The sequence below is a fragment of the Amphibalanus amphitrite genome, unplaced genomic scaffold, assembly GCF_019059575.1.
Source record: "Amphibalanus amphitrite isolate SeventyFive unplaced genomic scaffold, NRLGWU_Aamphi_draft 000102F_arrow, whole genome shotgun sequence".
NCBI lineage: Eukaryota > Metazoa > Arthropoda > Thecostraca > Balanomorpha > Balanidae > Amphibalanus > Amphibalanus amphitrite.
In genome coordinates, this window is record NW_024881597.1 from 667,558 (window position 1) to 771,382 (window position 103,825).

At 48.3% G+C, this 103,825-nt stretch overlaps 2 protein-coding genes across 2 annotated transcripts; both read right to left on the minus strand.

Moving 5' to 3' along the window:
* Positions 1-10,597: 10,597 nt before the first annotated feature.
* LOC122380630 lies at positions 10,598-28,275 on the minus strand. Its single transcript, XM_043363961.1, has 8 exons — positions 28,143-28,275; positions 27,774-27,795; positions 25,994-26,076; positions 16,231-16,292; positions 14,061-14,134; positions 11,230-11,242; positions 10,966-11,052; positions 10,598-10,788 (listed from the first exon to the last, which is right to left on the minus strand). The coding sequence occupies exons 1-8, from the start codon at positions 28,154-28,156 to the stop codon at positions 10,670-10,672; spliced, it is 474 nt and encodes a 157-aa protein (XP_043219896.1). The 5' UTR covers positions 28,157-28,275; the 3' UTR covers positions 10,598-10,669.
* A 3,886-nt stretch (positions 28,276-32,161) lies between these two features.
* On the minus strand, positions 32,162-99,931 carry LOC122380626 (nephrin-like). Its single transcript, XM_043363957.1, has 16 exons — positions 99,639-99,931; positions 58,294-58,426; positions 57,935-58,143; positions 57,469-57,576; positions 54,776-54,982; positions 45,159-45,313; positions 44,048-44,192; positions 42,968-43,098; positions 39,562-39,733; positions 35,847-36,004; positions 35,439-35,574; positions 34,926-35,279; positions 34,525-34,639; positions 34,007-34,200; positions 33,595-33,722; positions 32,162-33,409 (listed from the first exon to the last, which is right to left on the minus strand). The coding sequence occupies exons 1-16, from the start codon at positions 99,700-99,702 to the stop codon at positions 33,233-33,235; spliced, it is 2,586 nt and encodes an 861-aa protein (XP_043219892.1). The 5' UTR covers positions 99,703-99,931; the 3' UTR covers positions 32,162-33,232.
* Between the last annotated feature and the right edge of the window lie 3,894 nt (positions 99,932-103,825).

Here is a 103,825-nt window from a genome sequence, read left to right on the forward strand (position 1 = left end):
AAATGAATGGATCATGGACACCAAACAGGTATTACATATGTCACCCATAGGCGCAAAGAAACAATCTTTTGGGAGCAGCATGCACGCACAATGCACATTGCACATATATGCTTTCATTCGTTTTTTTTTTAGTCTTGCACAGTAATAAGCTAGTTTTTGTTTTTAGCTCAGTCGCGAACCTCTGAGTCCACTTTACAGTCCTTGTCCCAGCCCATCCACACTCACCACAGCCCATCGAATATTTATATTTGAGGGCCCAGCCCAGCCCGTGACCCAGCCCAGCCCATGACCGATTGGCTGGCCCGGCCCATGGCGAACACTGCCATATAAGTCCACTCGCCAGAAAGCCCGTCGTGAAAACGGCTATTTTTCGGCAGACAAGCTTCCGCTTCGGGTATAACTTTGAGCCATTCAGTTAGCGATGTCGATTCTACTCCGGAGTCGGAGTTAGTAAAATTTTGGTGACTCTGGGTTCAACTCCGATTCTACTGTCCTGGCTCAGACCCATTCTAATCTTGCTCCACCCCATCATTCAGATCGCAAATTCTAAGATCGATGGAGATCCTATATCGATAAAAACACGCATCGATCTAATGCGAAAAGGCTCCAGACCGGTCACACGCATGGAAGAGATTATATCATGGAGCAGTATGTTTTTGGCGGCGTTTCAAGCTAACAGGCCGGTTACCTTAATGTTCGTGCAAGTATCTCTAGGGGACGAGAATTGTTGACGACACGTGCGAAACGTCAGAAATTAGTGAAAAGCCTGTGTGAATACCACCGTCACTTATTTTCCTTCTCAGTAGCAGTAACCTTGGCAGTAACAGCGGGAGGTCTGGGAGAGGGTCAAAGCGTCCAACCCTTCCGGCGCCCGTGCCTTCGCTATCGCTTTCAGGAACACGCGCGCGGCCGCTATTGTGCGCCCGTCAAACCCAGCCCGCCCTTTGACAGCGGGCGGGTCATCAGCGGTCCGCCCGCGTCCCTTCCTGTGACGTCACTACGGTCCTGGAACGCAAGCCAAGCGTAGCCAAGCGGTGCATTGTTGTCATTGTTGTGGGTACATAGGCATTAAAAACAATCAGCTCGGCTAGCAGCATGTCTCTCTCGTCCAATGGTGTAGAATGGGGTGTAATTTGACCTCGACATCATCCAAAGATGAACATTTTTTAAGGTCGAGCTCATGACCTGACCGGTAAAACTCATGTGGCATCCCAATCGATTGCCTATTGTAAAACTGAACGCATTGCAGCTGTTTTTACTGCCTTTCCACGTCTCATTCACATGTCAGTTGTCCAAAAGTGCTTGTTTCGACTGCTTAACCCTCGCCGGACCTATTGTCTTTCTACATACGCGCCGGCCGAGGGGGGGGGGGGGCGGGTACGACCCCCCTCGCCGTTTCGCCCCTGGTGGAGCTAGCGTGTCGCGGAAAAAACGAGCGTGTGCGCCGTTACAAGACGCAGAGATTGGTACCCGATTTTAAGGTCCTAGGTCAACCGGTGACCTCTGAGGTCAGGTCAAGTGCCCCAAGTTACGGTTCAGTTTTTGGTGAATAACTTCGCAAAAAACGGCCGCAGAGCCGCGATTTTGGCAGAATCGTGTTCGTTTCGCTCAGGCGCGTCGAATGATATACTTTTTGTCCGGGTAAGGTCAACTTGGGGTGTTGACCTCAGGTCAAGGTCAGGTCAGCACCCCCAGGTCACGAAGTTGGTCGAAAGAGGTCATGTCGCATATCATTCGATTCGGCAGGTCTTCCTGAGTCCATTGGTGGCCTTCCCGACTCGCTAGCTCAATTTGATCAAGAGTTATTGACGAAAACTAAGCTGACCTTGATGACGTCATAAATGACGTCACACAAGGTCAACATTGCAAAAGGGACGCATATAACCTTGCAAGGAGTGCATCAAATCACGATTCTGTGTGCTTGAGATACTTGGAGATCGTTCCCGGCGCCAGAATAGCAGTTTTCATTTTTCCCCATTGACTTATAATGGTGAGGTCACGAAAATGACCTGACCTCATATGACCTTTAGGAAAAATCCGAGATATACAAGTTGTGAGACACATAATGGATAATGGATAATGGATAATGCATACTAGCCTGCAAGTTTCATTTCCCTGTGACATCTTCTCTGGCAGCGAGGGCGTTGCGAAGTTGCGACATCTGAAGACCGTTGCAGAGGTTCACTTATGACGTCATAGGTCAGTGACCTGACCTGACCCAAAAATGCGGTTGGTGTCTAAAGGTCCGGCTTGAATCAAAGGTCAGGTATGCCATGTTTCAGCTCTCTATCGCCAGCGTGTTTGGAGCTATCGTGAAAAAACCTATGGGGGGGGCGGCACCCGCCCCCCCCCCCTCGTCCGGCGAGGGTTAACCCTCGCCGGACGCCGCCACAGGGGGGGGGGGGGGTATGCAACTATCCACTAAGGTTTTTCGCGAATAACTCGCGTAAAAAGCGGCCGATCGCGACGAAACTTTCAGTCCCTCGCATTGATCAATTTTACACCTACCCTGAAAATTTCATGACCTTGACCCAAATGACCTTTGACCTGTGACCTACTTTCCGAAACATGTTTGGCCGGAATCGCGATTCGGCGTATGCCGGCTCGCATTAGCCGCGCATTTGCAAGCTTTTTATGGTTTCGAACGTTCAAACATGTGATTTGATGTTGCTCCCATGCATTTGGATGGATGTCAAGGTCACCTGAAGGTCAGGTCAGGCCATTGACCTTTGGTGACCTCGGTCCACTTTTTCGAGTTTTACATGTTTCTAGGCTAGTTTTTGGAGCTGAATTCGAATTTAGCAACCATTTGAACATTTACGAAGTAGTGTTGGTGCCTCCGTAACATGTTACGAGTACAAAGCTGTCAGAGGCGGTTGACACGTATTACGAATACCCGTCCCCGTGATTTAAATACTTAGAAACATCATCTCTGATCAAAACTAACACGATATTCGTGATCAGCACCCCGGAAAACCCCACAGCAGCCACACATTACGACTTTCTAACAGGTCCCGATTTTCCCGATTTTCGGGTCATTGACTTGACCTGGAAGGTCGCCCGATGACCTAGGACCTTATAATTGGATATCACCGGCTTCCTCTCGTGACGGGCAACACGCTCGTTTTTTCCGCGAAGCTCTAGCTCGATCAGGGGCAAACGCGAGGGGGGTCGTACATTTTTGGGGTAGGTATTGGGGTATTTTTGGGGTACATTTAAGGTATTGGATAATGGATGATGGATACTAGACTGCAAGTTTCATTTCCCTGTGACATCTCCAACGGGTGATTTTGACGGGTGATCCCCCCCCCCCCTTGTGCCGTCGAAGGACGCAAAATGGCCTGTGCCGGCGAGGGTTAAAAAGATTTCGCTTCGCTTGCGCGGTCCGCTCACTCGTATATTTCTCCTTCGTTTTAACCCTCGCCCGTATTCGTGTTTGCCAGCGTCTAACGTATATGGGGGGGGGGGGGGGGTCCGTTGGATTCTCCTTGCCGTTTGGCCTCTGATGGAGCTAGAGCTTCGCAGAAAAAAACGAGCGCGTTGCCCGCAACGAAAGTAAGCCGATGATACCCAATTTTATGGTCTTATTTAATGTCACTGGTTGACCTTCCAGGTCAGGTCAATGACCCAAAAATCGGGAAAATCGGGACTTGCTGGAAGTTCGTAAAGTGAGGTTGAAAAAGGGATTTTGTGGGGTGCTGAACACGTAGTTCATGTTAGCTTTGATCACATACCTTTGATGTCTTAACCCTCGCCCGACGAGGGGGGGGGGGTGTTGAATAGTCACTGTTGATGCAACCCCCCCTAAGGTTTTTTTTTTGCAAATAACGTAAAAACGGCGGCGCTTAGCGCCACCAAATTTGGCATACCCTCTGGGGCAACATTTTCGCACCTTTCCTGAAAATTTGAAGTCCCAGTCTTTTCAGGTCAGGTCACCAGGTCACAAAAACCGGTACAAGGTCAGGGGAAATTGGACTAGCTTAGCGGCAACTGAATTCCAGAGTTCACTAAAATTGGTAACAAAGTATAGCATTTGATGCGCACGGACGTCCTGAGTTCACTGGTGGTTTTATTTTTGCTCTATATTTTCTAGGTAAAAAGTTATAAGCGAAAAACTTTTAACATGTTTTAGCAAAATTTTTGCACTCATATCCCCCAAAAACCCCCGAGAGGAGGGTCGAGAGGGGGTCGTACCAACCAACCCCCCCCCCCCTCGCCGTCTGTGTTATGGAAAAGGCCCTCGCCTGGCGAGGGTTAACCCGCGAGTTGCTGGGGGGCGTTAAACGCCCCCACTTTTTTCGCGGGGCTATAGCATAAAACGAGGCGCCGCAGGCGCGCAAAATTTTGGGTACCTGTAGGGAATTGATCGAAGTTTATTGTGACAAAGTTTCAAAAAAATTGGTCGGAAAATTTTTGGGATATCGAGGTTTTAGTGACGTCATGATTTCTGAGTTTTCGACCAAAAACGGCATATGTTCAAAAAAATCATATAAAATCACAAAATAGACATACAGACATGCCATGAACGCCATTAGACTGCCAATACCATGAACAATCAAATGGCTATCTTCGATTATTGATTATCGTTCCGCATTTTCCAAAATCTTGAACTAAATCTTGGCAATTTCTCGTGACTACTTCACGACCATGATACATGCATTTCTTAAATTGAACTTTTTGAGCCAAACACGTACAGATATGATAAAATGAATGTCACATTCGTGTTCTACGCCCAAAATTACCCATAAAACATGTGTCACGGGCTGCGAATATCAGTTTTGATTTTCGGGGATAGGTATGTGCCTACCCGGTTGACCTGACCTTGACCCTGACCTATGCTTGACTGACCCCTACATGAAGCCGACACTCTTGTAGGCCTTATTTGATGGATTGTGCACCGTCTTGACAGAGTTACTGACGAGAGGCGCCCATTGCGAGTACTGAAGTCCATGCTACTGAAAGCCCGATTTTAGGTGTTTGACCTGACCTTGACCCGACCTGTGACCTCAAAATGCAACTTTTAAGTACTCATCTGAAGCGTCTTGTCGCGTTCTTTCGTTTGCCGCCTGGTGCGTTTCGCTGCGCCTATTGGTTCTCGAGTTATCGGCTGGGGGCGTTTAACGCCCCCCCCCCCCCCCCAGCAAACGGTGGGTGGCGAAATACCCCAGCAACTGCCGGGTTAATGTATTTAGGCCAGGTCGGGTCAGGTCAGGTCAGGTCAACCATTAGGTGACCTGCCGGCCATCCATAGCAGGTGTTGACCACTATTGACAGCTTCGTAGCATACGAGGGCACCAAAACTATTTCATAAATCTCCAAATGGGATTATGAAATCAGCCCCAGAAACTACCCTAGAAACATGTAAAACTCGAAATAGTGAAGCAAGGTCATCAAAGGTCAAAGACTTTGACCTGACCTTCACGGGACCTTTTGAAACCCACACCAAAAAAGATTGGAAATTGCGCGGATAATGTGAGCCTCAGCCGACATACCTCAATTCGCAATTCCGGTCGAACATGGTCTCGAGAATCAGACCACAGGTCAAAGGTCATTGGGGTCAGGGTCATTAAATTTTAAGAGTATGTGTAAAATTGATTAAATCGAGGGTACTGAAAGTTTCGTCGCGATCAGGGGCGTCGCCACGGATTTTTGAGTGGGGGGAGGGGTCGGGTTTCCGGTCTTCGTCTTGATGGTTAGGGGTGTTTTTAGCCACACTCCCGGTTTTTTCGTGTGCCCGGATAAAAACCCCGGCGCGCAGCGCCGCGAAAGCAGCGGTATATCTTATTGTACATCAATTTTGCATCGTGCATAAAAATCAAGCAGAGGTCACCTGAGGTCAGGTCACAATGTCATGTCAAGTTCAGTTTTAATGCCTCTTAAAACTGCAATCTTGTCATTCCTATAGATTATCTCCTGACTCCTATAAGTCTGAAATTTGGTGTAATGAATGGGATTTTAAGTGCCAACAGTTCATGAATCTGGGATTTTACATCTGAGAAGCGAAGTCAGGTCAAATAGGTGTGTGACCTCACCAATCATGATAAGATATGGGAAAAAGCACGATGCCCTCTGCTTTGAAAGAATACCTATGCTAAAAACGCTAGAAACTTTTGTAGCCATGGCACCTTGTTCATTTTAGAGATAATGTGCAGCTAATGACCAGTGGTGACTGAAATGGTCAGTCATTAGGTCATCAAAGGTCTCTAACACATTTTCGACAACAACTTTTGATGGAGACGTTGTAGAGCGATGACAGCAACTGGAGTGTGTTCAGCTCAGTAACACAGATCGATCCATATGCAGCAGGTTCTTTTCCGGTCAGGTCATGACCTTTACCTGATGTCAAGTTTTCTATTCAAGTTTTTAAGTTCAAATTGTAAGCCATGCGACGTGTTTTGACGAAACAAAAACGATGGTGATAACATGAATATCATACACATTCACTGAATCATAGGTTGTTACAGAACAAATGTTTCGGCAAAATCCGTCCGTTTAGCTGTCTGGACTCTATGGTACACAAGCCATAGACCCGAAGTCATATCTGAGGCGAAGTTGGCGAAAGAGCTTTAAAAAGCTATCGAATACGCTTTCTGTGTTGCTGTAGCTCTTATTCGTATTTTGCGGGTCGCTAAGGTAAAACGTTTACCAACGTAACGCATAAGGCAAACTTTCGGCCCCTGATCGAGATAGAGTTTCGCGGAAGAGCGAAAATGCTGCCCGTGATGAGAGAAAGCCGATGATGCCCAATTTCAAGGTCTTGGTCGGGTCATCTTAGGTCAACGCCCAAAAGTAGGAAAAATCTGGCCGCCTGCTAGAACTTAGTGAGCCGTAGCTGTTATCGGGGTCCCGAGTACGAGTTCGATGTTAGTCTTGAACAAAGATGATGACTCCATGCATTTTGGGTAGATCAGGTCGGGTCAGGTCAGGTCAGGCCACCCACTCTAGATGGCCGGCTTCCTGCCGGCCATCTAGAGTGGGTGACTGACAACCACCAACGATAGCTTCGTAACATGTTACATATTATACATAACCATCATTTATCAAAACTACTTAAACGGTTCAAACGGGCACAAACTCGAAATCAGCCCCAAAAACCACACTTGTAAGTGGAAGCAAATAAAACTCAAAAAAGTTAACCAAGGTCATCCATATTCGAATCAGGGCCATTTTTTTTTTAGAATAGGTGTAAAATTCATTAACTCGAGGTCACTGGAAGTTTCGTTGCAATATACCTACTCCTTTTTGCGCGTCTTATTAGGAAAGCCCCAGAGGGATCCACCATCTGACCCCATTTCCCCTATGCATGGCAGGTCCGAGGGTAGCAGTGCTGAGGCTAGCCAGGTACCTCGTAGTTACTGATACGTCATCCGACGAATCGACTGCAACCATTATTTTGACAATCAGACGAACGCTTGGTTCAGTTTTGACGCGCTCGCTCATTTGAGGGATAAAAAGGGACTAAAATCATATTGTCATGCTGATGTTCTAGCCCACAGCTTATTGACCTATAGGCAATGGGGACTAGGGAGCTCTTGAAGCGATTCTGAATCTGACGTTGTATTTGTTGATGTTGCTGACGCCAACTTCCCTGACATGATGATGATAGCTAAAAAAAAGCATACTCAGCATCGCCAAAAGTGGGGGTCGACCCCCGGGTTCTGACGAGTGGGGTGGGGGGGGGGGTCGTGACCCCCCCGACCCCCCCGTCGGCGACGCCCCTGGTCGCGATCGATCGCTTTTTGCGCGAATTATTCGCGAAAAACCGGGAGGGGGTCCGTTCGACCCCGCTATATGTAAGTGCGAGTGTTAAATCACTAAAAATCTGTCTTTAAAGTAAAAAAGTTTATGCCAATCCTCGAGCTGAGAGGCCAAAGTTGTGCAGTTGGAGTAGGTACTTTAACACATCATGTAGGTATGTGCTTACATGCATGCATACATTCTCGAATTAAACATCAATAATACCCACTAAAGGCATATTGCTCTTTGGAACGTCGCTTTCGGTATGGGGATAGCGTGGGTCTGAGCCAGCTGACACGGATGACACCCCCTCAGTGGGGTCCTGGCATGGTCTGCGTTGGATCACCCACCACCACAATGGGCGGTTCCTCAAAACCAGCGTAATTCAGACCTGTGTGAGGCGGCGACGTGAGGCACGCAAGTGCGGGACCGTCCCCATGCCGTGGCGGTCCGGGTCAGGGGAGCAGCCCCCTCCCCGCGCGGCGGGCGGTCGCCCATTCATCCGCGACCCCATCCCCATGACTGAGGGGTTGACAGAGGGCAAACATCACGTATTTAAACTGGGCAAACAGACGGTGTTCTACGCTAGGGACATCTCGCGGCTGTGATTTACGATACTGCTTCGCCAAACTGCCTTTAGATGGTGGGTCAGTCGGTGTCCGTCTGCTGCTGTGCGCCGAGAATTAGCCCTATAAATTACCATGAATTACACCTTCTAGTGTGACGATACAGTCACATTATCATATAGGTCGCGTTAAGATGCAAATGAAGAAACGACTGCGTTGAAAAAATATGTCATTTAATCGAACGCTGAAATGCTCGAAGTGCTCGCTAAAAAATGAACTCGCTAACTGAGCCCTCAAGGTCGGCTGCCGTGTTGCATTGCATTTAAGCCAAAAACGCGGGCTGGGTGTAAGTTGTCGAGAAACAATTTTTGGCCTGAAGTGTTCTCTAAAGTATTATCTACATAGATCCAGGGAACATATTTGCTATCTGTGATGGCTTAGGAGATATTGAATCGTAAGTCCTCCGGTGTACCCTGTTTTGTGGCGGCCCACGTGTTAAAAGCTGCTGAACATTTTTACTTTGACCAAAAAACGCGGGCACAGTTTTGTCTGTACGAAAATGACTTTTGTTCTATCGCATTCCACGTGGGCTGAAAATTCAGAAACCAGGGAACATATTTGCTACGACCAGTACTTTTCACGATTCAGACCGAAACGTGAAAAAATAGCCCCAAAACCCTATGACGGGCACGTCTCCGCGGCGCCCGGCCGCGGGTCGCTAGTTCCCGAAACGACACACCATGCGTGTAACAAAAGGTATCTGCTACGCCTTCTTATGCGCTATCTTTCTTATGAATATTGCAAAAAGGAGTTTCATTATTTGTGAAATATTCAAATGACATAGTTACGAAACAAAACAAATTGTTTTTAAAAGGGCATTGTTCAATGATCAATAAAAATACGAAAAGAATCAACTCATTCTGCCCATTGCATCTCTAAAAAGCCATGTTTTATGATACAGCGTCCTGCAACGTCTTTTATCCTGTTTGATGACGTCATACACAATTTTATTCAGTTTTTAATGTATTTTATTGTTAAAATCATACTTTTTTGAACCAAATTTAGAGTTTTAAAGAACCAACAAACATTTCTTGTAAGTTTTCCTCAGAAATCTTGTTAAAAATATGCAAATTACGTCATTGCTGTTTGTGTATTTTGTTGATGCATTGTTTCTGGCGCATTACAGACAATTCTAGTTGTCGTTTCGCGTGGATAGTTCAGTTGAGTTTGATGAGTGTTTCTGGGTGTTTTTGGATTATTTCAGCTATTTTAGCTTTTATTTTGCCTCTATTTTAGGAAAGTGGGATATTCCAGGCCTAATTTCAAGTGTTGCAATGACAACTGTCCCTAAAGCGGCGTGCTCTTTAACACAGTTAAACTTGCTCTTTAACACAGTTAAAGAGCAAGGTAGCCGCCCAGCACGCAAAGCAAGATGTGTGAAGATAATTATAGGGAGATACCTATGATCGAATTTGCGCAGGTGAGATCTGATTGAAATATTGATCAAGTAACGCCCAGAAAAGAATTTTTTATTTACTTCTTTACATGTTCAATTATTGTATTAACTCTAAACCTTGATTGGTGGCAACTGGCAACTTTTGTACAGCGGGTTCGGCATGCACAATGATTGTAAATTGTTGACCAGACTGAGCAGCCAAATCAACCTGATTTCCTTCAAATACTTTCTGCCTGAGTAGGCTGATACCATCTGAATCCTGAAGTTGCTGGAATGCTGATAGGAAAATTCTAGGGCTCACTGGAGCTCTCTGGTGCTCTCAGGTGGTGCTGGAACTTGCCCTGAGAAAGCCCTACAGCACCTTATTTTGATATTTGTATGCTTTTTCTAAACCTGATTAGTGACTAGTGAGTACCTACAAAGAGTAAAAATAAGAAAAAGAACATTCACAGGGGGCATAAGCAAGACACTGTATCTGTTTTTGTTTGTGCAACCAACTAAATAAAAACATTCAAAGCTCCATTTGGGAATAGATAGAAAATGAAAGTGGAAAGCTCTGTCCAGAATTTTGATTACTTGTAAAATCATTTTCTCTAGCAGAAATGATGTGAGGAACATTTGTGGCGATGTAGCTAATAAAGAGTTTCTCGTAATATCTGGTATGTAGCAGATTCAGCATTTTTCCCAGCCCTGCTGTTCACGGAGGAGGATGGTCCGTCGTCATGTAGGGGGCCGGTCTGTTCCATCTTTCGAAAATTAGTTGCTGGTGGTACGAGGTGTGCTATTGCGTATTAACGTCTTGACACTGACAACATTCCTCTCATTTTCATGTAAGCAGTACAGAAAATACAAGTGTATTTCCTAAAAAGCACAAAGTAAAAAAAAAAACGAGACAAATTAATGAGCCACCCTAAACCCGCACAAACATTGAAGGTGCTAGGTTCTGAAAGGTTATCCCTTGCGGATTCGCTGCAGGTAGTAGAGCTTCGACCGCACCATGGCGATGCTTCGGCCAGCACTTCGGCTGGGCTGTAAACCAGATGAGAGGCCATCAATGGAACAATTTTAACATCATACGGGGAACAACGATGGTTGTCAGCATAAACAATTAGGGCATGTCATAGCACAGCATAGGGCATGATGCATGCTACTATAGCAACAGGCGCTCAGTAAGTAAGGAGATATTCCAGGGAAGTAGGTTCTCACCGGAGACTCCGTAGGCTCCAGGCACCAAGCTCGAGCTGCCGGTCCCGGGCACTGGGTGCGGCTGCAGGGTGCTCTCCATCGGCTGAGCTGTAAACCAGATGTGAGACCATCAATGGAACAATCTTAACATCATATGGGGAATACCGATGGTTGTCAGCATAAACAATTAGGGCATGTCGTAGCACAGCATAGGGCATAATGCATGCTACTATAACAACAGGCGCTCAGTAAGTAAGGAGATATTCCAGGGAAGTAGGTTCTCACCGGAGACTACGTACACTGAAAACCAAAATGAATCTCCTGATGCCCTGATCATTGAAGTCTATACCCCAATTATTCCCTTTTGATCTCTTCATTATACCTATGGGGTATATTCATGGAATCGCAGTTGGCTTCATATTCCCATGATATTCCCTCGACCTCCATGAATTATTGATTCTCTTAATAAGCTCTTGATATCACCCTGTGAGAACCATACTATGCCATTGATACCCCAAATGATTCTGCATGATTCCGTGCGTATAAGATGCTGTTGATACCCCAGTCGCTGATAGTTATGCCTTTATGATTCTCTAACTATTCTTGCAATATACCCTTTCATTGCCCAGAGGGTATCTTGCCGGAATCACAGGGAGGCTCATATTCCCTTGAGATGCTTTCATATTCTTCTGTTATGCTTCCTTTGCCTGATTCTTTCAAAATACTCTTGATATCACCCGAGCAGAACCATAGTATTCCTCAATGATTCTTCGTTGGAGGCATCAGGAACACGCCAAAGGTCCGCCATTTTTCTCCGCCATTTCCGGTGATCAGTGAAGAGCGGTGTTGGGTGCTGTGTGGTTGCGATCGTGCCATTTTAGGCTGGAATTGAGCCTTATTGAGGGTGAGTACCATCCTTAGCAGGAACTCATATGACGATGAAATGCTTGGATTGACTTAGGCCCTTGATTTTTCATATGTAGTGTTCTTCTAAGGTTGCGTGTACTTGTGCTTCTGATGTCTAAATGAGATCATTACTTTACAGCATTATATTTGTTTAAATAGGTAGGTACCCAACAGTTGAACATCGTTGTTCTGATACATGTTAACTTCTTACATATCGAGTATAAGCGAACCTGTTCAACCAATCTTATACAAAATGCATTGGGGGGGGGGGGGGATTGCCTCATACTCTTGAGTATGTGTGAGCATCCCTGGACCCGTCAGTGTGAATAAAAAATATTCTCAAATGAGTAAGTGATATGTCCGTCGTCCTCCTTGCCTGATCCACAGAGGACGCGGCGCTGGTACTGCTGCGCCTTCTGGGTGAGGAGGGAACGGTCGTCATGGAGGCGCCAGCGGCGACGATGACACGTCCCCTGATACACGAGCGGGAGACGAGTTCGACATCGTGGTCGAAGAAACAGTGGTGGCCAGCGCCCAGTGCCTTGAAGAGGCACTCTTTCTCTTCGGGGTCGCCTACTACGTCTTCAACCAGAAAGTGTCCCGTGCATCGCGCTCCACGATGTGGTTCATCGTCCACGACATCATGGGGCTGCCGGCAGAGTCAACAGCGACGGCGGACGCGCTGAAAAATCTGTCGGTGCTGACAGCATAGTGTGCCCGCGCAGTGAGGTAAGCCCAGGGGCAGAGTGGAGACGGAGTGATGGACGGAGATGATGGAGACGGACGTGATGGCCCGCCCCACAGGGAAAGGGGTCACAAGCGGCATGGGCGGGCCTGTTGACATCCTGTGGCAGCCCCTGGGCTACGTTGTCGGACTTTCTTGAGGTCAGGGAGGGGGAACTCGTAGGAGCCACACGCTCAACTTTCGTTGTGTAGCAAAGGTGGGAAAAACCACGCCATTTGAAGGGGCACCGGTTGTTTTGCGACTCCTTCGTAAGAGTCGCAAAACAACGGTCATCGTAGAAGAGCCAGCGGCGCTTCTCGTGTGTCATGTGTGTTTTTTTTACAGCCTGGATCTCAACATGTGATATGGCATTTGTTATTTGTTTGTTATGGTATGAGGCGTGTGCGTGACGTATGTTTAATATGGATAGTATGTACAGTCTGTCTTAAAAGTACCGCGCAAAGTGACGGTGGATCCATCAAGCCTGACCGAAGAAGAGCCTGCTATACCTAATTTGAAAGTCACCGAACCAATTGACCTGGGGAGTGGTCGAGAATGTCAATTGCTTCGGTGATTCAAATTTAGCAGGCCCTTCCTCGGTCAGGCTTGATGGATCCACCGTTACTTTGCGCGGTACTTTTAAGACAGACTGTACAAATTGAATGTCTCTTGGCAACTAGGAAGCTGTGATTTTGAAATGAATGCAGAGGCAGTTGTCTTTCCAATCAATACAGTACGTTTTTCTTATACACACAAGCGTATCGTGGTTGCTGTTGGTGTGGCTGAGCGTCGATGGCATGGGCGGATCCAGGAAATTCAGAGGAAGGGCGAAGGTGGTTACATAAATGGCGTCTCTTACCTTTGTGTGGGTAAAGAAATCAGTGCGCTCGGTATCTCATGGGGATCTCACGAGGAATAGCATGACCCCGCGAGCCCATCCCTTGATCCGCGCCACTGCGGAACGAAGCATCAATGGGGTATATAGAGAGGCATCAAAGGAGCATCAATGTGGTGCATATAGAGAGCATCAAATCAGCATCAATGGGGTATATAGAGAGCATCAATGGAGTATGTAGAGAGCATCAAAGGAGCATCAATGGGGTATATAGAGAGCATCAAAGGAGCATCAATGGGGTTTATAGCAAGCATCAAAGGAGCATCAATGGGGTATATAGATAGCATCAAAGGAGCATAGATCGGGTTTAGACGGAGCATCCGAACTATGCTAGGGGGCATCAAAGGGGCATGGAGGAGATTCAGGGGGAATACACTAGGCATTTCGTAAGAATAATGGAGGCATAACCAGATAATCATTTTGATTCCACTTAGCCATCCAACAGGCATATTAGGGTAATAATGTTGGGATATTGGGGGTATCTAAGGCCAAAAAGGTGCTACTTGAAGTATATTACGGGAATAATTGGGGTTTCGTTTTAGACCATTCTCCTAATATCACACCCCCGGAATCATTTTAGTTTTCAGTGTAGGCTCCAGGCACCGAGACCGAGCTGCCGGTGCCGGGCACTGGGTGCGGCTGCAGAGTGCTCTCCATCGGCTGAGCTGTAAACCGGATGAGAGACCATCAATGGAATAATCTTAACATCATATGGGGAATACCGATGGTTGTCAGCATAAACAATTAGGGCATGTCGTAGCACAGCATAGGGCATAATGCATGCTACTATAACAACAGGCGCTCAGTAAGTAAGTAAGGAGATATTCCAGGGAAGTAGGTTCTCACCGGATACTCCGTAGGCTCCAGGCACCGAGACCGAGCTGCCTTACTATTGCAGACGACAGGGATGGGTGGGCACGACCCCCCTGGCGTTTCGCCCCCATGGGACTTAGAAACACTAGGGGAGAGTGGGGCATATTCGTGCAAAAATAGATAAATCCATATATCTGTTCTTTGGTTGGTACAATGGTAAAATTGCTGATTGTAGTGTGGATATGAACTAATGCATATATTTTTCATTAAAAGTTATCCTCTAAAATTATCGCTTCTGTTAGAAAAAAATAATAACTATCAATGTTGGCACGAAACTGTCCCAGCTATGGGGCACTTTCGTGCAAGGGGTGGGGCACCTCCGTGCACCCTGCAAAGTTCGAGGAATTGCCAGTAGTTACCAAAATTTACCAAAAGAAATTGGCAGGGTTCATTTCACTTGATTCCTTTCGACAAGAATGTATTGCACGACAAATGTAGAAAGAACGGGCTGGCCAACAAGAATGTGCCAACTGCCGGCCATCAGCCCGCCTCCGTGACCTCGCCAAGGTCGCGTGAATTACTTGTCACGATGTCTCAAGCAGCCGAGACTGAGTCAGGCGAGCGTCATGAATGAAACCTACTATAGATACTCATAAATTGCAAAAACGGAAAAATGAACGAATGAGCCTCTAGGCAGTGCATACACGAACCTGCCCCACAACGTTTTCTTCGTAATATATTACAAAATTTCTGGATGAAAAATGACACCTTTTTAACAAACAAGTTTGCAACAGTTCCGTGAGTAGTGTGAGCTTCTGCGCCGTGAATTTTGAAAAGCTGAACCGCATTTCCGAGTCAGGGTCACGTAAATGGATGCTATGAAAAAGTTTGAAAAACGCACGAATAATACAACTTTGCGTTTTAAATAAATGACCGTCGTGTGAATTGGTAAACTGTTCTTATACTTTATCTCATGAATTGCTTGGTGACGTCAGAGTCAGTTATCCAAACGCTCACGATGGTCAATTCAAGATTGAAAGAGGGACAGCTTTATATGCCATTTTCTAAGCAGGCCATGACAGCCGCATTAACCTTCGCCAAGGCAAGGGTTGGGACCATTTCGACTCTTGGTAGCGTCATAACTGTGGCCTATGTTTCCGACATACCTTGCCATGTATTACCTATTATATCGTGTAAAACTTGAGGATTAAGTCATTTAGGATCAGATAAATCAATCAGATAAACGAAGATACATTACAACAAGCATGTTGCACAGCGCCGCGTCAAAGCTATATCTTTTAACTGGTTAAAATTGTATGAGCTAAGTTCGGGTCAATTAAGAAAAAGTTGATCATCAAAGTCTTTTACTAGTCAATCATATGTAATGTAGCACGACCTGTTCAGTTTCTGGTCTTGTCCCTTGACCTGGGGGCACATTTTCCATTGACCTTAAAGGTCAAATTACGAAAATTTGTTAAAATTTGTTTTGTATTATTCGACGGGCCTCGGTGAAAGAACCACGATAGCTGTAAAATCATTAAGCTGATACGACGGTCCAATGTTCTTGTACGAATGTTTTCGTATAAGCGATCTGCTTCTCTTTTCGTGTCTCTTGGAGGTAAAATATGTTGACCCGATGTGAAATCAGCGAGATGGTAGCGAGATACCTTTTTTAACTAAACATTTTTGGCAGTCATAGCTTGTCTTCCTCACGCCCAGCAACAGTAAGTCAGAAAGTGTCAAAATGGTCCAAATTTGACCTCTGCTATTCCCTTGTGAACCAGTTTTATTTTATTACTTTGGTCCGCATCGTCACCCGGCGAAGGTTAAAAAGAGCAAAAAAAAAACAATGTTCTGTCCATAGTCACCACACACACATTAGACAAGAGATCCGGAGAAGGAAAGAGTCATTGACAAATAGGAAATTGACAATGAAAGGCATCGTTACCCGCGATGTATGCTCGTATCAGGTCCGGGTCAACTCTGCCACCTGAAGTCCAAGTTGGCACCCTAGTGAAGGAACAAGGTAAGGATACAGCACAATGAAATGATAGTGGAGTAGCACAGTGGAAATCGGACACGGAACAATTTTCTTAACCCTCGCCGGCCGAGGAGGGGGGGGGGGGGGGGGGTTTCGCGATAGCTCGGGACACGCCGGCGATAGAGAGCTGAAACTTGGCATACCTGACCTTTGATTCAAGCCAGATCTAGTGACATCAACCACATTTTCAGGTCAGATAAGGCCACTGACCTATGACGTCATAAGTAAACGTCTGCACGATTCTCAGACGTCGCACCTTCGCACCGCCCTCAGTGCCAGGGAAACTTTCACAGGAAGATGAAACTTACAGGACGTAGTATCCTCCAGAGGTCTCACAACGTGTATATCTCGGATTTTTCCTAAAGGTCATATGAGGTCAGGTCGGCTACGTGACCTCACCATTATCATTCAATGGGGAAATATTAAAACTGCTGACGCCGGGAATGATCTAAAACTAGCTCAAGTGCATGGAATAATGGAATCGTGATTTCATGCACTTCTTGCAAGGTCCCATGCTTCACTTTTGCATTGTGGACCTTGCGTGACGTCATTTATAGGTCACTAGGGTCATATGAGTTTTTATTCAAAAACTGCTGATCAAATTGAATAAAGAGTCGGGAAAGCCACCAATGGACTCGGGAAGACCTGTCGAATCGAATGATATGCGATATGACCTCATTCGACCAACTTCATGACCTGAGGGGCTCTGACCTTACCCTCACCCGAGGTCAACACCTTCAGTTGACGTCACCCAAACAAAAAGTGTACCATTCGACGCGCCTGAGCCAGGCGAACACGATGATGCCAAAATCGCGGCTCTGCGACCATTTTTTTGCGAAGTTATTAACCAAAAACCGAACCCGTGTCTTGGGCAGCTTGACCTGACCTTAGAGGTCACCGGTTGATCTGAGACCTTAAAATCGGGTACCAATCACTGTGTGTCGTAACGGCGCACACGCCCATTTTGTCCGCGATGTTCTAGCTCCATTAGGGGCGAAACGGTGAGGGGGGGGGGTCGAACCAACCCCCCTCGGCCGCGGCGTATGTAGAAAACCATTAGGTCCGGCGAGGGTTAAACAAGCTGAGAATGAACTGGAGTATGAACGGAAACACCCACACCCATGGGCCATTCTGCATCTACATCTGCCCTGGCAGCAGAGAGTGGCTTGTTTCAAAACAATTTTGGTTGCTGATGCCGCTCTCATGCCGCCTGGGTTTTGGGCGACCCTCCCGCCACTCCGCCCTGTCAATGAAGGTGGTTTTATCTGCTATAGTCGGTGGCAGCTGCCAACCGCTAACAGGGCCCAGTTTCACCAAGTGCGGTAAACTCAATTTGGGGTAAAATACCAAACTACCCCACTACATAACTACAAAAATACTACCCCGAAATTAAGTTACACTAACTTGGTGAGGTTGGGCACTTGGCCCAATCTCACCAAGTTATGTAAACTTAATTTCAGGGTAGTATGTTTGTAGTTATGGAGTGGGGTAGTTTGGTATTTTACCCCAAATTGAGTTTACCGCACTTGGTGAAACTGGGCCTGGAGAGACGACGACAGAGACGTCTCGGAAAGCAGCAAATAACTACTATGGACGTCAAACCCCTTGAGACTCCACTTTTTGCGATGATTTTTAAATGCGTGATTTCTCGTTGACGATATTTTGGCGATGTGTGTTTCAGAACCTGCTGAAACTGTTATTACCAAGGTATTTTGACGCCAAACGATTATGAAAGGTACTTCTCATTCACTCGTAATGTTAAATTTCACGGAATAAATCTGCTGTTTGGGTTAAGGCTACGCGCTCATGGGACGGAGCCACGCAATGACCTCAGCGCTACGCTCCAACCTACCCCTTCGGCGCTCCCTGCCCGGTAACCGGTCACTCGTGTCTCGCGCTCCATCCAGGGCCCTGTTTCACCGGTGATAGCAGCACGCTGCTATTACACGTGTCAAATTCATCAACAAACCATGGCATCGTCAAACTCTGTGATGTCATCAAATATTGCTGCTAACATCTTCACGGCCGTGCGATCAAACAAATGTATCTAACGCATTCAACGAGACAGCAACTCGCGGTCTCGTTGACCAGCTTCAGCTGGTCGTCGCGGGCAGTGGCTGAATGCACCTAGCCTTGTTAAGTACCACCGGATCTGTGTGGTGCACACGCTCGCTACGACGGGCAAGCCCGAAGTTCTCGCAGAAACTATCGGTCGCACCGTGCACCACTCGTACCAGACACGTGCTGCGGGCAACCACATGTTGCCGAGAATTCGCACTGAAGCTGGTCGACAGCGGCTCTGCTACGACACTGTGCGCGAGTATGACCGCTTACCGTTCGATGTCACCGCTCGCAACTTTCGACACCAGCTCAAAAAGCACATTTTTATGGAGCAGTCTGCGATGTCTAGTTAGTTTCAGTTGAGCACTGTGTCTTGAACCTTGTGTATTTACATATTTGACGTATTGCAATGAAAAGCCATGTTCCATGGATTTGCTGTGAATAAAGTATCTGTATCTGTATCTGCGGGCGACCAGCTGAAGCTGCTTGGAGTCACGCTGGACCAGCTGCTCCACTTCGGAGCCCACTGTCGCAGCCTCCGCCAGCGCGTGCGACCTCGAACTAACCAACTCAGACTGCTGACCGGGCGTGAGTGGGGGCTGGAAGAGCGCCAGCTGCGCATCGTCGCCTCCGGCTACATCCGCGGCGCACTGGAACACGCCGCCGCCGCCTGGCTCCCAGCAGCGTCACCGTCCCATGTCATGCTGCTGGAGAGGGAGATGCGCGAGGCCGCCAGAGTGGTAACCGGCTGCCCCCGGTCCACTCCGGCACACGCCGTAATGGCAGAGGCGGGCCTCGCCCCGGTGGCCGAGCGACGCACGGCCCTGGCGGCGCGCCTACTGGCCAAAGGCGCGCGCCCTCCCGGCTGGAGACCCGCTGCTGAAGGTGGCGGAGAGCCAGGCCCTCACCCGCCTCAGCACCGTGACGGGGTGGAGAGGAGTGGGCGAGGAGACCTGGAGAGCGGCGGGCATCTGCCCTCCGATCGAGCCCATCCTCCCCCTGCCGGATCCACCGTGGGAACCGTCACCAACGGTTTCCTTCGGTTTAGACATCGGAGTCGCCATCCCAACCGCGGCTAGAGGAATGCGGCTTCCCAGCACCTGGCGGCGCTCCCGTAGTGCGCCACCTGGGTGTGGACCGACGGCTCGGCCACCGACGGCGTCCTGAACGGTGGCGCCGGAGCTCTGATCGTGTGGCCGGACGGAGAGGAACGCTCGGTCCGCGCCCCGGCGGGCCGCCTATGCTCAAGCTTCCGGGCTGAAATGGTCGCCCTCCAGACCGCCCTCTCGTTCCTATTGGAGAACCCTCTTCACGCCGATGACCCCGTAGTGATCTGCACGAACTCACAGTCCGCGCTCGCCGCACTCCGAGAGGGCCCGGCCGCCCAGCACTCCCCGCTGGGAGGGGCCATCTGGAGAGCCCTCCGGGGCCTGACGGCGGGAGGAGGCCGGCAGGTCCACCTGCAATGGGTGCCCTCGCACTGCGGACTGGAGGGGAATGAGAGAGCGGACTCGATCACCAAGGAGGCCAGCAATCTCGCCCAGAACCAAGTCCTCATCGACGTCCAGACGGCCCACCGGGCCGCCGCCAGAGTGGCGAGGGCCCGGACCATCCGAGCCTGGCCGGCCGGCTGGTTCCGCCGGCTAACCGGGGACCGCCTCCCGCCGGCCGTGGCCAGTGGAGACCGGTCAGCGGCGGTGGACGTACACCAGCTCCGCGCCGGCCACTGGACCAGCTCTACGCAGTGGCGCCACAGAGTCGGGCTGGCGCCCTCCCGGCTGGCGGGGTGCGGGCAGTGTGACGATCAACACTGCAGGGCCGCGCTCTGCCCCCTCTGCCGGGAGGAGGCGGACACCCCCCCCCCCCCAGCATGTCCTCCTGCGCACCCGACACCGACTGCTGGGATCCATCAACCCCGACCTGGAAGAGGTGCGGGGCGGCGCCATCGTGGCGGCCCTGGGGGCCGCCCACAGGTCCCTACAGAGCCTGACGGCTACGTCTCAGTTGTGAGACGGAGGGACCAACAACAACAACAACGAGACAGCAACTCTGTTCCAAACGTAGCTATCAAAAAGCTCACGGATTACACGAAACGTCATTAGTGTGACGTCATCACATTACGTCAGCTCGCGCAATTTGATAGCAGCGTGCTGCTATCACCGGTGAAACAGGGCCCAGGCTTGGTGGTGAGGGGCCGCCAGCTCTGTACACTCAAAACTCAAATGATTCCTTTTTTGGTGTAAATGGGGTGTGGTCTAAAACGATACCCACTTTACGCCCTACTTAGACCAGAAGAACACCATCTTAACCCTCTCGAAACCCAAACATACACCCTGTACACCTGTCGAACACCGTTCATACACCCCTCTTGCACCCTTTTAACACCACCAGTAAACCTATATGACACCCGTATCATACCCACTTGCACCGGGTTTACACCCCCTGAACCAGCTTTATGCCACCTTTGCACCTTATGTGCACTCTTTTTACTCTTGTGCTACACCACCTTGCACCCAAATTACTCCTGTTCTACACTCCCTTTGCACCCATTTTACTTCTGTTGTACACCCCCTTTGCACCCATTTTACTCCTGTTTTATACCCCTTTGCATCCATTTTACTCCTGTTCTACACCCTCTTTGCACCCATTCTACTCCTGTTCTACACCCTCTTTGCACCCATTTTACTCCTGTTCTACACTCCCCTAGCACCCACGGTACACCCGGCTAGCACCATCCATGCACCGCTCCCCAACACCACCGCTCCCCACCTTTTTCATTCGCAGACCCGTCACCAAAGTCAGCCAGCTGGTGCAACATTTATTACAACGAAACTTAAAACGAAACGCATAACTAAACTTAGCGCATACGAAACTTAGCGCGGCCGCCCAGCCGCGGTGGCCGACTATGACGAACAGTTTCAGTCTATCTTGAAGGAACTGCTGGTCTTGGATGTCGGCCGGGGGCCGCTCAGTGGCTAGGAGTAGCACTCTGATTTCTTGGCGGTCCCTTGTTTGATAGTTCTCGTTGATAAGCCTCTGTTGAGAGAGGTAGTTCCGCCACTGCTGGTTAAACTCGGGCGGCGGGAGCACCAGCGGAGGTGGGCCGTCCATGGGGCGCTGAGAAGCCGAACCCGGCCGAGGTGTCGAGTCTGGTTGCGATGGCTGGGCAGCGCGGCCCGGCCGGGGCGGCTGTAAAAGAGTCGCCACTTGGCGGGCGAGCTGTTCCAGCTGGTCGTCACCCAGAAGCACCGGCTGGGTGGGCCTCGCGCCCCCGGCACCGCCTTCGGATCGATCCAGCTCGAACTGTAGCTGGCGAGCCACCTGGCTCCTGGTGTTCCTCGACGGCGTGTCGGCTGCTGAGAGTCGTTGACGCGATGTGGAGGGCGTACCTGGGCGGTCGTTGCCCATCCGCTCCTAGGAAGGGCAGAATCTGGCCGCGGGTAGGCACCGTGGTGCGTCCCGCTAGGCCAGAGGGAGATCCTGCGTCGCACTCCGCACTCACAGCCCACTTAATAGAGGTTTTCACTTTTCACCACCCAGCACTTGGGACGCTCCCCTCGTCGGAGCGTCCTGAGTCGCGGTCACGGCGAAACTGAGCCGTTAACGTCGGCCGAGGGCCCGCGCAGGGGCCTAGGCCGCTTCCCATTGGTCGGCCGCGCTGACGTCATGTCGGCAGCCGTTAGAAAGCGCGCGAAAAACGGCGTTGCTTCCTTGTTCAATGAGTGTAAAAGGGGTGTTTCCAGAAAGTTCTTATCCCGATCTATTCCCTTATTACACCCCGATCTGGGCATCGCCATATGGTGTACAGATGGTGTTTCAACGATGGTGTTCGTATAGTGTAAAAAGGGTGCTTCCAGAAAGTTCTTATCCCGATTTATTCCCTTATTACACCCCGATCTGGGCATCGCCGCCCTAGGTGTACAGGTAGTGTTTCAACGATGGTGTTCGTATAGTGTAAAAGGAGTGTTTCCAGAAAGTTCTTATCCCGATATATTCCCTTATTACACCCCGATCTGGGCATCGCCATATGGTGTACAGATGGTGTTTCAACGATGGTGTTCGTATAGTGTAAAAAGGGTGTTTCCAGAAAGTTCTTATCCCGATCTATTCCCTTATTACACCCCGATCTGGGCATCACCTAGGTGTACAGATGGTGTTTCAACGAGGGTGTTCGCCTGGTGTGTTGATGGTATATTTAGCGGATCGGTGCATGAGCGGTGTTAAAAAGGTTCATGGGTGCAAACAGGGACTAACAACGGTGTATAATGGGCATCAGGTTGGCGTACTTCTGGTGCATATCTGGTGTAAAGTGGGTGTAATCCCAACTTAAGGTGTCAATGGGGTGTAAATCGTGTTTTCAGTGTCACTCAAAACTCAAATGATTCCTTTTTTGGTGTAAATGGGGTGTGGTCTAAAACGATACCCACTTTACGCCCTACTTAGACCAGAAGAACACCATCTTAACCCTATCGAAACACCAAACATACACCCTGTACACCTGTCGAACACCGTTCATACACCCCTCTTGCACTCTTTTAACACCACCAGTAAACCTATATGACACCCGTATCATACCCACTTGCACCGGGTTTACACCTCCTGAACCAGCTTTATGCCACCTTTGCACCTTATGTGCACTCTTTTGACTCTTGTGCTACACCACTTTGCACCCATTTTACTCCTGTTCTACACTCCCTTTGCACCCATTTTACTCCTGTTGTACACCCCCTTTGCACCCATATTACTCCTGTTCTACACCCCCTTTGCACCCATTTTACTCCTGTTCTACACCCTCTTTGCACCCATTCTACTCCTGTTCTACACCCTCTTTGCACCCATTTTACTCCTGTTCTACACTCCCCTAGCACCCACGGTACACCCGGCTAGCACCATCCATGCACCGCTCCCCAACACCACCGCTCCCCACCTTTTTCATTCGCAGACCCGTCACCAAAGTCAGCCAGCTGGTGCAACATTTATTACAACGAAACTTAAAACGAAACGCATAACGAAACTTAGCGCATACGAAACTTAGCGCGGCCGCCCAGCCGCGGTGGCCGACTATGACGAACAGTTTCAGTCTATCTTGAAGGAACTGCTGGTCTTGGATGTCGGCCGGGGGCCGCTCAGTGGCTAGGAGTAGCACTCTGATTTCTTGGCGGTCCCTTGTTTGATAGTTCTCGTTGATAAGCCTCTGTTGAGAGAGGTAGTTCCGCCACTGCTGGTTGAACTCGGGCGGCGGGAGCACCAGCGGAGGTGGGCCGTCCATGGGGCGCTGAGAAGCCGAACCCGGCCGAGGTGTCGAGTCTGGTTGCGATGGCTGGGCAGCGCGGCCCGGCCGGGCGGCTGTAAAAGAGTCGCTACTCGGCGGGCGAGCTGTTCCAGCTGGTCGTCACCCAGAAGCACCGGCTGGGTGGGCCTCGTGCCCCCCGGCACCGCCTTCGGATCGATCCAGCTCGAGCTGTAGCTGGCGAGCCACCTGGCTCCTGGTGTTCCTCGACGGCGTGTCGGCTGCTGAGAGTCGTTGGCGCGATGTGGAGGGCGTACCTGGGCGGTTGTTGCCCATCCGCTCCTTGGAAGGGCAGAATCTGGCCGCGGGTAGGCACCGTGGTGCGTCCCGCTAGGCCAGAGGGAAATCCTGCGTCGCACTCCGCACTCACAGCCCACTTAATAGAGGTTTTCACTTTTCACCACCTAGCACTTGGGACGCTCCCCTCGTCGGAGCGTCCTGAGTCGCGGTCACGGCGAAACTGAGCCGTTAACGGCGGCCGAGGGCCCGCGCAGGGGCCTAGGCCGCTTCCCATTGGTCGGCCGCGCTGACGTCATGTCGGCAGCCGTTAGAAAGCGCGCGAAAAACGGCGTTGCAAAATGGCGTGCTTCCTTGCTCAATGAGTGTAAAAGGGGTGTTTCCAGAAAGTTCTTATCCCGATCTATTCCCTTATTACACCCCGATCTGGGCATCGCCATATGGTGTACAGATGGTGTTTCAACGATGGTGTTCGTATAGTGTAAAAAGGGTGTTTCCAGAAAGTTCTTATCCCGATCTATTCCCTTATTACACCCCGATCTGGGCATCGCCGCCCTAGGTGTACAGATGGTGTTTCAACGATGGTGTTCGTATAGTGTAAAAGGAGTATTTCCAGAAAGTTCTTTTCCCGATATATTCCCTTATTACACCCCGATCTGGGCATCGCCATATGGTGTACAGATGGTGTTTCAACGATGGTGTTCGTATATTGTAAAAAGGGTGTTTCCAGAAAGTTCTTATCCCGATCTATTCCCTTATTACACCCCGATCTGGGCATCACCTAGGTGTACAGATGGTGTTTCAACGAGGGTGTTCGCCTGGTGTGTTGATGGTATATTTAGCGGATCGGTGTATGAGCGGTGTTAAAAAGGTTCATGAGTGCAAACAGGGACTAACAACGGTGTATAATGGGCATCAGGTTGGCGTACTTCTGGTGCATATCTGGTGTAAAGTGGGTGTAATCCCAACTTAAGGTGTCAATGGGGTGTAAATCGTGTTTTCAGTGGTAGCGTAGGTATGTACGGCCCTCCAGGTATTAAGTGGTTGGTTGCCATCATCACAATAAGCGATCTGCATTGATAAATACGTCTAATGGCTGTTGAAAACCATTGCGGAAGTGTGTGCACGAACCCTCTTCTCATTTCTATTGAGTCATTTTACAGGAGTGTCTCTGTCATTCAAAGTTATTGCACCAAAAGCACATAGGCTAACTCTTTTGATGGAGCAGAGCGCAGCTATACGAAAAATCAGCCTTCTAGCTCTAAAAATGTTAAGTGCAGAGCAGAAAGACTACCTGGGGGGGTGGCAACCACCCCCCCCCCCCCATGTGCGGGCGAGGGTTAATACTCCAGCAACTGGGCAATATGAGCATCTCCATTGTTAACATTTCCGAATGAAAGCTCACTCACGTAAAGATAAGACCTCCTCCTTTTCTGGTTACCACAGGCGATGCTGCAGAGGACATAAAAAGTAAAAATTACTAGCCGGTGGCTCTCGGGCAGCTCAGTGTCGGGGTCCCGGGTAGGGTGAGCTCAGCGACGGCGGAAGCGAGCCGCCGCCGGAAGTCGGCAGGTGGTCCCTCCTGCTCACTGCGCCAGGGGGTGGGGGAGGCATTGCTCCCGGTAAGAAGCGTTCTCAAGGGCGGCAGCGGTAGAGGCGGGGTAAGGCGAACTTCACCTCGGAATAGAAGGTGTGGCTGTGTGTGAGCCGGGAGAGAATGGGAAAGAGTTATTGCAAAGCTGTCAGCTGCAGGGACTAGGAGGTTGGTCTATCAGCGGGTTGATTGCTCTGTCAATGCATTTCACACCCCTTCGATCACTACCCTAGCCCACCCCCCCCCCCCATAAACCCGGACCTGGTTATGGTCAGAAAGACGGTCAGCGGCTTTATCAGTGGATCGATACTACGATCAGGGTCATTGTCACGATTAGGAACACAGTCACAGTCGAAGTTCAGGTAGGTTGAGAACATTGTACCTGCATAAAAAGCGGCATAAGTAGCACACCACCCTTCACAACAGGTCATGGAAAGGGATCCTTTCAGATCAGTAACTAGAAGTGAAATGATGGCCTTTGAGCTTACCGGAATCCGTGCCATTTTACCAGGTAGCGGTGGCCTTCCTTCTTCAAAATCTTCTCCGCATTCACATGGTGGTGGTGCTTCATCTGTAAGAACCAGAATATCATCAGTATAACATAGGGCTGGGCGTGCGTGACAGACCCAGTGACTTATGTTGAAAATGAGGGCCTTATAGCAGAGATCCAAATTCAAATATGAATATATTCTCTCCGTTCTGCAGCAACTGTAATAATAATAACAATAACATTCTCAACTTGGCTACCTAAACTAAAGACAAATATAGAGGTGGAAGCCCTCCTTTAACCCACGCCCCGCTGGGGGTCCTGGATTTCCACGCCCTGCTGGGGAGGGGGGGGGGTGTTGACCCCCCTTCTAACTCGGCTCCTGGGTCACGTAGCGATACGCGGAAGGCGGCGTTCAAAAGAGCGCCAAAAATAATGGCTTGTAAATTATGAAATCACTTCAGCCGCTTTTTTGGCCAGGTCAAAGGTCAGGTCACCAGAGGTCACTGAAGGCAAAATTTAGCCGATTTTCAGGTCAAATGTCGACAATTTCCAACATACCCATGACTGAAACCACACATTACTTCTGCTGTGGACTGTACCTACCTCAGGAATTACGAAGTTTGTCATGCTCTTACTTGATGAAGCAATGATGAAGCAAAATGACTGTTAAGTGATTGCCATTATGCTTATTTTAATTTTTACTTTAAATAACTTGATTAAATTGCCATGTGCAAACACACAAATATTTCATATTCCAGTTCAATCCGGAATCCATAGGTCAATCAGTTTGTTAATCCAGTCCAGTCTGAATCCATTTCGACTGGACAAGATAAATAATATGTTGCATCAGTCCAAACCGTCTCATACTCTGCAGCCAAATATGGGCATAGCTCTGCCAACAAGAATCAATTTTTGATTGAAGCAATACTTTGATTCCTACCTCCTATTTTGTCCAACTGAGGTAGGTAGGTACATATGAGTAAAGACCTAATCATAATCATATCCAGGTACCAGGTATACCAGGTACCTGGATACCAGGTAAGATATGAATTACATAAATTAGCTAGTATTACATTTTGACCTGGTAATCCGTTAAGGGTAACGCTGCAGACAGCACCATGGGATATGTTAGGCAAGGATAAGGCAAATTTTAGGTGATGATACAGCAGGCATCTCACATGCCATGCTGCCAGCCGTTCGTGAGAAGTCGCTCGACTCTCCAGTTCTCGAGATATTTACACAAATTTTGCTTCTAAAAGCCTCTAAAGTGTCCTACAGAACAAAACATAATCTAACCTGACCTAGCCTTACCTACTAACCTACTAGCCTAAACCCTACCAATGAACAGCCTACAACAAAATTTGTGTAAAGATCTTAAGAATTACCTAGTGAGTCTAGATACTTTCTACAAAACTTCTTCTTCGTGGATTAGGACACGCAGCCGTCAGGCTCAAGCATCCAACACCTTTTATTAACGGGTGACAGCATGTGAGACGTCTGCTATGTGAATACCAATTATTTTGGTTTTAGAGGTAAAAGGTTTCAGGTGAAAGACCTTCAATGCTTCAGGAAGCATAATGCATACCTCTTTAACCAAAAATATTTGCATTACCCTTGCCTAACATAAAATATGATAACCTACTGCATAAAACAGGCCCTGGTGCAAAACTTACTAGCAAATCGCTGTTGGCTGGTTAGGTGAGGTTTGGTTATGTTTTAAAACAATGTATATTAGTTATCTTTAAGCACCTCACAATAGTATAAAGCCTATTACCTACCTTCTGAATGCTAGGTGACAATGTGGTAAATGTCAAGTTTATGTCCTAAGAAGATTTCATTGATAAATTTTTCATATTCTTACATTATTTGACATCCTGAATCCAAAAATGATACTCATATGTCTCGCAAATAAAAGAAAAAACATAATCAAACCTGACCTAACCTTACCTACTTACCTATAACCTACCGACCTACAGCCTACAAACCTACCCTAACCTAACCTAACCTACAAACCTACCTACCTACAACCTAAAACCTACAAACCTACAACCTAACCTAACCTAAAACCTAAAATTTTTGCTGTTTCATATTCGTATCAACAGCGTCACAATTGTAGTTAGGACCTAAACTTGACATATACCGACAATGTCAACCTTGCCATGAACCGCGGCAATCACTACAAACCGCTACAAACCAACGAGAAGACGAGGCAATGTCTTGCAAACATTCAGTGATATATGTTCACGCTTTCTACAATACCATTGTCACTAAAATAATATCGCACAACCTCACCTTGACACAACACGCTGCACAGCGAACCGCGGCAATCACTACAAACCGCTACAAACCAACGAGAAGACGGAAGAGGCAACGAAAAATGCTGCCATATCGCGTATTTTTTTTTTGGAGCCCAGTAAAGGTTTCTTGTGTCGCATTGCCACCGTTTGAAATCTTTGCCGACTTGTTCAATTCGCTATGTCAGGATAAAACTTTTATCCTGACATGTTCAGAAGTCAGAATAAATTCGAATCTGGACCGATCCCATAGAGTTATAAAGGGTTCAATTTATACTGACATGAATGTTAGGATAAATTGAAAAAGTATTGCCAATCGGGTTTATCCTGACAAAATGTCAGGATAAACAGGAAAAACGAACACACCCATCTTAGGTTGCACCGTTGGGTGCGTGGGGCCTTGCAGTGTACGGCCGGCTTTAGAGGACAGTGATTGACGTCTTACCTCTCGAAGATGCCTCTAATTTGTGCCGCTACTAGATAGTACGTAGAGGGCCTGTTGTAGCCCGCTCCAGCACCGTTTTCGCCAAATGTTTACTCTGTGGCTAAAGAATATAGTCGGATCGCTAAGGCAGTTTATCGCATTATTCCGTTTCGAAACAGTTCGCTATAGTACTTAGAAACGTCAGATCGAGGGCTCTTGTCAGGTATTCAGGTGCCTGCCTGACAAGTAGGCTGTGCCGCAGAGCACGGGTGTACTGCGGGCTGCCTGATGACTGTGTTGTTTACGCCCAATGCCTGTACTGACGATGGTACAGCATTTTAATCAAAATCCTTAGTGGCTGCCTGACAAGTAGGCTGTGCCGCAGAGCACGGGTGTACTGCGGGCTGTCTGTCGACTGTGTGATTTGCGCCCGTTGACTGTACCGACGATGGTGCGGTAAATTAATGATATATCCACCGTATTTTATTGCGGATGCATAGGGCTAGGTGGGGTAGTTTGCACCTGGTGGATACAGCCGAAATTGAATTTCCAGGAAACCGGAGGACCATGCTTGTTTCTGCTCGTTGTGTGTAGATGTGTATTTTGCGATTCGCCTTGTTTTGTCTTTGCTGCGCCAGAAGCAGATATGGCTTGCCAGAGTTAACTTCTGAGGCAGACTTTAGCAATAAAAAGTCGAAACGTCACTTATTAGTTTGTTCGCTATATACATATATATATATATATATATATATATATATATATATATATATATATATATATATATATATATATATATATATATATATATATATATATATATATATTATATATATATATATATATATATATATATATATTCGAATAGTTCGGAAGCAGGTTCTCTTTTATGCAAGTTTTGTTAAACACAACAGCATAATGGGCACTTATCTTCTTCTTATTAAGACTTTCGAGGCGGCGAATGCACTGTCGAGGTTCGGGTTCGTGAGAATGTAAAATATTACCAAAAGATGTCATAAATACAAAATATCATAGCTATATTGTTGTTCGACGTTTCGATCTATCAGAGATCATTTTCAAGAAAATTACAGTCACACAGTTTTAGAAGTCATACTTTGAGATAAATGGGTTCAATTACATTTTGGAACAAATATTACGGATATGATACTAAAACTATTCAGTCGATGAGTCACAGCATTCAAAACAAAATAACACACTTTTGTTTTCGTACATGAGCTATAACCCTAAACACATTCGTTCATCCTCCGCGAAGGAAGGTCACATCAAAAACACCATAGCGAGATACGTACGCGCATATGACAGATAACTCAGTCAACCCGCCGCGAGTACTTTGTCGTACAGTGATAGAGATGTGTTCTGCTTTGTCTGAATGTTGATGATTGGCTTTTTGTCGCGAATGTACACTGTTTCAAGTGTGACGAGCCGTCTACGATCCTGACAGTGTGCTAGGATGGATGTGTTGGTCACGAGATCGTCACGTGTGAGTGCGGTGTTGTGATGCTCTGTGTAGTGTTTCTTGGGGGCTCCGTCCTGCAGGTGCATTGTGAGACGTCTGCTCAGAGACGTTGTGGTGTGACCAATGTAGTATACTTCGCGGGTCGCGCAGTCCCCGGCTGTACATTTAAACTGGTATACTACATTGGTCTGCTTGAGTGTTGCCGTGCTGCGTGTGGGATTGTTTTGCATCACCAGTGAGGATGTCTTGGGGCTAGTGTAGTAGACCTGAACTACCAGTCGCTGTTCCCCATCTGTAGGTTGGCAGTTACGGCGAACAATACCGCGGATCACCTGCTCATCCGTCTTCCATGTTGGAGACATCGTGCTGCGGTAGTACACTTTTAGCTCGTCTTTCTTTGTCTTTGGCTCCTTGTTTGTCACATGGTTCTCAAGCATGTTTTTTACAGCGTCGTCAAACATGGAATTGCTGTACCCATTATCTACTAGGATCTTACGAACCCTCTCAAGTTCAGTGTGAAGTAGATCCCAAGTCGAGCAGTGTTTCATGGCCCGTCTAATGTACGCCCTTATGACACCTGATTTGTACGAGTCAGTGACGTCACCCTCCCCATTCATGCACCTGCCGAGGTCAGTGGGCTTCCGATACACATCTGTGACGAATTCACCACTGCTGCAATCAATCATGACGTCCAAAAATGGCAGCTTCTGTCCTACGCTATGGTCAACTGTGAAATTTAAAACTGATTCCTGGCCTAGTTTCATGCGCAGCAGGTCTAACTTTTCAGCATTTTCGACGTCAACAAAAATGTCATCTACATAACGATAGTACATGAACGGTTTGACATCATCACAGAGCAGCACTTTCCTTTCGACATGTAGGCTTGGGCAAACAGAACGCCTAGTGGGGATCCCATTGCGACCCCGTCCACCTGTACATAGAGTTTGCCTTCAGGGCACCTGAACGGCGCCTCCGTTGTGCACGATAGCAGCAACTGCTCCAGGATGCGTTTGGGTAGTCTCGGTGGTGGAAGGGTCTCATGATTGTAGACATACTCAAGAATGATCTCAATAGTCTGCTGAACAGGTACATTAGTGAACAGACTCTCCACATCTAGAGAGGCTAGAGAACCTTTTGGTTTCTGGGACCTAAGAATGTCGACAAATTCATCGGTCGATTGAACAGAGTGCTCAGACGGAATATACGGCGAGATAATCACATTCAGCTGTTTAGCTATCTGGTAAGTGGGAGTCGGGATCTATATATATATATATATATATATATATATATATATATGTGTGTTTAGGGTTATAGCTCATGTACGAAAACAAAAGTGTGTTATTTTGTTTTGAATGCTGTGACTCATCGACTGAATAGTTTTAGTATCATATCCGTAATATTTGTTCCAAAATGTAATTGAACCCATTTATCTCAAAGTATGACTTCTAAAACTGTGTGACTGTAATTTTCTTGAAAATGATCTCTGATAGATCGAAACGTCGAACAACAATATAGCTATGATATTTTGTATTTATGACATCTTTTGGTAATATTTTACATTCTCACGAACCCGAACCTCGACAGTGCATTCGCCGCCTCGAAAGTCTTAATAAGAAGAAGATAAGTGCCCATTATGCTGTTGTGTTTAACAAAACTTGCATATATATATATATATATATATTATATATATATATATATATATATATATATATATATATATATATATATTATATATATATATATATATATATATATATATATATATATATATATATATATATATATATATATATATATATATATATATATATATATATATATATATATATTTTACCCATTCCAAGATGAAAACCTTGTGTACGTTCTTGCCAGTAGGTATATATGTATGGAAAATATCAGTTTTTCCTAATTTTCATTCTTCTTTCCCAAAAATGGCCGCTCTAGCAGGTATGTACAAGACGATAAATGGCAACGTAGGAGGTACACTATGTATAAAACTCACAATGCACACTGCACGCCTTGGCAGATACAATTAATACAGCTTACAATACACGCGAAGTACAGCACCAATTATATCAGCACAAACATCATTGGCAGGCGGCAGCCATGATGGCTCCACTAGTTCCCTCTCCCCCGGTAGCCAATGGATGAACAAATATACTACAAAGTTTGACACATCTTGACGAAGCGCACTTACATCAAATGCGGACAAGTGTGACGTGTGTATGATATACCTGTGGTGGTCATCTGTCAACGGAAAATGCTTTCTTCCAACTGCCTTTTCCATCGACCAATGACCAGTTAATAGACCAATAAACGGAGTCCTGCATCGAGCATTCCGATTATTTTGATAAAGGGATGAGTAAATTTTACCTTCATTCCTTTCACTATATAAGACAACTATCCTTCCGTTGCATGTGTTTTCGGTGGTCTCTTCAGGCCAAACGACGACAGAGACAAATGATAACTGTCATCCCAGGAAAAGCATGGGCGGCACAGCACATGGTAATGATATGACGACAGAACAGAAACATGCCACATTATGCAAACATTATGACTGGTACGACGCATAAAAAGCCTCACGCCGTCTCCACGGCCTTCAGGCCCTAAGTCCGCGGACAAGTCAATTCATAACTTCCGGACTTTGCGAGCACTTGTCGCAGACAACCATCCATAGCTGAAGCACAACATATCACATAGGAACATGGCTTTTCAGCTCTGATTATCGGAGCGGCGTTTTGACTTCACCGCAGCCAAGAATATGGCCCGGCAGTCCAGCTGCAGAGAGCGGGCCCAGCTCGCGACGGCCCGTGGCAGACACTGCTGACTGCATTAGAGCGCTGGCGTCCTCCGCACAGGACAGCTTCATACAACTCTCCACCGACTCGCGACCTTCGCGCACAACCCTGCCCTGACCACCCGCCTATATTCAATCCTTGTTGGTCGCTGCTGGACGGTCGAGACTGCACAACACTCCTGACCGCCTACTCCTACACCGGACGATCCTGCTCCTAAGCAAGACTCCTAATCCCTGACGGCTCGCTCCTACACCACACTCTCCTGATCGGCGCTCCTCACAGTTCGCACTCCGCTGGTGGCCAGCGCTGGCCGACGGGGGTTGAACGTGGCGAATGTCACCACGGGCTGCGAGTCCGCTGGACGTGCCGTTCTCCCAGCGTGACCCGACCGGGGCAGGGTCAGGTCGTCAAACGGCACGCCGCCCTGCACAAATAAAGACATACTGTAAGGTCGGGGAGTTCCCAGTCAAGCAATCGAGTAAGGAAGTACCTAGTCAAACAATCATATACTTAGCAAGGCCGAGCTGTGACCATTATGGTCTTTCTTCACTACGTTTTATTGTACTAGGAAAAGGATACATCAACATCAAACGAACACGGTTGACTTACCTGGTCGCGCCTGCAGCCAATCTGATGGCTCATCGGGCGCGGGGACAGGTTAGGTGAGCCCTTTCGTGGCCAGCTAACACTCAAGTGGTTCAGAAGATGACTCGTTGGAGCCAAGTCGTAGCCCGAATCTGTCGACAGCAACAGCATGCAGCAAACAAGTCATTGCGACCGTCACAAGCTGTGTAGACTGTAGAGACAACAGCTGCTCAAATCTCCATTTGAATCTGTCATATGCTTTTTGCGCTTATCCACGTTATCTCTGCCTATCTACGTTAATGCGTCATCTATATACGCTAATGCAGTTCACTGGTTTACTCAAACATCGATTGATATACCTACCCGCACGGTCTGCTAAAAAGTCCAATCAAGTACCAAGAACAGTTTCTGCAGCTGATTTCAAAGCTCCACTGACCGTGAACGCTCGGGTGCTGGTTGATCTGCAGGCAGTGTCCGCTGGGGATCACGTCTGGGTTCTCCGAGTCGCCCAGCTTGGCCCCGACCACCGTAGGCCGGTCTGGCGCAGGACTCGGGGTCATTCTCTCCTTCAGCATCAGTGAAGAGTGGATCAGGTCGGCCTGGGGCGCCGGCGGCTTGGCCTGGCGACGACTGAAACAGAATGAGGAGTTCCGCTATGGTCAGAACAGCTTCTACAGAACATCTGAGCCTTTTGAATGTGCATCAAGTTATTTAGCAGGCTAGTGACAGGCCCGTCAGCTGATGGAATTCCCTCGTGATATCACAAGAAATGGGCCAGCCGTTCAGGCGATGAACTTCACCTATGAAATAAAGGTGCAGTGCAGTGAGGTCACCGCCCGGGTTCACCGCTTACCTTTACGGACTGAATACAAACCTCTCATAGGTACGCTGGACCTGAAGCCCAGCTGCCCCGTCTGCTGGACCTGTCTCTCACCTGCTGAACCTGTTTCTCACCTGCCGAGTTTGAAGCAGACGACCACGCCGACCGCGATGATGATGAGGGAGGCCACCACGCCGATTAGGATGGCCAGCAGAGGCGTCAACATCAAACCGTGGTCGGGTGGCGCCTCTGGTGACGGAAAGCGCGCTGTCATAAGTTGGTTCTTTCCGTTCTGTTTGTACATCATCAGCGATAATTCACATGTCCTCGAATTAAAGGCGTCACATTGCATAATTATATATTACGTGCATACTGCATATACCTACTCGTAATTTTGTGTCCTGAGCTCCATAAAGATTACGCTGACATGTGGATGACTGTTTCCATGTGAAAGGTCGTGCTCCAAGAAGACCAAGAAACAGTGCTCAAACATCGTAGGAGCCCAGAGACCGCTGTTCCCCAGATCAGATCAGACCTGTTCCAGTGTTGCTGCTGCTGCTGGCGCTGTTGCTGCTGCTGCTACTGCTGCTGCTGATGCGCTTCTCGGCGGCCTTGAGCGTGAAGCCGTCGAGGGTGGTGGGTCTGCTGCGGCCGCGCGCGTTGAAAGCGTACAGACGCACGCGCAGCTCGACGCCGGCCGGCAGCCGCTCGGCCTCGAACTCTGGCCGGCCGGCGCTCAGGTTTCGCTCCAGCCGTCCGGAGGTAGCGTCGTACAGCTCGGCACTGAAGCGCTGCGGCAGGCCGCCGTCAAAGCCGGCCGAGCAGACCACGCGCAGTGACTCGGACGTCTGGTTGACCACCGAACAGTTGTGCACCGGGTCCGGAGGACCTGGCGAGAAATGAAACCAATCAAGACATTGCTGATGAGTGATGACGCATAGGTCGATGTCCTTTCCAACACCATCGCCGTGCCCAAGTACCGTGCTCAGCGATGTCTGCAACTATCTAGGAGCGTCAGTCACTGTCACCCTCTCTCCTGGACCGTTACCTGCGGGTACGATGTGGAAGACACAAGGTCTGGCCATGTGGCCAATGCCATTGTCAGCCGCGCACACCAGTATGCCGTAGTCGAGGTCGGTCTTGGGCGTGTAGAGTGCCCGGCTCCGCATCCCACTGGATGTGATCTGCAAACGCACAGACCTCAACGGGTCAAACCACTGTTGATCAAATCGTGAGGCCCAAATACAAGTCTCCAGAGTGACGCCCCCGACTTGGAAAATCAAACGTGTCTGAGTTGTGGTAAAGCACGAAGTACCAAGAGAATCTGGGTAAAGTAGGTATTTGAAACTAGAGCCATTACTTATCTGGATCAACCGTTTGGAAACGGCTCTATTTCCTGCGACGACCGGAAGGACTAGAAAGGTTAGTCCCATAATTTTTTTAGGTATGGACTGACCTGCGAGAAGGGCAGGTCCAGTGTCTCGATGCTGGTGTTGAACTGCCAGCGGAAGGTGACGTCGGCAGGGTTAGCGTCCACCTGACACGTCACCTGGGCCGGCTCGCTCTTAGCAGTGCCGTACTGAATCTGCTGCTCTGTCACGCACACGGGCGAATCTGCAAAGGCAAAGCTAAGTTATCGAAAGTGGATGATGAGCCATAGGCGTAGGAACGTTTTCGAAAGTGGGGGGGCCAGGCTCCCAGAGGTCTAAAACCTAACCTACCCCCAAAATCCAATTTCTCCTCGGATTTCGGCCACTTTGTTTTCGCAAACATGCTCAGAGGTAAAAAAAAAAATCGAGACAAAACCAAAAATAAAAGTAGTTAAATTTCAGGGAGAGTCCCGTCCATAAACTCAAACTGATTGACGCGCTCTCCTGTCCTCCGCAGCCGTTGGCACCCATGCAAATTCCAGAGGCATCCAGCAGCTTTTTCATTAAGAGCAAGCGTGAAATGTGCAAAGCGAGTCTTTTCAATATACCTATAAAAATCAGCATGAACGGCCCAGTTAGGCTCAGCCAGGCCTGTAACGTTTTTAAGAGGTTTTATATTAGCGACCACTGCAACTGGGCTGATTGACTGTCAGAGGCCGGTGTGGGACTTTTAGAGGCCGGTCTGGGCCCTCTGAGGCCGTTTAACACTCGCCGGCCCGGACCTATAAGTTTTCTACATACGCGACGGCCGAGGGGGCGGGGAGCAGGTACGACCCCCCTTGCCGTTTCGCCTAAGGTGGAGCTAGCGCGTCGCGGAAAAAACGAGCGTGTGCGCCGTTACGAGACGCAGCGATACCCGAGGCTCAGGCGATACCCGATTCTAAGGTCCTAGGTCAACCGTTGACCTGAGGTCAAGCCAAGTGCCTCAAGGCACAGTTCCATTTTTGGTGAATAACTTCGCAAAAAAACGGCCACAGAGCCGCAATTTTGCCAGCATCGTGTTAGCCTCTCTCAGGCGCGTCGAATGATATACTTTTTGTTTGGGTGAGGTAAAATTAGAGTGTTGACTTCGGGTCACGGTCAGGTCAGCGCTCCCAGGTCACGAAATTGGTCGAATGAGGTCATGTCTCATGGCCTTCGATTCGGAAGGTCTTCCTGAGTCCAATGGTGGCTTTCCCGACTCGCTAGCTCAATTTGATCGGTAGTTATTGACGAAAAACTAAAATCACCCTTATAACGTCATGAATGACGTCGCGCAAGGTCAACATTGCAAAAGTGACGCATCGAACCTTGCAAGGAGTGCATGAAATCACGATTCGGTGTGCTTGAGGTAGTTGAAGATCGTTCCCGGCGCCAGAAAAAAGTTTTCAGTTTATCCCTATTGACTTATACCTAATGGTGAGGTCACGAAAATGACCTGACCTCATATGACCTTAAGAAAATCCGAGATGTACAAGTTGTGAGACTCCTAATGGATACTAGGTCCTGCAAGGTTCATTTCCCTGTGAAATCTCCTCTGACAGTGAGGGCGAAGTTGCGACATCTGAAGATCGTGCAGAGGTTCACTTATGACCTCATAGGTCAGTGACCTGATCTGACCCGAAAATGCGGTTGGTGTCAAAAGATCCGGCTTGATTCAAAGGTCAGGTATACCAAGCTTCAGCTCTCTATCACCGGCGTGTTCGGAGCTATCGCGAAAAAAAAACTGTATGGAGGGGCGGCACCCCCCTCGGCCGGCGAGGGTTAAGGCCCTCAGAGACCAGTACAGGGCCTGCAAAGAGCAGTTTGAGACCTTAATGCCGACTTGGGCCATCAGAGGCTAATGTGGGTCCTTACAGGACAGCATGGGCCCTCAGAGGTCAGTGTGGGACCCTAAAATGCCGGCATGGGCCGGCGTTGGACCCCAGAGGCCAGCAGAAGGCCCTCAAAAACCAAGATGGGCCTCTGAGGCCAGCATCGGTCTTCAGAATCCAGTGCAAGGCCCTCACTCAGAGGCTAATGTGGGTCCTTACAGGCCAGCATGGGCCCTTAGAGGTCAGTGTGGGACCGTAACAGACCGGCATGGGCCGGCGTTGGACCCCTAAGGCCAAGATGGACCATCAGAGGCCGATGCAGACCCTTAGAGGCCGGCATCGGGTCTCCAGAATTCAGTGCGGGGCCCTCAGAGGCACCTAAAGGCAAGTCTTGGGACCCCAGAGACAGAAATGAGGCCACCAGAGGCCGGTGTGAGGCCCTCAGACGTCGGCTGGGCCCTTGAGGCCGGTTTAGGGGCCCTCAAATGCCAGTGGAGGACCCTCAGAGGTCAATGTGGGTTCTCAGTGGTCAATGTGGGCGCTTGACCGCCATTGAAGGGCCCTCCGAGATCAGTGTAGGACCCTCAAAGACTGGTTTGGAAGCTGTTAATAGCTGGCGTGGGATTCTTGAGCCTCGTGATAATCGAATAAGTGCCAGAGCCCCATACGCCCATGGGGGCCCATTGTTTGTTTGGGGGGGGGGGTGGGGGCAAATGGAGGGGCAGATACAGACATTGCTAGCCCCCAGCCTGTTTCAACCGAGGCGGGGGCATGGTCACCCTGGCCCCCAGCTAGTACGCCTTTGACGAACTATGCCGACCCCATGAAGCAGATCTGGTCAAGCGTTGGTCGTTTGTATACGCATTCTCCTGCACCGTGCTAGTATTGTCTTACCTATACCCTTTCAGTGCTCGCTGTCCCGTGCATCGTAATCAGCAAAATGCTGCGGCACCAGGACTCACAGTCTTGTCTCTGATATGGTTTTCTTCATTGAGTGAAGGAAATTGCGGTCAATAACGCTGTAGAAACCAAAGGGAATCTTCACCAAAGGGCAAGCTGAATAGTTGTCAAGTTCTGGTGTTTAGGGTACCGGGCGGTAGGTACAGATAGACACTTAGTCAGCAAAAAGTGGGGGGCCAGTTAACATTGCTGGCCCCCCCACCTCCGAAAGTGGGGGGGCCATGGCCCCCCGGCCCCCCCCCCCCCTGTTCCTACGCCTATGTGATGAGCTGTGATAAACTCTTAGAGTTGAACTGAACTAGGCAGAACACCACTTCTGGGGATGACGAATCACTTGGTGCTGCCATCTTGACTACATTGAACGCTACGAAGCCCGTCCTCGAGACGAAGCGACTAACAGGGCTTAGGTCATACAAATAAGAGTAACCGCGGCTACCTACTTCTGAACCAGATACAGATCCGACGCAGCCCTAAACAACGAATAACAAATAGCAAAAGAATGGCGGCCTAAATGACGTTCCCAATCCCACTTAGTATCCACATGAGGATAGCTTCCTGGAAATGTACTGCCTAGAGGCCGCAAGTTTGACGCAGCAGTTCAATTATGTAATTGCATGGGGAATACCTAACAAGGCCCCCACTCCTGACTGGGGCCAGAGCGATAATCGCCTTCGTGAGTGGGAAAAGTTCGGTCACCCGGGCAGGAGCCATCGGCAAACGGGAATGCCAATGGGTCTGCAGCTATCATGGGTCCAAAGCCAGCTATCGATGAACACCTTCGCGGGATTGCTCTGTATTCGTGCCGTGTGGGCAGCGGTGTCGTTAGTAATGATTATTATTTCACTACAAGACATCAATGTCCAATATAATTCTATACATTGCGAACTTATGAATGGAAGCAATGAAATAAAGCAGTAGAAAAAGTTGATTACTTTCAGTCTTATTTACTGCCTTTGACTTCGAGAAAATTCGAGCACCGTATACTTACACAGCACAGCCATGTGTATGGGCCGGCTGTCCGTTTCTCCCTCTGGGTTGACCGCACGGCACACGTATCGTCCTGCCGAGCGTCGCGTCAGGTTCCGGATCACCAGACTGTGTCCGTTGATACTGACAATGTCGGCCTCAACAGAGGGAAGACTGGGCACTATCGGACGGTCCTGGAACGGAAACACAGATCATTACAGTGGCAGAAGCTTATTAGCTTATTGTTGTTACAGACTAGCCTATCGCACGGTTATTTTCGTGCAGTTTATTTATTCCACCTATCTATACCTTGCTATAATACACAACACTCGCTCGTGCGACGCAGTCATCATCCCTTCATGAGAAAGGGTCGAATTAGGCCTCTATGTAACAGGCTTCAATTACCTACATCCAAAACGTTTTGATGACATGGTTATCCAACACTGAAAGAGCGTTTAAAAACCTTTAAATATTTCCTCTACAATACCGGCATCCGGCATAACTCAGTGACCAAGGTCAGTTATGTCACTGTGAGGTACCTAGTGCTTGCGTAGTTTGAAAGCAGTGTAGTACTGGCAAGGTCGGCTTCACGCAATGAAAGGAGAAGGAAGGCCATCTTTCACGTCAGCGCAGCTGAGTGGGGAACTTCGTCTCCTGCGTTATCTCCAGCGGGCAGACAACAGGAGCCGCACACCACCAAGAAGGACCCACACACCCTCCCCTGTGGTGATGCAGCTGCTGACATGCGTACTAAGCATTCCCGAGGGATAGGTTCGAAGACAAGACGCATATCAGACGCATATCTGCATATCATACACGGTGAAACATTCTTTATAATCATGTCGTTTTCATATCCCGCGCCGGGCCGGTGCTCTGAGATTCCGCGCCGGGCCGCGGGGGGTGTCTGAACACCCCCCCCCTTCTAACTCGGCTCCTAGGCCACGTAGCGACACGCGGTAAGCGGCAATCGAAAGAACGTCAAAAATAAGGTCGAAAACACTTCAGCCATTTTTTGGGTCAGGAGTCAGGTCAAAGGTCAGGTCACCAGAGGTCACCAAAGGTAAAATGTTGACTATTTCAACATTTTGGAAACTGCCAACGGCTATCTCGGGAACCGATAGAGCTACAGTGCCGCAAAAAGCGCATTCGATAGCCCTTTTACAGACCTTTCTGAGAAATGTTCTCAGATTTGACCTCAGGTCAACGGTTTAGTCTCCAGAGGGCAAAAACTCCAAAAATAGCCGTTTTTACGAAAAACGTTTTTTTCGGCAATAACTTTTGACTCAAAAGAGCTATGACATTACTTTTGCCAGCATCGTGTTCCTCTCGTCGAGACGCGTCGAATGTTTGACCTTGAAAGGTCAACTTGAAAATTTGACCTCAGGTCAAGGTCATGACCTGACCGGAAAAGGTCATGTTACATATCAGTCGCTCTGCAACGTCGAGCCGAACACATCTAAGGCGTTTTCAGCGCTCTAGCACGCCTCTATCAGAAGTTATCATCGAAAAACTGTTAGATTCTGTCAGACTTCAGAGGTGGATCTAGCTCAGAGTTTTTTTTTTGGGGGGGGGGGCAAACCATAACAATTTATCGATTCTTTCCATGCATCGCCCATAGGCGTAATCTTAAAATTATGCCGTTGGGGGGGGGGCAAATGCCCATTTTGCCCCCCCCCCTGGATCCGCCACTGGATTCTGTTCGTGACCTGAGATGACCTCGAGGACATAACGAGGGGTCACAGCTGCCATTTTCTGGTTCAGTGTGTCTATTCTACCTACATCTCGATGTTTGACAGTGTCTAGAATAGCGTTCGTGCAAAACAGACGCTTTTCAATTTTCCCCCATTGACTGATAATGGAGAGGCCGCAAAATTGACCTGACCTTAGGTCACCGATATCAAAATTCCGAGATATACATTATTTTAGATAGTGTTGCTCTAATCAATCGCTGAAAGTTTCAAGGCAATCGTTCAGTCGGTGTAGCTATGACGAGCATTCTTATTTTTTTCTGAGGTGAGGTCACTTGGCGTGACCTGGTGACCTGACCTAAGGTGACCTGGGTCTGAAATTTTCACAACATGTGCGGAAAAGATGCACGAACAGGTGTGCCAAAAACCGCAAGTGGGGGGGGGGGGGTGTTCAAACACCCCCCCCCCCCGGCCCGGCGCGGGATATGCTATATGCTCAAATTTAATCATTTGTGCGTAAAATGTGTGGAACAGTTATCAAAACATCAGAAATGATCCAGACCTATAAAGCAAAACTTAAAAATATTTACATACAAACAATTTTTTTTTGCAGCACTGCCGACGACACATTTCTATTTTCCTGATTGCGAATGAAAAACACGCCTCTGCATAAGAGATCAGATTGACCATTCACTTAAAATGGTTGACGTTAACAAAAGCTTATGTCAGAACACGATTTATGCTTGGATGCAAGTCCCCCTTGTTTTTCAGTCGCTGAGAGTAATAGCAAAATGAAGGGTGCGCCGGCAGCCGCTCCCTTGCTCCTACTAAGGAACTGCCGCGCATCCCTTCCAAGCCATCGCCCCCAGTTTCCAACAGCGCTGTTTACCGTGGCTCTACCGTCGCAGCAACACCAGCATGCAGAGGGTTGTCTGAGTGAGAGACGCTGTCCAGGCAGACAATTGGTGCAGGGTAGGAGTCACCCAAACAAACAGACCAAAGAAAGAATGAGAGAGACACCCCGGCCGGCAATTGATTAGAAACATAAAGATACCTCAATGCAGACAGTGGATGGCGATTACAAACAGTTGACGGGCGGGTTTGGAGGGACATTCCCCTTCCTTTCCCCCGATAAACAGTCCGACCGGGGAGGACGGAGACTGGCGTGGCGGCAGAGCAGCCCTGCGGCGTACCCAGCCGGCCGTATCCGGTCGTTCTCCGTCGGCCGGCCGGCCCTAAACCCTGATAGTGCTGGAATCCCGGCCCCGGCCGTGTCATGACGTGCTCGGCGGTCGCATCCGGTGGCCGGCGCGCTCGTAAGCCGCGCCGCCACCGTCGCTTTATCTTGAGAGCGCCATAAATCGACGCGCCTGGTGCGGCTTAACCTCGCCACAGCCGCATCATCTTCGCCGCAGAGATTTTCCGGCTGCAGTGAGCGCCACTGAGGCCCCTGGGCCGCCGCGATGACCGGAAGACGACTCACATACACAGCGGAGCTGATGGATCGGATAAAGGCCGTGACATCGGACGCCTGGGGCAGGTGCCTAACGATGTTCGTTCTCAGGAATGACTGTCTGTTGGACTGTATGATTATACACATGCAAATTATATGCATGATTAGTCTGGATAAATGTAGGCACCTTTCCAGCGATGTGAAATTGATTGTTTTCTAGACATTTTGTTGTGCCGTTTGATCGCAGTATTTATGCTGCGAATGCCAAACATCCGTCGGTTACTCACGTTATGTAGCCAGCTCAGGCTGTAAATGACGGGATTGGCCTTGATGTCACACTCGAAGTAGACGTCCTGGCCTTCCCGTATGTTCTTTGGGTCCAGAGACGGACCCAATCGCAAACTCACGATGGGAGCGACTGAAACGACACAAAACGCCCGTCAGCGCACAGCACGTTAATACATGTATTCAAATACCAATCAAGATAGAAGTGATGGGCAACAGGGACAACCACAGCAAATACAGCATAACAAGTTTGATGCTTTTAAACCTGGAAATAAGAAATTCACTTTGTAACAATATTGCGCGCACTTCCTTAAAATTATTTTCGGCATTGATTTGCGAGACATGAAACTTTGCATTCAATTTAGCGCTGAGTATTCAGTGCCTACCGAACGACGAACATTTATAGACAAGGACTCAATTTTCCTTTTTGGAGATTGGAGGACCTAAATAACATCCCTTCGATTTTAGATTAATCTTCTGAACTTCCGGAATGGGACAAAGTTTTCATTTTGTATATTTACTTGTGCTTATAACAATCATTTCCTTTTACGGCTTGCGACATTTGAAGAGGTTGAGCCTGCTTGCAGCCAACAATATACAATTCCAACTGATGGGATATAGTCTTTTAGCTCGATTATGTTCGGCCAGCTCATCTAGGATAATTCGGTTTCTAGTGAAGCTCCAACATTGGCATCCCTAATGATGTATTTGAGTTCATTTCATTGTATCCGTGGGACAAACAAAACAGAGAACGTATGCAGTGGTGGACTTGCTACCAAAGTTGACCTTCAATCCTAGCGTAACCCCAAAACCAAACCAGAACAGACAGACTGTTACTGCGTGACTCTGGCCAACTAGCACTGACCCCGCCAAATGACCGCCGAGCAACCGTGTGGACGGGGTCCCTGGGCTTGGAATGACTTAATTAGTACTTCCCTTTTAACTATGTGACAAAATTGACGACTGGAATTCAACGCTGACAATTAAATGCGGTCAAATAATAGGCGTTATTACATAAGTTACCTATCATGCAGCAGGCGACATTTCATATCATAACTGAACCACGCTTTGCGTCCACTCACAGCGCACGTTGAGCACCCTGCTGTCCTCGAGGACTCCGTCCCTGACCAGACGGTTCTCTGCTCGACAGCGGAGGAACCGGCCGTTGTCTGCCGCAGTGGGCGTGAAAGGCAGAGTGCTGCTCGTGATGTTACCCTGGCTCATCTCCTGTGGACACCGGGGCGCTGAGGTCACCGCACAGCCGCCGGTCAGCCTCGGCGGAGTGTGCTGCTGTATCTGTAAACAATGAATGTGTAATGCTTCACCGTGTGCGTTGAACATAAGAGCATGTTTTCCAACATTGACAGAGCCAAAGCTAATCATACATATTATATAGTCACTGTATTGATGCCATCATATTTCGGTTAAAAAGTGTTGGGTGCCAGAGTCGGTCATTTTTAGGTGGCAACCTGCAATTGATGACCACAATATTTTCAGCCGTGCCAATGAGCCCCGCGAATTGCATTTCACCCTGCCAATGCAATGGTCCATCAATCGGCGTCAGTGTGGCACGATCTCTCATTTACGGCACAGCAAGATAAATATCGTCAGCCGCGGCGCAAAATCACAATTCCATGCGACATTGCCCGGGGGGTCGGCGATAAATGCCACAGACGGACACTCCGCCATACGTTAGGGCCGCCGCCCAATGGACTCGTGCCGCGGAGGGCTGTTTGCTTCGGCTGGTTCGTCGTGTCAGAGCGGCCGGTCGCGGCTCTAGCACCGGGGTCGTGAACACTAATGGCGCTGGGTCACGCCATACTAGAGCGATGATCTGAGGCGGAAAACAGGGACGGTCCCGGCACCTGACACCTGTCACCCAAGGTCACGGGACTGCCTCATCACAAAGAACGTAACCAGGCAGAACATTATGTAATGCGTATCAAAATAAACCTAGCTTTCTATCTAAAACTAAGTTATAATTCGGTTAGTCGGAAATCTTTCTCGTATTTCTCATGCATGCAAATATCCTACTTTCTGCTACTTATATCACTCCTTCACAAATAAAACAAATTTATAATATTCCCAATTTATAGCACACTCCAAGTTCCAACCATTCCCTCGGCGGAGGCCAGGATTTCCCCCACCATGAGCGCGTTTCTGGTGATGTGTGGCAAACTGTCCGTCCCTTACCATGAGCGTGTCTCCGGTGAGTCGTCGTTGCCCAATCCACCAGGTGACATTGGCCGGTGGTCGAGAGCCCACGATGTGACACACCAGCTCGTACGGATGGCCGGGCTCCAGCGAGGTCTGTGCGGAGCCCAGGATTGACACCGACAGCGGCCGGACTGCGAAACGGAGAGGGAGAGGTCAGAGATGAACGGATCGACACTGGACAGTAGGTAACTGAACTGCGAATTAGAGAGACGGGAGGTCAAAAACGAACGGATCGACATTCGAAATAGACTGTACTCACGTAGCAGGACTGACAACCGGAGAGAGGGTAGGTCAGAGACGGACAAATCGGTGACGGCTGTACGATCGATATTGGACTCGCCGAATGGCGGGGTGTCGGGCAGTCCTCGAAGGCTTGCTCAATGCTCAGTGCTGCTGTTTAATGCTCAGTATTCAGCGCTCATTGTTGACTTTTTCAGTACTCTGAGCTGCTGGGACAAAACAGCGGCATCAGCGGCATCGCCGGTGGCTGGCCACTGTAATACGCCCCGGCACCCGTCTGATGGAATGATATCCTGTTGCACAGATCTGAAGGAAGTGACTCTAATGGCAATCACTGCGCGCTGGAGAAATACCCGTCGGCTCGCCACCTGCCTGCGGAGGCGTGCGGCTAGGAGGCGTCCAACACGGTATCGAGCCGGCGCCGCCCGCCCGCCGCCTCGGTCGGGAATGAGATATGAAGTTTCCTGTTTTCTTTGCGGTCGCGTGGGAAGGTAAATGGAATTCGCTGATGCGATCGAGCGCACTTTCAGCAGAGGTGTAAAACAAGAATGAGAGGCCGGGAAGCCTATTGATGGTGTCCCTTATGATGAGAATTGATAACTTATCAGTCTATGTCACACATGCCTCAGGTAAAGGTGATTTCCGTTGCGTTTCCTGACAAAAGACCTTTGGTATAGCTTATCAAAAACTTAATTTTAGATCTGTTCACGATATTTTTCATAAAATTGCTTTATCCATTTTCAAACGTTTCGACTTTATTCAAAGTCATCTTCAGTGTTAAGATAGACAAGTACACAATTACATGCTGACATAAATATACAAGCAGTCGATGCAGGGTATCAGTCGATGCACATCACACACTTCACAAAAACAAGACATAAAACATCATTCGTGTTGGTTCGGTCGTCTTCCTACAGAACGATACTTAGTTTAAACGCAGATGATCGGTCATTGATGGTCGGTTTCGCTTCAAATATGTGTAAAGATTCTAAAATTCGTAAATTGAAGTTTGAGCGTTTTTGATCTATGATTTTGAAATCGTCTATACTGAAGGGGGTGTCACATGCCAAAGAATGATCCCGTACAGACGATGCTACTGGACTGGATAAGAGTTCGCCCGTTCTGTGTGACCTACCCTTGTGTTGACAAACTCTGCTGTGGAGCCTAACATAGGTAGAACCTATGTAAGATCCTTCACACGAAGGACAACTGAACTTATAAACTACAGCAGATCGACACATTTTAGGGATAGAGTCCTTGAACTTGAACAGAGATCCAATAGTGAAGTTGTTTCTGAGAATGAATCGCGGGCTTAGATATGGGTAGTACTTTTGTAGGAGAGCGCTTATTTCATTTTTGAGCTTAATTGAGCGTTTTCCGAAAAACGGCAAAGTGAAAAAGCTTTCGAGTTTTTCAACCTGTGGTTGATTTGTGATAGTAATGAACCTTCTGTTAACCCTATTAGTGGCAGGCTCCTGGCTACCCTTATTAGTGGCAGGGGGGGGGGGCTGTTTACGACCCCCCCTTGATATCTCGAGATCTAACGGGCCGATTTTCAAAATTCAAACGGCATTCGATTTCGCTCAACGTGATCTACATTTCTAAAAAATAAAATTAAAAAATGTCAATAGGGGGGGGGGGGTAGAGGGGGGTAAAAACGGGCAAATTGCAGATACATTTTAGACTGTTTATCACGGCCAGGTTTCTGAACCAATCTTAACGCAACTTTTGCCGATCGATAGAGAATGAACCAGAAATTCACATGGATCCTAAAAATATGCATTTTCAAAAATCATAGGCGGATACAGATCATTGAGATTGGGGGTACACAAAAAGTATAGTAAATAAGGTTTTTGTTGGGACTGTTTCTAAAAAGGGTGGTAATGGTCTTGTCATGTTACAATTTTCTTATGAAAGAACGACTACAATTGTGTTGGTCATGCATAGGCGGTGTCAGGGCACCTATGTTGGGAGGTAAAACATAACCCCCCTTTTTGGACGCCTGGATCCGCCTATTATAGCAAAAACGTGTCAAAAGAGGATGCACAATAACTGTATATGTTATCACATGATACCTTTCATTCACTGTTCGTAAAACTGGTGCAGCGTCGTGATCTTCGCCCAAATGACTCGCTTCACGAATAGGACCCCCCAATTCCCAGTGCTCTGGAGCCGCCCCTGGTAAAGTTATGAACTTGAAATTTTCAGGAAATGTGCCCAATTTAGTTTTAGGAAAAGTCAGAAAATTTCAGCATCGTAGCTTCAGCGGTTTCGGAGATATTCCCGAAAAACCTGAGGGGTGGATAAAAACAACCCCCCCCCCCCTGCCACTAATAGGGTTAAGAAACTTGGCAATGGCGGCATCTACCAACGACCTTGGGTAACCGTTATCCAAGAAAAAACCTTTCAGGGATCTTAGCTCTAGATCGAAGAGCTTGTAGCTCGAGAATAAACGGTAGGCGCGATAAATAAATGACTGGATGACTGCCCACTTGATGGAAAATGGGACGAAACTAAAGAAGCTCAATCCTAGTCCGGTAAAGGTAGGCTTGTGGAAAACGGAAGTCTCAATAGAAGAGCCAATACGTTTTATCTTGACATCCAAAAAGGGTAGCGTTTGGTTGGACTCTACTTCTTTGGTGAACTTAATCTTTGGATGCTGCTCGTTAAGGAAGGATAAAAACTTTTCTACATGAGTGACGTGTCGAAAGACCAGAAAACAATCATCAACATACCTCCTATACAGGACAGGACGAAATTCAGAAGGGCAGGTAGTAAGCCAATTCTTCTCATGAAAGCATAAGAAAATGTTGGCAAAGGTAGGGCCAAGTGGTAGGCCCATCCCTACGCCGTCAAGTTGTTGGTACAACTGTCCGTTGAAAAGGAAAAACGAGTTGGTTACTGACAAATCTAACATTGAGCGGAATAGTTTCCGAGGGATGCCACTGACGCTGTCAGTCTGGCTGAAGAGAGAGTTGATTGCTATGTCAACCGTTTCACCTACAGGTATGTTAGTAAACAAACTTTCAATGTCAAAACTGGCCATAACCATATCTTCGGAAAATGTGAAAGTTTTTAAATCCGTGACGAACTCGTAGCTGTTTTTAACGGTAAATTCATTCTCAGTAAGGGGAGCAAGAATTGGAACTAAGAACTTCGCGAGGGCGTAAGTAGCAGTGCCACAAGCTCTGAAAATGGGACGAAGAGGTAAGTTCGGTTTGTGGATCTTAGGTTTACTGTATGCCTGGCCTATTCAAATACATTAGCATGAGGGGTGTGGTAATAACTGGTGTAAGCAAAGTGACCACGGTCAAAAATGCATTACCAAGTCAACATTTTGGGATGGCCTCGTTCAAAAAACGGCTAAGAGCTTCGGTCTAGACAATTATTTTATCGTTGGCATACAGTAAAATACATACCAAACTCGGCCGGTGATAAATTTTCAAGACCTCAGTCCTAACTGATTTTTGAACTCGGCCTTCGGCCTCGTTCAAAAATTCAGTAAGGACCTCGGTCTTGAAAATTTATTTACACCGGCCTCGTTCAGTATTATATAAGACCATATAGGATACCTGGCGAGGACCCAGACGCATACAGTTCGTTGTACGTATGTTCGGTAATAGCACATGCTTTTTTCAACTTGCTGAGCAGCCTATTAACTTTATCTTCTACACGTAATAACAGTTTGTGAAGTGGCTCATTCACAAGACAAAACTTAGTGCGATCTGACAGTATCTTTGTAATCTTTGCTAGATATTGAGCTTTATCTAAAATCACGACCCCCCTCCCCTTGTCAGGTCTAGTTACCACAATAGAAGAGTCAGATGCAAAATCCTTCAAAGTCTTGACATCATTTTTGGAAAATATTGGTGAAAACACTCTGGACGGACGAAACGTGTTGAAAAACTTGTAACTCACGGTACGAATCTGCTGCTTGACATCTTGAAAATCAAATCTTGAAGGGAGTGACAAAGACGATAACTTCTGGACGAGTGTCTCGAAATGAAGGAAATATCCATGAAAGCTGATCTTCCACACAGGTAGCTTGAATTCTAAGCCAAATGCAAGTAGGGTCTTGAGCCGAGTTGGTATAGGCTTCGATGAAAAGTTGAAAATGACTCTATCGGGATCGCAAGGCCGTAGACTGTTGTCAATTCCGATTCTGTGTAGTTTCCGATGATGAACAGCCTCATGATTCTTCCGAAATGTAGCTACAATGTTTCGGGTAATGTTCAGAAGCCAGTAATACTTAAAGAGAGAAAGAGTCTTCCTGAGATCTCCACGCTGAGCATCACAGTCATGCTTCAACTTCTCAGCGCGTTTCCTTTTGAACTGTATTTCTTGGTCGAGTAATTTGTTTTGCCATGATTTGTAAAACGCTGAAGATTGTAGGGACTTTGGCTGAAGATTGTAGGGATGCTCGCTTCGCTCGCTCCGTAATTACGGAGCGAGCGAAGCGAGCGTAGTCTTTCCTTAGATTAGGGTCATTCCATGTCAACCGGGACAGCCAAAATCGGCCACCTCTGCGATTTCGTTCAAACTTGGTATACTTATTGGCTATTGGGTGAAACCTCTGAGGGTGAAAGGATTTTGTCATATGCCCTCGGGCTACAGAGATACAAGTCGCTAAACTTCTGCTTTTTGAGCAGAATTGGACGTGTATTGCAATCTTCAAAGATCTATAGCTTCAACATTTTTGAAGCTATCCATGTCAAACAAACTGAAACCTGTACATAAGGAGTTATGCTAGTAAAATTTGACAATTTTTACATTTTTTGGTGATTTTGAATTTATTTTATTTTGAATTAATTTCTTAAAATGTAATTTGTGAAAAATGGGTACCCTTCGATTTTGCTCAAATTTAGATATTGTCTTCCACTACACGTAAGGCACATGTGCTGAGAAAATTAGAGTGAGCCAAAGATAACTTTGGATGATATAGCAACAAGTAGTGCAACGTAGCACGGGCGGTGGAAGGGGCCGATTTCGCTAACTCCACCTGTTTATCGCCAATAACTCACGCCATAATTATTATATTAACGTCAAACTTTCAGTAGCTGTCCAGAATTGAATTGCAAATCCTCCCGTGCAAGAAATAGGTAAATCGGTCCACAACTTTTCTAGTAATAGCGGTGTAAAGTCAAACATTCCTGCCGGAGCGGCTCGGCGGCCGGCGCCGGCCGTTGCCGCCTGAATGGTAGACTGTGCCGGCGCGGGACGGTTCCATCTTTGCACCGCGCTTCTTACCGCTGATTATGATCGATTCGTGTCAAATTTTGTGTGAAGGCTTAAAAATGTACAGGCAATCTAATGTTCAAATAAATACGAAAATCAACTGGTAAAATTAAATTATTAGGGTGCAAACACAATATGTGACTATGACGTTTCCCGCGTCGGCCGATCCCCGCCTCTGCCGACGACATCTTACTCTTAGCAAGCCACCAACTGCCAAATTTATGGTAAGATTAACTGGAGATTCTCATAACACTACGAATGTCGTATAAAGGAAGAAATAGGAAAATCGGCCAGTATCTCTTAGAGCTATGGGCGTATAAACGCAAAATAGTCACTATAGCAAATTTGATCACGTTTAACCTCATTTGGTCTTGAATAGGTATATTGATCTAGGGCCATGAAATTAGCACACGATTAAGTTCCCCACCACCCCACATACAATTCAAATTCCGTTTTTTTTTTAATTCCCTTTTTTGCTAAACCGGGCTTTTCTCCCCTAGCGCTGGGAGAGTCAGGCGTATTTTCTTTTTGCAACCAAAGAGAGGCGCTGCCAGGAGAATGGCCAATTTCATCATTAAAAACTGGCTTACGATGACCAGCTATCTTCGTGGATTAGTAGTAAGTGTGCCGAGTGTACCCACCTCGAAATCAAAAGGTCGCTGGCTCGCAGCGGGTCAGCCTTAAGTGTTAAACACGCCTGGCCAGCCGGCAACTGTCGTGAGGGGCGAGGGCTAATGTTCGTATCTATGTAGGTAGCATTTGGCCAGTCGGCAACTGCCGTGAGGGCTGTACATATTAACGCGTGTTAGATTAGGTACATATTAACGCGTGTTAGATTAGGTCAGGTCACGTCAGGTCAGGTTAGGTTTGCTTTGGTTTGGGGTAGAAAGAAGCATCTCCGGGTAGCGCCTTTCCTTGGTTGCTAAAACGAAACACGCGAGTGCCAGACATTACGAAATCCAAAAGACAGTTACGTAGACGTCAGCCCATTCTGGATTTTTTATATGATGTAGCTTATGTATAGGAGAATAAAATATGTAAAAATCAGCAAAATCGAAGGGTACCCATTTTTCAGAAAATCAAAATTTATTTTTTGAATTTTAATTAAGTTCACTAATTAGTTAATTACGTCAGTATTGTTATCCTCAAATTGAAGCCTGACCTATTCCCTCCATTTCACACTTTGTCTCGTGGTGATATGTCTAAAACTTAAATGGTTATGACGCTTTAAAGATGATAATGTGCCTTGCCTAAGTCAATGTTTGTTGACGTGAATCTCGGAAACGTGACGTCATATCTTGACAAAAATATGTCTCCCTTCTTTTCACATATAGATGAGTAGTTTCACAAAGTTTCGCAAAAATCGGAGGAGGTGAGGTTCAAAATGATCATTTTTTGTCCCAATTGACGTGGAATGCCCCATTAACGGAAATTTCTAAGTATGAGCGGCCGGCCGTGCGGACGCTTTTGCGAGGCTTATATCTCAGTAACCACTTGACCGATTTACACGGGGTAATTTTTGTAGGGTAGCTTCATTTTTTCTACTAAGTATTGGACTATTCCCGATGCATGTGGGTGACCCCTTATGCACGTGCCACGTGCAAAACGAAGAGGTGTCAGTTTTGTAATTGTTGCAATATCTCGGTAACTACTTGACCGATTGCGCTGAAAGTTGGCATGTAGGTAGGCACCCACTAGGCACTGCATATCCATGTGCCAGAGTTGGGGTGCTGCTGCACGTGCGCACGTGCAGGGGTCCTTTCCAGATCTCGAGAACGGCTGGACCGATGGCGCTCAAATTTGGTACACGGTTAGGTACCAGTTAGTAGGGTGCCGTGCACAAGTCAGTTGGGACCCATTCTCATGCACGTGCGCACGTGCAGGGTGCCGCATCCAGATCTCGAGAATGGCTGGGCCGATTGTGCTCAAATTTGGCACATCGCTAGAGACCGGTTAGTAGGGTGCCGACTACAAGTCAGTTGGAGGTACCCCCTCGAAATTTCGCACGTGCAAGGCTCACCCTCTCGCTCGCTCCGTTAGTCGCCCCAAAAGGCGCTATACTGGTCTACTGCTAAGCCCTCGCCCGCACATGGGGGGGGGGTGGTTGCCACTCCCCCCCCCAGGTAGTCTTTCTGCTCTGCACTCAACATTTTTAGAGCTAGAAGGCTGATTTTTCGTATAGCTGCTCCTCTATCCTTTCTTGAGGTCCACTGAAAATTTCAAGTTTCTGTGATTTTTGGTTTCGGAGATATGACCTTGTTTTTCAGGTCATGTCATGACCCAAATGGCCAATTCTCAACATCTTGCGCCTGCCATGGGCCTTGTGAGCTTTTGACACCCTGATTTCGGCCTTTTTTGCCAGTCTTACCTCCCACCTATCATGGAACATGTTGTTCGACGATGTACAGGGGTCAAGGTCAGGGTCAAGGTCAACCTAGGTCATCTAAGATAATTGCGTTTTAGGCAAGCTGAATTTACTTTTTGTGAAGTTTTTTGACTGCATTTTTGGTAAAAGCTTCTCAGATCATGATTTCATGTAATATGGACCCAAAAACAATCGGTGCACACATCAGTATACACACAGACACACACAGACATACAAACACATATAATTGACCTTGACCTAACTTGACCTGAAATGACCTCAGCAGCAAAATTCTGGTCGGGTAGTGTGACAAAGAGGTTCTAGCTGGCTTGGCACCAGAAAACAGCATCGTCATCGGTATTTGATAAGCAGCGCACTTGATATCCAACGGTGACCCAAAACAGCAACATTTTTTAGTTTGACCTGACCTGGAAGGTCAATGACTGACCTGAGAAGGTAAAACTGGGTATCATTGGATTCATCTCTTCCCAAAGAATCTTTTTGGTCTTTACCGATAAGCTCTATCTCCAACAGGAACGAAATGGCGCGGGGGGGGGTGGCAACCACCCCCCCCCCATGTGCGTTCTAGGATGGGAAAATGGCATGTGCGGGCGAGGGCTAGATGAGACTGAGAGTTACGGCACACTCAAAATAGCATGGGTCGAGCAGAGATTCCAATTCTTGGAAGAAATCAAACTTCAGGCCAAGACGACTGACAGAGCCTGACAAGTGACAGCGATGTCATCCGCATCTGCATGACAATACAATGACAACAAAGAGCATTGATGAGGCCCTTCCTAGATCGAGGAAGGGCCAGGGAGGAAGAAAACTCGAGTAGAATGATTTTTTTTTAATTACTTGATATGCTGATAGTAATTATATGACAAATAGAAAACAAAATAATCGGTCATGTAATAAGGCTAATGATGGAACAAAACCCAGGTATCGAAACAACCGTCATTCAGGAGAAAGCTAGACCACTTTAATTGGGAATGAATATCAGCCCGAGATTAAATTGGGAACGATCGTATTAGACCCAAAGCAGGCTTAGTTGGCCAATAAAGTGCAGCAAATCAAGCTGCCTCCATCAACTGTCCAGATTTAGCCGCCTTTATCTGATGATGCTTTGTTTGTCAGACCAATAGAGGTCACCAAAGATCGATCCGAGCAAACAGATGGCCAGCCATCGGTCCCCGTGCACTTCAGCTTACGCAAGAACAGCGCTGCCAGCTCCAAATCAAATGCTTTAGAATGCTCATAGGTTCAGACCAAGCTGCTTCATTTGCATTTTGTTTTGAGGAAGGATCCCAGTTGGAAACTCCCAACAACTTTACGTGCGCTTTGTCGATTATGGAACTTGGGAAACCTTTCCTCAACACACCTTCGGGAGCAATTCCACCGCGATCGGCGTTCCTCTCACAGCTATGTAAGAAACCTCACCGCAAAGGCCACCATCTTTACCAGATAATCGATGCTTACGAGTAAATGCGATAAAGGAGATAGCTCATCATTTCGAGTCATCACTAATGTATAAGCACATGTTAGAGTATATGTAGTACAGTGAGCTCCACAGCTAACCATTTAGCTCGCAAGAAACCTAAATAATGAAATTGTGGTCCGTTTCAATCTTTTGAATGACTATGGCAAGTTAGATTGATTGAATGACCCTCCGCGATAAGCTTCCATCTGAATAATTGAATACTATTGTGAGAGCTCAGACTACGACATGACTTCAGCAGCGCATCTCACTCACAGCTCATCTCAATGACCAGTTTGCTGATGACGGGAGAGCTGATGTTGTTATTTGCCGCCGAGCAGACCAGACTCGAGTGCAGGTCGTCCCGGCCCAGAGGCGGCAGTCGCAGCACGTTAGTCACCTGACCCGACCCCTGGTCACCGCTGTCCGTGTCGTCCAATAGGCGGCCGTCTCGGAACCACGTGACGCGCGGCGGCGGCCGGCCTGCGGGTCAGAGCAGAGTCACGTGATATTTGTCAGAAGTGATGCTGTTGCAATGTTGTGATGATTAGGAATAACGTTGTGCATGGGCAAACACACAAAAGAGGCGAAAAAGCGGTCGACTCTGTAAAACCGCCGTTTTGTAACAGGATAACAGACATGAAGAATTCACTGCGTGATAAGAGGCAGAGTGCCATATAGGCACTAGTATTACGGTACATGGTGAGCGCATAGTGACAATAAGAGAATAGAACATACGTGAGGGTATGGACTTTTGAGCTCCTACCCCTCGATAGGTACACCCGAAGGCGGGCATCACATTCACAACTCCTCAGCAGCTCAATATCTGGCAATACGAGCGGATGCATACGAGTCTGCTTCACTTCAGGAGCCTAAAAACACAGCTGTGTGCTTCACTGTGACCACGCTGTTCCCTCATGATCGTTCTCCTGCTCTGTAGTCAAGCCCGGCACAGCAACCCAGGCCAGCCGAGCGTGAGCTGATCCTCCTCTATCCAGGGATCAAGGCTGGCATGTCGATCACTGTATCCCTCGTCCGAGTCGGTGCGACAGCGACATTGTTGGCCGAGCGACCAGCAAACTGAGCGGAGTGTGCCCTTAGCTGACAGAGCGCCGCTGACTTCCTGATACAGGAAAACATCTAGTACTTACGCCAACTTTATCAGCCAGTTTGGCAGACGACCCATTCGACACTGACCACAAACTGCACAGAAATCGCCTGATGGCCGGCCGCGGAAACAGCTTATTAGTGTGTAGCATGGAAGTCGAATAGCGATTGCAGCCATCACGTGTTTTATTCAGTTCTGCCTACCGATGAAACGAACGGCATTGACTTTTAAAGGCAGCCATTACAGCCACAGTTTAGAGCCGTTTAAACGCATTGAAAAACATTGTCGGGCATTGGCAATGATAAATGACTGGCCTGGCATCATATGTGATGGAATTTATCTCCGCCCATCTTTCGTATCCGTCCTGTCTTTACCTATGTCTACCTCCGTCAAGTTTGGCAGTCTCCCTTTCTATCTATACGACAGTCTCTCGGTCATGCCGGCATATCGCTGTCGATGGTCTCCGTCGTAACCAACTCTCGGTCTCTGTCTCCGTTGCCGTCTCCGTATCTCCACTGCAGGGTCTCCGCTGCTGTCTCCGTGTCTCTGCCACGGTATATCAGTGGTCGATGGTCTCATTCACCGTCACTCGGTCTCTGTCACCGTCTCTCGGTCTCCGTCACCGTCTCTCGGTCTCTGTCTCCGTCTTTCAGCCTCTGTCTCCGGTACCGTCTTCGTGTCTCCGCTGATGTCCCTGAGTCTCCATCTCGGTATATCGGCTGTTGGTGGTCTCCGTCTCCGTCTCCGTTTCCCTTTTACCGTCTCCGCGTCTCCATCTCGATACATCTCCAGCTGGTGGTCCGTTACCATCTCCGTGTCTCCTCTATCGTCTCCGCGTCTCCATCGCGATACATCTCCGGTCGGTGGTCGATCAGCCGTGAGAGGTGCGCAGCCGACCGGTCACCGTCACCTCACCCGAACAGAGAACCCGTGAGAACCGTACCTGCTGGTCGCCCTGTGTCAGAGCGCGACCCGAAAGACGACACGACGACGACGACACTGGGACGAAATGTGACGTGCAGGCCGCAACGCGCTGCGCAGGGCCGTGCGCCGAACGGGAGCAGTGTTAGTGAGGTTTCAATAGCTGCAGAGGCATTCATGGCAGCCAGACTAGCAGGTCTGTGTATGTGTATGTCTCTGAGAAAACTTACGATTGGAAAAATAAGCATACAAGTTACGTCGTAAAAAAGTTCCGGGATCGTGGCAGGCATAAGCAATGTTGTTGTTTGTATGTGTAATTGTGGATTGCAATGTTTAGTCGATGGCTATGACTGGGAATCTGGTAGAGACAAGTGTTATGACTACGGGACGAATGTGCGTGCGCCGTGCAGTGACAGTTGGGATGCAATGCGCTGCAGTGTCCGAGGCAGTGGTGGTGCAGTTTCTGCGGCCGGGGACTGGCCAGGCTGTCAGCTGTGACTGTGACCGTGCAGTGCAAACTGCAGTGACAGTACCAAGGGATCAGATCAGTAACAGTGGCGGGCACTGGGCTGGCCAGTTCGCTGAGACACGCCGACGCCCTTGACAGCTCGCGGGCCGTCACCGGAGCCGGCCGGCTCTCCCCCGGCGCCAGTCACTCAGACAAATTGGCCTCGCTCGAGCGGCGTCTGGCACCGTTGCAGGCTGCCCGGCTACACCCAACCGGCAACACGGGTCTGGCAATTTTCGGCCGGTCGAGCGCGCCTGGGAAACCTCATCGGCCCAGAATGGCCCGATACAGCTGCGATAAAATGACCTCTCGTCTAGTCTCGTCTCATCTTGTCGGGAACCAACAGAGCGTCCGATAATGGCGCTCTTATGGTGATCTTATTTAATGAACACCTGACACCAGACGGGGAGTCCCGGGGACTGAACGACTCACCTCCCCGTGACCTGCAGGTGACCTCCAGAGGCTGGCCTTCCTGCAGAGGTCCGATAATCCCTGACACGGTCTGGCCATCGTGTATAAACTCTGGCTCGCCCGGTGGAACTGTCGAACAACACAGACATGACAGGTTAATGAGCATGTCAGTTGCATTCAATTATTCAAAAGTTTCAAAACATATTCCAGGACCTGTGACGTGTTTAACAATAATAACGCTTTTCCAGAGCAATGCTTCACTTGACATAAATATGAAACTCTGTTTTTTTATAGCGATATTGCAAGATAAGCTAGCGCGGTGGTCAATGGAACCTAATACATTTCTGTATCAGCCTGTACCCACAGACCATGATAATCTGGCACACAATGAACCATTACCCAACAATGCTGCCGATCACGTGAGGAGCCCGTATTCACTGATGAAGGAAATATATGTACAACGGATTGCCTCTGAAGTTGAACTCACTGATAACAGAGAGGCGCAGCCGGTGGTTGCGTGTTGGGCTGAAGCGGAAGTCGACTCGACACCGGTACCTCCCGGCATCCTGTCGCCGGACGGTGGCCAGCCGCAGCACCGCCGGCCGCGTGCCGTGTATGAACGTGGCGCGAACGACCGTGCCCCGGTCACCGATCTCAGAACGCTCCGAGAACGATCGATCGTTTCGACCGTCAAAACTGCCACAGCGGATGGGAGGGGTTAAGTATAGTTAGTAGCTCTATGAAGCGAATATTCACGTGAAATGATGGCCTAGCCGAGTTGTCATTAGTGAGATAGTGACAAATGACAATATTGATTGGTGTCGAAAAACTCGTTCCACCTGTTACCTGTATGTCGGGATTCCCTCATCGTCTCGGTACCAGAGCACCAGCACGGCGCTGTCGTCTGGGTACGTAGACGTGATGTTGCACGGAAGGTCCACGCTGCGGTCCTCGACCCCAACCACCTCTGTCACGTGACCTGGAAGCAGCAAAAACAACAGCGTTGTTGGTCACACAGTCGCACTTTGTGAGCAAAGTCCCATGCATCACATGGCTAAAATTTAATCTTGAGCATTATCCGACAATTCCTTCAACATGCAAATGAGGGCAGGGCACTCTTATCCCTCGCCCATGTAGGGGGGGGGTTGGTGCAACCCCCCCCCCCTGAGGGTTTTCGGAAATAGTGCAAAAACGGCGGCGCGCAGCGCCGCCAAATTTTGGGTACCTTATGGGGCAAACCTTGCGCATCTTTTGATAAAAAAAATTTGACCGGGTCATGTCAGGTCACGGAGTTATGACGTCACAAAGGGAACAGCCTCCGGCCGGATTTTCACAAACTGAGTGCCAACGCCCGAGGTTTCCTGCCGGTGGTACGGAGATCGGTTGATGGATCGTGACGAAACTTCCCATACATGTTGGGGCAAGTATTGGCTATCATATGGTATAAGAAACTTGACCGGGTCAGGTCAGGTCACGGAGCTATGACGTCACAAGAGGAACAGCGTCCGGTACTATTTTTGAAAAGCGCCCGAACCACTATTTTGCTAATTCTTGTCACCTCAATGGGAATATGCAGCAATATTAGCTTCTATAGGGAGCAAATGGACCTCCCAAATCCAAAAATACAATCAGATTTCAAAAATTTAAATTTTGATTTTTCGAATTTCTGCCGCCGACTGTGACCTTGCCGACTTCCGGCGCTCCCAACGCGCCATTTTTAGAGCTAGGGAAACGAAATACAAACCAAACGATAGAGAATTGATCAAGGAACACGATAGTGAAAGTTTCAAGCCGATATCTCTCACCGTTTTGCCGCAATCGCCGCCGAAAGTTGAAAAAAGTATATTTTTCCGAAAATTTGACCTTTGACCGGTCAAAAGTAGGTCAAATGTTGACCTAGGACCAAAAAATATACCACCAATCGCGAGATCTCGGCGAGAGCAATCCGTTGGTCTTTTCCGCTAAGCTCTACGACGCTCCGTTTTCAAACGCCAAGGGGGGGTCGCACCAACCCCCCCCCCCTGCATGGGCGAAGGTGGCAGATCGCCGTTTACGGGCGAGGGTTATAAGCACAATGAGTCGGTATGTCCTTGCCCTATATTTGTTATTGAGTCATATGCTGTCAACATGAGACGGCTCACTGCAATGCTTCAAAGACAGTTGGTAGCGTTCTTAACAAAAAAATAAGGCATGCCTGATTCTGAAGTGCTCTTATGAGACACGTGTTAAAAAAACGTTTTAAATCTTTTATAACAATTTCCTTCTAAATCTTCCATGTATTTTTGTCGATTCAATGAGCGAACACGCACTAACTGGCAATTCACAGAATCCGAGCCGACAGCACAGTCATAAAAATGATATGTGATGGGCTTACTACTCATAAGCTGCTGTAAAAAGCATTAGATCCACCACACATAACCAAGCAAGGACGAGTCAATGAACTAAGCACTGTGTGGAACTGTCTTGTAAAACGCATTTTGTTCCTTTGTCTCTTACAACAGTTTCGCTTAGCAATACTAATTGATGCCTCAAGCACATAAATCATTGCAAGCCATGAGGATTGTGCGGCAAAGGCAGAGATATTTCCCCAGAAGCGCCTACTCCCACCCGACGCTCAGAGTCGGACGGCGCCGGCGGGGTAGACTGTGCCGCAGTGGCTCGGTGAAATGCGGCACAGTCTACCCGGCCAGGGCTGCCGCACCGAGATTACGGCAGAAGCCGAGCCGTCCGCCCAGTCGTGCCAACTGTCGATAGACTTGAGACAATGCATGTGAATATATTCCCGCTTCCAGCATTAACAATCACTCTAGAAACCAATATGGGCTTTCGGTATCCGACTTGCCTGTCAGGCCCATGACAGCTCCGGCGGGCAAGTCGTGGCTTTAATACTGCAACAGCATTCATTATTCACCGCGCCAAACTGACTGTCATTCTGTGGAAAGTGCGCCTTTAGAGTCTCTGAAGATAACTATAGCGCCAACTTTATCGAACTTTGAGCCCTGGGGTCATGTCAATCGGCTGCCATCAATCAGGCCCCGCCCTCCATTTCCGGCCTTTCTGGCGGCCGAGCCATGGGGCCGCGACCAATACCGCCATCACAAGATTTGATCGGAGTTCAGGGCACTAGCGCCACGTGACAGTAATGTGTGAAAACGTGAGGACAAAAACGTTTCTGGTGTTTTGGCGGTTACAGGCAAACAGCCCTGTCAGCGGGTAATGGAACGTTATCAGCAGTGTGAACTATGACGGGCTGGACAGTGGACGCTACCACTGCGCCGCTCGCTGCGGTCCTGGGCGCAGACTGAGTGGGCTGAGCGGTGGGACGGGGTGACTGAGCCCCGGCCAGCCACGAGCCCACACAGGGTGTCAGAGCGGACGGCCGGATATCGCCTGACGCCCACATCTCCCCCGGCGTCCCAGAAGGCCGAACTTCCGAGCTGCCGGTACCTGCAGGGACCGCCGCGCTGTCCGCTCAACCAAGTTCGCCCCGTGCAATCAATGGGTGTCACTGTGATGCGTCGCTGAGAGGCGGGCAGTGTTCGGCTCCTGGAAGCGAGCCCGTATAGAAACTCATTCAAGCGAGGGTTTGGTAGTCCCGGTTGGCTACCCGGTCAACGCTCGTCTGAGTGAGCACGTGGGGACACGACCCGGTCCCAAACGCCGGAGGTCAATGGATTATAAATGAAGTTCAGAAGGCAATACTCTTGAAGGTAATGTGCCTGAAATTAATTGATTTCGTACTGTACACGGACCTTCATCCCTTTGAAACAATCTTTTTTTCAAATTATAATTGCCTTATGCATTGGAACTGCAAAACACGTGCCTAACTACAAAATAAGAAATTTGGTACTTAACACGACATGGACCTTTGTGGAACTTTTCGGGCGTACTTTTGTTCGGAATGCATCAATCGACGATAAAGCCCTAGTCTACTCATTGAAAATGTGAATAGGTCAGCACAGCCGATGCCTGTGCTGTAACGGAGGGTATAGAGCATTGCATGCCGTTGAGTGGTGTTAATTTGACCTGGTTAACAGGACCCCGTGCACGGCCACGTGGCCATAGGTTGTGAGTACGTACATTAATTTTGTTGTGATGCTACAAGTTTATGCATTTTGTTGGTGACTTTGAAAAAGCCTTGCACTGTAGTGATCCAGTCTCATTATCTCACGCAGACTGGCGACCACCCAGGAACGCCGTCGCTCTCTTCAAATATTGTGCGCTGTGCCTTATCCAATATGAGGGCGCTGAATGTCTTGTATTCACATTCAAAGTGCATTCAAGTTGTATCGTGGTGTTTATTTACCGCTTGTGCATTGCTGAACGCTTCGTATAAATTCGTATGCATAAGTGGAGAGTCTCACAATGTTCATTGCTGGTGTGCCCCTCGCATTGTTTGTACGGAAGCCAAATATACATTGTTGCTCTTGAAGCATGTTTTTTTAGTTGGTGAGCTCCGGTTAACAGAAGCTTCGTGAAGCTTCTGAAGCAAGCGTCTGTGAGTCTGTTACCATCCTCTGGGGGGTTTACACTAAAGGAAAGAGTAAACATTACCATGTGACAAAGGGTAGGCCAGAAGAATATACTCTCTGTAGGAGGGTAAAGCACAGAGTAGATGATGCGTTACTCCCTAGAAAGGGGTTCCGTTTAAGATTTACCCTTTCAAAGAGTGTAACCCAAAAAATGTTACACTCTGGACAAGAGTAAATCAAAAGAGTTTACCATTCAGAAGATGGTAAAAAACGTCTGTGTGTCATGTTACCCCTCCCTGGCGAGTTTACTCTTCATGAAAGAGTAAAATTTACCATCTGGAAGGTGGTAAAAAACTTCTGTGTGTCAAGCTACCATGCTATGGCGGGTTTACCCTTCAGGAAATGGTAAAAAAGTTTTCAAAGTAACTTCAATTCACTCCAGTGCTTTTTGTGAAATCAAGCTTGCAGAAGATACGCTGGATTCTTGTGCGAATGCTAACAGGCTCCGGGACTGAGCACTGAGCACTCAGCAGAGCGTATAGACAAAATGTGTTGCAACGTTTTATTCCAACAGTTATCCAACCACGATGTGAATACTGCCTAGTGTCTACTGTGTCTAGTGAAGCATGTGTTGATTTTGTCATGTCATTTTAATAAAAGGTGGGTAACTGGGTAATAATTTCATTTCTCTAAAACGGAATGGGAAGTATTGCTGCGGTGCCCAAAATTACATATGTATTCCTAAGATTTAAAAACATTTAGCCAAGATATTCTTATTTGAATTGCATTCCGATGGGGCTTAAAAATTTTGGCGTGACTCCGTTGACTTTTACACCGATACAGCCGAGGGATGACACTGATCGCTTTTATCAGTGAGACGCGATTCCCAGCAGCTGTGCTGTGTACTCTGTCTGCTCAGTCTGTCTTGTCTGGCGCAAACTGCCCTGTCTGACGGTCTGGCGTTGTCTGCTCTGACTGTCCTCTCTGCCCTGTCTGGCTGTCTGGTGGTCCGTCCTGTCCACCACTCTGCCACCTGCACTCGACAGGGCCGTCGTGGCCAATTATCGCCGGCTAGCAGCCAGGGTGTCAGGCAGGCGCGGATACAAGGGGGGGCCATGGGGGCCATGGCCCCCCCCTTGGCCGATTTTTTTTCAAAAATAAAATAAAAAGTTAAAAAGTTAAAAAGCTGAAAAGGGGGCCTCCTGAAAATAAAGTGGCCGAAATCCGATGAGTTTTTTTTAACCTACCCACTTAGTTATTTCTTAGAAGACTAGCTGAGAAGACTTCTTTGTTAGAAGATTGGTAAAGCTTTTCATAACTTGGAGGTCTCTTATACTCACAGAGATGACCACTTTTACAGGGCCTCCTAACCTGCACAGAGGGCCTCCAAGCCTGCACAGATGTTGAGATGTTGCCTGAACAGCTAGATAAGCTCAATAGACGCAGTTTTTTTTGGGGGGGGGCCCAACAAGTGGGAAGATGGGGCCTCCAACAGGTGGGATTATGGGGGGGGGGCCTCCTGGTTTCTAATGGCCCCTCCCTTGGAGATTTTCTGGATCCGCCCCTGGTGTCAGGACAAACAGACTGTATTGAGGCGGACCAGCGCTGGGAGAATTTGGCCGCCGCGCCGCCCGCCCGGCGCCGTGCCGCGCGGTCCCGCCCGCCCGTCAATTGGCGGTTCCTAGCCGACCGCCTGCCGCCGCCGCCGCCGCCGCCACCGCTGGCCGGCGCCCGCCCGGCGCCCCAGAAGTTAGCAGGGCGCCACGTCTGCCGGCGAGCTACTCGGTACAGATAACGTCAATCCGCCAGACAGCGAGCCCGCGGCCGCCGGGCTATTTATTCCATACAGAGAACACTGAACCTACAGCATTTTAAAATGAATAAAAGCTTGGCTGCGACGTTCGTTTTTAGATGACTTCAGGCGGATGTGCATGGATCTGAGAAAATGGAATTTCACATATCCGCCTACACGCATAGCATACAGTTAATCTTATTTTAGGGGGCCCTAAAGTATCCTCATGATGTCTAAACTGTGACTCTAAGCGCTCTTATGTCTGCCACTTCAGTCCGGGCTCACCCATGAGGCAAGCGTGGCATTAGAAGGTCCACAGTCTCATGATCTAACAATATCTGCCAGAAGTTTCTTACAGTTTGACCATATCCCCTCGAGATCTTCCTTAGATAGACCTCCCTAATGAGACACTCCCTGTATCCAGACATTACTCATGAGTCGCTTCCTGCATCCAGGCGCTATCCCTCAGATGTTACACCGAATCCGTCTCGTATCGATCTCGCCTAGCGCGGAGCGAAGAGGCGCTCCGGCCAGGTAATTGACATTTCTGGCGCGCCACTGCGCCAATAATCACCGGTGCGCGCGTCACACCTCGCCACACTCGCCTCCGGGTGCGCAGCTCTCGTCGCCGGCTCCTGCGTCACAATGACGTGGAAGCTGATATGATTAAATAACGTGATAGTGTTGATGCGATGGTGGCAAGCATCAGACTTGCGATTGCCTTTTGCGACGTGCTCTGGTATCAAACTGCATTAAATTGCTTCCAAGTTGGTACATACATGCTTCGCTGAACATTCACGATTGCACAGATCTGTAAGCGGAAAATGATATAAATTACCCTTACGATCCTCTTAATCAGTTGGTGCCGTTTATCAAGAGAAATGCACACTCCTTCGGAGCATCTTCGATGCCACTTGTGTCTTCAGTTCAGGCCCTGTAACGTTAAGGGCATAAGTTCGGGGTGCAGGAGAGGCGAAAGCGTGGTGATCAGACGGGACTGTTTTGGCCGTTTCGGGCCTGTTTTGGAATTGTTTGGACCCAAACCACAGGGCCGAGCGGCGCGCGTGCCACTCAAAGTTCTCGCACGAGCGCCGCCCACCAAACGCTCTCGGGCCACACCCACTCACAGACGAGTTATTGAAAGCTAACCAGCGCCGACCAAGTGGAGCCTGTGACTGTTCGCCTGACACTAATCACGACCGCACAACAAGAGCCTTCACGCTTAATCGCGTGATGAGCATTAGAGGACCGGCCATCGAGCGGACCTGGACTATTGGAACATTTATTAATGTAAATTATTATTTTTTAACGTTTCTCTGTCATGGGCTGCAAATGCATTTCGATTTTAATGTATTTATATATTTGGATATTTTTACCCCTTTGTTCCTTTCTTAATTTTGTCGATTGCTTTACCTACTGATGTGCCCCATTGAAAAAGAAAAGATGATTCAACATTTTGTATTTTGGGATTCGATGGAAGCGCCACATTTAAGCGAAGTGGGCAAATTTGCAGAAACGCCACGCAAGCCTTCACTCTCGTCACCAACATTTCTCTTCATGACTGTGTAAGGTGCTGTGTGTGGTAGTGTATTTCATATCGAAGCGGGAATGCGTTTGCCGTAAATAAACAATGCTATTAACATCAGTAAAAACGCTTATCGGTGACGGTTGTCTTGTCACACAAGTAAACTTGCCGCTTCAAAGCAGCCAGCATTACTCTGTCAAAACACCATTCATCAACGGAATACGTTGCCAGCTGTCTATACCGTTGCAGAGTACCTCACTTGATGCCACCTCGCTATACGAACCATCACACCGATATGTTACGTCACAGGACCTTAATTTTCACAGCAAATTGGAGCATGTCGCCTTCTTTTCAATGGAGCCTCCTGCTCATAAATGAAGCGCCGTGTCTCTTGTAAGGTAGAACCGAAATTTACCGTGGAAATTACATGGCCATTCCGAGGACAAAAGAATTCCGAGTTCCGAGTACGTGCCTGTCGGAACTGGCCGTCGCGTGGTAACGGTGTGTTCGTTACAACGACTCGGCCTGGACGCGCTGTCTGCGGTTTTGGTGTCACCGGTACCGGGCTATCATTGAACGTCCATGACAGCCGGACAGTGAATGTCCCAGCACGCCTTCATCAGACCTTTGTCTCACACACTGCTTCTGTGAATGAACTTATTCATGCTGTCACGCGAAGGCCAGTTTAGCCGTTTGTTCGGTCCCATGCAGTCACTGTTTTGAAATGTCAAGCTCACGACAAGTCACTATGCGAATTTCAACTTGTTGGACAGGTGATCTGGCCTATAGTAGGTATTCCAGATGCATTGTTCCCCCAAACGCGTAGCGAACTGCCAGCAAGTTTTGGGGTGTCTGGCGTTTATAGCATTTTCCTTTTACTCCGGGGTGTAGTTATTTAGCGATAAAGTGAAAGAAATCCTATATAATCTGCGATCGGCGTGACAGCTCGGCGAAATGCAGCCGTCGGCACCGGCTGGCGCCCTGGCTGGCCGGTTTATTGCGTGTCCAACTGGCCGCTCTGACCGACCCCCACACACACAGAAATATTGAGCGATGTCAAGTTCAATATACTCGTAAATAGTTCAAATAGCTTCAAAGTTCTGCTTCACTTAGTAAAATATCTTTAGTTTTAGTATTTTCGTGATAAATAAGCAAGGTATCCGTTGCACAACGCCATAATAAGTAAAGGCATCAAGAATAAGTTTGTTTTTATACGACGTTTATTGGTTAACTAACAAACATCGGCAGTTTTATTACACCACGCAAGCATCTTTACGCAAAACAGGATAATGTAACAGCATAACAAATGCTCAAAATACCTAACTGATATGTTTCCATGCAAAGCAAGTGTATCCATACGCGAATGAGTGTTGTGTCGCACTGGTAATTGCGGTACACATCCAGAGCACCGTTCGTTTACGTCAACCCGTGTAAATTTAGCGAAATTTTGAGCTAAAGGCTGACGGCGGCGGCGCCATTTTCGCAATCTGTCAGTTGTGCGCCGGGGACCGCGGGGGCCGGCGGGGGAGTGCTGTGACTGCAGTGCGCAGAGTGGGTTTGCCCATTCTTGTGCGATCAGTGAGATATAACAGTGCTGTGGTGTTTATCTAGTTGGATAATAAGCTGAGTAATGAGTGAATGAGTGAATAATAAGTGAAATACTGCATTGTGGTCATCGTCTTATAACTGCAATCAAGACCGAGTCTGAAATCTGAAGCGGAGCGACATTGGAGGAGCTACTGGAAATTATCCAGCTTTGTCGGAGTGCTAAGGTGGGCTTGTAATTTTTCAACTGAACTGCTGTCGTGTTATGAAAATAATGGATGCACTTTCATGTTTTTCTAGGGTTGATTAGGTATAGGTATACTAATATTTTGCCAGATAGGCAATAGAGAGCCGATGGCTAATTAAATGAACGATAATTTTGGTACAGTGAACTAGTGCGTACAGATGACATATTTTTTTATTTATTAATTACGGGCAGTTGACGGGAGACGGGCGGTGGCTGCGGCCTGTAGCGGCGCCCATGCGTTGTGAAATATCCAGCTTATGTATATGATAAGGTGATACTTTTGCACTAATCTAACTTTTATTTCCGTCAGATGTGATGTCGATTCTTAACAATAAACGACAAACAAACAAACGTGTTTGCAGCATGGGGTAGGCATTGATCATCATAACGTTTTGTTCCATTTAGCTAGGCTCGCGGCTGGCGACAACGTCCCGCCACGTGTCGCTTGCGAGAATTGCGTTACAAATTTTGCGGGCCCAACATTAGCTTGACCAGAAAAAAACGTTATAATAACCATCATATTTGCGTAAATTTACCGCCATGAATTTGTGTACGATTACCACGCGAGTGTTCCTTTTGGTACTTTTTACCAAAAACACATATTTGTGCGTAAATGTAACGCGAGATCCGCGGTAAAGTTACACTGAAATCGGTTCTCCTACACAATAGTGAAACACTCCGAAGCTAGCAAAACACACATTTAAGTGTTCTTTTACCCAGAAAACAGAGTAATTTTACACCAAAAAAATGTTCCTTTTGGTACTTTCAATTACACCGTTTTTCCGCTCAATATTTCTGTGTGTGCACCAGCGCTCTAGGAGCCGAGAGGATTTCAGTGCCGGCGTCGACAGGTCAAGTCAAGATCTATTGCACACGGCTGCCCATTTGCCGAGTCTCTGGAACTCAGTCGTCCGGAACCATGGGCACCTCGGAGTGCAATATCCGCGGCAGCTCCCAGGTGGCTTGGAAAATGTATCGCCGCGCCACTTGTTGATGAAATGTGTGGTGTTTTGATTGTGGGTTTTACTTTCGAACCTAGATTTCGAGTCATCGGTTTTTGCTATACGGTATCTCTTTTAGTCATTTTTTAATAAACACTCACAATGGCGTCTTAAAAAATATCTGCCATTGTTTTGAGCGCATGAGGTGCCATTTTATTGTCTCCGTTGCCTTGATTTTCATAAACGCCGCACTTGGCTGTGCTTCCTGTGAAGTTTTCTAAGTATATGCTGAATATCTTATGCCACAATCTGTTTATTTAGTCAATATAGACCGCCTATCTTAAATGCCAGCCCCGGGATCTACTAAACTGACTAAAGGCAAAGTTGGCGCCCATCGCGCCACATGTATGCAGAAGAAACACGCCCAAATGCGCTGCTGGTGAGAGCCCGGCTCGTCCCCGCCTGCGGGCTTTTAAAGCTCAGCGGGGTGTCGACTGCCACCTCCGACTGCCAATGGGCAGCTGCAGCCCCGCGCCGACGGCCCGAGGCTAGGAATTATTCATGAAAATCGAAATTCCAGAAACTCAAAATGTGTGATGTATAATGGTGGATTGGTCGTTTTCGTTGCATATGAGATGAAGCTGTCCATGAGCCGGTCGGCGCGATATGAATGACACTGGTGCCGGGTAACTCACTTCCGGCTGGTGCTGACAAGAAGGTCAGAGCTGGCCGTATTGAGCTTAAAGCTGCTAGTTGTGTAATTTAGATACTAAGCTGCTAGTTATGTAATTTAGATAGGTACTTAAAATATGTAAATTAGATTCAATGTTTTAATTGCAGTTACATTTTAGGGACATACAATAGGGGTGACAAGAAAAACATCTTATTCATTGCAATTGTGTCTTTAGGTGGTCTTTGTGGATTTTCTAACTTCATCAAAACCTATGATTACTTGCTAAATTAGTGAATGAAAATATCTACCTACACTTTTTATCCCGCAGAAATGTGACCAAGGCGTTAAATTCCATGTGATCTTTAGCTCGAGGGAGTGCTAGACGACCAGCGGAGCGAGAGTCGATAACGAGGTTCCAGGCAATTAGGAGCTCTGTCAGTGGTCCATCGACACTCGTTCAGGTCAACGATCGTCTCCACACGGAGAGTGGTTAAAAGGCTCTAGAGGCTTGCACCACCGAGACGCTTCTCAGATCTCTCTCTCTCTCTCTCTCTCTCTCTCTCTCTCTCTCTCTCTCTCTCTCTCTCTCTCTCTCTCTCTCTCTCTCTCTCTCTCTCTCTCTCTCGCTCTCGCTCTCGCTCTCGCTCTCGCTCTCGCTCTCGCTCTCGCTCTCGCTCTCGCTCTCGCTCTCGCTCTCGCTCTCGCTCTCGCTCTCGCTCTCGCTCTAGCTCTAGCTCTAGCTCTAGCTCTAGCTCTAGCTCTAGCTCTAGCTCTAGCTCTAGCTCTAGCTCTAGCTCTAGCTCTAGCTCTAGCTCTAGCTCTAGCTCTCTCTCTCTCTCTCTCTCTCTCTCTCTCTCTCTCTCTCTAGCTCTAGCTCTAGCTCTAGCTCTAGCTCTCTCTCTCTCGCTCTCTCTCTCTCTCTCTCTCTCTCTCTCTCTCTCTCTCTCTCTCTCTCTCTCTCATCCCACCTCCCTTATCGCCCACTCTTTCGGCGGGACCGTGTCGTCGGGGTCACTCCGTGACCGCTCTCTAATGGCATTCTCTGACGCGTGACTAGCTCAGCGGGAACCGGGGGAGCCGAAAGCCAGTGCAGTGGTTGCTCCTCTTGTCCAGTAACAATAGGCTAGGAATCATGATCAGCAGGCTATGCAGACGACAGGGACAGAATCTCTCCGGTGGTAGGCTCTCAAGTACCGGCATTGACCAAGAGAACAGCCCTTCAATGTGCAAAACCCTTTTCTCTCGTAAATCATCCGGTGCTGCCGAGCTACAATGATCTTTGAAGAGTCGTTGAGGTGATTGTCACAAAAAAACGTACTGAACTCTGCTTAACACGTAACAATTCCTTCAGCAATGAATGTATGAATGATGAAATGTAATTGCATCCAGCACCACTGGACATATTAAACAAGGGATGATAAATTATGCCGCGTACCTGAAATTTTTGCAATCGGACAGTATAACAGAAAACGGTCGGTACTTTGCGCAATAAAGCATTAAAATCACTATGTAAAGATGCGTTTAGAGTATTGTCCTTTCCCGGAAATCCAGGTTTTAAAAACATTGACTGATTTAAAAAAGATTTGGTCGTTTCTGTCCGAAACGAGCGTGAAGGGCGACGAATAATTCATACGGACATGGTATGTACAGGTGATGGACAGGTAGAGCCAATGTAGTAAGCATGTTAAGTAATCCGTAATGCGCATTGCACACTACCATTATTTATATCTGTTGGGCTATACTGACATTCATAGGTACAAATATCAAATACCGTCAAAATAAGACAGAGAATTGTAATGTGATGTGAGATACAGTATAAGATACAGCAAATAGCATAAGCGGCTAAGCGCTTTGGTGTGAAGGTGTACACAAATTGAGACGACGTTGTTGTAAGGAATTAGCATATCCCGTCTCGAGGCCTGACATGCCAGACAACGCCATAGCTCAATGACTAACGACTTCGAGTATCCTCCTTATTCACGTCTGCTCACTATCACTATAGACATCGCTAAGTGTCCTGAGGGTCGTTTGCACTTTGCCGTTTCGCAGTGTATCACTGGTTGGATCCGTTTTCGTTCTTAAGCATTCATATCTATGTATGACACGCCTTCTGGATGTCGAAAACAACTCATTTGTAACCATCACTGTCTAACTAAATGGATTTCCCGGCTCCGTTTCCCAGGGAGTGGTGTTGTGGGTATACCAGCTGGGACTTGTGTCTTGCTCATGCTGTGTCTCCCACTCAGCTCCTCTCTGACCCCAGTAACCCGCCGCCAGGGACATGAAGTGAGCTGCCGTGCTTTACAGTGACCATGCTGCCGGACTTTGAGTTGCTGTCCTATTGTGTTGGCTCGCAGTTCACACAGGACTAAAAAGGGTGGCTTTAGGCAGACTGAGGGGATGGTATGGAGGGAAATGAAACTCTGATGGCCATTTTTGTAAAATTTGTTTTGGAATTAAAACTCATTTTCATTTATGGATGGTATAATATTTTCCTTTTTTAGCCATTTACTTTGCATATTCGTGCTATCAACCCGCAGTGGCAGTTTTCAGAAAATAAGTGTAAACGGTCACAGAAAGTGGGCAATTTTCTCACCAGGATCACCATTTTTTCCACCACATCACCTCGTCTGCTATTGTAGGACTGTTTCCTTGTTTTCCTCTTTACCTTACCTCTTTCGTATTTTCTTTCCTGTCCCCTTCTCTCCCCTTCTCCCCTCCACACCCTTGTATGGCGTTTCCGACTGCGTGGCTTCAAATGTCACATAGTTTCCGGCCGGGCCATTGTTGTGCTACTTCCGGAGCTCTGTGGTATTGTTTCCGTCAGAACACCGTGGTCTCCGATCGATGGCAATGCTCGTGTGGCACAATGCCATCTGGTTTTGGTCTATTGCGAGGTGGTGGGTCATTAAAACCATCCAGCAGAATTCGCACGTCATTGTTCTCTCATGTGTGTCCTGCAGTAACAGTGGATAGGGCATTCAGCTCGATGGCGACGACTTTAAAATCAGGGAGGAGAGGGAGGGCTTCGCTTACTCCAAAGACCGTGCTGCAATACACCTTCGGTACTTTGAGCTTTTTGATATTATTATCAGTGATCAGGAACGGATAACGTGGGTGATGGGTCATTGGTGTCATTCGCAACAAGTTATGCATTGCTTTGTGTAGAACCTGGGCTCACTTTCGGATCCATTCATTATGAAATACCGAATGATACCGTGAGTCACTCGGAATAATTGTGTGCCTTTGGGAAACAAGAGGTTAGAAATGTTGGAGCATATAGCTACGTTGACGTTGTTTACCTGGCTTCATCAATTCATCTGTGGACTGTGAATGCATATTCCATACACGTTACTATACACATGTGGTAAACTTCAAACCAAACTCTTGCCTTTGAGTCTGACTGAGTACTTTTTCCTCTTTACAACAATGCTTGTCTGCATACGGAAAACATAATTTAAGGCATGTGTAATAAAGCTCCCGCATTGGTCCACCGCATTCCCGAGTCCTTTGATGTTGAATAATAATGCCCAGCGCATCCGCTACGCCGCCCACTTACCCTTGCCTTTTTAACCCTCGCCCTGGCAGGGCATTTTTCATAACACGGCCTGGCAGGGGGGGGTCGATGCGACCCCCCCCCCTCGCGATTGGCTCCTATGGCACCTAGAAACACCAAATTTGGTAGGTAGGTGGGCTCCCTGGAGTTCTCGCCCCTGTGCAAATTTGGTTGCTCTAGGTCAATATTTAGGGGGGTTTTGGGGGGTATAAATGTAAAAATTTCGCTAAAAACAGGTCAAACGTTTTTCGCTTATAACTTTTGATCTAATTAAGATAGAGCAAAAAGAAAAGCACCACTGAACTCAGCACGTCAAGGCGCGTCGAATGATATACGTTTTAGCTTGCTTTAGTGTACTTAAAGTTTTTCTTAAATTTTAAGTAAACTTAAATTAATGAATTAAGTTCAAGTTACGCAAATTGCATCATGTCGCATATCATTCGATTCGGCTGATCACCAGGAACACAATGATACCATTTTTTAAGCTCTAGCGTCATTATGTGCCAAGTTATTGGCAAAAGCGTCATTTGACCTCAGTTGACCTCATTTGACCTGACCCATGGATAAGTACACCAAACAAAGAAGCACAAAGTGACCTGCTGTTAAGTACTGTGGTTTCAAAGCACAAAAGTGATAGAACGAAGCGGATATCTCCAGTATTTTCCGAATTTAGTATTTTCCCATAGGCTTAACATTACGACGTAATGACCTCTAACTGACCTCAGGTCAGTGACCTCAAAAAACCCGAACTATATGTTATACAACTCGGTGAACTTAGCACATCCTGAAAGTTTGAAGGAAATCAGTGCAAAACTGTGAGTTGGACAGGTGCAAAAAGAAAATTGAAATTTGACCATGACCTTGTACCGGTTTTTCTGACCTGGTGACCTGACCCAAGGTCACCCGGACCTGAAATTTTCAGGTCATATGTAAAAAGGTTGCCCCATAGGCTGTGCCAAATTTGGCGGCGCTGCGCGCCGCCGTTTTTACGCTATCTTCGAAAAACCTTAGGGGGGGGGGGTCGCATCGACCCCCCCCTGCCAGGGCGAGGGTTAAACTCTCCGTTTAAACTCACTCATGTCTGATGAAGAGCTCTGATGGTCTGAATAGACGGATGGTTTTGGACGACCACAAGACGAGTGGTTTATGCTTGCGTTCTCCTACATATATCTGTGTCTTTCTCTGCTCCCAAAAGATATGCATGAAACACAATGCAGCATGATGTCGCCTTTAGATGATCTGGATTGTCAGCCGCCGAGGTCGATGACACCCTCCCCTCCCCTCCCGCTGCTCCCCCCCCACCCACCGGCGCCGCCATGTCGCCGATGCACACTGGTCGGAAACGCCCTCACGAGAGGCCACGGGCGATTCCGGAGTTTCGGATTATTTTTTATATAGATCGATTTGAAATTGATCAAATTATTATACTTAGGTCAAAAAAACTAATCCCGGTGACCAAAAACAGCTGTAATCAGCCCCCGAAGATGGGGTATCCTAGAACTCGGAAACTGACGCGGAGCAAGAGGTTTCTTGAGCCGGATATTCAGAGTCTTATTGCTGATAGACACCAAATTGAAATCCCACATGTTGTGCATCAAAATGTTCGTTATGAAGTTGCCGACTGGTCAGTGCAAAATTTTTGGTATACTTTTTCCCTAACTAAGATGTACTATAGCTTTTTTATGAAGGCTCTCCTACAGTGATTCCGGAATATAACTGCAAAGTTTAGGTAAGGAAACAACAGGTAGTCCCATCTAGTTCCACTCTGATTTTTTGTGAGATGAAGTAGGATTTAAATTTACACCAGGGCAACATAAAAGCTAACTGCGCATATTTGCGCAAAATTTGCAGGAGCCGCTCTTCCTACCCAACTACCGCCCGCCCCGCCCCAGTTTCGGCTCGGCCGCCGCGCCCGGCTTACGCTGACCTGTGTGGCCTGCACGCATCCATGCGTAGTTGACTGGTCATTAAAAACAGATGCGCTTGAGTTTATGAATTTTGTGAAAAGCGCGTTTTATGTATGCATTTATGTATGTATTGACATCAAAAGCCTTCCACATATTGCGTGGCGATTACGGCTTGATTTAGAGAGCCTTCCTATTGACAACCATCACTCGGCTGAAGAAAGTGGAAATTGAAACCTTCGTGAATCTAAGACGCTGCAAATATAGGACACCTGCCACTGACGTCGGGTTACCTTGGGCCGTCTTTTTACATTTGATCACAATGCCGGTATCTAACCCTGGCCGGACCGATTGGTTTTCTACATTGACCGGGGAGGGTTGGTACAACTCCCTCGCCGTTTCGCCTCTAATTGAGCTAGAGCCTCGCGGAAAAAAGCAAGCTTGTGTGCCGTTATAAGACGCAAAAATTAGGTACTAGGTACCAGATTTTAAGGTCTTAGGTCAGCCAGTGACCTCTTAGGTCAGGTAAGTGCCACAAGGCACGGGCTCGGTTTTAGGTTAATTACTTTGCCAAAAATGGTCGCACTGCCGCGATTTTGGCATAATCGTGTTTGTCTAGCTCAGGCGCGTTGAATGCTATACTTGGTGTTCGGGTGAAGTCAACTTAACCCTCGCCGGCACAGGCCATTTTGCGTCCTTCGACGGCACAAGGAGGGGGGGTTGGTACGACCCCCCCCCCCCTCGCGTTTGGCCCTTGATCGAGCTAGAGCCTCTCGGAAAAAACGAGCGTGTTGCCCGTCACGAGAGGAAGCCGATGATACCCAATTTTAAGGTCCTAGGTCATCGGGTGACCTTCCAGGTCAGGTCAATGACCCGAAAACCGGGAAAATCGGGACCTGTTAGAAAGTCGTAAAGTGTGGCTGCTATGTGGTTTTCCGGGGTGCTGATCACGAATATCGTGTTAGTTTTGATCATAGATGATGTCTTTAAGCATTTAGACCAGGTCGGGTCAGGTCAGGTCAGGTCAACCGGTAGGGGTTGTGACGCGTATTCGTAATACGTGTCAATCGCCTCGGACAGCTTCGTAACATGTTACGAAGACGCCAAAACTACTTCGTAAATGTTCAAATGGTTGCTTAATTAGAATTCAGCTCCAAAAACTAGCCTAGAAACATGTAAAACTCGAAAAAGTGAACCGAGGTCACCCGAGGTCACCAAAGTTCAATGACCTGACCTGACCTTCAGGTGACCTTGACACCCATCCTAATGTATGGGAGCAGCATCAAATCACATGTTTGAACGTTTGAAACCACGAAAAGCTTGCAAACGCGCGGCTAATGCGAGCCGACATACGCCGAATCGCGATTTCGGCCAAACATGGTCACGGAAAAGAGGTCACAGGTCAAAGGTCATTGGGGTCAGGGTGATGAAATTTTCAGGGTAGGTGTAAAATTGATCAATGAGAGGGTAATGAAAGTTTCGTCGCGATCGGCCGCTTTTTACGCGAGTTATTCGCGAAAAACCTTAGGGGGGGTTGCATCAACCCCCCCCCCCCTGTGCCGGCGAGGGTTAAGGTGTTAACCTCGGGTCAAGGTCAGGTCGGAGCCCCTCAGGTCACGAAAATGGTTGAAGGAGGTCATATCGCATATCATTCGATTCGGCAGGTCTTCCTGAGTCCAATGGTGGCTTTCCCGACTCTCTAGCTCCATCCGATCAGGAGTTATTGACCAAAAAACTTACATGGCCTTAGTGACGTCATAAATGACGTCACGCAAAGTCAACAATGCTAAAGTCAAGCACTGGACCTTGCAAGGAGTGCATGAAACCATTCCCGGTGCCCGAATAGCAGCTCCCGATTTCCCTTGTTGACTTAAAGTGGTGCTAGATCCTGTATTATACTCAATTATGACGTCATAACTTAACAGATTCACGTCATATATTTAGTGCTTGACATCCAAATAATAGCTTACATATGACAGAGAAGGTATGCAAAGTTTTATGAAGTTTGCTTCACTAGTTGTGGAATAACAAGCAAAAAACTTTTGCGGAAAGGCCGCTGGCCTCTCGCTGGAGCGTTTCCGACCAGTGTGCGATGACGCGATGTCGATGGCGCGTGCTGACGGGCTGACGGCAGCGACAAAGGCGCGCGCGCTCCCAGCTACCCCACGCCGGTGTTTTCAGCGCAGGGTGGGCGCACGTCGGACGTGCCATTTCCGCAGTGGAAGGGTTCGACGACAGACTCCATCGGGGTTCAGAGTGACACTATTAGCGAGGGCTGTGAGTGCAATGGCTCGTTTCGAGTCCAGTTGTAGCTCAGTAATCATCTGAAGTGAACCAGCTTGCCGAAGTTACATTTAACATCAACGCTGTTTGCTATTTTTACGGTACCGGAAACCATAAGTAGGTAAACGCTCAGGATCCTGTCAAGGTACAATGTTAGCAAAAAAAAACACCACCAATGCATAGCATTTTTACCGTTTTTTTTATCACAAGCGCTTGCATTAATAGCAATAATAACGTCAAGTGATGCTAACGTTATTATTGCATAAGTTACGATCACATTTATGAACAATTGAAAGCTTTATCATTGACAAATATTCAATAACATAAAACAAAATAAGAAAATAAAATAACAGCCATCGGAACATTTATAAAAAGTATCAAGTACAGTTTGTTGACACATTTTTTACCATAGGTGTTAATAGAACGTTACAATTCAAGATAAATATCATAATAATGTCAAAACTACTCTCAGTGCGGGGTGTTCAATGTTTTTCATCGATGCAGACAGAGCAGCTGACGCACATCGCACTCCCACACTGTCCCATTACATTCCGTCATAACGAGTCCCGTGGTGCAGGGAGTGGGGACGGGTCGTTGTGTTCCAGTGACGGTGCCTCGGCTGGGGTCGGGACCGGTAGCACCCATTTGGCCGCGGGATGACGGGACTGACGGCTTATCTGGGCAGTGCTGATTGGGCGTTAGCACTGCCCTAGTGTGACGGTGGGCCAAGGATCGGTATCTCCTGCTCGGGATCGCGCCAAAACGGAAATTTGACGTAATCGAGGTCAACCTTATCACCGATAAAGCAGTTCGCACATTAACAATCTGCTAAAAATGTGAATATTTTGCTAATGATGGCAGTTAATGTGTAAAAAAAAAACAACTAAAAATAGTTTTTACCGAAAGAAATCAACTGCTCCTGCCAGTTGAGGCTCAAGCTATAGGATTAGTGCTCCCGTTAGATGCTCTATAAATGAATATGAAGGTCGCAACCATTGCCATACACTTCCTTCTCCTTATTTCTAGCTGGAATAAAGAGTAGGAGGTCCGACCAGCACCCATCTGGACGCCCCGGGGTCAGCAGAGGTTACCCGGAGGGGCTAATGGTGCTAATGGTGCATTATAGCTAATGGTTAATGGTGTTGGCAGAGTTAATGGAGCGGCAGATAACCGGGTCAAACAGCGCCGTTACTCGCCGCAGGCTGCACCCCCCCCCCCCTCCCTTCCCCCATCCTGCCCCAGAGCGTCGCTCGCAGCGGCAGGTCGTGTGTTTCGCCGAAGGAACAGATCTAGCCCTGGGTGTTACGGCGGGAGACCTTTGACACAGACTCATTCGCCCTTCAGGCCAAATCCCAGAGGTGACTGCATAGCGGCTGTATGCGCACAGGAACGGTGATTAGCGGTGTTGTGTGGACATTGATGAATGATGGTGTGATTTGGCAGATTGTCATAACTCATATAGTTATGTAAAGCAGTGTTATATGTGGAATTCTATTCAGGCTAGCCGCTACGCTATTTCTGGTGGATAGTAGAGCTGTATCAGATAAGCAAAAGTAATATAATGTCGACAGGTATACATATTACATGTAATGATATAGTTGTCATATAGGTACGTGTGCCTTGAACATTAACCCTCGCCCTGGCAGGGGGGGGGGTCGATGCGACCCCCCCCCTAAGGTTTTTCGAAGATAGCGTAAAAACGGCGGCGGGCAGCGCCGCCAAATTTGGCACAGCCTATGGGGCAACCTTTTTACATATGACCTGAAAATTTCAGGTCCGGGTGACCTTAGGTCAGGTCACCAGGTCAGAAAAACCGGTACAAGGTCATGGTCAAATTTCAATTTTCTTTTTGCGCCTGTCCAACTCACAGTTTTGGACTGATTTCCTTCAAACTTTCAGGATGTGCTAAGTTCACCGAGTTGTATAACATATAGTTCGTTTTTTTTTTAGGTCACTGACCTGAGGTCAGTTAGAGGTCATTACGTCATAATGTTAAGCCTATGGGAAAATACTAAATTCGGAAAATACTGGAGATATCCGCTTCGTTCTATCACTTTTATGCTTTGAAACCACAGTACTTAACAGCAGGTCACTTGGTGCTTCTTTGTTTGGTGTACTTATCCATGGGTCAGGTCAAATGAGGTCAACTGAGGTCAAATGACGTTTTTGCCAATAATTTGGCACATAATGACGCTAGAGCTTAAAAAATGGTATCATTGTGTTCCTGGTGATCAGCCGAATCGAGTGATATGCGATATGATGCAATTTGGTTAACTTGAACTTAATTTGTTACTTTAAGTTTACTTAAAATTTAAGAAAAACTTTAAGTACACTTAAGCAAGCTAAAAAGTATATCATTCGACGCGCCTTGACGTGCTGAGTTCACTGGTGCTTTTCGTTTTGCTTTATCTTAATTAGATCAAAAGTTATAAGCGAAAAACTTTTGACCTGTTTTTAGCGAAATTTTTACATTTATACCCCCCAAAACCCCCCTAAATATTGACCTAGAGCAACCAAATTTGCACAGGGGCGAGAACTCATGGGGGCCCACCTACCTACCAAATTTGGTGTTTCTAGGTGCCATAGGAGCCAATCGCGAGGGGGGGGTCGCATCGACCCCCCCCCCTGCCAGGTCGTGTTATGAAAAATGCCCTGCCAGGGCGAGGGTTAAGCAACTGATGTCACGACATTCGCCATAATTAACCCGCGTCCTGGTGGGGTCTGTTTATACCGCGACCTGGTGGGGGGGGGGGGGCTATTTTTTGCCCCCCCCCCCCCGTATCTCCGAAACTACTGGACGGATCCGCAAAATTCAAACGGCGTTCGAAAGGCCTGTCAAATTTGTCGAAGGCAACCAAATTTCATTGAACTCGGGGTCACCGATGACGTCACGGGTCAGGTCAAAGATGAAATGTTTCACCGTTCACGGGTCTTCTAGGGAATGCGCTATAACACCGAGGAAAACGCATTTTGTCGAGAATCAGCGGTAGGGCGTCAGTTGCCTAGTAGATATGTTGCTATTAGAGGTCACTGGCAATACCAGGTCAGGTCACAGGTCAGGTCACCAAGGGTCACAGGTCAGGTCACATGAGCCCAACTTTACTAAGGTTGTGTGATGCATGTTTTATGGCCAATTTTTCATTTCCAGTTCAATGGTGTTGGTTATAGGACTATCAGGTACGGCTTAGGTCACTTTCTGGTGAAGTTCAGGTCAAGGTCAGGTCAAGGTCAAGCCAAAAAAGGTCAAATTTTAAAGTTGATAGTTTTGCATAAAATGGGTATTGATTCGATGCAGCTCGTCACGGGGAGTCTAATGGTGGTCTTTGTTTTGCGCTACGAGGTCTAAAATTGCTAAAAATTGAGTTTGAAAATTTGACGTCATCAATTTTGAACAGTTTTTTCGCTATAACTTCGCCAAAAAAGAGGTATCAATCTCAAATTTGGTATGTGGATGGAAGGCGGTAAGGACTATCACATATATTCCGGTTTTTGCGAAATTCAAAAAACTTTTTGGATTTTTTGATCATAATATGCAAAAAATCTATTTTTTGATTTTTGGGGGTCAAAATCCAAAAACATCAAAAATCCGAGATAGCAGTTTTGTAGCCCTGTCCAATCTACAGCTTTTATGTCTTCATCATTTTTCTGTATTTGCAAAGCTATAGGCCTGACAGCTCTTCCCGCGAAACCCTTTTTTGGGTCGAAAACGGCAGAACATGACGTCACTCTGACGTCATTTCCGGCCAACCTATCATAGCCTTGGGAAAAATTTTTGGTCACAATGTGTAAAATTGATGTCCGGGAGGGTACTGAAAGTTTGGTGACGATCGGCGCAGCGGTTCTGGAGATATATCGAAAAGTCTGGAGGGGGGGCAAAAAATAGCCCCCCCCCCCACCAGGTCGCGGGTTAATTTGTTCCAAATATATTAATTCATTTTTAAGCACGCTGGCCTACCCTACGTTTCACATCAAGTTTGTTCAGCCTTTTCCATTTCCTTATTTATTTCCCTTTGGATTTGATTAAAGTTCAATCAGCAGCGACTGCCACTCCTTTCATCAATAGCCGCCAAAGTTCGCTCGGATGCCATCGGTCGGACTCTTCCGCTCTCCGGATCTTGCCGGCCCGTATATAAATACGTCGTTCCGTGTAACAGTTCCACTCCGATCCGAGGTCGCTCTCCACCTCTCAGCTTCCCTTCACTAGCATCGTGTACAGTGCACGCTGAGCATGTCACTAGTTGGTGCTGCTGGCGGTCCGCCGGAGCCGCCAGAGCCTGAGCCAGAGTGGTGTCTGAAGTAGTCGAGCATCGTCACTGGGCGCGATAAATTCCGACCGCCCGGAATTTCCCCGGGGCTACATACTTCCATGTAGCCGGTCGGATGGCCCCCAGACGCTCTTCGAGGCTCGGCTTGCAGCTGACTGCTCAAGGGCAGGACTGCGGACGGCGCAGAGCTGACTGGGCGGCAGTTATGGGCATGGCGCAGAAATGGTCCCTGTGGGTCGTCGCAGACCACGTGGCTCCGAGGCGGTGTGGGAAAGGGCTGGATTGTTGGAACACACGTCACATGGGTCTGCACGGAGCTGCACCCACTCACGGTGACCCTGTGGATCACGAACTTCAGGGCACGCCAGCTGCAGTCAGAAGCTCACATTCCCTCAGCGGGCAGCACCCTGACCTTAAACTTCTGGCTCCCACCGCAGAGATGGTGTTTTCAGTGCAAAGTTTGTAATCCAAGGACTCAGATCTCGGAGCCGCAGGTCGATGGTACTGAGTATAATGTTCCAGCTCTGTGGTTCTCAGCACTTTGTAATGGTTTGTGATGAGTTGGGCTCAATTAAACGATCTTTTGCTACATTAAACGTCGAGTTTCATCACCAGCTGTGTAAATTCTTCTCATTTAGTAGCAGGAGCTCAAGTAAAGCCCGGGATTCCCTGCCGAGCTGGGCGACGCGGAAGAGTTCGGGTAGCCAGGATCCGTACGGCGGCGTGGCCCGTGCCGGTGTTGCTGACCTGATTGAACCGGCAGAATGAGCCAGAAGCCAAAGGAGTGTTATGCAGCACTCAGCACAGAGAACAACTGAACCAACCTGGTATCAACCAGAAAACTAGCTGAGGCGAGTCTCTTGCGTGGGAGGAACGTAGGCTGCAGCACTTATGTAATGGTCTCCAGACGACAATTCAACATCGACTTAATTCGCTCGGCTTCAACTGCGCTTGAATTAGCACGTGTACCTGACTCGTTGTCGATGATGTTTGCGCTTGTGATATTGGTTTACTAGCATATGAGGCTGTGCTCTAGAGCTCGAAGTCTAAATTTGGACTGGAATAGACTAGCATACTCCTGCGGCTATTCATGGAGTAAGATTTAGCAAGGACAGTCATACCTGCGTATATGACCTGTGGCTCCTCGCTGAATCCTGAGAATCAAGCCCGAATGGAGAGCTGGCTGTCGTTATGTCCACCGCCCAGTGTCCATTATCCGGAAGCAGAGCTGACTGCCGTTAGCTCCATTGAACAGAGCGAGAGCTGGCCGTTCTGTCCACTGTCCTCTGTCATGAGGCGAGCTGACTGTCATTATGATCCACTGTCTAGAAGGAGAGCTGGATGTCGCTATGTCCATTGTCCGGAGGGCGAGCTGGCTGGCGTTAGGTCCACTGAACGGAGCTAGAGCTGCTGACCATTGCAGCTACTCATGCTACTGCTTACTGCTTGGAGCTATAGCTGCAGACTATTGCGTCTACTGCTCGGAGGTGTATGTGCCCACTGCACTGTCCGGAGAGCAGCCGGCGGAGCTGTCTGCTGTCTTATCAACTGTCCACTGTCCGTGGACTGACTGCCGTTACGTCCACTGTCTGTGCGCCGACTGTCGTACTGTCCCGTTATCCAATGTCGCCGGCCGCGCTGCCGCAGCCGGCCGCCGTCTGAACAGTCTGTGTCCGCTGTAACGGCGGAGAACCCGGCTGGAGCACCTCCTATGGGTACTCAGTCGGTCGATGGTGGACCGTTTGCACTGAGATCGGCTATGGTTGGAGCGGACCCACCCGCGCCCAGAGAGGGATGGGGCTCTATGTCGGATGGGCTATTGTCGGATGTCCGAGCGGGGTACGGCAGTCTGAAAGGCTTCTGTGATTTATGAACGGGGTTTGATTCGTTCGAAGGACCGGCTAAATGTATTTGTTTAGCTGGGGGCCTGTTTTGGGAGCTATCATACATGCTCAGCCAGAAAATACAGTGGGTATTTTGTAGTTTACAGTAACTGGCACTTGTGGGAGCTTTCTGCCATATAAACCAAACGCCGCTACCGATTTCTCGCATTTTCAAAATGTTGACACGTATTTGGGTGAAATTTGTACAGTACGAGCGCGACGATTTTCTCTCAGACGTTTCCGTTCTATTGAATTCCGCAGGATTTGGCGTCGGTCGGACGTTGTTTCGGGTAAACCCAAGGGACATCAAAGTTTCATTTCTGTTATAACGCATACAACCGGTGTAACAGATGTGGAGAACTTGGGTGGAACTCCCCTGCTGGGTCGCCCGTTACAACTTTTATCCCAGGCATGTGTCCGCCTCTGAGCGACAGATTGGCCAAGCACGTGCTGCTGCCGCCCGTGCAGCCGCGCCTCTCTGACGGCGTCGAGTCAGGGCTGGGCGGAGCGGCGACCCTGTCCCACTGATAAACGGCGTGACGCGGCCCAGTATGAGACCCATTCATTTCCAGCGCCGCCCCTGTCACGCATAAGAATACGATCGGTTCCGGAGCCATGCAGCGGTCAGGGCCGGTCGACGGGACTTCGCTCTCATGGAAGTCAGCGTCGACGTTAATTCCGGCAGCAGAAATATGCAATTTCTCACTTCTGTCATCTCAAGTATCCTGAAATGTAAGGCCTGTCGAGCACATCTGTCTTTGCTTTATGATTGACAAAGATTAATGGCGTGAAAATTACATCGTTGCAGACATACGAGCTAGATTTTACACTGCCTAATCGAAATGAGTATGCCTGGCATCAAACGTAAATCTTAGATTACATTGCGCTAGGAAAAAGTGGGTGTGCTCTAACTGCAATTATGTTTTATAAGCCTTCAATCGTGAATACCGTGAAATAGCGCATGAACATTTTGTTTCCCGCTTCTTAATTTGTTTTGGAAATAGGTACTGTGCAAAGCCACACAACACATTTGTAGGTACTATGTAAAGAGAACACTCGGACACGCAGAGATCAGGTTTCAAATCACTACACCTGTTGTCCAGGATCTATCACTTCAGGCTGTCGGAGGAAGTCCTGACCTGCCCTACCGTGCCACACTTCTGGTTGTCGACCGTCACGAAAGGCTCAGTCAGGGGTCACGACAGTCTGCTGCTAGTTTAGATTGGCTCTTGTCACGATTGCCACCAAACCTCGCTTCCTAGTTACTAGTGACCCCGCTCAATCACAACTCCTATCGGTCATTCCACAATGTTTCATCACACTTCTCAGTCTCCGTTCATCCTTAGTTATTACTCTCTTGTAGTTGTCGCAAGTAATTTTCCCACCTACATCCTTTCCTTTTACCCGGCCCGCAGTACTTACAATGCTCTTTTTTGCCGTGTTTTTCCCCGTACCCTATAGGGTACAGGGCAAAAAGTATCAATGGAATGCGGTAAAAGGGGTATACCTAATCCCTTTTACCGCATTTCATTGATACTCACAGGGGCGGATCCAGGAAAACTCCAAGGGGAGGGTCATGAATCGAAGTGGTGCCCCTACCTATACCCAAAATTAAAAACTCAACGGATTTCGTCCACTTCATTTTGGTGGTGCCCCCATTTTCAGTTTTTTTTTTCTTTTTTATTTCTTATTTTTAGTCAGTATCTTAACTCTTAGCCACAACCACATTTACCAATTGTAAGCAAGTATATATGAATGTGCTTTGTGTATACCGGGTGGCCCAGAAAAAACGTTCCGAACTTTGGAGGCCTATATATCAAATTCGAGCGCAAATAACGAGCCAAAATTTTCATCAAGTTTGCGTCATTTCTTTGCGCATTGGTATGCCAAATTATAACACTATTCCATCATTTTCAAGCTGGCAATCTTGAGTTGAATTAACCCTCGCCGGACCTATTGGTTTTCTACATACGCGCCGGCCGAGGGGGGGGGGGGGGGCGGGTACGACCCCCCCCCTCGCCGTTTCGCCCCTGGTGGAGCTAGCGCGTCGCGGAAAAAACGAGCGTGTGCGCCGTTACGAGACGCAGAGATTGGTACCCGATTTTAAGGTCCTAGGTCAACCGGTGACCTCTGAGGTCAGGTCAAGTGCCCCAAGGTACGGTTCAGTTTTTGGTGAATAACTTCGCAAAAAACGGCCGCAGAGCGCCGATTTTGGCAGCATCGTGTTCGTCTCGCTCAGGCGCGTCGAATGATATACTTTTTGTCCGTGTCAGGTCAACTTGGGGTGTTGACCTCAGGTCAAGGTCAGGTCAGCACCCCCAGGTCACGAAGTTGGTCGAAAGAGGTCATGTCGCATATCATTCGATTCGGCAGGTCTTCCTGAGTCCATTGGTGGCTTTCCCGACTCGCTAGCTCAATTTGATCAAGAGTTATTGACGAAAAACTAATATGACCTTGATGACGTCATAAATGACGTCACGCAAGGTCAACATTGCAAAAGTGACGCATCTAACCCTGCAAGGAGTGCATCAAATCACGATTCTGTGTGCTTGAGATAGTTGGAGATCGTTCCCGACGCCAGAATAGCAGTTTTCATTTTTCCCCATTGACTTATAATGGTGAGGTCACGAAAATGACCTGACCTCATATGACCTTTAGGAAAAATCCGAGATATACAAGTTGTGGGACTCATAATGGATACTAGATCCTGCAAGTTTCATTTCCCTGTGACATCTCCTCTGGCAGTGAGGGCGTTGCGAAGTTGCGACATCTGAAGACCGTGCAGAGGTTCACTTATGACGTCATAGGTCAGTGACCTGACCTGACCCAAAAATGCGGTTGGTGTCAAAAGATCGGGCTTGGATCAAAGGTCAGGTATGCCAAGTTTCAGCTCTCTATCGCCAGCGTGTTCGGAGCTATCGCGAAAAAAACCTATGGGGGGGGGGGCGGCACCCGCCCCCCCCCCCCCTCGGCCGGCGAGGGTTAAGCAAGACGTTTTTGCTTTTTTGCCGATGTCAAACGATAGTGATGATTGGGTTCGACGTGCCATGTTATAAAAGATAATAAAAAATAGAGCACGTGAATGAAACCAACACGTATGTTCTTATTTTAAATATTTTTGTCTCACTTGTGTGCCAAATATTCAAATACTGAGCCAAAATGGTGCTCATGGATGCCATTCGTTTCAACATCAAATCATGTTTCGAGTAGGAGTGGCACGGTGCATGGATTACTGCTGATTACCCTCCTTTCAGTAGATCAAACAATAAAACGACCGGATAAGGAAAACAAACTAAAGCAGACTAGTTCCTGTGCCAGAAAACCACAGAAAAGCTTATGAAAAACAACATTGCCAGCAGATTGGAGTTACGTTTGGTCAGCCGACCAGAGCGGACGTACGGACGCTCGCTCCGCCCGCGTGCGCGCGCGTGGAGTTACCGGTCAGTGTGCGAGAATTTGAAGCCGGAGTGTGAGTGCCAACCCTATCGTGCCCACTGCCCATACAGTGAAAAGTGTAAAGCAATCTTCCTGGATCATGACTAAGCAAAGGAAGCGGAGACACGAATCTGGAACGCCGGATAAGGAGGAAGGTGAGACACCACTGAAGGATGTGGTAATAGAGCTGAAAGCTTTTATCCAGGAAAAAACAGGCGAGGCTGTTTCAGAGATCAAGAAGTCATTCGATCAAAAATTAACTGGCTTAGAAGAGTCTCTGAACTTTGCGTTCGAATCAATAACGGCCGCATCCCGCAAAGTTGGCACTCTAGAAAAGCAAATGCAAATGACTCGCTGCGAGTGTGAAGATATCAAAGCGCGTATATGCCAACTAGAAAGAGAGATGGAGGAGAGAGAGAGAGCGAATAGGCTATCATCGCTAGTATTCGCTGGACAAGACCTCCATCTCCCAGACCAAGATGATCGTCTGAGATCTGTCATCACCGCGGTGATCAACCGTTGCCTTGAATTGGACGTTCACCCAGGAGAAATCGCCTACATCAAACGTTTGAACAGAGACAGAGTCCTGGTGAAATTCACCAATGCTGAGAAGGGATCGCTCAGGGACCTCATCTTTCGGTCAAAAAATAGATTAAGAGGTCAAAGAATATACATAAATGAGTTGTTGACGCCACTGAGACAGGAGCTGTTCAATCAGCTGCTGCAAAAACGAAAACAAGGTCTTATAGCCTCTGTACTATCTCGAGGCGGTGAGATTTTGTATGCCGTCAGCAGAGGTGAGAGACTCAGTCGAGTTAGAAGCCAAGAAGAATTGGATCGTCTCAGCAGGCTTCTCTCGGGACAGGATGCTGATGCTCCCCCGCTCCCCCCGTCGGTGGTGCCTGGCGCCGCCCATGCGACCGGAGACTGCCAGACGGCCGCTGACCGGGCGGTCCCGGGTGCTGGTGGGAGCGGGGCGGCGCGGGCCGGTGGTGGACCGGCGCCGGCTGAGAATACCAACCAACCCGCTCACCTGAGTCCGCCCTTGCCTCAAAGCTCGCGACCGGGCCCTCAGGGGCCCCAGCAGCGTGGCGGAGCCGGGGAGCTGGACAACGGCGGGCCGAGTGAGACGTCTACTGCGGCGGGGACGGCTGTCCTATATTCGCGGCCTGTACTGGCTGACCGAGTCTCTGAGCTGGTGCCGCCTATGGACTGTCAACCTGGCCCGATTTCCGTGGCTGACCTCCCAGGCGGAGGTGGTGGAGCTCGGCCGGAGCTCAGAGAGAGTGGAGAGTCGGCCACGCCCTCGTCAGACCGGCCTCGGGTAGAGGGTGAGGGGAGGGCTCGCGGGGTGCAGAGCGTGGGAGAGCGCGCCCGGCGACCGTCCAGCGTTCCGGCGGGTCGCTCGCGGGATGGGGTGGGGCGGGGTGGAGCGAGTTGTGAGCGCCATCTCTCGCCGACTCCGGCAATTCGGGGTGCGGGTGCTCCGCCGGGGAGGGCGATTCACATGACGGAGCGTGGGAGTGGGAGGACGGCGGCGTACGCCCGGGAAAGAGGGGGTGGCAATGGTAGAGGTGCACGTGATATTCGCTCCTACTGGAGCTGAGCCGAAGGTCGATCAAAGCAATGCCGTTTAGACTAAGTTTTAAAGTGTCTGTGTTTAGGGGTTTGCTTGTTCGGAAATACTGTACACACATTTTTCTTTATTGTTTTCTTCTATGTAGATACTGCTACTTTACGAGCTGCTACCGTTTATCATGCAGAGATGCCAAACTTTCCAGCTCAAAACATTGGCCAAAGAGAACGAGAGAGAGAAAATACTATCCTAAATGGATGAACTAAGAATCATTTCGTTGAACTGTAGGGGATTGAAGGACTACAAGAAAAGAAAAGATGTTTTCAGCCATTTACGGAATCAAAAAGTTAACATAGCAATGCTTCAGGACATACACTGTACTGAAATTGGAATCCCTTTTTTCAGAAACTGTTGGGGAAACGAAGTCATTGTACAAACAATGCGCGAGGTGTGGCCATCTTAGTCAATAGTGTGGATGTCAGCTTCAGTAGCACTTCTTTAGATACAAACGGCAACTTCATTGTCACCAGAGCCAAGATAGACAACTGCTGGGATTTCTGTTTAGTAAACATATATGGACCAAACAACGATGATCCGGATTTCTATAGATCAGTGGTTACGCGCATCAATGACTGCATTGCAGACGAAAATGTTCCCCTAATAATTGGTGGGGACTTCAATTTAACGCTTGTTCAGAACCAGGATAATTTCAACTATCGACGACACAACAACACGAGAGCGAGAGAATGTGTTAAGAAGATTATGTCTGAGAAAGATCTCATTGATATTTACAGAATGAAAAACCCCGATGCTAAACGTTTCACATGGAGAGTTAACGGTCCACCAGTTAAACAAGCAAGGCTAGATATGTTTCTTATTAGTAAAAGTCTGGAGGGGTACATTACGAAAACTGATATTTTACCAGGGTATCGATCTGACCACTCGATAGTAACGCTAGATATGAATTTAACGCAACAAACTAAAGGAAGGGGCCTGTTTAAATTTAATGCTTCCCTCTTAAATGATAAAAGGTACGTCAAAGTTGTAAAGCAGGCTATACTTGGGGTAGTTCGTGAATATGCACTCCCAGTTTACGAACCGAAGTATGTAGACTTAAATCCATCGACAGTGCAAATGTCGATAGACCCTTCCCTCTTCTTTGAAGTTTTGCTTCTTACTATACGTAGGGAAACGATTTCTTTCGGAATCAATAAAAGGAGAACCGAGCGGAAAAGAGAGGAAGAATTACAAGCCTCCATTGTAATAAGTGAGAGAGAAGTGGATCTCTTTGGAGATCCCGAGAAAATGGAGGAATTGCAGGAACAAAAAAAGGAATTGGAACATCTAAGGGAGCACAGACTCAAGGGAAGCGTTATTAGATCGAGAGCAATTTGGAGGCAACTCTCTGAGAAGCCGTCGAGGTATTTCTTAACGCTAGAGAAAAGGAGATTTGACAGCAAGAGGATTGCGTATTTAAAAACCAGGGGCGGTATTAAAGAATCTCAAACAGAAATCTTAAGAGCCTTCAAAGAATTTTTCCAGAACAAGTTTAGCAATAAAGATGTTATATTAGACGAGGATGAGTGCAGCGAGTATTTAAATGACATAGAAACTAGAAATATAGGGCCGAAAGAGAAATGTGAGTTGCAAAAGCCAATCACTGTCGAAGAGTTAGGGAAGACGCTCATGCGTATGAAAAATGGAACTTCCCCCGGTAGTGACGGTTTCACAGTAGAATTCTACAAATTTTTCTGGGCTGATTTGAAGTCATTTTTTATAGCAATGTGTGAGCATTGCTTTAGCAAGGGGTCTGTCTCAAAAACAATGAAGGAGGGAATAGTCGTACTGCTCCCAAAACCAGGCAAACCACGTGAGTTAGTACAGTCGTATAGACCTATAACGTTGCTTAACGTGCACTATAAGATTATATCTGCTACGATCGCAAACAGATTAAAAATTGTACTAAACGACATAATTGCCGCAAATCAGACTGCTTTCCTCCAAAATAGGTTTATAGGAGATAACATAAGGCTTATATACGATACGATTCAATGCATGCAAGATGAACACGCATCAGGTATCCTTCTTAGTCTCGACATAGAAGCCGCCTTTGACTCTGTCAGCTGGAGATTCATCAGAGACGTACTACAGTTTAGGAAGTTTCCGCCTTATATAATACAGTGGTTTGATACGCTGTATAAGGGGGCATTTGCAAGAGTCCTTTATAATGGTCACCTGTCAGACGAAATCCAACTAGGTAGATCATGTCGGCAGGGCGATGCATTAAGTTGTTATCTCTTTATATTAGTAATGGACATACTGGAAAGGAAAATTGAGCAAAATCGAGACATTGAGGGACTGAAACCAGCAGGGACGGATGTAAAAATAGCAATGTATGCGGATGATACTGTTTGTTTCCTGAAACCTAAATTGCAAAGTTTTAATGCACTATTCAGTGAGCTTGGTTGGTTCGCCAAATTCTCTGGGTTGAAGCCAAACATAGACAAAACAAAAGCGATGTGGATAGGAGCACCCTGCAGCCACAGAACAGCACTAGAGAGGAATATCGAAATACAATGGAGCAGGACGCTCAAAATTTTGGGTGTTTCTTTCGATTCTAATCTGCAAAAGACGGGTGAGGTGTACATGGACAAGATTACTGAGATCAAACGAGAAATAGATAAGTGGATGAATCGCAATATATCATTACATGGAAAGGTAACTGTGATTAAGTCATTGATGCTGTCCAAGATAAGCTACCTTTTGATTTCTATTCCGAATCCATCCTTAGAAGTAATAAAGAAATTGACGACATTGTTATACAAGTTCCTTTGGCATGGAAAGAATGAAAGAATTAGCCGTGTCTCTCTGGAAAAAAACAGCCTTATCAGGAGGTGTTGGAATGATAGACATCAAAACGTATATATCCGCCTTAAAAATTAGCTGGCTAAAGAGACTCGTGTCAAAGAACAGTGCTTGGGTCAGCATTGCAGAAAATGTCCTGAAAAAATCGATACCCGTATGGCAAATGGAAGCAATCGCTATAAGGAAAAAAGCTCCCGGTATAAGGAACCAGTTTTGGAAGGAGGTTATGCTAGCCCTGGCTGATTTCAAAGAGTGCTTCCAAATGGACATTAGTGATATAACCGTAAGCAATATCTTTTTCTCTAAGTACACAAAGTTTAAAGATTCATGGATATGCCAATGGTACGAACATGGGGTAAGGACATTGAACGATCTGCTCAAAGTGGATGGATCGTTAATGAACATCGCAGAATTTAGAAATTCATTCTCGTTGAGGGTGAACTTCCTGGATTATGCATCCTTATTAAGAAGCCTGCCAGAACAGTGGGTCAGTTCTACAGGAAAAAAGAAAATTACCCAGCCAATCATAGATCCAAAGATTGGATTCATCATTGATCCATCGACCCGCTCTAGTCACTTACACGAAATATTATCAAAAAATAAAACAAAAAGTCATCGCAATAAATGGGAGAGCAAATGGGAGAGTGTTATACCAGACGTAAATTGGACCGAGGTGTACGGATCTTTAATGGAAACTCCATCACAATATAGGGGTCTTAGGTATAAAATGATTACTAGAATAGCTGCCACAAACAAACTGTTAAATCAAATGAACATAAAGGAATCCGGAAAGTGTGATCACTGCGACCAGCTCGAAGACATTTCCCACAAATTTTGGTACTGCCGTAGAGCACAGAGCCTATGGTTAGAGTTGACAAACTGGCTCGATTTAAAAAACCTTACCAGAATTACAGAGAAAATACGTATGAAAGAAGTGCTACTAGGAGAGGGCAATGACAAACTTGCAAATCATTTAATCAGTTTAGGTACTCATATTTTGCAATCCAACAGAAACCCATCGATATTCACATTTCTGGGCTATCTCCAAGCTGATAAAGAAAGTGAAAAGTATTGGGCTCAAATAAATGAAACAATGGGTGTTTTTGCCGGTAAATGGTCGCAGCTCGATCTTGAAACGGGCGTCTCCCTATGAGACGAAAGGCCCCCGCCCTACCCCATCCGGGCCAACCCGTGCCCGGCCCCCCAGCATATGCTGGGCAGGCCGGGCCGCCGGCCCGTCCCTCGGACCGCTTGTGGCCCGCGGGGCGGGCCGGTGGTTAGGGGGCGCCGCCTCGCGTGAGTAGACGCACCGAGGTGCGGGGCGGCGCGGGCGGGGGCAGAGGTCGGGGTGGCAACAGCCACCACGACCGGTGTTTGTGCACGCACGATGGTGTTTGTTTCCGTAGTGTTGTCCCTATAGCTGAGGACGATGGAGCCGCGGGAAAAAGGAGTTCACGCGTCCTGCCCGCCCCTAACCCAACCCGGCTAACCGGAGGCCGACACTATAAAGGGTCGGCCGGCCGGCCGGGCGCGCGGCTCGCCAACCTATCGGGTTGACGGGTCGCGGGCCCGGCCGGCGGCCTGGGGCATCGCCCCAGCGAGAACGGGAATATGTGTAATTTCGCGGGGCGATGCGGGGCGGGGCAGGAAAAAATGTGTGTGAAATGGAAGTATGCAATGTATTACCTGATGTGTAATGTAAGGTATGCTAAGTGTAAAACCAAAGTGTGCACATGAAAATGTTATGTTGTATTGAAAATAAAGTGGAAAAAAAAAACATTGCCAGCAGATGACAAAAAAAAAATGGTTAAAATGCTACCTTTTCCCAGGAATGTCAGCCAGGAAAGCATTTGAGCCACAAGATGGTTAGAAAACTGGAAACTTCTTCCGATGCCGCTGGCACAGAGCCATCGTCGTTGCCTGAGGGAATGTGTCATCCTGAGACCCAAACCATTAATGAGACTAGCTGCCAGTAGAAGTCATGGCTCTAGGCCGCGGTGCCGCGGGGTGAAAGTGACCCGTTCACTCACATTATTTAGTAAACATCGGAGCAAAAAAGTAATTTTTACATGGCATGCTTGAAATACGAACCGTTTAAAAAGTAACTTACCGAACACCATGAAAATCACACAATTTACTCAAAATGTGTGCCGCATTGACTATTCGAAGTTTCAATGTTGTATCTTTATCACTTTCTGAGAAATATTGATTTAAAGTTGGGAACGTTTTTTCTGGGCCACCCGGTATATGTTGTGGACGCTGAGTAGTGAGTACTTACCAGGAACGTTATCAGGTAAGCAAATCGTTGTCAGTCCGACGAACTTGACCCTGGCGTCTAAAGGGTCTGTCCTTAACACTTCAGGCTTGTCAGGGGCACCAAAGTCCTTCCAGGGACACCACAAACCTGTCAGGGGCACCTACGGCCTTGTAGGGGCGCCACAGGCCCGCCAGGGGCACCACAGGCCTGCCAGGAAGCAGGGGCACCACAGGTCTAGCAAGTATACACGACAGGCCTGTCAGGGGCACAACGGGCCTGTTGGGCCCATGAGCACCCCTAGGGGCAGGGGCACCACAGTCCTTCCAGGGGCACCGCAGGCCTGTGAGGGGCACCAGCGGCCTAGCAGGGGCACCAGTCAACACAGGTCTGCCAGGGGCGCCACAGACCTGCCAGGGGCACCAAAGACCTGCCAGGGGCACCAGAGGTCTGCCAGGGGCACCACCGGCCTCGCAGGGGCACCTTGGGCCTGTCAGGGGCACCACGGGCCTGCCGAGGGGCACTTCAGACTTTTCAGGGGCACCAGTCCTCTCCGGGCGCAAGGGTACCAGCGGTCTAGCAAGGGCACCAGAGGCCTGCCAGGGGCACCAGCGGCCTAGCAAGGGCACCAGAGGCCTGCCAGGGGCACCACAGGCCTAACAAGGGCACCACGGGCCTGTCAGGGGCACCTCAGGCTTGTCAGGGCCCAGGGACACCACAGTCCTTCCAAGGGCACCGCAACCCTGTCAGGGGCACCAGAGGCCTGCCAGGGGCACCACAGGCCTAGCAAGGGCACCACTGGCCTGTCAGGGGCACCTCAGGCTTGTCAGGGCCCAGGGGCACCACAGTCCTTCCAGGGGCATTACAAGCCTGTCAGGGGCACCAGAGGCCTAGCAAGGGCACCACAGGCCTGCCATGGACACCACAGGCCTGCCAGGGGCACCACCGGCCTTGCAGGGGCGCCTCAGGCCTGTCAGGGGCACCACGTGCCTGCCGGGGACACTTCAGGCTTGTCAGGGGCGTTACAGTCCTGTCAGGGCCCAGGAGCACCAGGCCCGTGGTGTCCCTGCTAGGCCTGTGGTGCCCCTGGCGGTCCTGTGGTGCCCCTGTCAGGACTGTGATACCCCTGATAGGCCGATGGTGCCCCTGGCAGGCCTTTGGGCCCCCGGGCCTCAAGGGGGGGCCATGACCCATGTGACCCCCCCCCCCTTGGATCCGCCACTGGATACTCAAGTCCTAAAACCTCAGTCACCAGTATTCGTCTATCATCAGTTAACTCCATGTCCCACTCATCCCCATATCCCATCCTCACATCCCATTCCCATGTACTCCCTCCCCGGCTGTACCCCCCGCTCTTTCTCTGTGAGCCATCAGAGGCAACTGCGGCCGACCGAGGGGCCGTGACAGCCGCCGCTGCGCCGCTAACCTATCGCCGTCTGATCGATACGACTCAGTTCTCTGACGCCAGACGACCCACGGTGGTTAGAAGAGGTGGGTGAAGGTGAGAGAACACACCGGGTGGCGGTGAAAGGAGGCGTTGGGTGGTGAGAAGACGTGCCGCTTGTCCAGCCGCCGCCTAACACCGGCACCTCGCTCGGAACTTGGCCAGTTTGATTGCTGTCGATTGTCAAAAGTCGATCGACAGACGGGCGCCGTGAACCACGTGCTCCAGCCTCCAACTGCCCCGAACCGCGCCCCAGTGCTGAATTGTTCTTACCAGCATGAATGCAGCTGAAATATTAACCCTCGCCCGCACATGCCATTTTCCCATCCTAGAACGCACATGGGGGGGGGGGTTGCCACCCCCCCGCGCCATTTTGTTCCTGTTGGAGATAGAGCTTAGCGGTAAAGACCAAAAAGATTCTTTGGGAAGAGACGAATCCAATGATACCCAGTTTTACCTTCTCAGGTCAGTCATTGACCTTCCAGGTCAGGTCAAACTAAAAAATGTTGCTGTTTTGGGTCACCGTTTGATATCAAGTGCGCTGCTTATCATATACCGATGACGATGCCGTTTTCTGGTGCCAAGCCAGCTAGAACCTCTTTCTCACACTACCCGACCAGGTGTTTGCTGCTGAGGTCATTTCAGGTCAAGTTAGGTCAAGGTCAATTATATGTGTTTGTATGTATGTGTGTCTGTGTGTATACTGATGTGTGCACCGATTGTTTATGTGTCCATATTACGTGAAATCATGATCTGAGAAGCTTTTACCAAAAAAGCAGTCAAAAAAACTTCACAAAAAGTAAATTCCGCTTGCCTAAAAGGTAATTATCTTAGATGACCTAGGTTGGCCTTGACCTTGACCTTGACATCTGTACATCGTCGAACAACATGTTCCATGATAGGTGGGAGGTAAGACTGGTAAAAAAGGCCGAAATCAAGGTGTCAAAAGCTCACAAGGCCCATAGCCAACGCAAGATGTCGAGAATTGGCCATTTGGGTCATGACATGACCTGAAAAACAAGGTCATATCTCCGAAACCAAAAGTCACAGAAACCTGAAATTTTCAGTGGACATCAAGAAAGGATAGGGGAGCAGCTATACGAAATATCAGCCTTCTAGCTCTAAAAATGTTGAGTGCAGAGCAGAAAGACTACCTGGGGGGTGGCAACCACCCCCCCCCCCCATGTAATTTGTATATGACATGGGGCCCGGAGGATGGCTATATGGCTATACCTCAGGGTCGCATAATGCTCAGTCGCATCTTGCACTGTAGCAAATATGCAGCGTGCGATTTACGTGCATGCATGTTTTAACGCAAAACACAAGACGACCAATACAGGAACCCACACTCACAGACGCAATGCACCAATCTCCTCCCTTACTCCAAGGGGACTTCCCCCCACCCACCCACCCACACGTGTGTCCGCGTCCGCCCACATACACACGGCATCCGCACCGGCTGGGATCGGTGGCGGTGCACGCAGTCGTTCAGAGTCTCTGGGCACACTCGCTGATTGCCGCGACCCTCCCACGACCCACCGCAGAGAGACTGATTGCCCGTGGCTATCTTTCCGGGTGGGCGGCGGACAAATGATACCCATTGCGGTCGGTAAATTACCGGCAGACCAGCCGGCCAGCTGACCGCTTAGAGATCGAGCCGTGATGTCGCGGGGGTTCAGGGTGAATTCAATGTAACTGTTTTAAATCAGAGTGGATCACTGGTTCAATATTCGTGTGGCTCAGCCGGAGGAATACCGCCGTGCTTCCTGGGTGTTGTATTTTAGAATGTCGTGATTGTTTGAAGAAGAATAAGAATAGATATTTGTTGTGCGAAGCATACGTACAAGAATGCTTTTAATGGTCCGGTGAATAGACCTTGCACCTGCACAGAGCTTTCAGAGGTGGTAGTTGGACTCCATTGGGTGACTAAATCAGCCCTTTGTCCTTTTCTTTGGGTGTTTCCACATGGCGTTATCAAACGGCAGACGAATAAAGCGTATACAAAAGCAGTATCTCGGAGGGGAACCAAAGATCTCGATTAATTCTAATACTAATATATAGGAAAGCTTTTATTATTAATCTGTGTTTCTAAGTACATACGCACGACATTTTTAGCATCCGCCTCCATTTAGCTATCCTTCGGCGCATATTCATAAGGACGGCAAACTCAACCTTTGGATTTCGTAATGTCCTATGTCAGCAATCATTATGTCGTTTGACTCATCTCATTTGTATCCATCATATGCTCGGAGCTTGTTCCGAACCTAACGCAGGTCAGACATCGTCTTTAAAATCTTCTCGGCGTGAAATAATCTCCATTTTAGGCGGCGATGTCTTCAACAGCGATTGAAAGTGAGTCGGGTCGGCGATTACTTTCCTTTTACGACATCGGCCTGCCGCCGCGGTTTGGTGCGCTGCGTTCGGACCTCTATCGGGACACGCTGACTACAGCGTCCGATCGTCGCTGGCGCAGCACGTATGGGGCCATTTTCTGAGCTGCACCGCACTACGCGGCACCGCGCCCCGGCCAATATTTGCACTGTCGCCCGTCCATTTAACCATGGCTGGTGAGATTCGCGGAATCGAAAGGTTGGCCGATGGTCGAGCAGAACAATCAGTGCCAAATACCCTATAAATCAGCTCGCGATCGGTTCGACAAAGACACTTTACAGAGACCATTTTTACCTCAATCCCGTAAAGCGGCTCATGCTGCGGCACGACCCGGCCAGGCCGTCGTACATTTACTGAGGACGGCCGCCGCAGTCCATTCATGCTGGCCGTATCTTGAGCCCTTAGCGGGCGCTCGGCGAGCATAAGCCGCCGTCTCCACCTCAGCGCGGCAATTGAGCCTGTCGTGCGCCACAATTGACACAGACGCGCCGCAATTGGCGACGGCGGCGGGTCACGATGGACGCGACGTCACGTCGGCGGTGGAATGGACGTGGCGCGGACGTGCCCCCTCGGCACGGCAGTCATCGAATCCAATCGGTCCGTGTCCAACTAACTGGGACGCTTTGCAACCGGGTCAGACTGCCGGTCAGCTACTCTGACGAGTCGACGGGCAGATCGGTTCAGGCGCAGCTGTCAGACGGCTATGCAAATATCATTCAATAACTCGCCATTCGGGTGGCTACGAAATGTTGGCCGGTTACCCGATGCATAATTGCAAAATGTTACGCAGAACGTTGATACAGAAGGGATTCGCATGGTGTGTTTGAGGACATAGTAACATTCTCACCCCTATCAGAGAAAAGACAAAGAGGTTCGCTCAGTTGCCCGGGAATTTCCCTCGGGACTGACGCTAGAGTGCGAATGATACCGATTACTAGACACTCACTTCAAATGGGGACGCTGTGACGGCGCTTGTTAGAGAGCCGCCGCTTTACACAGTGTAAAATAGCAGGGAATTCCGCTTCTCTCGTGCGCGATATTAGGCATGTAGCAGGAGTCGCTTTTTCTGTCCTAGCTTTTGGCCAGACGTTCACAAATCTATCTCCCGAGGTGCTCATTTTTCATAGACGAATACGAATGGCAGTGGAGATAAGCGAATACTGCAAACATACTTACAAATGACACTGCATTTCTGTTCTGTTCTGTTCTTCCATGCTTTCAGATGATTGGTACTGATTGATTGGTTCCATGGCACACACAGGCCAAACACCAAACTCAAGGAAAAGAATGAGGAGCAATGTCGAACAAAGGAATATCGTGCCAGGCTACATTATCCGGCCTCGATAACACCATAAGTGTTTCCTTTCCTGTTCCGGCATTTTGGCATAGAAACAATTTCAATTTTATAGACCACTGCGGGAGGAATAATAAGCAGTTTACCCTTTCAAAACCATAATAATTGCGTTTCCGAGCACCGACCATCTCAGAAAACAACTATAAAATATTCGAAGTGTGGCAACGTGATGTCACCAACGTTTAATAAAACAGACGGGATGAAACAAAAATTCAATCACCCTGCTTTTACGACACCTTGCTACACAATACCAATCGGCATTTTCGTTTCGTCATCGCAGAAACACCTACGGAGACAATGCATGGGTTTTGTGTCGTTGGTTGGGCTCTGGGGGAGGTAGGCAGAGGAGGGAGGCCTCCGCCCCTCTGCCCAGTGACTCATCGCTAGGGCGTGGGCCTTTCGTGGGGGACGCTCGCACACGCGCACAACAGTCCGCAGTGCAGCTATCCTTCGGGTTGCAACTGATCGTAGCAATTGCACCAGTTAAAATGTGTGAGAATGTGCACCAGTGCACTATTTCAGGCAAAGAGAGGGTAGAGGAGAGGTGGGGAAGACATTTTTCATTGCAATGCTCCCTCGAACAAAGGGTGTAAATGGCGCGCCATAATCGTCCAAGTTTTTCCATTTTCTTTCAGTGGCTGCGATGAGGAACGGCGCCGCTTGCAATATATCGCCATAGATCACGCTCATGTTTGGGCCATCTGTCTGTGTGCGCTATTTAGATAAGCACGTGGCCCTGATTAGGTGAGCCGGCAGTATCGCCTTCCTGGAAAGCCAATGACAGCTAGTATCTACATCAGAGGCTGACCTTTGGCGGTGGACGGGCCCGGTGACCCCTGACCTTTCGAAGTGGCCGAGGTGGCCTGCGGCGCGGTCCGCACGCAGTCACCCACTCCCCCGCCCAGCTCCCCGGCCGCCGGGGCCGGAGGGCGCAACACATGGCGAGCACATGCTGGCTCCTTGGGATCGGCGGTAATTTGTTTTGTCTAGCGCCGAACCGCGTCGGATCAATTGAATTTCATTGGTAGGCTGCATGCAGGCCTGCTCTGCTCCCGTCTTACGTAATGTTTTATCTGCTAGGATGTGTTTAAATTAGGACTGGCTTTCCCACAGTCCGCAGAAGTTCCCACAGGGCAGAACAAAACTTTCGAATGAATGGGATAGCAGCATAAGGGTACATGGGAAAGCATCAGGCCAAGAAAGAAAGGCTAGCCGCTAGAGGGAAGGCTGTGAAGGCAAGTGAGCAATGAGGAAAAACTTGATGGGAATATCGGAAGGAACTATTTCTAGTAAATATATCCAGAGGTATACAAACTAATGGGGCCATATCTAAAGCTCCGTAATGTTACGCAAATGTGTTTGACAGAATTAGGTACTTAGTCCAGAAGATCCTACAGGAGTTCCCAATAGTTTTAGCGTATAGCTTTAGGCTTATCTCGCTGTTACAATCTATCAGGTGATCCTACTACTGAGAGTGATTTTATCAATTGTTTCCGTTGCACGCACAATGCAAACGGATCATGACCGGTTTATCTTGCCTGTCAATGTGTATTACCGTCCTTTATCAGCTGCGTGAGTGTAGAAGTGATACCGCTGATACCCAGTACTCACTATTGTCGGTGATACTCCTGATACCCAGCACTCACTGATGTCGGTGATACCGTTGATACCCGGCACTCACCATTGTCTGTGATACTGCTGATACCCGGCACTTACCATTGTCAGTGTTATAGCTGATATCCAGTACACACCATGGCCGGTGATACCGATGATACCCAGTACTCACCATTGTCGGTGATACCGCTCACGAGGCTGGCAGCAGCGGCCAGCAGCACGAGCCGCATCCCCATGCTCCAGCTGCGGGACCTGACACACCGCGCCTGTCCGGTCCCTGCGGCCGCCGCCCACCCAGTCCGCGTCGGCCGGTTCGTCTTCAGGCCACCGCGCGACCACCACAGCCCAGCGGCCGCCCCAGCCGCGGGCCAGCCCACGGTCCAGCCCAGCTCCGCGCAGCCGCCGCCGCCGGCACGCCGCGCCCGCGGGATCTACTGGGGGCGGCCGGCAGCCCCGAGGCACCTCAGTACCTCAGCAGCTCACCAGAGGGAAGCACCGAGTCGTGGGCCGCTGCAGAAACCGATTCAGAACACCAACTAACTTCTGAGATGGAGCATTACCTTCTTAGCGGCGATGCCAACTAAGAATGACAAAAAAAAACTGATCCGGTTCGGAATCGGATGCAGTAGTTGAAGATCATACTTCTATCAGACCGCTTTCGTATCAGGGCCAAAGGTCAAGGCGTATAAGGCACAATCCTGGGTGATCATATCTCCACATCCGCATAGGGAAATGAAAATAACATCGGTGATTAGGTAGCTATGAAAAAATGCATAGCAGTTTAGTTTGGCTGACAAACAAATAAAAATGCATGACTTGGTGACAAATAAGTAGAATGAAGGCGTATAAACCTATAATTATTCACAGTGCAACACTTTGCACTCCATCGACTACAGATCTGAAAGCTTGGGCACTTATGCATGCACGGCTTCCTCGCATTTGCTAATTATTTGGTCAATCAATCATTAATTAATAAATTCCGTTAGTAAGTCAGTTAGGTCAGTTACAGTAAGTCGGTCAGGTCGGTCAGGTCAGTAGTTAATGTATAGGTTTATCCGTTTTACCTTGCACAAATAATTCCCGAGCCTTCAACAACATTGTTTGCGGCTCAGAGATTCATAAACAGCAACACGCTGCCTAAACATTGATATTCTCGCTTGTTGTAAAAGAAGTTAATTTGTTGTATAAATTAGAAGTGAAATATAGGTATATGCATTGTGTAAAGTGTTGTTATCCCTGTTCACTTTACAGCATAATGAAGTTAAGCCCACCATAACAGGACCGTGGTTCATTTGTGCGGTGGCTGCTCAGGAGTACACAATTCCGACGCCCTAATTAACGGCACTATGCGCTCACATATTATTCTGTTTAATAAAGTGGTGGACTTCATTAAAAATCTCGCTAATGACCTAACTGTGTGACTAACATGAATTAAGCTGGTATAAGCGCCACAAGCCCGTGCCGTGGTCTCTTTGTTCCGACTCCGCCGCTTCTCTGGAGGGCTGAAATGGCTGCAGGCCTGACTGGGGCAGCCAGGGGAGGAGGCGGCAGGAGCTTCGCTGGAGCAGCACAAGATATCTTTTTCAGATCATTCGACAACTGAAAGCAATTCGAAAACCAAACGCGGTAACCAAATGCAATAACAGACGAGCTGTTTTTTTTTTTTAAGAAATGTTCAAGTGAAAATTGACGGATTTAATGGTAAAGAGTAAAAAACAGTAGATCTTTGCCTCTGTTGCAGTGAAGAGTGCAACAAATGCTTACTGACTTTCTTGAGCGAAATATGAGTACCTACATCGAGTCAGTCTATAGTCAGCTGGACAGCTAAACAATTGAAAATGTCATGTTACGGTTTATGCAAGCCAAGCTCATCGAATTTTCAACGTGCTTCTGGTTTTCGGGGCCATGATTGAAGGTGCTGCATCACTGGCCCTCTGATGTAGGTGTCAATTTTAGAAAACGGATGTCCAATGTCCGTCCAATGTCCAATACTCACGTCGACTGTCCGTCCAACAATGTCCAAGCCAGCCATTTGTCCAAAGATGTCCGACATCTACGCAATAGTTTACACTCAACACTCTTATTGAATTTGCTTTTAATGTATGGCGTTACCAGCTCAAAAGTGTTCATCATATCGAAAGCTGAGCTTTCTTATAGCCTATCAATGTTAAACACGATTACTTTATAAAAATGTTTATACTTTATAAAAATGCTGAGATTCATGTAGCAAGCGATGTCCAAAGTTGTCCAAAGCCTGCTGTCATTGTCCAACCGAATTCCGAATTGGACATTGGACAAAATCGGAATTTCGAAGATTCAAGTCCCGATTGACACCACTAGTAGGTACCAGAGTATTCTCCTACTTTGCTCATTAGTTGTGAGAAATCATGCACGTTGTGAAATAATGCCGCTACATTATTTCCGAATAATATTCCAATTCATCTTACAAGTATAACGCGTGCCATCAATTGTCGGCCAAGTGAGGCTGGCCGTACTCCAAGCTGTGCCATAAATTCGGGTCGCGTTCCGCCTCGATAGTCGTGTCAAGTCGGCGGCGGGCCGGAGGGGCAGCACGCGCCATGCATCTGTCGCTCGCTGCTCGCCGCTCGCCCGTCGCCGAGGGCGAGCGGGGCGCCGACGTCCATCACATCGCGAGCGGCGCTCCTTCCGCTCCGTTGGGCCCAGAGTGATCGCTCATCGTCGACCGATTGTTGCCCGTATGAATGTCGCCGCCCTGTCCCAGCCACCGCTCCCAGGGGGAGGGGCAAACAACCGCTATGAAGAGGGGGCGGGGACGAAAGGAACGACTGCAGTACACCAGAATAACGCACACAACAGTTTCCGGATAGGGGAGGGGGAGCTAAAAAGAATATCTCACCCTCTGAGCAAACTGGGGGCTGCTGCTATGCAATCCTAGCTGATTTGTAGTGCGGCAATGACTGCCTGGCGCGGTGCTAATAACATAAATAATTAATACGTTACGACCTGTTGTGGATCCAGACTTCCTGTTCCGAGCCTGAAGCTAGAGGAGAGAGAGATGCCCGTGAGTGACCCACACGGAAATGGTGACCCAGGTCAGGACTCAGGAAGCGTCCCAGCAGCACGGGAGCCCGGCATGCTGTCTCCGTGACTGATGGCTGCCCCGCGGGAGACTTGTTTGCGGTGTCGTGCGCCACGTTTGTCGCGCGGTGCGGCATGTTTGCGCCACGACCGCCGCCGCCGCGCCGGTGCCACTCGGCAAACGTTTGAACTGCGAACACCACTCGACGCTGTTTGGATTGGGGTGGTCCTGAGTGGGAGGGGTGTGCTAGGGGGGGGGGGCGAGACAACAGGGCGATCCATGACCGGTGCATTCTGTCCGCGCTGGCTCGGTCACAATAGTCAGTCACCCGAGACAAGGCGGTCTAGCCGATCAGCCAGCTTACAGCCTGTGCCTGAGGGAATGTCCGGGCAAGGGATGAAATCTGGCTGAGATATTCAGAAGAATATTCGCTCCAGGGAGCTATCCACGGGAAAACTACTTATGTCCGCTAAATTTGTGTCTTGGCCAATATCTTTCAACCCACATCCCTCTAAAAAAAAAAGACAGATCGCACGAAAGGTCCATGAATATAAATCGTTGGCGTAATCCCACACCCGCATTTGCTGATCAATGTATTGTTTTATATAAGTTCAGCGACGTCAATCGTCCAATTAAACCCTCGCCCGTATAGGGGGGGGGTCGAACGGACCCCCCCCCCCTCGGTTTTTCGCGAATAACTCGCGTAAAAAGCGGCCGATCGAGACGACACTTTCAGTACCCTCGCGTTTATCAATTTTACAAATACCCTGAAATTTGTATGACCCTGATCTCAATGACCTTTGACCTGTGACCTACTTTTCGAGACCATGTTTGGCCGGAATCGCGATTCGGCGTATGTCGGCCCGCATTAGCGGCGCGTTTGCAGTCTTTTCGTGGTTTTAAGAGTTCAAACATGGGATATGATGTTGCTCCCATGCATTAGGGTGGGTGTCAAGGTCACTGGAAGGTCAGGTTATGTCATTGACCTTTGATGACCTCGGTTCACTTTTTCGTTTCGAGTTTTACATGTTTCTAGGCCAGTTTTAGGAACTGACTGAATTCGAATTTTGCAACCATATGAACATTTACGAAGAAGTTTTGGTGCCTTCGTAACATGTTACAAAGCTGTCAGAGGCGGTTGCCATCCACTACGAATACCCTTACTGGTTGACCTGACCTGACCTGACCCGACCTGGCCTAAATGAATGAAGACATCATCTGTGATCAAAACTAACATGATATTCGTGATCAGCACCCCGAAAAACCTCATAGCAGCCACGCTTTACGGCTTTCTAACA

What these genes read in the sequence shown, in the direction of transcription:
- LOC122380626 (XM_043363957.1), bottom strand. Translation starts at nt 99,702, where the DNA reads ATGGGGATGCGGCTCGTGCTGCTGGCCGCTGCTGCCAGCCTCGTGAGC. An exon ending in ACTGGTCATTGAGATGAGCT is followed by an intron (nt 45,314 to 54,775) that starts GTGAGTGAGATG and finishes TCCGTTTCGCAG; the next exon opens with TCCGGCCGCTGTCGGTGTCA. An exon ending in CATACACATGGCTGTGCTGT is followed by an intron (nt 36,005 to 39,561) that starts GTAAGTATACGG and finishes TTGCCTTTGCAG; the next exon opens with ATTCGCCCGTGTGCGTGACA.
- LOC122380630 (XM_043363961.1), bottom strand. An exon ending in GTAAAATGGCACGGATTCCG is followed by an intron (nt 16,293 to 25,993) that starts GTAAGCTCAAAG and finishes TTCCTTCACTAG; the next exon opens with GGTGCCAACTTGGACTTCAG. An exon ending in TGGAGCCTACGGAGTCTCCG is followed by an intron (nt 10,789 to 10,965) that starts GTGAGAACCTAC and finishes TCTGGTTTACAG; the next exon opens with CCCAGCCGAAGTGCTGGCCG.